This window comes from Leuciscus leuciscus (assembly GCF_965113295.1).
Source record: "Leuciscus leuciscus genome assembly, chromosome: 22".
Lineage (NCBI taxonomy): Eukaryota > Metazoa > Chordata > Actinopteri > Cypriniformes > Leuciscidae > Leuciscus > Leuciscus leuciscus.
In genome coordinates, this window is record NC_138746.1 from 36,765,428 (window position 1) to 36,909,606 (window position 144,179).

Below are 144,179 nucleotides of genomic sequence, written 5' to 3' on the forward strand. Positions count from 1 at the left end.
TGCAATGACAAACAGTGTCTCTGACTTCCCCCTAATATCCTAACAATAGTGCAATCTGCTTGAGTGCAAGTTTTTTGCAAACTGTTCAAAGGTCTCTGACAGGATTGCCACAAATTGCAGTCCTGTCAGAGAATTCTCTGCAATGCTGTGACATACAAAAGCCTCTTTTACTGCTGTCGCTGTGACCTCAGAGGATGTGACACCACCTCAATTCGAGAAATATCTGCACTGAGTGGGCTTTATTTGACCTCTCAAGAAGCCTCATTGTTGCCTTGGTGGTGCATACATTGAAGTAAGCAAACACAGCTTCATTAAGTGTGTCATTACAAAGTCTGGCCACTAGACTAGACACTGAGTTCTGGTGCAGCATTTGAAGTGGCCTTCACGAATGTTGCCAAGGATTTCTTTCTGTATATGGCTTCACTAGTCTGTCTCCTTTTAATCTTCTAATACTCTCTGTGCTTAGCTTTTAAACGATTTTCCCTTCCTTGTGTAACAACACAATGGCATCAACTGAGGGCTGACCCTGGCCTGTCACACACTGTTGACCACTGCATTGCTGACGTTTAGTATCACACTGTGCACTTCTCTGGTTTGAAAAAGCTTAGATATGTTAAAATGAGGATGTAGGAGTCCCACTAATTGAAGCCATGCGAAGAGCTGTAACCAAACCTTTCTGTTTCCTTTGAAAAATCTTTCTGAGTTTGCTTTTGGGTCAAACGTTGCATACTGTCATTTATGAGCACAATGTTGCTTTCAGGTTGCATTAATGGCCTCTTTATCTTTAGGCTGGTTACAACTCTTTATTATTACCTCTTTTATCAGCATTGAACATTGTCTGACTTTGGTTCACTGTGAGAAATGTGAATACCTCTGCACCTCCAGAGTATTTTGTGTTAAACAAAAAAATTGCCTTTTTTTTTTCCAATATTCCAATAAAAAGATTATTTTTTTATTTTTTTAAATACAGGTTTGAAAACCGACACATCCCATGTTTTTGTTGCCATACTTTCTTGATTGTTATCTATTGATTATGATGCTGTACTCATAATTGTTCAGTGCCTGAATATGGTGTCCATCATTCTTATTTGGCAGTGAAATTGTTAGCATTGTCTTCATACTCAGCTTGGAATGTGGGCCGCCTTTTGCTTATTTTCTTGCTCAAAGCCTGTTATGCTGTGGGATACGGTTGCCTTGTGTGAGAGGACTGTTTGCAGAACCTTAGAAAAACAGGGTGCGGGTAATAATAACAAGGCTATATCCTCCTGTTTCAGAGAGTGTTCCTGTATTTCTATCACAGAATGAAAATAGTGAACGTTTCTTTGACGTGATAAATTATGGCCACTCTGGCCAATTAAAAAAATTCAAAATCTGTCCCTCAATTAAGCAGGTTATGTTGTCAGTATTTTCTCTTCTGAAAGTGGAAGAGAGATGTGGGAATGTAAATGTGTGTGTGTGTGAGAGTGCGAGATAGGCATGTAGGAAGCATTAACAGGTTACTCTATCAACATGATGGGACACGACCAGCCTCACAAAAGCTGAATCCCATTGAAATACTGCACCTGAGTGTCCATGTACTCCAGTGGGACAGATTCAGTAGGAGAGACTGACTTACAGGGAAATACAGGGCCATCGGCATTGGGCGGCTTCAGGAAAAAAACTTTACTGGATTTGACAGCTCTTTTGAATTCTGTTTTCACAATGTGTGTATCAGACACAAAATACTTTGCAAAGTTTAGATGTCCTGTGGCATGACACTTCATTTTAAACTAATTCATCTTGTTTTAAAATTACTGTGAAGGCAGTGTAATGTCATACCCCAAGACCCTTTAAAATGAAATGGCAAAGGTGTGTTTAAAAGTAGTGAAAAACTGTCAATTGTGGTCAATTAAAGGATCTAAAATATAAACGTTGACCTTGTCATTATTTGCACAAATACGATGGTTTTATCACAAGACTCAATCTTGGACATTTCTATATTGTATCGCTCCTTTGATTAGAGGTAGGGTTCAGTTCTAACAGAAATTAACCATGCACTGCAAAATCTATTTAGTTAGACTTACTTTAAATAAAGCATGTAAAGCTATTGCCTTAAAAAAAAAAACAAGTAAGGTCAAATAGGACTAGTATGTTGTACTGACATATGCATCTCACTTACACAAGAGTTCTAGTAAATGAAAAAGAACTGAGAGTAATTTAATTTAATTTAATAATAAATAAATATTGTTACCATTGTTGTGTTTTGCATGCTGGATGTTGAAGTCTGTGTGTGACTCAAGCATGGTCATTTGCAAGATATTGTTACAAATATAAAGGGATTGGTGTTTATGACGTAAGTGTTAGCAATACATTTTTAAAAGATCATTATTTTACATGAAATATTAATATGATACTTATTACTTCCCATACTTTGAAACCAAATAAATGTGATTTCTTGTTGCATTGCTGCATCAATAGGAAGAGAATTACAATAATATCAATGATGTTCAAAGTGCCCAACCAAAAGGCAACAATGCAAAAACATTTTAGGAAAATTGTGGGAAAACTCAGTTTAAATCAGATTATGTGATGTTCTCTCAAATGTTTAAGTTGTATTGACAATTAAACATTTAAGATGACTTTGGGAAATGAGTGAATGCAACTAGAGAAAAATAATTGCAGAAGTGGAGCAAATGAGTCAAAAGTCTATTAAGAATTGCTCTGCCCTTCTAAAATAAATATTTTTTTTTTGCTTCACAAAATGGCACTCAAACCAATCAATTAATCTTAATCTTGGGTTTTCTGAATATACAAGGCATAGTATGTGAATAGTACAGATTACAAGAGTTTTACAATGAAATTAAGACATTAAGTAAAGTTAACTAAAAACTGTTAGTTTGAATCAGTGTTAGATTTTACAGTGTGGTTTTACCATAGTAATACTGTAGTATCCATGACTGTAGAAGCCCTTTTTTGTGTGTGTTTTTTTTTACATAAACATCTCGGTTACGTATGTAACCCTCATTTCCTGAAGGAGGGAATGGAGACGCCACGTCGGCAGAGGTGGACAAAGTACACAACTTCCTTACTTGAGTGAAAGTACTAAAACTACTGGTCAAATATTACTCCGTTACAAGTAAAAGTTGTAAAGACCTATTTTTACTTCAGTAGAAGTACAGAAGTACTCGTTTCTAAAAGTACTTAAGTATCAAAAGTAAAAAAGTAAATATCAATGCATTGTTTTATTATTGTAGCATTGTTGTATGTAATACAGTACCTTATGCTTCTAAATCTATGCCTGCCTACCTACCCTCATGTCAACATCAAATTTATTTCTAGAACTCCGTTCCAGAAGTGGGATTGAATGTGAGATTAAATAAGTGCACTCAATAACATCCACAATGGTTTCGGACACCCAAATGGCTGTTCCCTACAATAGTGCCCTATTTAAAGCTTTTTTGCTTTTAGTATGAATATGTTAGCCTTACTGTTATCTATAAGCTAGTGTGCTCCAAAACAATGACAAAATTCACATTTAGAAGACCAAACCCAACGTTGAAAATGAAAATCAGGTTGATATCAGAATCCAACATCAGATGGATGTTAATCTCAACGTTAGACTGACATTGTATTGTGGTTGAAAATTAAAATCGTGTTGACTTCAGAAACCAACATCAGTCGGGTTCTGACGTCAATCCGACTTTCATTTCCAACCAAAATCCAACATCTGGTCGACGTTGGATGCTGACGTCAACCCGACTTTTATTTCCAACCAAAATGCAACCCCTGCAACCAAAACCATCCACTGACTGATGTTACTACTTTCTACTCAAGGACCTTTACAGAAATGTAGTGGAGCAAAAAGTACGATATTTGTCTTTCAAATGTAGTAGAATTAAAAGGTTTCCAGAAAAAAATAATACTCAAGTAAAGTGCAGATCTTCAAAAAGTACTCAAGTACTCAAGTAAATGTACTTTGTTACTGTCCACCTCTGCACGTCGGTGAGCGACGAATAGGAATCCCTACCAAAGGGCCACAGCTGCTGACCACATCCAGTGCCCTGTGTAAACCTCCTACTCCCTCTTACCTGATGGGACAGGGCTTACACAGAGAAGTCCATCACTGCTGTTCCGACTCAGTGAGACTATTGGATAACACTGGGAAAGGGTACCCTTTCCATTGGAAAGGTTTGCTGCAAATTTTTTTTTTTTTTTAAGGACCAGCAATCCCATCCAGAAGCTGCACAGCTTGTACTCCGAAGGAGAAGGCCTCAGCTCTCAGCTCTCAGATCACCCAAGCTATTCTACTGAAGTAGACCTCTCCTGGTGGCCAACAGGGAGGGCACTACAATGGAGAATAGGTAAGGGGACCGCGCACCTAGAGCGCTGAGCGAGCGCTGGGTTGCTGTGACAACGGCACACGACACGCTGAAGAGCGAGAGACCCGTCCGGGTTTTGCCCGGCGGAAGCTCTCGCTGATCTCCTAGGCCTCCCAGAGTGTCGAGCAGACCTGCGGCTGTGCTTTTACACACAAGCGACGGACTCAAGCTTTCCGGAGCCCACATTCAAGACTGTGATGGTGGCCGTCAGTGAGGACAGGAAACGACCGCATCCAGAAACACACGGGTGGAATGTCATCTTTAGAAAGATGCAACTCACACCCATGTAAACTCTTTTAGGAGACTTGCTCTCTCTTGGTGCTGAAGCACACAGGGGAAGATTGCGGTGTAGCGTCTGGACCAATCAGACACACAAATTATTCATTTATTTAATGAATAATCCAGAAAACTCACTCTCCCAACAAATGCCTGTGAAACTTCCCCCAAATACTAACATCCCAAATGAAGCTAACACACTGGCAGAACGCGGTGTCTTGTTACAGGACACACAGAGACTGATAAGAGGATTTTACGATCCAAAAGAATTTCCAGAAAGCTGCGACTCTTACTTAATTCTCACTGAGAAGGAGAAATAAACCCTGTTAATTCTATATATTCTATATATAACCATTTGAGAAATGTGTAAACTAATTTTCCGATCTCATGATTTTCCTTTAATGTGGTTGTCTTTTGTATTCTTGTAAACTCTATTGGGTTAATATTTCAGACTTTGGATAATATGGTTAACCAAATCAAATGTGTGGCATTTTTGGTTTCAATAAACTCCAATCTTCATCCCCGTTTTGTTCATTTACATTGCATTCTGCTAACTTTGTGACGCATTAGTATTATAAGCATCTTAAAGATTCTTGTGTTAAACATCCAATCAAATTGCATGTTCAAAGGGACAATGGGTCGTAAAAATTTCCCTCCAAAGGGAAATCTTCTCATTGGCTCACACAGCTCCAGAGGTTGTGCCATCTTCACGCTTTAAAGTCACTGATCAGCTCTTAGCTCCCGCTTAGTCCCTTTCTGAAATGCTGACGTGAAGATGATGCTGAACTAGAAATTTCTAAGGACCCACCAAGCTTGTGCCAGGCTGCGGCCTTGTCTTTCCATTCACCAAAGATACTCTGAAAACCACTGGTTCTCTCTCATCAAGACCACATCAGCAAAGATCAACTGGAGCCTCAACAAATTGCATCAGGACAGTTTAATTCAAATGGGCGAGACATGCAAGTATCAAACTTAGTCTCATTATTTGATACATTAAGTATCCTTACCCCTTTAAAGAAGGCCGTGTCAGAACTAAACTGATGGTTTGCTCAAGGCTGTTGATCTAATGAATTTCAAACAATGCTATAATTTCTTGCTTTCCTGTATTCTGCTTCAGCTCTCTTTCCCTTGGTAAACTGTATGCATGTATGTGTGTGTATTTTAGAGTAGTTTAAGTGTTTAGACTAGTTAATAAAATCCTGTTCATGTCACACGTAAAGTTGTCCTTGTCTCAAGCTCATAACTGGAGTCACTAATCATATAGATTTTTGCTACTGCTCTTAGTAGTACTGTAAATTAAGAAAGACATTTCCCATGCCCCGGAAATGTACATTTCTTAGAGTTATGCCATGTTCCAGGCAACCTGTAACCCGTGTTTTTCCAACCTTATACCTGTGAAAGTGCACTGGAACGGCAGTCAAACCCGTGACTTCCCACCCGTGAACTCGTACTAGATCGATGTACTCCCAGTTACGAGTTGGAAAACCACGGGTTACAGGTTGCCTGGAACGCGGCATTAATAAACAATTAATCCTGAGTGTTCACGGGACAAACAGGTTAATTGATTGTAATATTAATTTACGACAGTAAGTTAATTATATTAACTGATCCAAATATTTATAATTAATTATAACCAGTTATTATTGATTATTAATATTTCATAGAGCTAATTTGCTACAGCGGCAACACTGACAGGGAATGTGCCGCCTCTAGACAGTGTGCACTCACTCTCGTTGAAGGCTCAGCTCTTACCAGCTGTAATAATAGCTTTTAACGCTCCCTGCACACACAAGCGAGAGGACTCAATCACCGCTGTATAGCACCATCACACCAATGAAGAGAAAGCGTCTTCCTTGAGAACTGGCTCTTTTAGATAACACTGCGTGAGGATTAGAGACTGGACAAACGAACCGCTCGGCTCCGAAGCGAAAAGCTGAAGATGCGATGCACCTGCTGCTCATTATATACCGCTGATGCAATGATCACATGCCAATGTGCATTGGCTCGTTTTAGTTACGCTCAAAGTAAATTGGTAGCGAGATTCCTATTCGTCGGTCACCGACGTGGCGTCAGAGTGCCATGGTTTTAAAACAGTTTACCATAATAATGTCAGTTGCACTTTATTTAACAGTACATTTACTTACATTTAACTTACCTAAGTACTGGGCAATTAATGTAGGTGGTTGCACTTTATTTTACTGCACATGTACTTACAGTGTTCTTATCTGAAAGTACTGGGTAATATAAGCTGACTACATGGGTTATGGCTAGGTTTAGGGGTAGGCTCAGGATTAGTACCTAGTATTATCCAGTTATTATAATTATTATAATAAGTGCATAGTGTGTATGTATATATATATATATATGTGTGTGTGTGTGTGTGTGTGTGTGTGTGTGTGTGTGTGTGTGTCTGTAAAAGGACTGTAAAATAAAGTTCTGCCATTATTGTCACATGCCTGTCCTGTCTTGTGTAGCACATGTGGTGTTTGTGTTCCTGTCTCTGTTTTGACCCCACCCTCCTTGTTTGACCCCACCCACCCACCCTCCATTATTGGTTTCATTTGTCCCACCTGTTGTTCCCTCATTACCTGCCTGATTTGTCCCTTTTATAAGTTCCTTTGTTTTTGCAGTCTGTGTTGGATCGTTGTCTTGTACACGTCTCCTGTTCTCCCGTGACCCCTTTTGGTATGTTCGTTTTTGAAGTTGTTGTTTTGTATTTAGTTATGTTTTCCCCCTCGTGGGTTTTGTTTTGTGTTTAGTGTTTCTTTTGTAATAAATATCTTTTTCCCTTTGCATTTGAGTTCTCCCTTTGTTTTCTGTAATTAACGTGACAGAACGATCCGACCATGTCAAGGACTCAGCAAAGGGTCTCTTCCCCAGCCACCGAGCGGGAGAGGAGGCAAAGTTTTGAGGGGACCCGGTTGGTCATATTTTGCGGGACCCGTGGAGGCCGCAGTAGAGGAGGTGGGCGAGAGGAATTTCAAGACCACTCTCCACTCTGGCCCCTCCTCGACCCAGTTCCGGTGGTTCCGAAACGGAGGAGGAGAGGAAAGAACCCCTCCGTGGCTATGTCGGTGGTCCCTGTTCCGGTGGTCCCTGTTCCAGCGATCCTGAGTCCGGTGGTCCCTGTTCCGGTGGTCCCTGTTCCGGTGGTCCCTGTTCCGGTGGTCCCTGTTCCGGTGGTCCCTGTTCCGGTGGCCCCTGTTCCGGTGGTCCCGAGTCTAGTGGCCCAACCCGAGACTGTTCACGTTCCGTCTGCCCAGTCAGAGACTGTTCAGGTCACATCTGCCCAGCCAGAGATGGTTCAAGCCACATCTGCCCAGTCGGAGACAGATCGGGAGATGCCCATTCTCATGGCCGGGGGGGCACTGATCGGCTATTTAGAGCGTTTAGCTCGGATCCTGGAGACGCCCTTCAAACCTTCAGTGTCTGTTCCTGAGCCGGAGCCAGTGTCTCGGAGCCAGTGTCTGTTCCTGAGCCGGAGCCAGTGTCTGTTCCTGAGCCGGAGCCAGTGTCTGTTCCTGAGCCGGAGCCAGTGTCTGTTCCTGAGCCGGAGCCAGTGTCTGTTCCTGAGCCGGAGCCAGTGTCTGTTCCTGAGCCGGAGCCAGTGTCTGTTCCTGAGCCGGAGCCAGTGTCTGTTCCTGAGCCGGAGCCAGTGTCTGTTCCTGAGCCGGAGCCGGAGCCGGAGCCAGTGCCTGTGTCTGTGTCTGTTCCAGTTCCTGAGCCGGAGCCAGTGCCTGTGTCTGTGTCTGTTCCAGTTCCTGAGCCAGTGCCTGTGTCTGTGTCTGTTCCAGTTCCTGAGCCGGAGCCAGTGCCTGTGTCTGTGTCTGTTCCAGTTCCTGAGCCGGCGCCAGTGCCTGTGTCTGTTCCAGTTCCTGAGCCGGAGCCAGTGCCTGTGTCTGTGTCTGTTCCTGAGCCGGAGCCAGTGCCTGTGTCTGTGTCTGTTCCAGTTCCTGAGCCTGTGTCTGTTTCTGTGTCTGTTTCTGAGCCGGAGCCGGAGCCGTCTGTTCCTGAGCCCTCAGTGACCGCGACACTGGCCATTATGACCACAGCTATGTGGTGTGTGTGGGCTACGCACACACTTGGACCGGTGGTGTCTGTTCCTGGGCCGGTAGTGTCTGTTCCTGAACCGGTGGTGCCAGTTCCCGAGCCGGTGGTGCCAGTTCCAGTGCCCGAGCCGGTGGTGCCAGTTCCAGTGCCCGAGCTGGTGGTGCCAGTTCCAGTGCCCGAGCCGGTGGTGCCAGTTCCAGTGTCCGAGCCAGTTCCAGTGCCCGAGCCGGTGGTGCCAGTTCCTGAGCCGTCTGTTCCTGAGCCCTCAGTGACCGCGACACTGGCCATTATGGCCACAGCCATGTGGTGTGTGTGGGCTATGCACACACTTGGACCGGTGGTGTCTGTTCCTGGGCCGGTGGTGTCTGTTCCTGGGCCGGTGGTGTCTGTTCCTGAACCGGTGGTGCCAGTTCCAGTTCCCGAGCCGGTGGTGCCAGTTCCAGTGCCCGAGCCGGTGATGTCTGTTCCTGAGCCGGTGCCTGTGCCCTGGCCGCCCGAGGGAGGGTCTCCGCCCTGGCCGCCCGAGGGAGGGTCTCCGCCCTGGCCGCCCGAGGGAGGGTCTCCGCCCTGGCCGCCCGAGGGAGGGTCTCCGCCCTGGCCGCCCGAGGGAGGGTCTCCGCCCTGGCCGCCCGAGGGAAGGTCTCCGCCCTGGCCGCCCGAGGGAAGGTCTCCGCCCTGGCCGCCCGAGGGAAGGTCTCCGCCCTGGCCGCCCGAGGGAAGGTCTCCGCCCTGGCCGCCCGAGGGAAGGTCTCCGCCCTGGCCGCCCGAGGGAAGGTCTCCGCCCTGGCCGCCCGAACTCTGTGGCCCGCCCTGGCCTCCCGAACTGTCCATTTCCCCTGCCCTACTCTGGTCTGTCCCTCCCGTCCCGCCCGTCCCGCCCTGTTCTGTCCCTCCCGTCCCTAGTGGAGCGTCTGGTAGCCGCTCCTTAAGGAGGGGGTAATGTCACATGCCTGTCCTGTCTTGTGTAGCACATGTGGTGTTTGTGTTCCTGTCTCTGTTTTGACCCCACCCTCCTTGTTATCTCATTATTGGTTTCATTTGTCCCACCTGTTGTTCCCTCATTACCTGCCTGATTTGTCCCTTTTATAAGTTCCTTTGTGTTTGCAGTCTGTGTCGGATCGTTGTCTTGTACACGTCTCCTGTTCTCCCGTGACCCCTTTTGGTATGTTCGTTTTTGAAGTTGTTGTTTTGTATTTAGTTATGTTTTCCCCCTCGTGGGTTTTGTTTTGTGTTTAGTGTTTCTTTTGTAATAAATATCTTTTTCCCTTTGCATTTGAGTTCTCCCTTTGTTTTCTGTAATTAACGTGACAATTATGTCTTCACTATAGTAATACTATAGTATCTATATAACCATGGTTTAGTTTTTGTAGGTTCCAAGGCATCACAGAAACAGTGATGGCAACATTTAATATGTATTAGTATAATGTTTATTAGTAGTATTTGAATTTGAGTGTAAAAAAAAAAAAAAAAGATCTGCCACTATTTTCACAGTATGTAAATAATATCTAATACTATAGATATCCACATACACAATAAAGGATGCTAATAGTGAGAGAAAGTGAGAGAACGAGGAAAACTCATGAGCTGTTCTTCATTCAGTCAGCCGGATGATTTCAAGATGGCAGTGTCTGTTGTAACATTTACAATGCGAGAAGAGACTGATCACCGGATGATTACCTGCAGCTGTCAGTCCCTCATCAGGATGAAGAACACACACCTTCAGACACACGGATACACACTCTTCACCTGCTCTACTTCCCACGGTACTTCTGCTCGTAAGTCTCCAGAGATAACCTTCGGGAAAAGACTCCTGTGTTTACCTGTGTGGAAATATACTGGCCTGATACTGTGTTCACGTTTCCCGTCCGCACCTGAACTCTTCCTTCAACCTCGTAACAGAAAAGACCCCGTTATTACCGTCGTCGCTTAAAGCATTACATCTCCGTTTTATGTTCAATAAAAAACCTGTTTGGATTTCTGGTTCTATTCTGACATTAAGAAACTCACTGAGAATAAAATAACTCTTTTTACACGGCAATTTTTAAACAACAAGCATTACAATATTTTACAGATGCATTACTGAATATTTACAGCCCAGTCTGTCAAAGTGACGAACAATGATCATTTGTAGCATTATTAATGAACCTGTATATAGTAGTTGAAATAGGTATGAAAAAAATAGTAGTTACTGATTAGCTAATAATGAACTATCATATTCAACTGAGCGCTATTACTTACTAATTCATTAATCAGAGTTTCTTGTTAGTTAATAGCAGTTACTAGAGTGTTAATAGTGCGTTACTCATTTGTTCCTGTGTAGTTATTCATTAATGAAGTCAAGTCAAGTCAAGTTTATTTATATAGCGCTTTTCACAATACAGATTGTATCAAAGCAGCTTCACAGTAAGTATTAAATAAAATAAAAAAAATAATAAAAAAACAGTGTTATAAACTGTACAAATGTCTCTGACATATGCCAGACTTCTCCAATCATTTGCTCTGCTTAAACTCGGCCATGTCTTACAGTTCACTGCAGACTTGCCCTCAGATCTGCCCTCGCTCAGTCGACAGCCACTGGCCTGAGTCTCTGGCCTGAAGGATTTATCAGTCATTAATCAGATGTACGTCTCAACACTGCAGAAACTACTACTTCTGTTTCATCGCTACTTTCACTATATGGTTCACATACTTTCCTCATAAATAATCTTGATTTGTATGACATTTTGATAAATGTATAAATATTAGATATGGCAATGCAGAATGTGATGATTTGCTTTTATTTAATTTTATTCAATGGTCTGTCAGAATACTCAATTCTGATTGGCTGGAAGGTGTGCAATAAAACTGATTAATGCACAAGTAGTTCCAGTCAGTTTAATCACCGATCTATATTAGTGCACTGCTTTCACTGAAACACACACACACACACACACACACACACTCTCTCTCTCTCTCTCTCACACACACACACACACTCTCTCTCTCTCTCTCACACACACACACACACACACACACACACACACACACACACACACACACACACACACACACACACACACACACACACACACACACACACACACACACTCTCTCTCTCTCTCTCTCTCTCTCTCTCTCTCACACACACACACACACACACACACACTCTCTCTCTCTCTCTCTCTCTCACACACACACACACACACACACACTCTCTCTCTCTTTCTCTCTCTCTCTCTCTCTCTCTCTCACGCACACACACACACACACACACACACTCTCTCTCTCTCTCTCTCTCTCTCACACACACACACACACATACTTGTTTTTCTACCATTAGGGGGACCACCGTTTTTTGCCCACTTGTGGGGTCCACCACTTCCAGTGGTTCTACAGACTTGTAAAAAATCAAGCAAGATAACAAAAAATTCCTAATAAGAAATATCACTTCAATATACCAAAATTCAAACAAAATTGTTTGCACATGCGTTTTTGTGTCACTTGTGGGGCCCGGATCTAACTTTTAGGAGTTGTGGGGTCCACTTTCACAGATACACACACATTTCTAATCTTTATATCTTAGAAGGGACCAATACACACACATTTCTAATCTTTATATCTTAGAAGGGACCAAAGTCACTATCTGTAAAACATCAACTACTTCTATTATTTGCCCTTGATTACCATATAAACTTTCTTATATTATAATGTATATTCCTCTAAATTAATCTGCACACATCTATATTGGCAAGGCAAGTTTATTTATATAGCATAGAAGTGCTTTACATAGAAATTAAAATAATAATAGAATAAAGAAATAAGAATAATTAAAACAGTTTAGAAAAATTAAATACAGTACAGTACAAACAGTCGGACGAACAGCGGCACAGTGCTCATTCAGTAAATGCATAGCTAAACAGAAGTGTTTTGAGTCTGGATTTAAATGTGACCACTGTAGGAGCACATCTGATCTCCTCTAGAAGCTGGTTCCAGCTGTGGCTGGCATAATAGCTAAAAGCAGATTCGCCATGCTTAGAGTGAACCCTTGGTATATATCAGTTTAGCCATTAACATGGCATAAAAAGCCAATCCAGAGACTTTTCTAAATCAATGAGCCCTCAAATTTTGGTCACAGCCTGACCTGCTTCAGTCTGCAGGACACCAACTGTACTTTGTCTGCATTGTATTGGTCATTGAATGAACTGTGCGGTTTTGCTGAAGGGGATCTTGTTTGTCCCATGGTTATTTTTCTTTTATTTCTAATGAAGTTGTGTTCCTAGCCAGTCATGTTCACTGCAGCCTAAGATAATATACTCCTAAATTGAGGACTTCACATGAAAACTCCCTATTCATCTGATGCATAAAGACTTTAAGACCCTGTGGAATTATAGCACTAATACCGTGAGTAATTTTTACACTAAACACTGGATTAAAAAACAACAACTTTACAACATGATTTGTCCTCAATGAAAATGTATTTGGTAATACACAATGGCCAGTTCCATACAAAAAGAGGTTAGACAACATTTTACATTTCAAATGGGTAAAAAAATAAAGCTTTTGGTCAATGTAACAGTAATAAACATGCTATAAGAAACTCATGGCATTACAATGCATGAGTCAACAGTCTGATTTTTGGTATAAAACATTTAAAATTAAAAAAGACATTTGAATGGATCTACCAGTCTACTTTATAATATAAGACAACAAAGAACTTTAAAGGGTTAGTTCCCCCAAAAATGAACATTCTGCCTTCATTCACTCACCATCAAGGCATTCTAAACCCATAAGAAACTTGTTCATCTTCAGAACACAACTGAAGATATTTGAATGAAACCTGAGAGATTTCCATCTTTCCATTTAAAAACTGTTCATCCAAAACTTTCAAACATTCATAAAGAAAAAAGTTATCCATGTGACTCCAGAGGTTTAATCCCAATTTTATGGAGCAATGTCAATGTTTCGTGTGCCAAAAAAAAAACAAAAAAAAAAACAAAAAAAAAAAAGATCTGTCTTCACTTCCACAGATCAACACATGAATCTTACTCATGAACACAAATTGGAGCTAAACTCTGCAGGACGGTGGCCCTCGAGGACCAGGGTTGAGAACAATCAACACTGCAATTTCATGTTGTGCAAGAGATCAGCAATAACATATTTTGTAAACGGGGAACAGCGACAAATAACAAACAAGAAAAATCGTATATGAGGTGAAGAATCATTAGTAACCAGGAAAAATTTTGTATAATTGTGTGTGCTGCAGCGATGCAAAAGTCCAGTTCACAGTTATTGCATTTGTGGATGATGTATTACGTGAGATCAACAACAGCACAAAAACAGGGCAAAACGATATACAACAAACAAGGAAAAGGGCATATGAGGCAAAGAATCCCTTTTAACCAGAAAATGTGTATAATTGTGTGTGCTGCATCAATGCAAAGTCCAGTTTACAGTTGTTGCAATTGTTGGATCAAAGAACTCATAAAGCCTGAAAAGTAGTCATGTCTCGGGCTGCAAGATGCCTAGCTGGACTCAATGATGAAACTGGCAAATATAAACGTCCGTCTCTTGCTCGCAAAGTTGGACATGGCTTGCATGCTTTAGCCATGTTTATCAAATCTGAAGGATTGAAGATGAAAGATCAACAGACTGCCAAAGATGCTGAGGAATGTGCACTGCTATACCAAGAAAGTAGGAAATTTGACATTGCAAGTCAAGCGCTAACTCAGCTTAACCAGACCAAGTGGAATTCTCCTCAGATTCTACCATTCACACAGGATGTCCACAGACTGCATTGCTATTTGTCTGAGAAACAGCAGAAGCAATTGAATGCCCTGCAAGAAGAGCCTTCTCCCTTGAACTGGAAGGACGTTGCTAAAGTGACCCTGGCGCAAGTTATCCTCTTCAACCGACGCAGAGCAGAAGGATACATCAGAAACACACGAAGATGTTAACCTAGCACTTACAGCACTGGAGCAGAAGCTTTGCAAACATTTTGTTCGGATTGCCATAGTAGGAAAGAGAGGGAGGAAAGTTCCTGTTCTCCTTACCCCGGTCATGAGAGAATCGCTCGATACTCTGAAAAGCGAGAAGAATGTGGAGTACTGAGTGAAAACGGATACTTGTTTGCATTGCCGCTCTCTGTCCATTACTTGAGGGGTTCCGATTGCATTAGGCAGTTTGTGAATGAATGTGATGATATCAAACATCCCAAAGCGCTAACCTCAACAAAACTTAGGAAACACATTGCTACTCTGTCGACTGTTCTGAATCTCAAGACTACAGAACAGGGACGGCTAGGAGAATACAAGGGGAAGAATCTGGATGAAATTCAGCTTGATGTGACTGGTATTGATATAGAAGTCTTTTTTATTATTAAGGAAAGTTAAAAAGCACAGCATTGTCCATTTATAAATCGTTCTCTTTTAGAATAGTAGATAGTATTTGATAAGTAATAGAATAGAATTGAATAGAACAGAGTAGAAGTATTTGACCTCAACATACTGAAGAAGAGGGCAGGTTTTATTGTTATAATGTGACTAACTAGACAATTTTAGTCTATTCAGCTATTTATGTAGTCATTTTGTATAATCTTGACAGATTGCAGTTTCACAACTCATTGAATCATTGAACAGAATCCCTATTAACCAGAAAATGTGTATAATTGTGTGTGCTGCATCAATGCAAAGTCCAGTTCACTGTTATTGTAATTGTTGTATAATGTTAAGTAAGTGGATTAAGTGAAAGTGCATTCACCTAACTTCATAAAATTGGTATTAAACCACATGGATTACTACTACTTTATAAATGTTCTGAAGCTTGAAAGTTTAGGGTGAGGTTGAAGTTTAGGATGAACAATGGAGGGACAGAAATATCTCGTTTCATTCAAAATATTTTCATCTGTGTTCCAAAGATGAACAAATTTCTTATGGGTTTGGAATAACAAAGGAGAGTAAATGACAACTAACCCTTTAAGAGGATAATACAATGAAAAACTAAATGTCAACTTTGTTGAAAACACTTAGAACACATGTCCCGATGTGAATGCTAGTGGGAAGGCATCCAATACGTTGAGATACCTGTATTTCCCCGTACTTTCCTTCTTATGGCAGAAATACGATTTTTGATGAAGTATTTGACCGCCTTCCAGTCTCGATTTCCTAAAGCTTGAGCTTCTGCATCAACGCAGCGCTGACAGTCCTTTTTCCCTGGAACTTGGCTCCTCACAATGAATTTCCTTAGGTGCCTTTCTACTGCCGCACATTCATCTGTTGTCCAGCTTCTTTTGGCAGCAGTTTCTTTACCCAAGTATACAAAAAAATAACATGTTATTAAGTTTAGGTTAATGTCTTAAGTTTAGGATTTTTAAACCTTAATCTGAACTGAAAGACTATTGGATTGATCACACAGGCCATTCATTGCCATATTGACTTGGTTCAGAGACTAAAAATACACTTTTAGTTTGTTTCTGAATAAAACTTTTGACTAATAATAATAATAATAATAATAATAAAGCAGTGCAATCCAGTAAAATGTGTGGTAGCACTTTATTTTGATGGTCCCCTTTAGACATTCTGTTAACTGAGTAACAATGCACCTACATGTCAACTAACTCTCATTACAGCATTAGTAGACCGTCTACTTAAAGTACTTTATACAATTTTGGCAAATGTACTTTGTTTTATGGACATTTTTATTTTAAAAACAAGACAAGGATTATTAGCAATGACTTTTACAGTCCGCATCTCATATTTTACGTATTGTCCTGTTAAACATGGCAGTCTCACATCGATGGGAATATGCATATGGAAATTATATGCAGATGAATGTATTAAAACTTTTGTGCGAACGCAAAATCTTCCCTTTGTGCATCCCACACTTTTAGAATGAAATCTAAGCAAAGTGTTATACATTTACATAGTACAATTTTCCTTTTGATCATATAATGAAAATGTTTAACCCAAAAATTCTGTCATCATTTACTCACCCACATGTTGTTCCAAACCTGTATGAGTTTCTTTCTTCTGAACACAGAAGACATTTTAAAGAATGTGGGTAACCAGAGAGTTGACGGCACCACTGACGTTCAAATTAGGAAAAAAATACTATAGAAGTCAGTGGTGCCATCAATTGTCTGGTTACCCCCATTCTTTAAAATGTCTTCTGTGTTCAGCAGAAGAAAAACTCATACAGGTTTGGAACAACATGAAGGTGAGTAAATGACAATAAAAATTTTGGGGTAAAGTATCCCTTTAAACCTTACGCTCAATAATTCTGTTTGAGGTTGTAAACCAAATATAATCAGAATATTAGACTGTGTAAACATACCTATTGTGACAGCTATCAATGTACAGTGATCAAGAGTAAAGATTTGATCAAATAATATAATTCAGAATAAAGCTTGTGTCTTCAAGACGAACGGGACAATCAATCTACTTAACATTTCTAAGCTCACCTCTCTTTTTTGCCGACTTTCTCTGGTATTGGGAATGCAGCGTGGAAGTAGGTTCTTGTGTGGATGTCACACTGTCCTCAACTTCAGTCTCCTGTGCTTCTGGAATAAAGTCATCTGAGTGCAAAGAAAAAAAAAAGTTTATTAAAGAAAGATAAATCAAAATGTAAGCAACACTGACTGGATTAGGATCTATCATGCATAACATTTGTGTCATGGTGACCAAGAGCAATGATCAACAGTACAAGTTTATAAATATTCAGTATACGGCACGAGTCTTGCAGATGATATGTATTGTGAAAAGCGCTATACAAATAAACAAATCGAATTGAACAAATTTCACATGGTTCCATAATTCTACAATACAGTGGTAGAGAGAGCCGGGTTTAATCATACTTGCACTCACACTGGGAGCACAATTTAAATGTATGCCCTTGGCAGATACTTTCTCCCCAAAGCAACTTACAGAACACATTACAGTGGCAATAGCCCTGAAGCAATGGGATGAGAACGTTGAGGAGATCGTCTACCTTTGGATCGTCTACTATACCTGTGGTGTAGCTTACTGTACCACACAATTAACTGGAAACAATGTCAAACATTCCCCACATGCAACAGGCAGCATGTCTAAAACATGTCAACTATAAATTAACTAAAAGGTTATATTAATGCAACAACCAAATATGTGGAATCCCATAAATATTGTGCAATAACATCTACATTTAATTGTCTAATTTAATTGAGATATCTTTCATAACCAAATTTTTCTTGTGAACACCCATCCATGTCAACAGTCTCTAAAACGGCAAGTAATAGAATATGAATGAGTTGTAAAACTGAAACTGCAATCTGTCAAGAGTATACAAAATGACTATAACAATAAAACCTGCCCTCTTCTTCAGTATGTTGAGGTCAAAAATTTCTACTCTGTTCTATTCAATTATATTCTATTACTTATCAAATACTATCTACTGTTCTAAAAGAGAACGATTTATAGATGGACAATGCTGTGCTTTTTAACTTTCCTTAGAGAAAAAAAAAAAAGACTTAATACTAGTCACATCGCGATCATCGTTTTCATGATTGATCGTCGCTGTCATTTGCGAGTACTCAGAGTCCATCCCTACCACGCACACCTACCTATTACGCAATCGCCACGGACCAACGGTAGTACGATGGTGTTTACCAGCCCGAGCAAACTTTTCTGGAAAGTTCGCTTTGAAATCCCAAAACAAACTTTGTTATGGCCTGATTTTGTTGAATGACGTCACAGTTCGTTATTCGATTTCGCTTGAAGTATATCGGGCCTTAAGGAGAAATGACTGATAAGACAATGATGAAGTAGCTGGTACGCAACAGATCCTAAGCATCATTGACATATCTTATCTTGCCGATGCTCCATATAGACAGTAAGAGCATACACTCATCTTTTCTAGAGGTAACAGCAAGTGTCACAGCAACAAATACGATGTTGCAATGCATTCCATCCAAAATACTCATTCTGAACATGCAGCAGCTTGATCAGTGTTGAATTACACCTGCAATTACACTAGTTTAAATATTGACAGGTGTTGTCCCAATGATGTAAAATCACTAAGAGTGAGATCCATACGTGAGGGCCCCATAAGGCCTAGACTGGAAATGTGTGTGTATGTGGGGGCCCCATAAGGCCTAGACTGGAATGGTGTGTGTGAGCTTAACTGTGAATTCATTCGTTTGAGGGGAGGGCCCCATAAGGCCTAGACTGGAAATGTGTGTGTATGTGGGGGCCCCATAAGGCCTAGACTGGAAATGTGTGTGTATGTGGGGGCCCCATAAGGCCTAGACTGGAATGGTATGTGTGTGAGCTTAACTGTGAATTCATTCGTTTGAGGGCAGGGCCCCATAAGGCCTATACTAGAAATGCGTGTGAGGGCCCCATAAGGCCTAGGCTAGAAATGTGTGTGTGTGAGCGCTTGACATGTAGAGCATGAGGGCAAGACTAGAATAGATTGTGATGACAGAGTCGACATTACTACTTTACCTGCGTGACGACAGCATCTTTGTTGGAGGCATCATGGGAAGAGTGATCTGTTAGGGATGTTTTGGTCTCTAGAACAGAAGTCTGCTGCTTTGGCTCCTGGAAATTAGACAAAAAAAACAACAGAAACCAAAGTTAACAAAAGTTAGCTCATGTGAAAACAGTTTCTCATCTAGCACAGCTGAAATATAAGAGCATACACTCATGTTTTCTAGAGGTAACAGCAAGTGTCACAGCAACAAATAAGTTGTTGCAATGCATTCCATCCAAAATACTCATTCTGAACATGCAGCAGCTTGATCAGTGTTGAATTACACCTGCAATTACACTACTTTAAATATTGACAGGTGTTGTCCCAATGATGTAAAATCACTAAGAGTGAGATCCATACGTCAGGGCCCCATAAGGCCTAGACTGGAAATGTGTGTGTGTGTGTGAGGGCCCCATAAGGCCTAGACTGGAATTGTGTGTGTGTGAGCTTAACTGTGAATTCATTCATTTGAGGGAAGGGCCCCATAAGGCCTAGACTGGAAACGTGTGTGTGTGTGAGCGCTTGACATGCAGCATGAGGGCAAGACTAGAATAGATTGTGATGACAGTCGACATTACTCCTTTACCTGCGTGACGACAGCATCTTTGTTGGAGGCATCATGGGAAGAGTGATCTGTTAGGGATGTTTTGGTCTCTATAACAGAAATCTGTTGCTTTGGCTCCTGGAAATCAGACAAAAAACAACAGAAACCAAAGGTAACAAAAGTTAGCTCATGTGAAAACAGTTTCTCATCTAGCACAGCTGAAATATAAGAGCATACATTTGTCTTTTCTAGAGGTAACAGCAAGTGTCACAGCAACAAATAATATGTTGCAATGCATTACATCCAAAATACTCATTCTGAACATGCAGCAGCTTGATCAGTGTTGAATTACACCTGCAATTACACTACTTTAAATATTGACAGGTGTTGTCCCAATGATGTAAAATCACTAAGAGTGAGATCCATACGTCAGGGCCCCATATGGCCTAGACTGGAAATGTGTGTGTGTGTGTGGGGGGGCCCCATAAGGCCTAGACTGGAAATGTGTGTGTGTGTGAGCTTAACTGTGAATTCATTCATTTGAGGGAAGGGCCCCATAAGGCCTAGACTGGAAACGTGTGTGTGTGTGAGCGCTTGACATGCAGCATGAGGGCAAGACTAGAATAGATTGTGATGACAGTCAACATTACTCCTTTACCTGCGTGACGACAGCATCTTTGTTGGAGGCATCATGGGAAGAGTGATCTGTTAGGGATGTTTTGGTCTCTATAACAGAAGTCTGTTGCTTTGGCTCCTGGAAATCAGACAAAAAACAACAGAAACCAAAGGTAACAAAAGTTAGCTCATGTGAAAACAGTTTCTCATCTAGCACAGCTGAAATATAAGAGCATACATTTGTCTTTTCTAGAGGTAACAGCAAGTGTCACAGCAACAAATAAGATGTTGCAATGCATTACATCCAAAATACTCATTCTGAACATGCAGCAGCTTGATCAGTGTTGAATTACACCTGCAATTACACTACTTTAAATATTGACAGGTGTTGTCCCAATGATGTAAAATCACTAAGAGTGAGATCCATACGTCAGGGCCCCATATGGCCTAGACTGGAAATGTGTGTGTGTGTGTGAGCTTAACTGAATTCATTCATTTGAGGGGAGGGCCCCATAAGGCCTAGACTAGAAATGTGTGTGTGTGTGAGGGCCCCATAAGGCCTAGACTGGAATGGTGTGTGTGTGTGAGCTTAACTGTGAATTCATTCATTTGAGGGGAGGGCCCCATAAGGCCTAGACTAGAAATGTGTGTGTGTGAGCGCTTGACATGCAGCATGAGGGCAAGACTAGAATAGATTGTGATGACAGAGTCGACATTATTCCTTTACCTGCGTGACAAAAGCATATTTGATGGAGGCATCATGGGAAGAGTGATCTGTTAGGGATGTTTTGGTCTCTAGAACAGAAGTCTGCTGCTTTGGCTCCTGGAAATCAGACAAAAAGTTCTAAGAAACAGATCATGCATATATGAGATCACATAGCTATGCATAGATAATCATTTTTTACATACATTTAAGATGAATGTGTGTATTTAATGGGTAAAGCGCAGAAGAACTGAAGCGGATGCTTGAGCGCTGACTAGGGCTGAACGATTTTGGAAAATAATCTAATTGCGATTATTTTTACCAATATTGCGATTGCGATTTAATATGCGATTATTTTTAAGCTCTTTATCTTTTCTATTATTTCAACAAAAACAAGCAATACATCACTGTAAAATAGGATGGGAATCTTTTTTTTTTATAAAACTTAAAATATTTATAATTATAAGTACTTTTAAAAAGAAATACACATTAAAAAAAACTAAATAATACAACTATATGTTAAGAATTTTAACTAATATAGCTCCAAAACATAAAAGCAAATCAAATAAAAACATTAAAAACATTACAAGCAATAAACAATGAGTGCTTTCAGTATTTAAGGGTAGGCTGTCTGAACGTTTTCATCTCTTTTGAAATATAAGATGTGGTTTGTCCTGTCTGTTAAAATAACTTAACTGCGTTTACATTAATTTCGCGTCATAAAAGCATTTTGAGATGCAAGTACATTTCACCACGTAGACGGAGTCGCTCACAGCCGCATGCTCAAGCGCTCTTCGCAAAGCGCGCGTGAGTATTTGAAACTGAAAGCAGCTTCTGTCAGTGATTTTCATATTTTTAATATATAAGCCAACTGTATTCCAAAAGACATATGATGCCTTCGTAGAGCATTTGTAAGGAAAATACCGGCGCCGGCGGGCGAGACTACAAGAGTAACATCAAGCAAAGCACGCGTGATGCGTATCTTATAGCGCATCTTGTGCAATGCAGCCCGCGAATGTCCTTGTAATTCGCTTCAACTTCTCCGAACTTTATGAAAGATTATTTTTCGGAAGGTTCGAGTGGTGTCGTGTGTGCGTGTGTGTGAGACAGAGGAATTAGAAGCAAGCAGAATATTGTTGTTTATAAAGCACACGCAGCGTCATCACGTAGGCTATCTGTGTTTAAAACTAAGATCAGACTCTATTCTGAATTATCTGAATAGATACAAAATCGTTGGAGAGAATCTATAACACAATATCACATAAATTAAACACAAACTGTTCTTTCCTGTAGCCTATGCCAGGTCTATGTGTAGCGTGCCAAGTTGATGCTTCCTCCGTAGGCGTAGTGCAGACTGCTTTACTGCTGACGCGTGTCACGTGACCAAAGTTTAATCGCAGCTTTTGCGGTTAAATCGCGTTTCATCATATCGCGATATTATCGTAAATGCAATTAATCGTTCAGCCCTAGCGCTGACAGAAGACTTTTCAGTACACACGCTTCGATTGTGTGCACACAGAGGGCTGCCTGTCATGGTTCATTGCAATTTAGCATTTTAAGATCTTTGAAACTTTGATTTAAGACATTGAAATGCTAATTAAGGCATTATTTGTACATTAACAAATTAAAAACTTAAAGATTGGCAGACATCCTGATAATCAACAGAAGTTGGAGCTATGATTCATAGGGGTGGAGCGGTACATGTATTCGTATTTAGGGATGGGGCCGATCCGATCCAGTATCGGTATCGGGACCGATACCAGCGTAATTCACGCATCGGATTTTCCCGATCCAACCTGCGGAGATATCCGATATCCATGAGTCATGTCTGCACTTTAACGTTGTCTGCTGAAATGACTCCAAAAGTGATTCCCGCCAGCTAGTCTGCTAGCTTTGGATTTGGATTTCCCGAACGGAGGCGCAGCTCAATGAGACACAGCGTTATGAGACACGCCCCCGCTCAGGAAATCCATTCCGCAGTTTGCGGTTAGCCAACATGTCCGCTGTGTGGAAATACTTCACACTGGAAACACCGCAGAGCAAGACAGCATCAGACAATTAATACGAGTCGAGTCTATTAAATGTATTTTTTTGAATGAATACTTGTTTGATACTCCATAAATACTTGTTTAGTTAATGGATGATTCACCATTTCTGAACGAATCTTTTGAATGAATGATTCTCGTTCCAGAGAAGGCAGACATGCTGATTTTTCTTCAAAAGAATTGCTGATTCTACATCTGATGATGTAACGTCTTTACTTCTGTTACATATTTTATGTTCATGTTTTTGCTTTTCATGATAATTCCTTAAAGTATTATAAATATAAATACTTTGCATTGTCACAGTTTTACTGGTAATAGCCTAAATGTGACAAGAATAAAAGGTAGAATTTTTACAAGTATTTGCTCTCTTTTTTCTCTCCAATAAATATTGAAATTGAAACCAAGAATCGTTAAGAACCGGATTCGATAAGCAGAACCGGAATGGTTAAAATTAAAACGATACCCAACCCTACGTCTGAGGCGAAATCCGCTTGTCTGTTTGCAAGATGGCTGATGTTGATCGAGCATTCATCGAGAGAGTTACCGCATCGGAACGAGGATCACCCTTTAGATAGTGTGTGTGTAAGATGTTTAACATTACACTTGCACTTTTCTTATATTTCAAGACTCAAGTATTTGACATTTTGGGAATGTAATAAATATTGACATGACAATCAATTTGAAACCCTTACAGTTGTATATTTGTTTTCAGAATGGGATTTTTCCTGTTAACAGGATTTCCTGTTTTTCTGACTTCCTTTTCTGACCTTATACTTCTCAAGTTGCCTTTTGGGACATACATGCGTATACGTACATATCACACTTGCCTGTTGAGAGAAGTTTATTTCAGCATCATATAAAATAAACAATAATGATAATAATAATAATAATAATAATAATAATAATATTAAAGCAAACACAGCTCTGGTATCGGAATAGTATCGGTATCGGCCGATATCCAAATTCAGGTATCGGGATCAGATCGGAAGTGAAAAAATGTGGATCGGTGCATCCCTAGAACCAAATCGGTACGGGTGTCATGGTTCGGTGCATGAATTTACACACAGAATACACAGTATAAAAATAAATAAAACTCGCGTTCAAATGAATTAATGTAATGCAGAACTACTGTTAGATACGCAGGTTCTTTAGGGACACCTAATCTGTAGCCCCGCCTTAGGCTAGGTTTGTTTATACTTTCGCGAGCCTCCGCTGACCGCGCGCGCGCGCCTCCCCAAATGGACGAGGCATTTATACTTTGCGTTCGCCGGTGTACTATTCTTTGAAATGACAGGGTGCGACTCGGTGTAACTGTCCATCAGGAATCAGCGGTGAGAAATAAGGTACACTAGTGAATGTTTATTTTAGTAGCCTACAACAACACCTTTAGTACACCAAAACCACACTACAAAAGAATCGTGTAAAGCAGGAAACCAGATTATTCCGTGACATTAGAAGAAAATGGATATGAGAACGTAACCTACAACTAAATTAACGTTATCTTACATAATTTCTAAACATTTGTATTTAGTTTTGTGAACCTTTTTATAAAACATGGCTATTTATTTTTATTTAAAGGGCTTATGTCTGCTATTTTGTTAATGTACATTAAGCAACTCATTTAGATGCAAGAACTGGCTGCCGGTGCTGTGAGATGTACATGCTTGGCCAGATTCGGCTCGAAGTTGTGCGTCTTCGGATGCGGAGCCGTGCACACTAAAAAACCGTGCACTGCACACCGCCACGCAAAATTAGGGCTGTCGCGGTGAAGGATTTTCCCTTGCGGTAATTTTCAGTGGGCCAATAGCGCGATATGCGGTTTTACCGCATTTATTAATTTATTTAGATGTATTTGTTGCTATATAAATAAGTGTCACGATGTGGTCAGTATGCACAAAAGCGAGAACATTTTAAGTAAACAACAAACCGAAACTAAAAAGCGTCTCTGCGCATTGAAAGCCTGTCACTCAGCGCGCAGTTGTTACGGCAACGGACTGTCGTTGAGTGAGTCATTAAACCATTCATTCAACAACACGTTCAAAAACGCTGATTGATTCATTAAAAGATAGTAATGAAACAAGGTTAATTATTTTTAACTTTGAGCTCCACTTTTCAAGGCTCAGCTGACCAGCAATGCGTCGCATGGGAAATGCTGAAGCTTCATAGAGATAAATGGCATTGATTCAATGCGTGACTCACTGAGTTTTGTTTCCCGCGACCGCGAGTTCCTCGCGCTGTGGATGCTGACCAGCGATGTCGCTGATGCCATTCATGGTAAATACCCTTTATTTTAAACGTTCAAAGGATGACAGGACAAATATTTAACTTTCCTTGGACACGGCAACCTTTTCACGAATATGACTTGACCTCAAAGACAGACGCAGGTAATCGCACGCGCTCAGTCGATCTCTCTCATTCACTGTCCGTTTAGGCTTAAGTGCAACTCCACGAAGCCTCTGTACAAATCACCACGATAAAACCATGATCACCATGTCTTATTATCATTATTAACTTATTTAACATTCAATACACATGCACAAAGTTCAAATCAAGAAGGGTGTAGCCTTATGAAAAAAGAAAACGCAAATATCGCGGTTGCTGTGGTTACTTGAATTCCTCTGCGGTTGGCTTGTCAGTAGAGCGGTAATACAATATTGCAGTTATCGTGATAGCCCTACGCGAAATGTGGCCTTGCACACTAGGGCTGCAACAACTAATCGATAATAATCGATTATGAAAATCGTTGTCAACGAATGTCATTGTCGATTAGTTGGTCTGCTCACGTCACGGGGAGCGTTACTGATGACGTCCCTTTCATGACAACGCAGTCACGCGAAATGGCAGAGAGTAATCGGAGAGAAACATCAGCACGGCAAGCAAAAACTGTATATTCTCATTATATGATGATGTGAAAATGGTATAGTCTAGTTTAATTCAATACTACAGTGTAAACAGCTTTGTTTACTAACTTCGGGACAGTCACACTAGATCTATTTTGTATCGAGCATCAGGTTGCGCAATCAGTTCGCTCGCAACATAAGTGATGGATTAAAATAGCGCTACCGCATAAATAGGTTAAATTAAATGGTATTTACAAAGTGAAGCACTAAATATAAAGGCAGTTAATAACAGCAGCAGTAAAATATTGTTTTTTAGTCACTGTAGTCAGTGGTTTTCAGCGAATGCTTGTGCAGTAATACATCATTTTTCCTGTACTTTTAATCAAGCCTGTTGTCAGCTGCGTACCTCCATTCCGCTCTCTTTTTATAGCATTTGTCTACTACTATGTAAGGGATAATCCCGCTTATTACATGGCTACCCACCAAATAAATCAATAATTTTACACAAAATATTGATTTAAAAAGGAGTTTATTGATTTAAAAATGATTGTATTGCTTCCGCTAAAGAAAATACTCCGTTCCGTCTCTACGGTTAGAATCCTGCGTCCATAGCAACGCTCTGTTTTTCTGGTGTGTTATACTTCGCAGCGGTCTGTTATCAAGAAATAACAGATCGCATTCTACATTGGAATTCAAAATCTGCTGCTTAATATCTTATTACAAACATGTTTGTGTCCTAATTTCATAATGTGAAGTTTATATGAGCAGCGCAACTCAATATTTTGTTTTGTTTATTTATATTTTGGATATTTAAAGAAGTTTTACTGTTTAAAAACTGGACAAACTTTTGTGTTTGGGGTTTAAAATGTAAAAATTAAAGATTATATTAGTAAAACTCAATGTGTGGCTTTTGCACTTTTTAAAGTACACTTTTACACATAAATACCCTGATTTAGGGTTTTATTTAGTTATAAACAAAAATCAAATTGAATTTAAAAAACCTATCCGATTAATCGATTAATCGAAAAAATAATCGTCCGATTAATCGATTATCAAAATAATCGTTAGTTGCAGCCCTATTGCACACCCAACGCGCACGACCGCCAACACCGCAATGACGACATTTTTGCCACGCGCCCTCGCATAAATAAGAGATGCTTTATTTTCAGTTTTATAGCTGATTGTCTTGTTTACATCTTACTTTACACACTTCAGGGCAGGCTGTTGCAGCTAGCTCAGGGGAGAGACCGTATGACACTATGGTACAGCCTCAGACATGCACAATAAAAAATTTCTGCATTTTTGTTTTGCTTTTCCCTCCATTGTACCGAACTCCTACCGAACCGTAATGTCTGAACCGAATCGTGACTTCTGTGTACTGTTCCACCCCTAATGATTCAGGTTATTAACACACAATGTGGACACTTTTACAAAACCAATGCTAATTTATCATTTTCCAACTACAAAGACATGGATTATCATGTAAGCGTATGCAAACGATCAGTACTAAGAAATTAATGTGTAATATGCTGTCCCATACCTTTGTTACTATCGATAAATCATTCCGTAAACCCAGGTTTGTCCCTAAAAGACAGAATGTGTGTCCTGGCATCATCAACAGGCCTTATCCTCGTCTTCCTTTTCAACATTATGGTGCTGAAAATAATTACATACACAATAAAAATCAATTACATTATCATGGGGAAACAAAAAAAATAATTAAATCAAACAATTTCAAGTAATGTAACGTTAATATTCAGTGGTTTAAGATCTAAATGTAGCTTGCACAGGCCAGACAACAGATATAAAACAGAAACGATAATTAGATTATTCAGGCATATTGTAAATATTGTAAGATAGATCAATAAACAGTTAAGTTAGTCTGTCAGCTGCACACGATCTGCAATCATGTCTGCTCAATTAAAATATAAGCGTCAAACCAATACATTAGTGGATTTTTGCAAAACTATAAAGCAAACGGAGTCAAATTATCATGTAATGCAATAAAATGCTTCTTACGCAGCCGCCATTATCAGCTATCGATCTATAAATAGCATCACCAGCTCATAACATTATCATCTATCGATCTGAATAAAATGCTACATCATTAACTATCATTTAACGTTAGTTGCGCTACGAAATTGAGTAAGAATTGAAACGAATATCATGTACAAAGTCAAATAACTTCACTTACCTCTTTCTCACATGAAGAGAGTGTGTTCAGAGTCGAAGCGCGTGGAACTTCCGGTTTAAAATGCCGTCCTTGACCGTGTCCGTGGGCTTTTAGCAGCTAATGTTAGCCATCTGATTAAAACCTTAACGTTACTTCATTAAGCATTATTCTGTTCACACGACTAGAAATACACATGAAACTATATCAAATGTTTAGTTAAATACTATAGGATTACAGCAAATTATTGCTTAGTCTACATGAAGTGTTTCTTCCGTTGAAACAGAGTCAAAACATGAGGAATTAAAGATTACAACCCAGAAACAGTGTGCGTCAGTGCGTCAGTGCGTGAGTGCGTGGGCGCATCCAATAAAACTACACGGCTCCTCCCTCCCTCTCCGTGGGCCTTTCTCATTGGCTAAAGCCACACACACATCCGGGAGTGTGTATCTGCTGCAATACCACGTTCCCAGCTACAGGGGCGATAGAGAGCATACACACTTACACACTCAAAACTGGTTTTTATTACCTTGTGGGGAAAGTGAAAAAAAAGCATGAGGCATATCAGCAGAGGCTACTGAGGCAGTTTACGTTGAAATCGGTGTGGGGCCCACCATTTTGGGCCCCACAACGTTGTTGGACCCCATACCGTTGGTGTGCTCCCGGTGACTGGGACCCACAAAGTAAGAAATACAAGTACACACACACACACTCTCTCTCTCTCTCACACACACACTCTCTCTCTCTCTCTCACACACACACACTCTCTCTCTCTCTCTCACACACACACACTCTCTCTCTCTCTCTCTCACGCACACACACACACACACACACACACACACACACACACACACACACACACACACACACACTCTCTCTCTCTCTCTCTCTCTCTCTCACACACACACTCTCTCTCTCTCTCACACACACACACACACACACACACACACACTCACACACACACACTCTCTCTCTCTCTCTCTCTCTCTCTCTCTCACGCACACACACACACACACACACTCTCTCTCTCTCTCCTTCTCTCTCTCTCTCTCACGCACACACACACACACACACACACACTCTCTCTCTCTCTCTCTCTCTCTCTCACGCACACACACACACACACACACACACACACACACACACACACACACACACACACATCTAGCACTGCAAACATCATTAACAGCTTTATCTTGTCAGTGCTGTGAGATAAGTATGGAATAAGTGGGATAATCCACGGATAGCTGTGCATTAAACCATCTCTGCATCCGTTGACAGTTTTGCCTCCACATCGCGGATCATTTAATGCACAGCTAGTCATGGATTATGCTTTGCTTATTATACAAGACACATTTAGTAGTTTTAGTTTAAACCATATTTAGTTTCCAATGATTCTGAAACTTTTTTTTCAATATTTGATACAGGAGATATTTGTTGGCTGTGATTCGCCCTCCTCATATACACGCCTTATTTTATTTTTTGTGTATTTTTATCTATTTACTGTATCTAATCTACAGAATGCATTTTTAAACGTGATCAAATTTTTTGCACTGCATAGGCCTTTCTGTTCTGTTTGTTTTATTCACAATATAGAACTATATATTTAGTGTTCTTTCCTAACTGTATATTCATTTGTGTAAATACAGAGATTAGCTTCTGTCATTGCGTTAATTAGAGACACATCTGAATTTAGCAGAAGCTGTTATTTACCAGAGACAAACTCTGACCCGGTTATTTACAAACCTCACTGTAAATCTGGCAGTCATAAATTTAGCTTGCATAGTATGAACACTGACCAAAAGATGAATCTTTCAAATCTACACCTAATATAAAAATGCAGTATTTGATGGTGAGCACAAGAGAACCTCTTAAAGTCCCCCTGTGGGGAAGATCCAGCTTTTAATGTAGTTTATGTGTCTATGCCCAGCCAGCAATGACATGTGGGGCCCAGATGAGGGCTTCATGGGCGGCAAATGTGGGCCCCATTATGGGCTTGCACCCGGGATCCACATTGGGGCAAGCCGTGGAAGCCCAGACATACTAAAAGTGGGACCTGTAAGGGTACTGCATGGGTCTTAATTGGGCAATTCATGTCAGACCCATTTGGGCCCCACCTGCCCAAATGGGTCTAAAGTGGGCTTGCACCCGGGATCCAACCATGGCTACCCAGATGGGCTTTAAATGGGCTCTGTAAGAGTCTTATGTGGGTCCTAACTGGGCAATTCATGCCAGACCCATTGGGGCCCCACCTACCCAAAGGGGTTTAAAGTGGGTTTGCACCCAGGATCCAGCCGTGGATGCCCAGATGGGCTTTAAAAGGGATCTATAAGGGTGTTATGTGGGATCTTAACCGGGCAATTCATGACAGACCCATTTGGGCCCCACCTGCTTAAAGGGCGTTTAAAATGGGCTTGCACCCGGGATCCACACGGGGGCCAGCCGTGGATGCCCAGATGGGTTTTAAGTGGGACCTGTAATGGTCTTATGTGGGTCTTAACTGGGTAATTCATGTCAGACCCATTTGGGCCCCACCTGCCTAAAGGGGTTTAAAGTGGGCTTGCACCAGGATTCAACCATGAATGCCCCTATGGGCTTAAAGTGGGCTCTGTAAGGATCTTATGTGGGTCCTAACTGGGCAATTCATGCAAGGCCTATCTAAGCCCAACCATGCCAAGTGGTTTAAGGAAACAATCTAAGAAAAACTAAAAATGAGGAATGAATATAAGTCCAAGATAAATACAAGACACTTGACGCTTTGAACTGCAAGAAATATATTGTTAAATTGAACAACAAAAATGATCTTTAAAAAACAATTTAAATGTCACAATGTAACGGGTACCGTAGCAACGGCACCGTGGATAACAGATTAATTCCTGTAAAACAGGAGAGAAACGAGGAGACAGTGTTATCAGTTTCGAGCTCTCTGCAGTAATTTATTTTCTGAATTTTCTTCAGCAATCACATCTCTATTGTTAAGTATCATTGTATGTTTCACATATTATATGTTCAGTGTCTTTTTAACATTACAATGAATTTTCAGTGTCCATGTCAATGCAAAATCCATATTAAAATAAACCTCTTTCCACCAAATGCATGTTCACTTACTCTTCATGCTTGTATTTTATACTATTTATCAAAATGAAATGTAAAGACAATGGTAATATTCACCAGCTTTTTTTTAGATACTTAGAATCTTCCATTCACAGTATTTTATCAGTATCATGTTAATACAGTACTGCAAAATCATGCTCAGAACTCATAAAGTGATTAAAGTGTAACTTTTAACCTCGTTTTAAACTGTAAACATTTTTGTATAAACTCATTGAGCAAAAAAACATTTCCAACAGATGGTGGGAAACTGACATACAGTGAGCTAAACATATCTGTTAACATTACAAGCTCAAAAAAATATCTTCATGTACATATATATACACGGGGAAAGTGTGTGTTGAGCTGACTTGATCTCTAGTAATGTCTCTCGACCGTTACTCTGTAGGACTTTGCCCTCTCGTTTCAACTCATTTCAAACTAAATCAAAAACAGACCCTAACGAAACTCATTTCACTAAAAACAGTTCACTCATATCTCACATACATTTCAGCATAGATAAATGCTACTTCTGAGGTGTTTTTATACAATTACCCACCTGTAAAACAGGAGAGAAACGACAGCGTTATCAGTTTCGAGCTCTCTGCAGTAATGAAAAACGCCTCGGTTACGACTGTAACCTCGGTTCCCTGAAGAGGGAACGAGCGTTGCGTCGAAAACTGACGCTATGGGAACGCTTTGCGTGATGACGTCTTGAAGCACATGTAAAATCAGTCCAATGGTGTGGCGGAACGTCAGAGGCGGGTGACGTCACGTACCAGGAAGCTATAAAAGCCGGCCCGAAACAGAAAACGAAAGCTTCGTAAAGTCTGAAGTCGCGCTGACAGGCATGAAGGAGATATGGCAAGGCGACGCAACGCTCGTTCCCTCTTCAGGGAACCGAGGTTACAGTCGTAACCGAGGCGTTCCCTTTCAAGGGAACTCCCGTTGCGTCGAAAACTGACGCTATGGGAACGTCTATACCAACGCCTCCATAGCTACAAATGTCTGTCCTGTGTGTAATCATGTGAGCAGCACTAAGAAGACAAAACATGAGACCCTGGAGTAGAGTCTAAATCCAGAGAGTAGAACCTGACGAAGGTGTGCGGTGAGGACCAGCCTGCCGCATCACAGACGTCCTGTAACGATACTCCTGATATAAGGGCCTTAGAGGCCGCCATACTCCTAGTAGAGAGCGACCGGACAGCCAAAGGAGAAGGCTGTCCAGCCGCCTCATAAGCCAGTGAGATAGTCTCAACCACCCACTTGCTCATCCTTTGCTTAGACACTGGACCTCCCTTGTTAGGGGAGCAAAAGTCACTTTTACGCCACAGGGCAGCTCTGTGGACATACGCGTCTAACGCCCGAACAGGGCAAAGCAAATTATTCGCCTCCTGGTCCGATTTCGAAAGGGAGGAGGACCTCCAAGTGCCACGAAGGAAACGAGATACCAAGGGGTCTTTCCCCACAGACATTCCACCCAAAGGACTGTGGTAAGCACCTATGGCCGCCACATAGACCTTTAAAGTGGACGGGGTCAGACCTGCAGTGAACCGTTCCTGCAGGAACTCCAGCACTGTACCAATTGGGCAGTGGACTGGGTCCAACCGACGGTCACTGCACCAAGAAGTGAATACTCTCCACTTCAGGGCATAAAGTTTCCTCGTGGAGGGAGCTCTGGACTGTAGAATGGTCTCAACAACCTCGGTTGAGAGACCTGACTCTATGAGCTGGGCCCCCTCAGAGGCCAAGCCCACAGGTTCCACAGTTCTGGCCGAGGGTGAAATATCGAGCCCTCTGCCTGGGACAGAAGGTCCCTCCTGACGGGTAACTCCAGAGGATGCCCGTCGAGGAGGGACACAAGATCGGGAAACCATACTCTGCCCGGCCAGCGCGGGGCTATAAGAAGTAGATGGACCCGGTCCCTGCGAACTCTTTCCAGAACTCCCGGGAGCAGAGCAACTGGGGGAAAGGCGTACAGACGTAGCCTCGGCCACGTCTGTACCATAGCATCCAGTCCCAGAGGAGTTGGATGCGTGAAGGAGAACCAAAGTGGACAGTGAGACGTCTCTCGAGACGCAAACAGATCCACTTATAATTTCCATATCAGCTCCACCACCTCGGGGGTGGAGCCACCATTCCCCGGGCCTCGGCCCCTGTCTCGACAGAGTGTCTGCTCCTATATTCTGGACCCCGGGGATGTAGGCTGCCTTGAGTGACAGCAACTTCCCCTGGGACCACAAGAGGATATGGCATGCCAGCGCAAACCCCCTTGATATAGGCGACTACCGACGTGTTGTCCGTATGTACTACACATGGTGTCCCCTGAGACCTGTGATAAAGCTCCTCAGAGCCCGGAAGACAGCTAACATCTCTAGGCTATAGAATGCCAGGAACGATGATGGTCTTCCCACAGACCTTGAGATGAGCGACCCTCAGGATCGCTCCCCAACCCGTGAAGGAAGCATCCGTCGTTAGCAGTTTGCGACGACAAGGAGCTCCCAGCACTGGGCCCTGGGACAGGAACCAAGGTTTCTTCCACATAACCAAGGCACGTAGGCATCACCGCGTGACCTTGATTGTGCGAAATGGGTTGCCCCTCGGGGAAAAACCCTCTGGTCCTGAGCCACCACTGCAGGGGCCTCATGTGCAGCAGTCCAAAAGGTATCCCGTTGGAAGCTGCTGCCATGAGACCCAACAGTCTCTGGAACTGTTTGACAGTGAGTAGCTGGCCTAGCTTTACACTTCTCACAGCTGCCAGGATGGAATCGAAGCGTGGCGATGACAGGCGCGCCTGCATCGACACTGAATCCCAAACCATGCCTAAAAAAGTGATCCTCTAAAATGGAGAAAGCACACTCTTCTTGGCGTTCAGCCGTAACCCCAACTCTTTCATATGGGCGAGAACAACATCTCGATGTTGAACCGCCATCTAATGCGACTGAGCTAAAATCAACCAATCGTCGATGTAGTTCGTGATGCGAATACCCCGGAGGCGCCAGAGCTGCATCCACGCATTTGGTGAAAGTGCGGGGTGATAAAGCCAGGCCGAATGGAAGAACTCGATATTGGTATGCTTTGCCCCCGAAAGCAAACCTCAGGAACTTCCAATGACACGGACGGATGGAAATATGCGTCCTTGAGGTCTATCGTGACAAACCAGTCCTCGGACCTGATCTGTGGCACGATTTGTCTCAAGGTTAACATTTTGAACTTGAGCTGCATGTACTCGTACAGAACTCGAAGATCTAAAATGGGACGCAATCCCCCGTCCTTTTTTGGAACTATGAAGTACCGGTTGTAAAACCCGGTTTCCCTGTTGGAGGGAGGTACATATTCTATGGCCCCTTTCTCTAACAGAGTGTTTACTTCCTGTTCCATAACCAGAACCTGCTCGGGGCCCACCACTGTGGGCAGGACCCCCATAAACCGCGGTGGGCGTTAATAGAATTGTATCTAATACCCTTTTTCCACGGTCTGCAGGACCCAACGAGAAACATTTGACAGTAGCTTCCACGCTGTCAAAGATTCTACTAGAGGTACCAGTCTCTCGAGACTGGTTTCTGGATTTTGTTGCTGTTGAGTAGTCGGTTCGTCGCCCTGTAACGGCGCACCGGCAGGGAACGACCAAACAGACTGCTCCAGCACCCTCCTCAGAGGGGGCGGGCATCCCGAGGCCACTACGTTTCCGGGTGGACCTTGAGATATGTGCTCGCCGGAGACCGCTGCGCCCTGTAACACCGGAGGCGGCAGGGTTGGCAGAACGGTCCCCTGAGGGCACCGAAGAGAGACGGCACCGTATTTTTCTCCTGCTGTTGAGTAGTCGGTTCGTCGCCCTGTAACGGCGCACCGGCAGGGAACGACCAAACAGACTGCTCTAGCACCCTCCTCAGAGGGGGCGGGCATCCCGAGGCCACTACGTTTCCGGGTGGACCTTGAGATATGTGCTCGCCGGAGACCGCTGCGCCCTGTAACACCAGAGGTGGCAGGGTTGGCAGAACGGTCCCCTGAGGGCACCGAAGAGAGACGGGCACCGTGAAAAGAGGTGTTAACCGCTCTGCTTCGGGGGGACTACCCTCATTTGTCCTGAGCCCTCAGACATCAGGACTTTTTCCCCAGCAGCCTTCTTGGCGGTAATAACGGTCCGCAGATCCGTTTTACCCCTCGAAGACTGCTGGGTTTGAGAGCGCCCTCCGTGTCCCCGAGATTTTTGTGGGGGAGCACGAGAGGACACACTCTGTTTTTGAGTAGCACGAAGTTCAGCGCTCTTTTTAGAGGAGTGAGGCTGCTCCCGCTCAGCAGCCTCAATGAAAGAACGGCGGGGGAGAAGTTTTTGTAATGCAGCTGCCTGTTTAGCAGCTTCCTGAGATTTAGCTACCGCACTGTTTACTGCATCACCAAATAAACCAACAGTGGAAACCGGAGCATCTAAGAGAACGTGCTTTTCTTTCTCTTTTATATCGCTCAAATTGAGCCACAGATGCCTCTCAGTGGCCACCAGGGCTGCCATAGACCGCCCGATTGATTTAGCGGTCTCCTTGGTGGCCCTGAGAGACAGATCTGTGGCTCTGCGTAGTTCAGCCACTGTGTCAGGACCAATTCCCCCGCCCTCCTCTAAATCCCCCAATAATTCTGCCTGATAGGCTTGCATAATAGACATCGTATGCAGACACGCTGCATACGATTTATGAACCAGAGATGATGTGAATTTTACTGGCTTAGAGGGAAGTGAAGGAGCTTTCAGGGAAGATGCCGTTGCTGGAGAGAGATAGCTCGCAAGCGTCTCCTCCACCTTCGGCATCTCCCCATAACCATATTCTTTATATTTGTGAATGGAAGAATAGTGGGATGTTTGTGGTGCATACACTCTGTATGAAACCGGTTTTCCCCACGATTTCGACACCTCGGTGTGGAGATCGGGGAAAAACGGAAGGCTTCTTCGCTGAGGCTGTGTACGAGATGGCAGGAAGCGTTCGTCGAGCTTACTTTTCGAACGAACGTCCTGCCTATCCTCTGGCCACTCAATAGATAATCTGTGAACTGCTCTCGTGACAACATCGAGCAATTCCTCAAAAGCGTGAGACTGAGGTGGCGAATCCTCAGACTCAGCTTCAATACTAACAACGTCCAACTCCTCAGAGCTGGACAATTGCAGTATTGGTGCCTCCATCGGGGGGGGAAGAAACCGCAGCGCGTGCTTCCACACCCTGATGAGAGGCACTGGATCTATCAGAAGGATGTTGAGATAAGGCAGAGCCCGTCTCAACATCCACTGATAGATCCATTTGCGAACCCCAGGTCTGTGATTGCCGCCGTGCCTCGGCAGCGGCGGGACCCGAGCCCTGGGGAACGCGATCGGGATCGGATCACGATCGCGGGATCGCGATCGTGAACCGAGCCAAGCGGGATCGGAGCGAACGCAATGGAAGCACGTCGCAATGCACACAGTCACCACCCTCGAGTGCTGACTGGGCATGCTCCTCACCCAAACAAACAACACAAAGAGTGTGAGTATCACCTCCCGTTAAATAACGCGGGCAGGGATGGACACACACTCTAAACTGCTGCTTGCTCGCCATACTGAATATATATATATATATAATATAGACAGACAACACCAAATAACAAGGACAGATTCAACACAGAGCGCAACTGAAGACTCAGAAAGCTTTCGTTTTCTGTTTCGGGCCGGCTTTTATAGCTTCCTGGTACGTGACGTCACCCGCCTCTGACGTTCCGCCACACCATTTGACTGATTTTACATGTGCTTCAAGACGTCATCACGCAAAGCGTTCCCATAGCGTCAGTTTTCGACGCAACGGGAGTTCCCTTGAAAGGGAACCCGCGCAACTCACGCAGCTACAGTAACTCGTCACTCTACACTGCCCCTACTGGCCTGGAGCAAACACTACACAATTCACTTTAAGTCAGGAAAATTCACATTAAAAATAAAACAATTGGGATACTTGTTTTAAAAAAAAAAAATACAATCACTTGTTTCAAATAAAAGACAATAATTGTGAATATTCTTAAAACACAAATACAACACTTTTGTGGTCGTCACAACAACATACCGGTAAACAAATCAAAAATATATTTTAATTAAAAAAAAATCTCTGAAAAAAACCATCTCTCCAAAAAATACATTAATACAAAATTATTACATCGAACAACAAACATAATCTTTAAAAACAATTTAAATGTCACAACATACTGGTAAATAAATCAAAAATATATTTTTATATATATTATCCCAGTTCAAACCCATGGCCACTTTGCCCATAAATGTACCATGCAGGACCCATATATGTGTTCCCAGTTCAAACTCATGGCCACTTGGCCCATAAAAATTCTATGCAGGACCCATATATGTGTTCCCAGATCAAACCCATGCCCACTTGGCCCATAAATAAACCATGCAGGACCCATATATGTGTTCCCAGTTCAAACCCATGCCCACTTGGCTCATAAAAATTATATGCAGGACCCATATATGCATGCCCAGTTCAAACCCATGCCCACTCGCCCCATAAATATGCCATTCAAGACCCATATATGTGTTCCCAGATCAAACCCATGCCCACTTGGCCCATAAATATGTCATGCAAGACCCATATATGTGTTCCCAGTTCAAACCCATGCCCACTTGGCCCATAAAAATTCTATGCAGGACTCATATGTGCATTCCCAGTTCAAACCCATGCCCACTTGGCCCATAAATATGCCATTCAAGACCCATATATGTGTTCCCAGATCAAACCCATGCCCACTTGGCCCATAAATATGTCATGCAAGACCCATATATGTGTTCCCAGTTCAAACCCATGCCCACTTGGCCCATAAAAATTCTATGCAGGACCCATATGTGCATTCCCAGTTCAAACCCATGCCCACTTGGCCCATAAATATGCCATTCAAGACCCATATATGTGTTCCCAGATCAAACCCATGCCCACTTGGCCCATAAATATGTCATGCAAGACCCATATATGTGTTCCCAGTTCAAACCCATGCCCACTTGGCCCATGCCTGTCCCTTATGGGTCCCATGTAATCAGCTCATATGGGCTTCCTATGTGGGACTCGTACTACAAAACCTACATGGGACCCACTGATTTCACCCAGCCAAAGCCCATGCCCACACAGTACCCATGGAACCCGTAGTTCCCTTTCAAGGGAACTCCCGTTGCGTCGAGAAATGACGCTGTGGGAACGCTTTGCGTGATGACGTCTTGAAGCACATGTAAAATCAGTCCAATGGTGTGGCGGAACGTCAGAGGCGGGTGACGTCACGTACCAGGAAGCTATAAAAGCCGGCCCGAAACAGAAAACGAAAGCTTTCTGAGTCTTCAGTTGCGCTCTGTGTTGAAATCTGTCCTTGTTATTTGGTGTTGTCTGTCTCTATATATATATATATTGATTCAGTTATGGCGAGCAAGCAGCAGTATCGAGTGTGTGTCCATCCCTGCCCGCGTTATTTAACGGGAGGTGACACACACACTCTTTGTGTTGTTTGTTTGGGAGAGGAGCATGCCCAGTCAGCACTCGAGGGTGGTGACTGTGAGCATTGCTGTGCGCTTCCATTGCGTACGCTCCGATCCCGTTTGGCTCGGTTCAATCCCGACCACGTTCCCCAGGGCTCGGGTCCCGCCGCGGCTGAGGCTCGGCGGCGATCTCAGACCTGGGGTTCGCAAATGGATCTGTCAGTGGATGTTGAGACGGGCTCTGCCTTATCTCAGCATCAATCTGACAGATCCAGTGCCTCTCATCAGGGTGCGGAAGCACGCGCTGCGGTTTCTTCCCCCCTGATAGAGGCACCAATGCTGCAATTGTCCAGCTCTGAGGAGTTGGATGTTGTGAGTGTTGAAGCTGAGTCTGAGGATTCGCCACCTCAGTCTCACGCGTTTGAGGAACTGCTCGATGTTATTACTAGAGCAGTTGACAGACTTTCCATTGAGTGGCCAGAGGATAGGCAGGACGTTCGCTCAAAAAGCAAGCTTGACGAACGCTTCCTGCCATCTCGTGCGCAGCCCCAGCGCAGGAGTCTTCCGTTTTTCCCCGATCTCCACACCGAGGTGTCGAGATCGTGGGAAAAACCAGTGTCGTACAGAGTATTTTCACCACACACATCCCACTACTCTTCCATTTATAAATATAAAGAGCATGGTTATGGGGAGATGCCGAAGGTGGAAGAGACGCTTGCGAGCTATCTCTCTCCAGCAACGGCATCTTCCCTGAAGACTCCTACACTTCCATCTAAGCCAGTAAAAATAACATCTTCCCTGGTTCATAAATCGTATGCAGCCGCTGGTCAGGCAGCAGCGTGTCTGCATACGATGTCTATTATGCAAGCCTATCAGGCTGAACTGCTGGGTGATTTAGAGGAGGGCGGGGGTATTGGTCCCGACACTGTGGCTGAACTACGCAGAGCCACAGATTTGTCTCTCAGGGCCACCAAGGAGACCGCCAGATCAATTGGGCGGTCTATGGCAGCCCTGGTGGCCACTGAGAGGCATCTGTGGCTCAATCTGAGCGACATTAAAGATAAAGAAAAAAATGTTCTCTTAGATGCTCCGGTCTCCACGGTTGGTCTATTTGGCGATGCAGTTAATAGTGCAGTAGCAAAATCACAGGAAGCTGCCAAACAAGCAGCTGCTCTCCAAAGACTTCTCCCCCGCCGTTCTTTCTTTGAGGCTGCTGAGCGGGAGCAGCCTCACTCCTCTAAAAAGAGCGCTGAGCACCGTGCCACTCAGAAACAGAGCGTTTCCTCCCGTGCTCCCCCACAAAAACCTCGGGGACACGGAGGGCGCGCTCAAACCCAGCAGTCTTCGAGGGGTAGAACGGATCTGCGGACCGTTCTTACCGCCAAGAAGGCTGCTGGGAAAAAGTCCTGACGTCCGAGGACCCAGGACAAATGAGGGTAGTCCCCCCCGAAGCAGAGCGGTTAACACCTCATTTTACGGTGCCCGTCTCTCTTCGGTACCCTCAGGGGACCGTTCTGCCAACCCTGCCGCCTCCGGTGTTACAGGGCGCAGCGGTCTCCGGCGAGCACATATCTCAAGGTCCACCCGGAAACGTAGTGGCCTCGGGATGCCCGCCCCCTCTGAGGAGGGTGCTAGAGCAGTCTGTTCGGTCGTTCCCTGCCGGTTCGCCGTTACAGGGCGTCGAACAGGCTACTCAACAGCAACAAAATCCAGAAACCAGTCTCGAGAGGCTGGTACCTCTAGTAGAATCTTTGACAGCGTGGAAGCTACTGTCAAATGTTTCTCGTTGGGTCCTGCAGACCGTGGAAAAAGGGTATCAGATACAATTCAAGAAACGCCCACCTCGGTTTATGGGGGTCCTGCCCACAGTGGTGGGCCCCGAGCAGGTTCTGGTTATGGAACAGGAAGTAAACACTCTGTTAGAGAAAGGGGCCATAGAATATGTACCTCCCTCCAGCAGGGAAACCGGGTTTTACAGCCGGTACTTCATAGTTCCAAAAAAGGACGGGGGATTGCGTCCCATTTTAGATCTTCGAGTTCTGAACGAGTCAGTCATGCAGCTCAAGTTCAAAATGTTAACATTGAGGCAGATCGTGCCACAGATCAGGTCCGAGGACTGGTTTGTCACGATAGACCTCAAGGACGCATATTTCCATATATCCATCCGTCCGTGTCATTGGAAGTTCCTGAGGTTTGCTTTCGGGGGCAAAGCATACCAATATCGAGTTCTTCCATTCGGCCTAGCTTTATCACCCCGCACTTTCACCAAATGCATGGATGCAGCTCTGGCGCCACTGCGCCTCCAGGGTATTCGCATTATGAACTACATCGACGATTGGTTGATTTTAGCTCATTCGCATCAGTTGGCGGTTCAACATCGAGATGTTGTTCTCGCCCACATGAAAGAGTTGGGGTTACGGCTGAACGCCAAGAAGAGTGTGCTTTCTCCACTACAGAGGACCACTTTTCTAGGCGTGGTTTGGGATTCTGTGTCGATGCAGGCGCGCCTGTCACCGCCACGGATAGATTCCATCCTTGCAGCTGTGAAAAGTGTAAAGCTAGGTCAGCTACTCACTGTCAAACAGTTCCAGAGACTGTTGGGTCTCATGGCAGCAGCTTCCAACGTGATACCTTTTGGACTGCTACACATGAGGCCCCTGCAGTGGTGGCTCAGGACCAGGGGGTTTTCCCCGAGGGGCAACCCATTTCGCACAATCAAGGTCACGCGGCGATGCCTACGTGCCTTGGTTATGTGGAAGAAGCCTTGGTTCCTGTCCCAGGGCCCAGTGTTGGGAGCTCCTTGTCGTCGCAAATTGCTAACGACGGATGTTTCCCTCACGGGCTGGGGAGCGATCCTGGAGGGTCGCTCGGCTCAAGGTCTGTGGGAAGACCATCATCGTTCCTGGCATATCAATCGCCTAGAGATGTTAGCTGTCTTCCGGGCTCTGAGGAGCTTTATCACAGATCTCAGGGGGCACCATGTGCTAGTACATACGGACAACACATCGGTAGTCGCCTATATCAACCACCAAGGGGGTTTGCGCTCGCGCCCGTTATCCAACTTGGCACGCCATATCCTCTTGTGGTCCCAGGGGAAGTTACTGTCACTCAGGGCAGCTTACATCCCCGGGGTACAGAATATAGGAGCAGACACTCTGTCGAGGCAGGGGCCGAGGCCCGGGGAATGGAGGCTCCACCCCGAGGTGGTGGAGCTGATATGGAGGGAGTTTGGCCAAGCACAAGTGGATCTGTTTGCGTCTCGAGAGACGTCTCACTGTCCACTTTGGTTCTCCCTCACGCATCCAGCTCCTCTGGGACTGGATGCTATGGTACAGACGTGGCCGAGGCTACGTCTGTACGCCTTTCCCCCAGTTGCTCTGCTCCCGGGAGTTCTGGAAAGAGTTCGCAGGGACCGGGTCCATCTACTTCTTATAGCCCCGCGCTGGCCGGGCAGAGTATGGTTTCCCGATCTTGTGTCCCTCCTCGACGGGCATCCTCTGGAGTTACCCGTCAGGAGGGACCTTCTGTCCCAGGCAGAGGGCTCGATATTTCACCCTCGGCCAGAACTGTGGAACCTGTGGGCTTGGCCTCTGAGGGGGCCCAGCTCATAGAGTCAGGTCTCTCAACCGAGGTTGTTGAGACCATTCTACAGTCCAGAGCTCCCTCCACGAGGAAACTTTATGCCCTGAAGTGGAGAGTATTCACTTCTTGGTGTAGTGACCGTCGGTTGGACCCAGTCCACTGCCCAATTGGTACAGTGCTGGAGTTCCTGCAGGACCGGTTCACTGCAGGTCTGACCCCGTCCACTTTAAAGGTTTATGTGGCGGCCATAGGTGCTTACCACATTCCTTTGGGTGGAATGTCTGTGGGGAAAGACCCTCTGGTATCTCGTTTCCTTCGTGGCACTTGGAGGCTGAGGCCTGCAGTTCGCTCTAGGGTGCCACCTTGGGATTTGTCCTTTGTGCTACAAGGCTTATCCCAGGCCCCCTTTGAGCCCATTGAGGAGGTTCCTGAGAAGTTTCTTACTCTGAAAGCTCTTTTCCTTCTGGCTATTTCTTCTATTAAGAGAATAGGGGATCTTCAAGCATTGTCGGTGGCTCCGTCATGCTTAGAGTTTGCTCCGGGTATGGTTAAAGCGTTCCTTCATCCGAGACCGGGTTATATCCCCAAGGTCCCCACTAATGTGGCTAGACCTATTGTTCTGCAGGCCTTCTGTCCTCCTCCCTTTCAAAATGCTGACCAGGAGGCTAATAATTTGCTTTGCCCTGTGCGGGCGTTAGACGCTTACGTCCACAGAGCTGCCCTGTGGCGTAAAAGTGATCAATTATTTGTGTGCTTTGGGTCCCCTAACAAAGGGGGCCCGGTGTCTAAGCAAAGGATGAGCAAGTGGGTGGTCGAGGCTATCTCACTTGCTTATGAGGCGGCTGGGCAGCCTTCTCCTTTGGCTGTCCGGTCGCACTCGACGAGGAGTATGGCGGCCTCTAAGGCCCTTATTTCAGGAGTTCCTTTACAGGACGTCTGTGATGCGGCAGGCTGGTCCTCACCGCACACTTTCGTCAGGTTTTACTCTCTGGATCTAGACTCTGCTCCAGGGTCTCATGTTTTGTCTTCCTAGTGCTGCTCTACGGATTTCACACAGGACAGACATTTGTAGCTATGGAGGCGTTGGTATAGACGTTCCCACAGCGTCATTTCTCGACGCAACGGGAGTTCCCTTGAAAGGGAACGCCTCGGTTACGACTGTAACCTCGGTTCCCTGAAGAGGGAACGAGCGTTGCGTCGCCCTGCCATATCTCCTTCATGCCTGTCAGCTCGACTTCAGACTTTTACGAAGCTTTCGTTTTCTGTTTCGGGCCGGCTTTTATAGCTTCCTGGTACGTGACGTCACCCGCCTCTGACGTTCCGCCACACCATTGGACTGATTTTACATGTGCTTCAAGACGTCATCACGCAAAGCGTTCCCACAGCGTCATTTCTCGACGCAACGCTCGTTCCCTCTTCAGGGAACCGAGGTTACAGTCGTAACCGAGGCGTTAACCCATCTGGGCCCCACGTGTCATTGCTGGCTGGGTGTGGTGTTTTTAATCTGCTTTAAGACAAACCATGTGTAAATTCATAAGTCGACACCATTGCTGAGTATTTCCTCCTTAAAACTGCAGTGAACCAAAGACAGTCTCAAACACACGCTTTGAAATCGCTGGTGTTTCTGACGTCACAAACTACCTTGTAACCAATCAGATCACGGGGGGTATTAGCATATCATTAACTGCTGAAAGCAGGGGAGTCTCAAGAGAAGCCACGTTATCCTGGGATATTTTTCTGTTGATATGAAAAATCAGCAGGTGAATGATATATATTACGATGTTCTGAGCTGTTCAAAGCGTTTCTGATGATTGTTAGAATCTGAGATGGTGAATGGGAACATGCTTTGTGTAACATTAGCAACACAAATGCGATGGGAAAAGGGAGAAGAACGAGCTCGGGATAAAGCGAGACACCACTGACCCTGTTTCAGACAGGTTTCTTTTGTAATCATCGACCGGACACTGGTGGGCGGAGTCACACGGGTAGGCGGAGTCACACTGGTGGGCGGAGTCAGTGTAAATAGCCTCTGTCAACAAGTTGCGCTATTTGCACTCAGACACTGTTTGTAATTTTTATTGTTTAAATCAAGTAAAAAAAATCAGCTCTTTAAGGTAACATCTGCAGGTAACCACTATACTGTATATACCATATAGTGTATATGTAATACAAAATAGATGAATAAAAGAACATTCATGCCTGAGATTTTGTTCTTTCATAGTGCTTATATAATGATGAAGCATCCCTGTACATTCAGCCTTGTCTTCAACACAACTTGTATATTTCACTCCAGGTTTTTATAGTCGTCTACAGAGCCCATATTCTGCACTGGCGTCCATATGCTGCGGTTTCCATGCGGTCCACCTGCGGTTTCCATATCCCAACCGTGAGCTTTTCACTCGGCACTCGGCCAGGCCAGCGAGCTCATACATTTCCCTTATATCCTTTAGCATGAGATTCAGATTGTGTAAAGGACTGGCATCTGCTTTCAGTGTTTCAAACACCTCTAACTGTGTGTGTGTGTGTGTGTGTGTGTGTGTGTGTGTGTGTGTGTGTGTGTTATATATAGTCCCCCTTCTTGTGTAGATTTATGTGCATTACATCAATGATTAAGCATTAGCTGACAAAGATCATACACATCTCCTGCTACCAGCTCATGCCCAGATGTGGACCAAATGCATGGTCACTAACGCAACACAAGCTGTGTTTCCATCCAAAGTTGTGAATTTAACTCATGCACAAAAATGGAATATCGCATAAAACATTTGCGAATAAAGCGTTTCCATCCCATGTGTTCACGAGAACAAAATCATCACTTACTGGGAAAAAGGTGCAGAACATCAGTAATAAAACTGTAAGTTTCTGCAATCTTTCTCTTTCTCCCTCCATCATAAACGAGTGTGTCTCGATCCAGACGAAACACAGTAAACGCTGTCATGTTCTCTGGCGTTCGGATGCTGGTGTTCGGGACGCTTCTAAATCATTCTGATGACAGACTTTGACTCCGGTGTTGTGCCGAATTCTGACCGCCGCCAAATTATTACCCCTCTAGTATTGGTAGGTTTAGAAATTAGTTGTGGGGGAGGGGTTATGATTGGGGGAGGGGTTAGGATTAGGGGAGGGGTTAGGATTAGGGGTGGGGTTAGGATTAGGCAATCAGGTGCTGACTTCAACGAGGGCGGTAATAATTTGGCAGGGAGTCAAAATTCGGCACAACGCCGACGTTTCAGAACCACCGAACCAACATTTGAGATGCTGCGATGCCATTGGTCCGCTGGTTAGTCAGTGCGTTTACAAATTATTCGCCTCAATTGAGCAGATAATATTTTATTTACATTTTTAGAATTTATGCTCATGTTGGTGCTTCCATCTAACGTTTTTTATACAATATCCCAGAATTAGCATAAGAATAGGTGGATGGAAAGACAGTTGGCTTTGTGTGAAAGCGCTGTAAAGCTCTGTCTCTACGACCCAAAACACCTGTGATCATGTCCTCTATTATTTCCCCTGTGCAATTTCCTGAACATTGGCAACTGCTTGAAGTTTTAATTTTGTACAACAGCAATGCAATAATAGTCATTACATCAGTGAAGCAGCAGCTCCTGTTTGATGGGGTTTCTTGAGGACATGCAGTGGATATGTAGCCTGGAAATCCAGACCTAAATCTAAAAGATTAATGGTCTGGCATCGACTAATGAAGCTCGGCCAGTTGGAGGGGCGGCACCAAGCATGCATTTGAAAATCTCACTGCACGCAATTGGATAACACTACGACCAATCACAACAATAAACCCCATACGCTCAGATACCAGCGGAGCTAACTGGTAGATTATACTCTTGCCGTATCCGGTCGACAAAACCGCAAAAACGCCCTTCTTGCAAAGGAAGGATTCGAGCGGCGTCTTCTGTTCCTCTTTTAGTTCACGAGTTCACACTTACAAATAAGTCAGATAGAATAAATGCGTATTTGGCGTGCTGTCCGAGGAGAGGGCTCCGGGCTCGGTATTCGGCCCGAACCCAGAGTAATCCCCCCGTATTCCTGGCTGTGAAGAAAGAGCCAAGAGTGAGGAGTCGGGGTGGTGGAGGGATGCTGGAAAACTGTCAAGGAATGTTAGGTGAGTTGACAGAGTGGATATATATATATACTTCTTGTCATGCTGATTAGGGTAGACGTAATTGTTTGATGACAAGTAGATTTGGATTGATTATCTGAACGTGCTCCTCCCGAACTTTGTTTATAAAACATCATATAAAAAGCCAAGTCTAACTTGTTCATTGTAGCGGCCAAAGCCGTTTCAAACAACTGGTGTTCATCCATAGCCATCTTGCAATGTTTACTAATGACTTCGACGTCACAGCGCTGTCATCATCTCACCTCTGGCCCGCCTATATCAGATAACCCGATGTGATTGGTGCAGCTCATATCGAGGGGCATATTCAATGAGCATCATTACTCAACGCCAGAGCAACTCGCTGAGCAAATTCAACTCTGGATTACCAGGGTATTGGATATGCACTATATAATGAACTGTGTGCCATGGAAAACTCCTCCTGATGAGACAGGTGAGGCATAATAAATCATGGTAACACTTTACAATAAGAATCCATTTGTTAAATACATTAGTTAACATGAACTAACAATAAAACATATTTATACATTTATTTATACATTATTGAAATCAAAATTTGCATCTCTTAATATTATTTAATGGACCTAAGCTGACATGAGCTAACAATGAAAAGTTATAATTTTTTTATCTAACCTCAAGAAAGATGAATTAATACTGTAACAAATACATTTCTCATTGTGAGTTAATGTTAGGTAATGCATTAGCTAAAGTTATTGCATGGCTCTGTGGAATACTTGACTCTGATTGGTCAATCGCTCCAGAAACACAGGCTCATCCGGGTCCCTGAAGTCAGCAGCTGTCACCATGATGTTCAGTTATATTCAGTTCATGGACTATTAGTTTGTTTTCATTCCTCACATGTGTTTCCTTGTCTGTGTTTCCCGCCACCTATCAGTCCCCATGAACACTAATCACACTCATCTCAGCTGCTAATCATTTAGTTAATTGCCACTGTGTGTTTTAGTTCCTGCCTGTGTTCTGTGTAGTGTCCGGTATTGAACACGCTGTCTCGTCTGCTGGCTATGTTTCTGAGTTATTGATTAAACTTGTTACCTTTCAATCATCTCCGTCTTCCTTGGATCTAATCGTGACAGCAGCGCTATACACTCGCTAGGAACGTTTTTTCTTCGTGGAAGTTTTGCATTTGGTGAGCTAATAAATGATTAAAAATGTAGTGTACAGTTATTAAATTATGCCATCCAGTATCGTGGACTCGCTCTCGTTTCATACAAACGCTGCTGCCATTTTGAGACTATTGTTTTATACACTGTTGGATTATAAGATACAAACAAGTACAATTTTAAAACCGTTTAATCTGAAATCAATCTCTCTTATCTCCATAATTATTTATGTGTTGAAATGCTGTGTAATAAGTGTCATGACTGTATACCGTATCTCTTAAATGTCCGTCTAGTTTGAACTCGCCGCTGAAACTGCTCTCTCCGTGGAAGCTTTGCGTTTAAACATTTAATAAAACATTTCAACTCAGAGCAATATTTTTTGTCAAATTTTTTATTTATGTGGCAAGTAGCCGTGTAATAAGCGAGATAATGTACATCCAGCCGGTTGTTATCTCAGAATAAACCCCCTCAGGCTGATGAAGACCTGATCCTGATCACCCTGTCAGGGCTTATATTGAGAGAACCAGCCGGATGTACATTATCCCTTACTTAACTAATGGACCTTATTAACAATGGACCTAGTGTGCTTCTGATCTGGTCAGATTCGTCCAGTCTAATGCATTCTGCATCCCGTGCATCAGGGCAACTGGGTGACGGTGAGGCGCTGTAGTCGTGGGACAAACCACCGCTCTTCTGTTCCGATTACAATATTAAACAGATTCTCCCCACTCAGTGAAACACCCTGTAAGACTGAAATAACTGTAAGACTTGAGAAATTAGATAAATGCCGGACAGTCTGGTTAAGGAGCGACCAGACCCTGAGAAGACAGGATCTTGCTGGGAATTCCCATTTGAACTCACCATTTGAGACAAAAGTCTCACCTCAGAATACATCTCTCTCCCCCATCCCCCACTCCTTCTCCCCCATGCGAAGATCACCAAAAACTCACACAAGAATCTAAATGGTTTGATGTGAATGATTATCATCGAGTATTATACATGTTTAGTATCATTTGAAATGTCTCAGTGCGACTGGTACAAATGTCTAATATCCAAATAAGTAAAACAAATGGTAATAAGGTTTTAAGAGTTTAGAGATAACTGGCACACAAAGGAGGGTTGGTCTCCTGGCAAATGGTCGGTAACACTTTATTTTGATAGTCCGTTTGTTGAGACTATACTAGTTATTAGTAGCCATTCAGTAGCTTGTCAACAGTGCATCAGTTGACATTCAACAACACTATTTCAACTGACAAGTAACATACGTTCAACTGACTGCCTATAGACTATAAGGTACAATTCAAGTGTTAATCTACAGATTTTACGAAAAAGTGCCTGTTGACTGTCAATATTATTTTGCAACAGGTTATTAACCAATTGGCGACTAACTTTCAATTGTCAACTAACTTTCTGTAGATTGAGTACCAACAACTGAAGATCAATCTGTCAGTTAAAAGTCAACAGTCATGTCAGCATATGAAGTATATGATACTGTATATCCTACTCAAGGGGTCTCATGTGCATCAAATGAATGATTATTTTAGCTGATTTAAAACTGTTTTTAAAAAATTGTTAACCATTTGTAGATAATCTGTTGATAGTCAACTAAAGATTAGATCTGTTGCTTGTCAACAAATAAATTGTTTATGATCAGTAGACTATTAATAGACATTATCCACTAAGTGTTAGTAGATATATTTTAGGACTATCTAATTAAAGTGAAAAACAGTTTATATCAGTAGAAAGTCTATAACCTATCAACAGATTGAAAACATACTTTTTTTGTACGTTTGGATAGATGCTGAAACGTATGATACAGAATTATTACGAATTCACAGCTACAAAACGTTTACGAATCATAAAGATATCTGTATCATTTCCCTTATACTGTTTTATAGATAAATGTAAGTTCCCTTAACCCTACTCCCAAACCTAAATATAAATTACTCATTTTATACAGAATATAAAAAGAATAAAACACTTTATGGACAGAGATGTGTAGGGAAATGCCAGTTTTATTAATAGCATTAAAATATATTTTGAGTCACTAACATTAATCCTACTCCTGCCCCTAAACCTACCCATAACCATTTCTTAAAACTATGCAGGCTAAAATTATGAAGAAAAACAACAGATGTGTAATCATAATAATTTATTGCGAAAATGTAAATCGGTACCAAAAGTAGCTCAAATGACGATGTGTTGCAGTCCTCTCTGGCAGTATATAATAGTTTTGTATAAGGGACAGAGCAGAATTTAAGTTATTAATCCATGAAAATGTTAACCCAGCTTCCCTCTGCGTGAAGACGGCGCGCGCGCACGCTTCTGCATTTCAATGTTGTTTCAACTGAAACACGGCATGCTGCAATCTGTGACGAAGCAGGCGAGAGCCAATGAGCGTTTGATATCACTGCCGTAAAACATGTCGTAACGCTTCTTGAGGGCGCAATTTTTGAATTTAAATTCATCACGAGCGCGGGATTTGACATTTCCGGTCGCTGCTGAGAATGGAGATGGAGATCGCTGGATGTGGATGAAGGGCTGAATTTGGATCTGTTTCTTGCTTGCGTATGGATTATAAAGATTTGGATTACATCTAACGTCACGTTAGCTAATAAAAATGATGTATTTTGTTAATTTATATTGTGTTTTGGTGTATTATGGTTCTATAGGAGAAAACGCCTTTTGTGTCTCACCGTAACGTTAAATAAACTAAATGTTACAAAATGGTTAAACGATTAAAGAAGGTATTGTTAAGGGTTTAAACTATAGTCTTGTCTGTTAATCCTCCGAAGCGAGTTTGCAGCAGGAACAGAGATTATTTCTTAAATGAGTAACTGTTATAACGTTAAACTGCATTTAATAAATGCGATTTTCTGTAAAACTTACTGTCATGAAAGGATAACTGTATTTTATTAATAATTATTGTTATGTGTTGTTTATAACTTTTGATCTTGGCCTCGGGCATTTGAAATGATGTAGACTATTGAGAGTTTTCTCATTTGGAATGCTCAATATTATTTTTTTCTCATAATCAGATGGTTCAGATGTGATTGTGATATCCTAGTAAATAATGGGTTGTATTATTTTTTTATGTATTTGATAAAAGTGATTTTTTTTTCTCTGATGTGCTGGCCATAGTGTTTGTACTACCTCAGTCAGGTTAGGTATGCAATCTGTTGATAGGTTATAGACTTTCTACTGATATAAACTGTCTTTCACTTTAATTAGATAGTCCTAAAATATATCTACTAACACTTAGTGGATAATGTCTATTAATAGTCAACTGATCATAAACAATATATTAATCTGTTGACAGGTTATAGACTTTCTACTGATATAAACTCTTTTTCACTTTAATTAGATAGTCCTAAAATATATCTACTAACGCTTAGTTGAGAATGTCTATTAATAGTCTACTGATCATAAACAATTTCTTTGTTGACAAGCAACAGATCTAATCTTTAGTTGACTATCAACAGATTATCTACAAATGGTTAAAACATTTTAAAAAACAGTTTTAAATCAGCTAAAATAATCATTAATTTGATGCACATGAGACCCGTTGAGTAGGATATACAGTATCATATACTTCATATGCTGACATGACTGTTGACTTTTAACTGACAGATTGATCTTCAGTTGTTGGTACTCAATCTACAGAAAGTTAGTTGACAATTGAAAGTTAGTCGCCAATTGGTTAATAACCTGTTGCAAAATAACATTGACAGTCAACAGGCACTTTTTCGTAAAATCTGTAGATTAACACTTGAATTGTACCTTATAGTCTATAGGCAGTCAGTTGAACGTATGTTACTTGTCAGTTGAAACAGTGTTGTTGAATGTCAACTGATGCACTGTTGACAAGCTACTGAATGGCTACTAATAACTAGTAAAGTCTCAACAAACGGACTATCAAAATAAAGTGTTACCAAATGGTCTCATACTCCCAAAAGGTGTAACCTCTGAATGCAAATTTCCATTGGTTTTGTAACTCAAGTTGGCCCATGATGATAAGAGTGACCAAAATTCTTATCATTATGTATTTTAATGTCGGGTTCGCATCTCTTCTCTTAAATCCAGAGCTTTTGATGTTTTGTATTGATTATCTTTGAATTGATTATGAAATTGTCATGATACATTTACCTGACATAATAAATTGTTACATTTGATTATTCTAACCGTCTTTGACATTATTTTCATTAAAGAGTTAAAAGGAATAGTCAAACATTCGCTCACATTTAATGATGCACAGATATCATTAAAACCTTTTCATTTATGGAGTCAGATGAAACAACGAGAGAATACATATTCAAATGTATTGCATTTAATCAAAAAATACTTTGCCATGAGAAAAGACAGTAACACGTAAAGTCCTTCCGCGCTGGTCGGAACCAACCCACTGTGAATCCTGTTGAAAGCAAGTGCTGGCTAAAGCTAATCGTAAATTCTCTGCGATTATTATTCACGTCGGCACTAACGATGTTCGACTTCGCCTGTCGGAGATCACTGAAATTAACATTAAAGAGGATGCTGCACACTGGTGGTGGTTGAGGAGAGATCCCCTCATATGACTGTAAAGCGCTTTGGGTGTACAGTAGTACATATGAAAGTGTTATATAAATGCCTTATTCATTCATTCATTCATTCATTCAAGAGGTGTGTGAACTCGCAAGTATGATGTCAGGCACTGTAATTTGCTCTGGCCCCCTTCCTGTTCGCAGGAGTGATTGTCCTCACTCAATGGCTGGTTGTCTAAGTGGTGTCCACAAAATAATATAGTGTTCATAGACAATTGGAAAAGTTTTTGGGGCAGACCTGACCTGTTTAAAAGAGATGGTATTCATCCCTCCTGGGATGGTGCTGCTCTTCTCTCTAGTAATATGGCACATAGTCTTAGAGCTCAAACATGACAATCTGGGGCTCAGGTCAGGAAGCAGACCGACTGGCTAAACCGACCTAAACCTGGCTAAACCGACCGTCTGCTAGCTGTCTCACGTCACCAAGGTCAGATAAATCCCATCACATAGGCCTCGTTTACACTGCAGGTCTTGATGCCAAATTCTGATTTGTTGCCGATATCCGATTTTTTTGACTGTCCATTTAACGTTCTTTCAATTGTGACCCATATCCGATTCATGTGTTTTTACACTTGCCATTCTATCTGAAACATTGCGCATGCTTAAAGGGTTAAATTCTCTAGCAAAGATGGACGAACGCGAAATATCCTTGATGCTAACTCTGCGATATATGCGAAGTTCGCCAAACATCGCCATGATTATGAGGCGGAGGAGGAAAAGTGCATCATTGCAGCTGCGCATACGCTTCAGTTACTGTGTGCGAGAGAGATCTCAGGACTGGCGGGAGCATATTGTGGCGGGCTTTAACGAGAAGCAGTAGGTCCGAAATCTTATGATGAGCAAGCCAACCTTTGATATGTTGTGTCAACGTTTGTCCACATTCCTCTCCTACGACGACACAACGTTTCGTCGGGCCATCCGTCCCTTTGCAGAAGCGTGTCGGGGTTTCTCTCGTCATTAAACCGCGGAGACGTCGCCTAATGCCTCAGAAAACCCGATCTGCCTGTTTACATGACAGTTGCATTGGCACATATCCGATTTATATCTGATTTATTTCCACATATGAACGAGGCCTGAAACAAATCTCGAAATATCCGAATGCATGCGTTTTTTTCCTGTTTACTCGGTCATAGAACACATCCGATCTGTGTCACATATATGAGCAAAAAATCGGAATTGGGTCACATTTCAACGACAGTGTAAACAAGGCCATAGGGACTCTTTCACCTAGACATCATCATATAGAGACTGTGTCTGTTATCTGAACCAGGAAATACAAAAACTCCCAAACCCATTTAAGGGTAAAAATGTAACTGATGTGCCTTGTTGGCAGAGGCTATTTACACTAACTCCGCCCACTGACGTCTGATTGGGCCAGACAAAATTAACCCAACAGTAGCAATAGTGTAGAAGTAAGGCATGTTGCAGAAAGTTTTGACTCAATCATCCCGAGATTTGAATCTGCCGAACTCGCTCTACTCCCTTTTCCCATCAAATATCAGACTTTTATTTTCAATAAAAATTAAGAATATATTAGAACAGTGAAAATAAAGTATCTTAAAAAATAAAGTGTTTTATTGGTTAGGGGTAGGGAGGGCTTTATTGTTCCAGTAAGGTGGCATATTTAATTATTTTAATAAATATAATCATTTACACAATAACTATTATTATTGCAAACCATTTAATGTACAACAACAATGAGGTGTAAATAGTATCTCCAACTATTTATAAGTGTAAATAGCATCTAACTGCCATATACATTTATTGCATAGAAAATCCTATTTTTACACTGTGTAAATAAAATCTAATGCTATTTAAACTTAGTGTAAATAGCATCACCACTTTGTTGGGTTTTGATTAGACTGGTGAGGAAACTACAGACCACGTTTTCAATCTGTTCTCACTCCTGCATATCCAAGACTTTTGCGCATCATTGTACCGATGATAAAAGAGCTGAAAGCGCAAATGTCTCTCTGCGATATCGTGATATCATTATTGGACTCCTGGAGAGTGGAACGGGATTGGCTTTTTTGAATGACTGACAATGTTAATAGAACGTTTGTTCAAAATTATCTGGTCTTTAATAATGTTCTCAAAACGTTAACACACAAAAACATTATTTATACATCATTCATGAAATGTTTTAGTTGGATGATCGCCTATAGCAATTTTACTATTCAGATCGTTCTATTCAAAAGTAACGTTCACATAATGTTTGAAGAACGATATTTGTTTGATGTTTGATTCGACGTTCGATAACCAATAAAAACGTTTTTAAAAAAAAATAAAATTAAGAACTTTTCACTGAACATTCGAAGATAACGCTTTCATAACTTTATGGAAATGTTAGAAAAACCTTTTTGGAACATATTTTGTGTCACTTCTCTAAATTGACTGTCATAAAACTGAAATTAATTTAAAAAGCTAAATTTCAGCTATTTATAATAAATAGATTTAAATCTAAATCTTAATTTGGTTTAATTTCCCAAAAAAAAATGTTTTTTTCTGAATTTCTGAATGGCCAGCGAATATGCTGGAGAGTAAAACATGCTGATGTTCTGTACAGCACGAATGAGTCACATACTGTCTATTATGGAGAGTTTTGATCGTGACCTTGATGACTGTTCACAGCTGTGCGTGTGTTTAGGGTGGGACTGAAGGAGGCAGTGACTTTCCCCCCTCCAGCATCACACACACACACACACACACACACATACACACACACACACTGACAGCAGCGCGCGCGACTGGAGTTTCTGTGCGCGTGAGCCGAGAAGCTGTAAAGGTAAGATCGACGCTCATTTCACACACTTTCATGTGGACTCGGTTTCTCTGAGAGGAAAAAGGCAAACACTTTTATATTTGTTTGAATTACCTGCAGGTTTGTGGTTCAGTCTTTTCTCCACATGTTTTCATCCGATACTTTTTTCCAAGTAAATATAGAGACAGTGTCGCATCACACAGAGTCAGTGTGTGTGCTCTGTTGGGAGTTGTAGTGTTTATTTGGGTTCGGTTAAGGATAAGTTCTCTCAGGTAGATGTGTGACATGCTGAACCTGCAGCCTAAAGCCATCATGCAGAAGAGAAGAACAATCTCTCTCATCCGTGCGCGCGCGCGCGCGCGTGTGTGTGTGTGTGTGTGTGTGTGTGTGTGTTTACAGCAGCAGTATGTGAGGAATCGCGGTGAGCTTGATCAGGCTTGTATTGAGTGTGTGTGTGTGTGTGTTAAGATGTGAAGGGAAGCTCTGTAGAGACATGTCTGCAGTTTGAGGACTGCTGTGTTTCTCCTGCTGCTGTTTGTTCAGCTGTCCCAACAGTCTGCATGATATGTGTCAACTTTTATTATTACCATATATCTATATCTATATCTATATATGAAGAGTTCAGATGCAAAAGCCTCTAAGTGCCATCTGAAATTTTCTTCTAAAATGATCATTTTTATCAAGCTTGTATATTTAAGTTCAGTAATTTCACTTAAATTACAATTAATAGGTCATTTTCATTGCCATTTAAGTGAAATTACTAAACTTAAATATACGAGCTCGATTAAAAATGATCATTTTAGAAGAAAATTTCAGATGGCACTTAGAGGCTTTTGCATATGAACTCTTCATATACACTGCCCGGTCAAAAAAAATCCCTGTTTGGATTTAAATAGGCAAATGCCTTAGAGTCTATGATTGGATCAGTATTGCAGTGATTGTTATGTTTCTTATATGTTTGGCAACAGTTCTTCTAACTCTAATTGATGGAGTGTGTAGCTTTTCATCTCTTAAACAACCATGTAGGAAGAACATCTTGGTCATATTCCAGCATGATAATGTGAAGATTCATAAGCCTCAGACTGTGAGAGAATGGATGTGAGGAGAATGAAGAATCATGTTCACCTCAGAGTCCAGATCTGAGTCTCAGTGAGAGTGTTTGGGATGTGCTGGAGGAGACTTCACTGAGTGCTGGACTCTTGCATTGACAAATCGAGATCTGGACCAAACATTGATGTACCTTTTGGTGGAAATAACATCATAACATTTATTTCCATTCCATCAATGTTGAAGTATATATGATAGGGCCTATCTATCTATCTATCTATCTATCTATCTATCTATCTATCTATATATATGCTAGTAAACTCCCAATAAGTTGAGAATACATTGTAAAGGTGCGCTATGTCAAGCATGCGTTTACTGTGCAACCATGTGACTCGCTGATTAACTATAGTACATCGCATCGTTGGAGAAACTAACCAATGAGTGACGACTTTTGTGAAACCATATTAACATGTTCACACCTCTGCTGTTTGAACCACATGTCTCTTAGAACATTTTTTTTTCGGGAAACATAGAATTGTTGAACTACTGTATGTTGGCAATGACGGGACGTGTGACGATAGTTGGCTAACTGTATCAAATTATCACTTTAAATGTTAAAGACACTTAATATAAAGTGGGTTCAATGTATTTTTATTCTTTGAGCTGTTCTGCTTTCCCTGCAGTAATGTTTTCAGTTAGATGGGGATTATGGGATATAAGTCTGTTTCCTAGACGTGATTGTTCAGGAGATTTCTCAGCTCAAGGTACCAGCCGCCCCTGATCTCAACACTAGTCTTGTGACTCAAAAAAACCTTGTACCATTTTGCTATTTTTATGTTGTGTAAATTGAAATCCATAGTGTCTCTACAGAGGACAAGCGCTTCTGAGAATGGATGGATGAATAATGTGTATAGTTTCCTTTTATGATGTTTGAGTGTGTCAAAGGTTTTCTTTCATGTGTGGTCACTGGTTCGGTCTGGGCTTTAAGAAGAGCTGAAGCTCATTGATCTCAGAATTCCTCCCTAATCTGTGTGTTATGATTGCACTCAATGATTACAGAAACTGAGAAAATAAAGCTGTATGTGGTGAAGCGCCCGAAACACAACGTGAGTTCACACGAGTTCAGCTTGAGTTCAGCAAGTGCCTAAATCACAACGAGCCGCATTGAGGAGGTTAATGGAGACGGGCTGGGTCTGTTTTGGGGCAGAAAGGCCTTTGCATGTCACAGAGTGGTGCAGTTTGGTTACGCAGGGGCTTTAACAGGGGAAGCAGATACTGCTCTTTAAATACTACAGTATTTAACACTCATTACAGTGAATTATCTACTGCGTGCGGCACCAGTTTAACTGTACATGTCATTATTCCATGGCTTTAATGATGAAGAACGGTGGATTTGGGATTCTACCTCTCACCCGGCTGATCCACAAATACGCCTTAGCCCTATTCTGATAATAATTGTTTCTCATGTGGACGTCTGTAAAAATAAATTAGTGTGGCACCTCAGTGATAAAACTCATGCATTGGGATTTATTGACGGTGAAGGAGCGAGTTTTGTAATTCCACAAACCCGCTGATCACGTGGTCAGTCACATGATCATCTGCTGTAAATAACATGTCAAATGCTTGGAATAATACGAATAAATTCATATTTAATTTAATAATAGGAAAATAATGTTCTATTTATTATTTTATTATTTAATTCTCATTTTTAAAAATAGGAAGCTAGTCGCGTGTACGCTATATTCAAAATGGTTCTTATATCCTTACATTTTATCTCAAAATGATGTTATTTTAAAAATATGGAAATTAGCAGAAACAAATGAATGCAGACTCTCATTTACATGAGGTGACAATAAAGCTGCTTGGTTTGTATATTTAATGTTGTGCATAATAGCCTACATATTTTAAAATTGTATCATATATTGTATCATATATATTGCGGTCACTATAAGGCCCCGTTTCAAATGTTTACGTGATTTTTTCTCTTTCTTGGAGCGCTGATGAAATATTGTTCTTGTAAAAACTTTCCAGCGTTTCAGTAATAGAAGTGCACATCTTTAAAATGCATGCAAATAACAGTGAAGGGCAACAGTTATTGTACGTACAGTGATCGGCAGAGATCAAAAAGGATTTAAACAGCGAATTTTGAAGCGATCTCTTCATGTAAACTCAGAGATGTGGATTCGGACGGACAAGATCTTGGTGTTTGTCAAAAAACAGTAGGTAATTCGGCCAGGGATTTTTTACGCCGGTTGTGGGAGAAAAACACTGACATTCTGGATTCAGACGGCAATAACATCACAGACTTACCCTGTAAGAGGAGAGAATACCTTACGACCCCCTGAGAAACAGTTACCGTCCGAATAGGGCTTCAGGTTGTTAAGGTTGTGCTGATTTGCTTGTACAGTCTTTCAAATGGCAGGTACACTTCATGAGTGTATTGAAGGTGATTTACTAAGAAATCAAGAGATCCTTTGCCCATATAATCTTTAAGCTAATAAGGTTAGGCATATTTGGCTTGCTGTCCGCAGTGTTCAGCTCGAGCTCAGACAAACCCCCCGTGGGAACACTAATGCTCGGATGAGGAGTATGGTAGCGAGATGCCTAAATGACCCAGGTGGAGCTGGGGAGGAGGAGGGACACCAGAACAGCTGATGCCGGAGAGAGGTGAGCGGCTGCTTATCGGCTCCGCCAGTTCATTGAAAGATTAGATGGGTTCACTCCTCCCGAAATTACGTTGTGAATTTCACTAATTACACATAATTAGGCCAGACGTACTCTCCAAATTGTCATGTCCATGACTGACAGCTCTCACAGATCATGAAGCACTCGCTGAAGGAGACCAGAACCACAGGAGCTGAGAAAAGCAGATCTGAAAATAAACCGAGGTCTGTCTTATCGAGCTCACCTGCGATGAATTGAGTATTCGTTTGAACAGGACAAAAGCGCATCATGTTCAGCTTTTTATTAAAATGGTTGATCACAATAAATAAGTGAATATCACATGAGTGTGTGTAATCAGAGTCTGCGGGACAGGTAAATGTGGCCCAGATCCGATGGTTTTGCTCATATGTGACTCAGATCTGGTTTCTCTCGTGACAGTGTGAACGGCACAAACCACACTGAACCTGAACTTTTCAATTTCTATTTGTGCCAAATGTATGTGGTCCTAAATCCGATACAGGACAGATGTTTTGCTATGCGAGTACGCGACCTCAGTCTGAACAGACTTTTACGTCACTCTAGATCAACATTCGTCACATTTCTGCGCTCATGGGAGTCTCTTCAAAGATTTTACATTCCCACGCTATAAATAAACACGTAGTTGCTTACTTTAATGTTCTCTGTGTTTACTCTGTGTTGACAGTGTGCTGCGTGTGCATGTGGGTAACCAGTTCAGGACCAGGATATGTCCCCACTGGAATCTGATATTGGACACATTTAAAACAACAATGTGAACAGATATACAAAAGAAATTGGATCTGAGCAATAAATCTGAATTGAGCACCAAGACTCGCAGTGTGAACGTAGTCTAAGTGCAAATAGCTCATGATGTTGGCAAAGGATATTTACATTAGCTCCACTCACCAGTTGAGTCCCCATGAAATCAAAATTGACAATTCTTATTTTTTCTTATTTCTTTTCTTATTTAAACTCAGAGTTTATTATTAATGATTTATCGATGCACATCATTATTGTGTTATAATAATCTTGAATCAGAATAAGTTCCTCTAGCAGCTTCTCTTCTCTGATGATGTGGGCGGGGCAACCTGTCACTCACATGAGATCAGCCCATAGCAAACCACAACCATCCAATCAATTCCACACAGACACAATCAAGCCCCGCCCACATTTGTTCTTGTTCCAGAAGCGTTTCGCTCGGATATACGACACAATAGAGAAGAAAAGACGAGCGCAACTTCCCTTTCATGCAGATTTTAAGAAAGAAACCCTTATGTGAACAGTAGTGGTCAGGGTCTGCGCCAGTGCCCACCAAACCAGTTACTGTGACGTGTGCAGGTCATATGGTTAAAAGTATATGGTTTTGACACAAGCACTAGCCTATGTGTAAAGCCAAATGCTTAGCCTTTTAAAGTATTTTCCATATATAACCAGGGATCCCTTTCGAGGACACCTTTACTAAGATGTGTTTCCCAAAATCATCATCAGCAGTTCAACCAGTCGGTGTTTCCCAAAAACATAGTTCAAACGAACATTCGCAAACGGCATCGCAGAGTTGTGTGTGTTTGGAACGACAGATCTCCACTTGTGGTCAGAAGAAGAGTTTCTTGTTTGACTTAATAAATACTTATCTTGAGCAAAATAATCAAGACATTCCCTACAATCTATATGTTTCATTTCAAATACATACAAATGTCACGTCTTTTAGTTGGTCAAGAGATTTAAAGCACTGTTTTTGAAGCATGCGTGTAAGAACATGATTGAATGATTGAATAGTGGAAATAAAGCAGAACTAGAAAAAAAAGTTTGTTGAGACAAACTTTAAGTTGGCTTGAGAAAGCCTGACCAGAGAGTTTGAAGAAGTTTAAAGAAGTTAGAAGTTTAAAGTAGGTTAAAGTTAGATTGATAGATTAGTTAGAAAGAAATAATAGTTGGGAAGAAAGAAAGAAAGAAAGAAAGAAAGAAAGAAAGAAAGAAAGAAAGAAAGTAAAAAGATTAGTTAGAAAGAAAGAAAGAAAGAAAGAAAGAAAGTAAAAAGATTAGTTAGAAAGAAAGAAAGAAAGAAAGAAAGAAAGTAAAAAGATTAGTTAGAAAGAAAGAAAGAAAGATTAGTTAGAAAGAAAGAAAGAAAGAAAGAAAGAAAGAAAGAAAAAGATTAGTTAGAAAGAAAGAAAGAAAAGATTAGTTAGAAAGAAAGAAAGAAAAGTAAGAAAAAGAAAAAAGAAAGATTAAAGAAAGAAAGTAAAAAGATTAGTTAGAAAGAAAGAAAGAAAGAAAAAAGATTAATTAGTTAGAAAGAAAGAAAGAAAGAAAGAAAGAAAGAAAGAAAGAAAGAAGATTAATTAGTTAGAAAGAAAGAAAGAAAGAAAGAAAGAAAGAAAGAAAGAAAGAAAGAAAAAAGATTAGTTAGAAAGAAAGAAAGAAAAGTAAGAAAAAGAAAGAAAGAAAGAAAGATTAGTTAGAAAGAAAGAAAGAAAGAAAGAAAGAAAGAAAGAAAAAAGATTAGTTAGAAAGAAAGAAAGAAAAGTAAGAGAAAGAAAGATTAGTAAGAAAGAAAGAAAGAAAGTAAAAAGATTAGTTAGAAAGAAAGAAAGAAAAGTAAGAGAAAGAAAGAAAGAGAAAGAAAGAAAGAAAGATTAGTTAGAAAGAAAGAAAGAAAGAAAGAAAGAAAGAAAGAAAGAAAGAAAAAAGATTAGTTAGAAAGAAAGAAAGAAAAGTAAGAGAAAGAAAGATTAGTTAGAAAGAAAGAAAGAAAGAAAGAAAGAAAGAAAGTAAAAAGATTAGTTAGAAAGAAAGAAAGAAAGAAAGAAAGAAAGAAAGAAAGAAAGAAAGTAAAAAATTAGTTAGAAAGAAAGAAAGAAAGAAAGAAAGAAAGAAAGAAAGAAAAGCAAGAAAAAGAAAAAAGAAAGATTAGTTAGAAAGAAAGAAAGAAAAATGATTAGTTAGAAAGAAAGAAAGAAAAAAGATTAATTAGTTAAAAATAAAGAAAGAAAGAAAGAAAGAAGATTAATTAGTTAGAAAGAAAGAAAGAAAGAAAGAAAGAAAGAAAGAAAAGAAAAAAGATTAGTTAGAAAGAAAGAAAGAAAAGTAAGAAAAAGAAAGAAAGAAAGATTAGTTAGAAAGAAAGAAAGAAAGAAAGAAAGAAAGAAAGAAAAAAGATTAGTTAGAAAGAAAGAAAGAAAAGTAAGAAAAAGAAAAAGAAAGATTAGTAAGAAAGAAAGAAAGAAAGAAAGAAAGAAAGAAAGAAAGAAAAAAGATTAGTTAGAAAGAAAGAAAGAAAAGTAAGAAAAAGAAAGAAAGAAAGATTAGTTAGAAAGAAAGAAAGAAAGAAAGAAAGAAAGAAAGAAAGAAAGAAAGAAAAAAGATTAGTTAGAAAGAAAGAAAGAAAAGTAAGAAAAAGAAAAAGAAAGATTAGTAAGAAAGAAAGAAAGAAAGAAAGAAAGAAAGAAAAAAGATTAGTTAGAAAGAAAGAAAGAAAAGTAAGAGAAAGAAAGATTAGTTAGAAAGAAAGAAAGAAAGAAAGTAAAAAGATTAGTTAGAAAGAAAGAAAGAAAAATTATTAATTAGTTAGAAAGAAAGAAAGAAAGAAAGAAAGAAAGAAAGAAAGAAAGAAAGAAAGAAAAAAGAAAGATTAGTTAGAAAGAAAGAAAGAAAAATTATTAGTTAGAAAGAAAGAAAGAAAGAAAGAAAGGAAGAAAGATTAGTTAGAAAAAAGAAAAGTAAGAAAAAGAAAGAAAGAAAGATTAGTTAGAAAGAAAGAAAGAAAAAAGATTAGTTAGAAAGAAAGAAAGAAAGAAAGAAAGAAAGAAAAAAGATTAATTAGTTAGAAAGAAAGAAAGAAAGAAAGAAAGAAAGAAAGAAAGAAAGAAAAAAGATTAGTTAGAAAGAAAGAAAGAAAAGTAAGAAAAAGAAAAAAGAAAGACTAGTTAGAAAGAAAGAGAAGTATGAAAAAAAGAAAGATTAGTAAGAAAGAAAGAAAGAAAGAAAGAAAGAAAGAAAGAAAGTAAAAAGATTAGTTAGAAAGAAAAAAGATTAATTAGTTGGATGGATAGATTAGTAAGAAAGAAAGAAAGATAGATAAGTTAGTTAGAAAGATAGATAGATTAGTAAGTAAGAAAGAAAGAAAGATAGATATGTTAGTTAGAAAGATGGATAGATTAGTAAGAAAGAAAGAAAGATAGATATGTTAGTTAGAAAGATGGATAGATTAGTAAGAAAGAAAGATAGATATGTTAGTTAGAAATATGGATAGATTAGTAAGTAAGAAAGAAAGAAAGATAGATATGTTAGTTAGAAAGATGGATACATTAGTAAGAAAGAAAGAAAGAAAGATAGATAAGTTAGTTAGAAAGATAGACTAGTTAAAACGAACGAAAGAAAGATAAATAAGTTAGTTAGAAAGATAAATAAGTTAGTTAGAAAGATAGATAGATTAGTTAAAAAGAAAGAAAGAAAGAAAGAAAGAAAGATAAGGTAGTTAGAAAGATAGATATATTAGTAAGAAAGAAAGAAAGATAGATGAGTTAGTTAGAAAGATAGATAGATTAGTTAAAAAGAAAGAAAGAAAGAAAGATAAGGTAGTTAGAAAGATAGATATATTAGTAAGAAAGAAAGAAAGATAGATGAGTTAGTTAGAAAGATAGATAGATTAGTTAAAAAGAAAGAAAGAAAGAAAGAAAGAAAGAAAGATAAGTTAGTTAGAAAGATAGATAGATTAGTTAAAAAGAAAGAAAGATAGATAAGTTAAAAAGAAAGAAAGAAAGATAAGTTAGTTAGAAAGATAGATAGATTAGTTAAAAAGAAAGAAAGATAGATAAGTTAGTTAGAAAGAGATAGATTAGTTAAAAAGAAAGATAGATAAGTTAGTTAGAAAGATAGATAGATTAGTTAAAAAGAAAGAAAGATAGATAAGTTAGTTAGAAAGATAGATTAGTAAGAAAGAAAGATAGATAAGTTAGTTAGAAAGATAGATAGATTAGTTAAAAAGAAATAAAGATAGATTAGTTAGTTAGAAAGATAGATTAGTTAAAAAGAAAGAAAGATGATAAGTTAGTTAGTTAGAAAGATAGATTAGTAAGAGAGAAAGAAAGATAAATTAGTTAGAAAGATAGATGGATTAGCTAGAAAGAAAGAAAGAAAGAAAGATAGATAAGTTAGTTAGAAAGATATATAGATTAGTTCAAAAGAAAGAAAGAAAGATAGATAAGTTAGTTAGAAAAAGATAGATTAGTTAAAAAGAAAGAAAGATAGATAAGTTAGTTAGAAAAAGATAGATTAGTTAAAAAGAAAGAAAGATAGATAAGTTAGTTAGAAAGATAGATAGATTAGTAAGAAAGAAAGATAGATAAGTTAGTTAGAAAGATAGATTAGTTAAAAAGAAAGAAAGATAGATAAGTTAGAAAGATAGATTAGTTAAAAAGAAAGAAAGATAGATAAGTTAGAAAGATAGATTAGTTAAAAAGAAAGAAAGATAGATAAGTTAGATAGATAGATAGATAGATAGATACGTTAGTTAGAAAGATAGATAGATAGATAGATAGATAGATAGATAAAAAAATAGTTTGAAAATAGATAGATAGATAGATAGATAGATAGATAGATAGATAGATATATAGATAGATAGATAGATAGATAGATAGATAGATAGATAAAAATAGTTTGAAGATAGATAGATAGATAGATAGATAGATAGATAGATAGATAGATAGATAGATAGATAGATAGATAGATAGATAAAAACAGTTTGTAGATAGATAGATAGATAGATAGATAGATAGATAGATAGATAGATAGATAGATAGATAGATAAGGTTTGAAGATAGATAGATTAGTTAAAAAGAAAAAAGATTGATTAGTTAAAAAGAAAGAAAGAAATATAGATTAGTTAAAGAAAGAAAGAAAGAAAGAAAGAAAGAAAGAAAGAAAGAAAGAAAGAAAGATTAATTAGTTAGAAAGAAATATAGATTAGTTAAAAGGAAAGAAAGAAAGATAGATTAGTTAAAAAGAAAGAAAGAAAGAAAGAAAGAAAGAAAGAAAGAAAGAAAGACAGAAAGACAGAAAGATTGAGTATGTAGAAAAAAAGAAAGAAAGAAAGAAAGAAAGACAGAGGTTATTTAGAAAGAAGGAAAGATAGACTAGTAAGAAAGAAAGAAAGAAAGATTAATTAGAAAGAAAGAAAGAAAAAGAAAGAAACAAAGAAATGAAAGACAAAGATGGATTAGAAAGAAAGAAAGATAGATAGATAAAACAGTTTGAAGATAGATAGATAGATAGATAGATAGATAGATAGATAGATAGATAGATAGATAGATAGATAGATAGATAGATAGATAGATAGAAAAGGTTTGAAGATAGATAGATAGATAGCTAGCTAGATAGATAGATAGATAGATAGATAGATAGATAGATAGATAGATAGATAGATAGATAGATAGATAGATAGATAGATAGATAGATAGATAGAAAAGGTTTGAAGATAGATAGATAGATAGATAGATAGATAGATAGATAGATAGATAGATAGATAGATAGATAGATAGATAGAAAAGGTTTGAAGATAGATAGATAGATAGATAGATAGATAGATAGATAGATAGATAGATAGATAGATAGATAGATAGATAGATAGATAGATAGATAGATAGATAGATAAGGTTTGAAGATAGATAGATAGATAGATAGATAGATAGATAGATAGATAGATAGATAGATAGATAAAAATAGTTTGAAGATAGATAGATAGATAGATAGATAGATAGATAGATAGATAGATAGATAGATAGATAGATAGATGGATAGATAGATGGATAGATAGAAAGAAAGATTAATTAGTTAGAAAGAAAGAAATACAGATTAGTTAAAAGAAAGAAAGAAAGAAAGATAGATTAGTTAAAAAGAAAGAAAGAAAGAAAGAAAGAAAGAAAGAAAGAAAGATTGAGTAGAAAGAAAGAAAGAAAGAAAGAAAGAAAGAAAGAGGTTATTTAGAAAGAAGGAAAGATAGACTAGTAAGAAAGAAAGAAAGAAAGATTAATTAGAAAGAAAGAAAGAAACGAAGAAATGAAAGAGAAAGATGGATTAGAAAGAAAGAAAGATAGATAGATAGATAGATAGATAGATAGATAGATAGATAGATAGATAGATAGATAGATAGATAGAAAAGGTTTGAAGATAGATAGATAGTTAGATATATAGATATATAGATAGATAGATAGATAGATAGATAGATAGATAGATAGATAGATAGATAGATAGATAGATAGATAGATAGATAGATAAAAATAGTTTGAAGATAGATAGATAGATAGATAGATAAAAATAGTTTGAAGATAGATAGATAGATAGATAGATAGATAGATAGATAGATAGATAGATAGATAGATAGATAGATAGATAGATAGATAGATAGATAGATAGATAGATAGAAAAGGTTTGAAGATAGATAGATTAGTTAAAAAGAAAGAAAGATTGATTAGTTAAAAAGAAAGAAAAATATAGATTAGTTAAAAAGAAAGAAAGAAAGAAAGTTTAATTAGTTAGAAAGAAAGAAATATAGATTAGTTAAAAAGAAAGAAAGATAGATTAGTTAAAAAGAAAGAAAGAAAGAAAGAAAGAAAGAAAGACAGAAAGATTGAGTAGGTAGAAAAAAGAAAGAAAGAAAGAAAGAAAGAAAGAAAGAAAGAAAGAAAGAAAGAAAGAAAGAAAGAAAGAAAGAAAGAAAGAAAGAAAGAAAAAAAGAGGTTATTTAGAAAGAAGGAAAGATAGACTAGTAAGAAAGAAAGAAAGAAAGAAAGAAAGAAAGAAAGAAAGAAAGAAAGATTAATTAGAAAGAAAGAAAAAGAAAGAAACAAAGAAATGAAAGACAGAAAGATGGATTAGATAGATAGATAGATAGATAGATAGATAGATAGATAGATAGATAGATAGATAGATAGATAGATAGATAGATAGATAAGGTTTGAAGATAGATAAGGTTTGAAGATAGATAGATAGATAGATAGATAGATAGATAGATAGATAGATAGATAGATAGATAGATAGATAGATAGATAAAAACTGTTTGTAGATAGATAGATAGATAGATAGATAGATAGATAGATAGATAGATAGATAGATAGATAAAAATTGTTTGAAGATAGATAGATAGATAGATAGATAGATAGATAGATAGATAGATAGATAGATAGATAGATAAGGTTTGAAGATAGATAGATAGATAGATAGATAGATAGATAGATAAGGTTTGAAGATAGATAGATAGATAGATAGATAGATAGATAGATAGATAGATAGATAGATAGATAGATAGATAGATAGATAGATAGATAGATAAAAACTGTTTGAAGATAGATAGATAGATAGATAGATAGATAGATAGATAGATAGATAGATAGATAGATAGAAAAGGTTGTAAGATAGATAGATAGATAGATAGATAGATAGATAGATAGATAGATAGATAAAAACTGTTTGTAGATAGATACATAGATAGATAGATAGATAGATAGATAGATAGATAGATAGATAGATAGATAGATAGATAGATAGATAGATAGATAGATAGATAGATAGATAGATAAGGTTTGTAGATAGATAGATAGATAGATAGATAGATAAGGTTTGTAGATAGATAGATAGATAGATAGATAGATAGATAGATAGATAGATAGATAGATAAGGTTTGTAGATAGATAGATAGATAGATAGATAGATAGATAAGGTTTGTAGATAGATAGATAGATAGATAGATAGATAGATAGATAGATAGATAGATAGATAGATAGATAGATAGATAGATAAGGTTTGTAGATAGATAGATAGATAGATAGATAGATAGAAAAGGTTTGAAGATAGATAGATAGATAGATAGATAGATAGAAAAGGTTTGAAGATAGATAGATAGATAGATAGATAGATAGATAGATAGATAGATAGATAGATAGATAGATAGATAGATAGATAGATAGATAGATAGATAGATAGATAAAGTTATTAGTTAGACAGAAATAGCTTAAAGCTTAATTGAGTATCAATGGCTTCTAGCAGTTTACATTAAACATAGTTCAAACAGACATGGACTTTTGGTCAATGAAAGTCTATGGGATTTTTATGATTTTTAATATAAATTTTTAAGAAAACCATAACTCAAACCAGTCTGAAAAGATATAGCACACCAAGTCAGAACAGTATGAAGGTCTGACCCGAGTTTGGAGTATGTAGCTTGAACGGTCTAGGAGGAGTTAGAGTTGAAAATTTTTGGGTCAGAAGAATAAGAAGAAGAAGAAGAAGAAGAATAATAAGTTTCAATAGGATTTCAGTAAGTTGGCTTTCTCAAGCCAACTTAATGACTGAGAAAAATGAGAGATAGTCCTCAGATGTCTGTCAATTATAGCAAAAGATCTGGCTGTAATTCAGTCTCAAACGGCTTCATCCACGATACGTTCGTCAACGGACAGGGTCGTAAAAATTTCGTCATTATCTATTATTACCTGTCATTTTAATTTTCACATTTTAATGATAATAAGCCATTTAAAAGGCTCTGTTTTTGTTCACATTTTCATTTTTATTCACAAACTTACTGGACAAGCATATAGGCTACCCCGGGGAAAAGGAAATATATTTAAATTGTGCTTTTTTGAACACACTTAATATATTTAAATGATACTATACTAAGTGCATATTAAATGTAATATTTTGAAACAACTTCAAGTATATGAAGTGTATTTCAAGTTATGCTTCGGATCAATTTTAAGCTATTCGCAATATATTTTAATATATTAAATTGTGCTAAAATGGAACCACTTCAAGTACATTTAGTGCAATTTAAGTGTATTTCTGTACAGTTCATTTAAAATATACTTCCATATGTCTTAAACTACAGTTAGAATATATTTGAAGCTTAATTTTAATAATGCTTCAAGAACATTGCAATAGCATTTGAGCTCATTAGAAATGTATTAGCATCACACTACTAGTTTATTATTAGGTGTGTTCGACATCGGCTGCGGCTGGATGTAACCGATCGGCGAGAGTAGCCGCGTGCAGGCGGGGAGGAGCTGCAAACGGAGACGTGAAGTCGGACACTTTCTGGTTCCCGTAGTGACCGCTCACGTGGTGTTCGCGTACTTTACCACAGCTGCAGTGAAATAAATGTAATATTGGCCAAATAATACACAGATGTTTCAGAGACATTTTCATCCAATAGGCCTACTTTATGTACTGCTCCATACAGCGTCTGTTTGAACAAGAATACAGTTCAACATAAGCTACTATTAATGAAGTGGAGTCTATACGTTTTTTAATCAGTTAATTTGATAAACATGACACAATATAACATACGACATGAAAAGAGTGTTTACTGTTATAAAAAACTGATTTGAGAGCTTTAGAGGAACTAAAGGTGTTCGAATAAACACGAAACACACGTGATCGTTGTCATGCGGTGAATCCGGCCAATCGTGGGACAGCTGTGTCGTCATCAGCCCTCCTGCAGCCCAGTGCAGCCGCTCTTGAGAAGCTGCGCTGGCTGAGTTCTCCGGCTACTCTCGAAATGCTCTCGCGGTACTTTGATGGCATACGACACAGTCACGTGGCGTCGGCGCTGTATCAAGTCGGACAAAATTTCTAACCGGCATGCACCGCTTCAAGTCAGCCGCCGATCAGTCTGCGCAGAGCTGCATGAAGTCGAACAAGCCTATTGTCACGGTTTGGGTTAGGTTAGGTCATGTTTCTGTGTCTTGTCATGTGATTCCCTGTTTGTCATGTGATTCTGCCATGTGTCTTGTCATTGGTTAATCTGATCATTGTTCACAGGTGTCCCTTGTCTTGTCATTAGTCTGTGTATTCAAGCCGTCATGTTTGCCCTGTGTCCTGGTCGAGTATTGTTTGTTTCTATGTCCCAGATCCGGTTTCTTGTTTTCTAGTCTTGGTTTTGTGTTCCTGTTTTAGTTTAGAGTTTTCCATGCCTGGTCATGCTTTTGTTTTGTGTTTGTTTTATGTTTGATAATTAAGTTTGCGTTTGGGTCCCCATCTCAACTCGCCTCCAGTGAATTCGTTACAATTATAAAGCTGTTGTTGTTGTTTTTTCAGCATTCAAAATGGTATATTAAAAGTGCAAAAATAATTTAAAATAAATGTTAAGACACACACTTTGAAATCAAGAACCTAGAGTACATTAAAAAAGTAGAGCAGCAGATATAATCTCTTGAACATAATGCATTATAATACATAAAAGATCAGTGAAATGCTATGGCAGAGATATTTTAATAAAAAAAAATAAAAAAAATTGAACATTTGTGTTATACCTGTATTACTGACAAGTAAATAAGCATCACAAAGTTACAGAAAAACAATGTGCAGAAGTGAATTATGCATTATGTACAAACTCAGGCCTATAAACGGCTGAACCAAAGACACAGAAGAGTTCGAAGGTCACATCTTCAAGTGGACGATCACTTCTCTGAGTACGACTCAGTTTCCACAACTTGTGGTTCAGACACTGTAGTGTGTGAAGACTGCTTTATCACTGGGTCTGCGAAAGGAAGAAGAGTTTATATAGAATTAACCAATAATTAACATTTTTGTATCCATGTTTGAATATGTGTATTATAATTAGCATATATGCATTAGAATTGTGTTGTCTTCTCAGTTTACCTTTCGAAGCTTTGGCTATATCCTCATCAAGCTGGACATGAGTGTGTTTATCCTCGTGTCTGTCGTCACTATACTGAACTCTTACAGTCCAATACAACTTACAGCGAGCAGAGTTCAATCAAAAACTCACAGATATAGTTATTATCAGCAATAAATATTGATAATTGTGGTTTATTTAAACCTAGGGTATTCCCCATGACCGTGTGTATTGTGCTCATGCTAACATGCTCCGTTGCAGAGATTTAAGGACATTAGAAGTTGTGCAAAATATTGTTTGCCAGGACAACTAGGACAAGTGACTTGCAGCTTTACTAGAAAAAAACAATTAAACAAACAGATTTGTACATGAATGACTCGAAGGAAGCACAACTGGACTCCTGAAATGGACACGATACTGACATTTTCCTACCAAGACTGACCGAATCACCTTTCATTCGGCCTCAAAGATCTCAATAACAGAGACATGAGATTAAACCATATTACTACTCTCTTCCTCGCTCGTCTCTGCACTCAGACTTCAGTTTCTCTTCTATAGCAGCCGCTCTGAAAAACAACAAACATTAAGATTTCACAAAAAAATTGTAATATATACATATAACATGTTTTTTTCAAACTTTAATTTACATCATAACAATGAAGCCAAATTGTTCAGAAAATCATACATAAATACACAGCTTGCAAATAAAACTAATGTTTATGTAATGTTGTACATGTTATAATAACGAATTGTGTAATATAATAAGTAAATTATAATAACGAGTAGATTTTAAACAGATTTATCAGTTTTAGACCGGTCCACCTAGGGAAAACTAAACCGTGAGCGATTTATTTATGCAAACAGCAACTAAAACTCACCAGTATCTTCTGAGGCTGTATCTTCATCTCCTCGAGTCTGCTTCGACCTCGACTTGAAAAGCTTGGCTCTGATTGGTCAAACTGAATGTAGCTGAACTGAAAAAGACGTGCTGTTACACTTTGTGTCAAAAATATGACTGGCACAGATGGTGATTTGATACAAATCTTACCTAGAATCACAAAATAATGACATTCCAAATGTCATACGACATGCAAACTTGAAGAAAAATAAAAAAATAAAAAAACACTACATTTTCTATTAATTATTTCCCCCAGAAACCTCTAAATCCTGTCATCACCCTTCAGTAGTTCCAAACCGTTTAAGACTTTCGTTCATCTTCGAAAGAAAAACATATTTTAATCGCTCGACACAATCAATCTATATAATGTAACAGTTAAATTTATACTTCTAAATCTAATCACATTCAAGTAACACAAGCAGAGATGAAGCACGCACAGCATATCTGATAAACCGAAGCTCATTATCATAAGAACCAATCAGAGCCGCTCAGCGTGTTGAACACGTGGGCCTGAATGAGTTCACATAGAGTAACAGCGCAGCGCTTCTGGGTTTTACGTCACACGCATCACACACACATGACCAGCGTCGGCCAATAGTGAGCCTCCGTTCTGACGTACGACCCAGAAGCGCTGCGCTGTTACACTACGTCAACTCACTCAGAGACACACAGACGAAAATGAAGAGTTCAATAAAGTCGTTATTTTTGCTGTTTTTTGCACACAAAAAGTGTTCTCGTCGCTTTATAAACTTGTGGTTGAGCCACTGTAGTCACTTAAAGGAGAACTCCGGTCAATTTTAACATTGAGCTCATTTTTTTGTAAATTTGGAGTGCTGTCAGTACAGAGAACAACGACAAAAATCTGTGTTGCCTACACCGTGTTATCCTCTTTTTAAAATTTGCACCCTATTGACTTCAATGGGGCCAGTTTTAAACCTGCTTTTAGCCTCTTAACATGCTTGATGTGTCAATAAAAATGATGTTAATTCAGCCAGCGCACATACCTGTATTTTCTTCCTGTTTTCGGTCGAAGTCCACAGTAGTCGATTGTCGAGTTCACGCGCATGATCATAGATACTAAACCTATGCGTGTGAACTCGACAATCGACTACTGTGGACTTCGACCGAAAACAGGATGTAAATACAGGTATGTGCGCTGGCTGAATTAACATAATTTTTCTTCATATCTTTCACATCTACTGCAGTCAGATTCACCCGTGTTCACTCTGAAGGAATCACTCACAATGGCTGGGCACTTGTAATGACACATCAAGGATGTTAAGAGGCTAAAAGCAGGTTTAAAACTGGCCCCATTGAAGTCAATAGGGTGCAAATTTTAAAAAGAGTATAACACGGTGTAGGAAACACAGATATTTGTCGTTGTTCTCTGTACTGACAGCACTCCAAATTTACAAAAAATGAGCTCAATGTTAAAATTGACCGGAGTTCTCCTTTAAACTATTTTAACGATTTCTTTAATAACTTTTCTGGGCCGGTAAGTTTCTGTAACAGAGAAGCCTATGGAGGAGTGAGACAGCTCTCAGATTTAATCAAAAATATCTTAATTTGTGTTCTGAAGATGAACGAGAGTCTTACGGGTCTGGAACAACGAGAGGGAGAGTCATTACTGACATAACTTTCATTTTTGGTTGAACTGACCCTTTAACATTAACCTTATAGTCCACAAGAGCCACTCGCCACCAAGTCGCTCAATCCGTGTTTCAACCACAGAAAAACGTCAATAAAACAGTTTGTAAACAGTGTCATGTAACTCAGAAAAGCCATTAGTTTAACATTAACCTTATAGTCCACAAGAGCCACTCGCCACCAAGTGGACAGGGGTTAGAATTACACTTACAAGTTACAATACATCACTCTCTGTGTAATCTGTCAAAATGACGGACCGATTTTAGGTTTTTCCTAGCCTGGGAAAACCCAGACAACTTCCGACAAATTTAGATTTGCTCTGCAAGTAGTCTGGCAAAGAGCTCATTCAAGCCCATTTCTAATCCCTCGAAATCACGGCACCAATCAGAAACGTTGAGGCGGGCTTTACACAATGACGATCGCTCTGATTGGTTTTAGGTCTATCCAATTGCGCCCAGAGGCATTTGAGCGACGTCCGTTGGTGACGCCCCTTTGGAAATGAGTTTTTAATGAAGCTTTGCCAGACCATAACTCAGCTACTACTGAGAATGGTCTGGTTTTAACCAGGCTAGGTTTTTCCGTCACTTCTAAACAAATTCTGTCAATGACGGAAAGACTTCCTGTTATCGCGACCTCTGGGTTCAATATATGATTAACCCTCTGGCATCCCTTTATATGATGCATGTTTGGAGCGGCTCCTGAAATTAGTTTCATTCACAGAAACCACAAGACTTTTACAACCCATGACCCAATCACAGTCTCCCTGTACTGTTAATTACAGTATGTTTTCTTTTTATAAAAATTTTTTTATACATGCAAACTTATAGTAAATCAGGCCCGCCCTTACGAAAAAGAAGTATACTTCAAGTTCATTTTATGAAGTATATTTAAGTAATGTTCAAGTATATTTTTAAGTATACTTTATGTAGTAAGTCTATTAATGTCAATGTGTACTTGTAGTGAACTTGTAAGTGTACTATTTTAATACTGCTTGGGACTAAATTGGCCCACTTTTAGTATACAAAAGTATACGTTTAAGTGTACTATAAGTGTAACAGTAGTAAACTTTAAGTACACAACAAGGTTTCTCATTTGTAATGCATCTGTAATACAAGTGAACTTATAAGTATACTAGTACCTGTAGTTTACTATTTTAATACAAGTAGTAAATTTTTTAGTTTATGAAAGTACACGCTGAAGTGAACTCTCAGTAAACTACTAGTTTACTAGTTTACACTCCAAGTATACTTGTAATTTTTCTTTAAGTGAACATAACATTATACTTATAGTTTACTATTTATATATTATTGTTGCACTTGCAGTAAACTACTATGTTCAAATGTAGATATTATTTTTTTATACTTGAAAAATACCTTTAAATGTACTTTAACTCATTTTAAAAACATTTTATTAGCTTCATGCATCCTTTTTTATCAACACTTGAATGTCAGTAAGTTTCATAAAGAAAGACAACATTTTAAACAAAAAAGTTGAGAAAATCACATATTTGTCAAAGATGATCAGATTCAGAACGATGATCAAACACAGATGGAGAAGATCTGAACTGATGGAGCTTCAGTCGTTTTCTCTTCATGGGTTCGACAGTTCATTTGGAAACATTAAGCAGTTTTGATTTACACGCTGTTTAATGTTTGATGATCACGTTATTTTACATTTGCGTGAGCAATCTTCTATCACTTGTTTCAGCTTCTTCTTCACCTGTGTTTTGATCCGGAGATTCTGTACTAGTAGATGTGTCATAGCGCCCCCTAGCGTATACCTCTGAAAACATGGATAGCTGGAAAATTCAGTCAATAATGGGCAAAGAGTAAAGTAGAATTACAGTTTTTTACAATCGCTATGACAATTTTTTCAATACTTTTAACACATTTCATAAACTCTTAACGCACCAACAGTTAATTTCATGCTCACAATCACACATTATAAACTAAACTCCAACACTAATTTTCAAAATACAATAATACACTAGCAACAATACACTATGTCTACCAAAACACTGCAAACGTCTCAACATCAAATAATTTTTCAAAACACTAACATTTGTTCCCGTTCAACAGGAAGATTTAGTCAATCATAGCACAATGCCATAAAAACACTAACATCAGATGGAATTACAGAAACTGCATTATGTTATATGTGTCAGGGGTCTGCCCTTATACAACAGACAGTATCTTGTGTTGATCACAGATTGTGTTTTGCACTGCAGTTTCTTTTGAAGCCTCTCTACATTTTTGTTTTGTTGAGTTTAGGTCTTTTGCTGCAGAAATTCAATAAAAAAAGACCCATCTCAGAGTGCTTTATAGAATGTACGGTTGCAGTATACCATATGGTCATGCGAGTGAAAGAACCTCAACACCTGAGTGTGTTTCCTAGATGGGAATCAGCTGTGATTTATATATTGGCATTATTCAACCAGCTGTTTCTCAGTAACAATAGAATAAAATACAGGGGATATATGTGTGTTTCAGTTCACAGTATAAGCATCTGTTCACCTTGACTTTAGCCTGTAAGGTTAGGTTTAGAACATGGTGTTATCTGTTCTGACATACAGTGTTAAAGCATTGGTAAATTTGGCAGTAAAAATCCATTGTTTTGGTCTTGTTTGAGCTTGTGTGTAAAAGAAGTTCCAGCATTTTAAATTTGTTAATTGTATGAATTTTGTGTTAAAGCAACAAGAAATGTGTTAATAGTATAGCTTACACAGGCGGATGTAGTGCTAACTGTGTTAAGAGTTTTGGAAAATTGTTAAAAGTATTGAAAAATCTGTCATAACAATCGTAAAAAACTGTAAAGTAAAGTCCTATGTACTCTACCAGTGGATTAGCCTACACAAAAACTCAGATAGAATTAGAAACAGTTAGAAATATATCTGTTTTATATCAATATTCTAATCAATATTTTCAAACAATGTAAGTTTCATAAGACTAAAACTACGTAAAAGAAAGTATATTTAATAAGCTACTCGATCAAAAGAGTTAACACAACTACAAGCCAAGTATACTTTGAATACTTGAATTATACTTTAAGTATATCTCGATCAAAAGATTGAGTACAAGTACAGGCCAAATATACTTGCACTTTTCTCTCAGTATAAGTCAAGAACACTTAAGTGTAATTTGAAGTATATTTCTGAGAAGTACATAAAGTATATTTCTGAGAAGTATATAAAATGTAGACTGAAAGTATACTTTCTTATTTTTAATTTAAAAGAAGTGTACTAATAGAACGCTTGAGTAAACGTCTTCTTCGTGAGGGCGTGTCTCGGGCAGTGGGCTTGAGTTCAGAGATAATGCTGTCATTGAGATGAGAAACGACTGATCTGGCTTTTCATTTCGCAGTCTTTGTTACCCTGATGAGGTTGGCAGCTTGTGTGTTGAGCCGCAGAGTATCCACAGGGCTTCATAAAGCTAGGGTTTTTGAAAGGGCTGCCATTAAAAAAACAGTTGTGTCCAAGACAAAAATACACCATGATTGCAGCACGAAATCTGGATCCCTGAGATGTGGAACTTAAAATATAACATGGTCTGATGAGTTATCATTCACGTTTCCTGTAACCAGACTGGTTTACTGGTTTAGAGAAAGCCATCTTAACATTCGGCTAGCTTCATTGCCAATACAAGGCTTTAAACTCTTAAAAATAGTAGATCATATTTTTTGACACCAATGATTACTGTAAAGTCTGTTATTCTACTGCTGTTCTACTGTTTCTACTCAGTCTCCTTTGCTCTAGTCCCCGCCGGTCTTTAGTTGTGATGGGATATGATTTTGTTATTCTGCTGTGTGTCGTTAATATTCCTAGTTTGCCTGTGTATTTTTCTGCCTATGTTTTCCGATCTCTTTGTCGGTTGTCGTTAATGCTTATGTTGAGTTTGGTAATGCTTTCGTTCTATTAAAGTCCCCCTGTAGTCGATCCTTATATCCCTTAAAACTCATCTTTGATCACCAAAATGACATATTTAAACTTTTTTTTAAATTTCTTTTTTTAAATTTCTAAAATATCTTGAATGTAACACGACACCCTTGCCTCATTTAGGGTCTATGAATATGCAAATGAGCCCCGCCTCCACTCACTGGGTTCCACCACAGGGGTACTTTACATAAGTATTGTTTTAACTTCATATTCGTCATCGTGTTCCAGTTTGACACCACGCTTTGCTTCAACCTGACTTTTGCATTCATTCACACATTTCATTTTTGTATTTGCCTTTAAAGTTTCCAAAGCCTTTCATTTGTTGGATTACAGGAAGAAATACGGAGGCTGAAGAGAACATTTGAGCAGATTTACACTGTGGAGCTCAAGATGAGTAAATCGACTCTCACTGCTGTCTTTATCGGTAGGTGTTTTTTTACGATTTTCTTTTTTATATATATAAAATTGTACTTCTGAAAACCGGTATATTTACTTAAAGGTGTAATCACATGACCTTTTATTAGGGGTTCAAGCGCGTAGCCCTGTTACCCTATTGTAATTGTTGAATTTTTGAAGGATCAGCATTCTCCCCTAAAAGTGAGTGGGCAGACCAAACCGTAAGTCGTAGAGACTTGAAACTTTGAGGGCTGGTAGTACTCACACCGCCTACAACGTCACCAATGCTCGCCCCAAACGGCCTGATGGGGGCGCTACAGCGGTCAAAAGTACAAAATGGCTCATAACTCCTAAACCGTTATGCGAAATTTTCGGGTATTTTGGATTTTTTGAAAAACCTACGGTTGCGAGTTCTAGGTTTTTGGCCCAATCGGAATCAAACCGGTGCAGCAAGATTCTCTGAAGTCTGATTGTCAATAGTTCTCAATAAAACTACCCCCCAGGGGCCGCCAAAACGTTCGAAGTGGGAGGAGCCACTTTTACTAAAAATGGCTATAACTCGTGAACGGAATGAGACATTTTCACCAAACTCAGTGCACCTATGTAAGAGCTCATTTTGTGGTCGCGTTGAAGAGGACGTGGCGACTGGCCACTTGGTGGCGCTATAACAGGAAAAAACTGGAAAAAACATAAAATGGCTATAACTACTTCACCATTAGTCCGATTGACTTGAAAATTGGCATCCAGTGTCTTTGAAATTTGAACAGCTTTCAGACAAGGTTAACGGTTAGCGCCTTCACATTTTTCACGTGTGTAAAGGATTGTGTATCGTGTCATTTTTCACACACACCCACGACTGACATTCATTCCGCATAGTAGAATTCCTCTTTCTGAGCAACTTTGCCTCTAGGACTGCCGCCGTCCATCGCATCGTTCTTCAAATATTGGAGATTATTTCAAAAAACAACTTGTCCTGGGTTTTTGGCTCAACCTCGATTAAAACCTCTGCGGCACAATTCTCAGGACTCTCTAGGTCAACAGTTATCAAAAAAAGAAATAACTTTGGCCTCTGTATAGCTATAGCAGGGTCATTTAAAAAACAGGTGTGGCCAAGTCTACCCAAAAGCCTATCATTCCTAAATGAATGATTTCTATGTGAATATTAAGCGTAGCGTTAGTTCTGGCAGGTCATGTTAGTCAAGCTCGCATCAGCTGACTCTCAGCTGATCTTCGTCTACCTATAGGAACACGACGCCTATCACTGTATTCATATATAAGCTCCTCCAGTATTATCAACAGCTATGGCGTTTCTCAGGAGCGAATTACCCTCCTCCCTCCCCAGCTCCACCTCTCTCTGTCAGGATTTGGCCTTCTGAGTGCCCTTTGAATCAGAATAAATTCTCAAATTATGTTGTACTTAAAATCTTGAATTAATCATATCGGCAATACATTCATGTTGGTTCTGTTGTGTTTCCCTAAGGGGGGTTATTGATGCTCTTGTTCATGCTAGATTGCATTGATGCGCAGGGAGTTCTTGCCCAGAACAGAACCATACAGCTAATCCAAACTATATGCTAATGGCCAATCATATTTGACGATAGTGGTCTTGACAGAAATATAGTAAAGTGTCATTTATTCCTGTGATCAAAGCTGAATTTTCAGCATCAATTTTGTGGTTTCCTATTGTTATTGTCACTGATTTCACTGTTAAATATAAATCTGACACAGGCTTTATATGTATTTATATACTTTCATAAACAGTAAATATAAAGAAAAGTATTCATTTTAGAGTCTCTGTGATGTTCTACGCTGCTATAAGCGGTTTCATATGTGTCCATTATGACCACAAGACAAAACACTAGCTGGATTTACAGCCCGTTCAACATCAGAGAGGTGGAAGGGACGAGTATTAGGGAGATAAAGCACTTACGCTCTATTTCGGATCACAGTTTGACTGCTACTCTGAGTTCTGAAAATATGCCAGGAATAGTCTTACATTGGTCTTATTTGATTTCAGAGAACGTAATAACTTGAATAATGTTGTCTTGTAATTTGCTTTTGCATTATGTTCTGTATGTTCCTAGCATTTCTGCTGACTTCCAGTGGAGCAAAGCCAAATGGAAAGAACAAGAAGCAAAAACAAGGTAGCTTCAACGGGGGGGGGGACCCTTTCAAAATGTACTCCTTTTTACCATATTTACACCTAAATGGTGCATATTAGTATCTCAAAGGTACATCTAAGTACCTAAATGGTATATATTAGTAGCTACTGAAAGATTTTTTTTTTTTTTTTGAGACTCTATGCTAATAGTAATTTGCATGTTTGCCACATTCTTCTGACACTGATTCTGCTTTTCCAGTCGTTCCAGCAATTGAATGTGAAATGCGGGCTGGAAAGATCAATCTCCAAGAGTTTATCGTGAAGTGTCCAGGGAACTGCCGGGAGAGCAAGGAGAAGGTCTATGGAACGGGTGTGTTTGCCTCAATCTCCAGTATCTGCAATGCTGCTATTCACAGGTGAGCTCAAACAGCTTGTGTTTAATGAGACCCGATGTTATGAGACTAGCCTGTGCTAGTTTAATGAGATGTTAAAGTTTTATCAGTATTAGGGTAAAACACAATACTATGCAAACGCTTGGACTGCCTTGACCAAATTACAAGTTGCTAATCTAATCGAAAAGAAACTAACACAAGTTTATTTTTTTAACTAACACATTAAAAAATACATACTATCAGTCTGTTCTTTGTTGAGTAAGAAGTTTTCAATGCTATTTTATTAATAAAAGTTCTTTGAAGGAGTCCTATGGTGCTGTTTTCCATGTTCGTCTTTCTTTAGTGTGTAATGTTGCTGTTTGAGCATGAAAAGCTCCGGTTATTCTCTATATCAGAGTCAGTGTTTCAATATTCCTCATTTAAATAATTAATATGCAGAATAAAGGGGCGGGGCCTAGTTGAGTTAGTTAGTAGTGTGTTAAACTGGCAGTTATGGTAAGGGGCGGGACATTTCCCAAACACACTCGAAGCGCTCGACCAATCACAACACACTGCTACAGCCGACCAATCAGAGCACAGTGTGCTTTTCAGAAGGAGGGGCTTCATAGAGACAGGAAGTAAACAGAGCGTTACTGACAGACTGGGAAGAGAGGAGCCGCAACAATGGAGAATATGAGGAAATTAATCAACATCTGAGCATGGAAACCTAGTAGATCCCAAAAACAACATCAAGACTTTGTACTATGACCTCATTCATGTTTTACCCCACATGATAGCAGCTCAACAGCTGCTATCATGTGGGCTGTAGTTCTTGTTGTTCTTAGTAGTTGTTGTGGTGTGGGGGAAATTAAGCTTTTTATAGCATTCCTTACCAGTCCGAACCCTGTATATGAGGCTGTGGCTGTACCTCAAGCAGGGAGAAGATGTCTTTAGAGATCGCTTAAGGTCTTCCCTGCTTTGCGAGCATCTGGTAGTATCTGATCCTCAGGCGTCTGTTTAGAGGGGCTCCTGAGAGGTTTGGAGAGTACATGAATTTATATCATGGCCTTAGAGGTCAAGTTCTGACACTATGAAACTTGATAAATGAGCAGATTTACACAGGGGGATCAGGTTGCACAAAATGCCTCTTCAACAAATACCGTTTCTTATTGCTTGCTGTGGTGTATCGGTCAGTGCACATGTGGGCTGCTGGTCTGCATCATGTCTAGGACTCATTCCCTGCTCTCTCCTTGGTCTCCTTTCCCTCTTATACTTTGGTACACATTTTGTACACCGCAGTATAAGGCAGATTGCATGCATTGAGTTTGGATTATCTCCAGAAGTGATTAAACCCTCTTTGCCATTGGATCTCAGTCAAATTTAAGTTGCAAGATCTCAATTGAATTGCGTATCTAATTAAGTAAATGCATTTGCATAGCATTCTATAATTAGCTGTAAATTAAATGTAATGTTTTGTCTAGATATTTGCTTAAAGCTACCGAGTTTACTGGATCTCACATGCATGGTGTTTTGCTGTTTGTTGTTTTCAGTGGAATCATCACTAACTCTGGAGGAAAGGTAATCGTGATGAAGATGGCAGGACAGGCGATCTACAAGGGCAGCTTTGCCCACGGCGTCCGATCCCTGTCCTTACCCAACTGGAGAGAATCATTTTCTGTCTCAGGTAGGGTGAACTTTACTCTGAGCAAACGCTCCTACATTTAGGCTCGCTATAGAGATCAAAATGAAATGAGAAACATGGAAAGACACACTCATTTCGTAAGAAACTTACTTTCTCATATTTTTTAACTTATGTTTTGAATGATGGATTTATAACCTTTGGTTGTATGTGTCAGTGGGTAAACCAAAGAAGGGAGTGATATATCCATCCACTCTGGTCTTTGTACACTCAAGACCCACCAAAGTGAAAACAGGTTAGTGTCTTAGCCAGATAGCAATGCTAGTTTGTCATATTTCTATGTCTTTAAGTCTTTAGCTCAAACAATAATGCATGGCGCTAACAATGCCAAGATCATGGGATTGCTAAACATTGGCAGAACCTGATAGAGTGTGGATCCATGGTCAGAATCTTGTTCACAGGAGCTCTTTGATGATGAATGTCAGTGTCCAGTAGCAGCTCATCATCCATTCATGTTTCCTAAGGTGAATCCAAAGACCTGTCGTACTCCACAGTGTCACCAGTGACAGAGGCTCCAGAGGCGGAGCCGAGCACCACCACAGCTCCGCCCACAACCACTCCTGTGACCACGCCCACATCCACAGCTCCGCCCACAACCACATTAGCCAAGCCACGGGCCACCGTTCATAAAGTCCGCGAGGCAGGTGAGCCAATCTGTTCAATGCCTGTTTCAATCTTTCATTTAATACCTTGAATGAATCCTAGTCCCTCATAGTAAAATCAATCCAATGCTTTTATCCATTTGTTCTTGGGTCAGTTTTTCAGTACCCTCTTAAAATGAACATCCTGACTGGACAATATGGATCAGGTTCCCTTTCAATCCATCCTTTTCCTCTCTCTGTTTCTAAAGCAAAATCTTTCTTTCTGATCTAGGCAGCAGTCACCCGTATTTCAGCTCTGTTGCACGTAAGTCGAGCGGGCATGTCGAAGCCTCCCTCATGTGGGACGTGTGTTCTCTGCTTTCTGCTGTCGTATCATTTTACTCAGAGATCTCTGGGGTTTTGGGGGGTTTTTTTGTGGTGGTTTACAGAGCTAATGGTCTCTTGCAGTTTTCCTTTGATTCTTGTAATTGTAGTAACCGTCTGTGACTTTTGGGGTGTAGATGGTGTTGGCCTGTGAAATCCCTTTTTTAAAATCTAATCCACTTTAAAGTACGCATGAAACAGCATTTACCTTCCACAACATGACGAGGGACAAAGATAATCAATATGGTGGAGTTTTATTTTATCCACTGATTACCATACCAGTGACAATTGTAGTTGAAGCCAGTGTTGGGGAAAGTTACTTTTAAAAGTAATGTTACAATATTGCATTACTCCCTAAAAATGAACTAATTACATAACTTTTTATGTAAAGTAATTTAAAGGAAATGTACATTTTATGCAGAGGAATGCATTACGTTTTTTCTCACCTGCTCTTACTTTACACATTATATTTTTAAAAATATGATTACATAATACACACTACTTGTAAAAAGTTACTTTACTAGTTGCATCAAAAAGTAATCTGATTACATAATGCATATTGTAAAACGTTACTTTACTCTTTATATAAAAAAGTAATCGGATTACATAATACACGTTATTTCTAATGCGTTACTTGTTATATCAAAAAGTAATCGGATTACATAATACACATTACTTCTAATGCGTTACTTTACTTGTTATATCAAAAAGTAATCTGATTTTGTAATGCTTGTTACTTGTAATGCGTTACTTGTTACATCAAAAAAAGTAATCTGATTACATAATACAGGTTACTTTACTAATTATATTAAAAATTCTGATTAATACAAATTACTTTTTAAAAAGTTACTTTACTAGTAAAGTCATCTGATTACATAATGCATATTGTAATGCATTACTTTACTCGTTATATCAAAAAGTAATCTGATTACATAATACACATTACTTCTAATAAATGATTCCTTATATATAAAAGTAATCTGATTACATAATACACGCTACTTCTAATGCGTTACTTTACTCGTTATATCAAAAAGTAATCTGATAACGTTATACACATTACTTCTAATAAATTATTCATTATATATAAAAGTAATCTGATTACATAATACATATTGTAATGCGTTACTTTACTTGTTATTTAAAAAGTAATCTGATTACATAATACACGTTACTTCTAATGCGTTACTTTACTCGTTATATCAAAAAGTAATCTGATTACATAATACACGTTACTTCTAATGCGTTACTTTACTCGTTATATCAAAAAGTAATCTGATTACATAATACACATTACTTCTAATAAATAATTCATTATATTTAAAAGTAATCTAATTACATAATACACACTACTTCTAATGCGTTACTTTACTTGTTAAATCAAAAAGTAATCTGATTATATAATGCACATTACTTTACTAATTATATAAAAAATTCTGATTAATACAAATTACTTTTTAAAAAGTTACTTTACAAGTAGCATCCAAAAGTAATCTGATTACATAATGCACGCTACTTGTAATGCTTTACTCCAACACCGGTTTGAACACCAGTTGTGTCAAAGGCAAAGTGTATTAATACTAACATTTTGATAAAGGTTAAAGATATTTTTTTCTTAGAATAAAATGCACTGATGAATCCTGTACAGTTCATGTTGACTTTAAGGTTACTGTTACAGCTGAAAAAGAATCAGAATATATCTATTGCTTCAATATCTATGTTCTCTCTAAATGCGGCATGTAGGACAATCCCAGAGTGCCCAAGGAAAGGGTCCTGCGCAAGGTATGTCCTGCTTTAACACTGTGTAGTCTTCACTTCCTGTCAGTAACACAAGCCCTAAACTCTAACCCTAACATTTGTCTTAAGCATTTAGAGGCAGCTCAGTCTATGCCAATAGGTTTTTACCACGCACAAACACAGGTAAACCACTCTCCTATTACTCTGTCTGTATTTCCTTTATTGTGATGTCTGACTGTTGTGCTTTGTTTTTAAGTACTTTGTACTCTAATACTTTCTCAAAGTAAATAGCTTGATTGAGTTTTACTGGTGATTGTTTGTGTCCTGAGCTGGATGAGTTGTGTTGATCTTGCTGTTTCTTCTATTGTACGTCTATGTCTCTTCAATCCAAATGTGAATGTGTTCCAAAATCTGTTGTACGTGTCACTTCCTGCTGCCAGCTGGTGGCACTATGGCTGTGAACAACAGTAGCAACATTCATGTGATCAGCCCTCATGAGCAAACATACAATTTAATCTAAATCAGAAAATGCACGAGTATATGAGACTCTTCCTGTTTCTCTTTTTTGGCATTAATTCCCTTGCCATGGCAACATCATTCAAGATATCAAAAATCTACTCGCAATTGAGCACCTTTAATGTCTTGGCATCATCTCGGCCAGCAGCCATGTCACCCCGTAGCCCAAGACTGGTTGCCCACTGAAGCTAAGCAGGGTTGAGCCTGGTTAGTACCTGGATGGGAGACCTCCTGGGAAAACCAGGTTGCTGCTGGAAGAGGTGATAGTGAGGCCAGTAGGGGGCGCTCACCCTGTGGTCTGTGTGGGTCCTAACGCCCCAGTGTAGTGATGGGGACACTATACTGTCAAAGAGCACCGTCCTTCGGATGAGACGTAAACCGAGGTCCTGACTCTCTGTGGTCATTAAAAATCCCATGGCACTTCTCGTAAAGAGTAGGGGTATAACCCCGGTGTCCTGGCCACATTCCACCCATTGGCCCTTAACAATCATGGCCTCCTAATAATCCCCTTACACTGAATTGTCTCTATCACTGTCTCTCCTCTCTCCACCTGTAGCTGGTGTGTGGTGAGCGCACTGGCGCCGTTGTACTGTGGCTGCCGTCGCATCATCCAAGTGGATGCTACACACTGGTGGTGGTTGAGGAGAGATCCCCTGATATGATTGTAAAGCGCTTTGGGTGTACAGTAGTACATATGAAAGCGCTATATAAATGCCTCATTCATTCATTCATTCATCTTTACCAAGTTTGGTGAGAATCTCCTTGGAGGAGTTCAAATTGAGGTAGAAAAAAATCAAATTCTGCAATTTTCAAAGGATTCTCATTTAAATCCAAGATGGCCGACTTCCTGTTGGTTGGAGCTAATGAAAAAAATCAAACCAAAATTTATTCAAACACCTTCAACATTTCTCACATTATCAAAGTTTATTCGCTATAGTTTAGAAAATCCGAATAATTTTTGGTACCAAATGTGTATAAATGTTACTGGTAGTCACTGTATGAAGAATGTTTGGGTATAATATGTCACAGTTTACTTTATTTTGCATAAATGAACTATAGTGTTCTGCACACACTAGTGAAAAAAAAAATGATATCTGGTGTCTGAATAATGTTTGGTTTGACTGTATACGGAGTTTGGTGACTCAGGGCATGGACCAGCATAGTAAACGAGCCAATACATGTTAATTCCAGACACTCTTCAGGCTGGTTAGTGATTAACCTGTAAGCATGAATGTTCTAGGTCTAGTTGGCTTTGACAGGTTTCCATTGTTGATGTAAATGTACTGTATTCTTCCAGTGAGTGCAGCTTTAGATGTGTCTGAAACATGTGTATGTTTTGACGGCAGGTGTGCACAGGCCAGAGATCAGCTCCACCATCCGACGACAGCCGCACGTTCCCTCAGCTTCAGGTTTGCATGACTCCTTCACTCAGACATCACTCAGTAGCAGCTGCAGTGCAGGCATGAACTCTTGCTTTCTTCTCTCTTGGATATTGTTCCATCTGTTTCACATTGATAAGCAGCCTTGAGTCGGGTGCAGCCGCAGTCTGAGAGAAAGCAGCACACGCCGCAGTCTAATCCCAGTAAGTATCTGCAGATGCCGTCTATTAGCATGTGTGTGTCTTTCAATGTGTGCTGATACACATCAAACAACACAATTAAAGAAGTCCAATGGGATCAGGTAAAGCACCTTTATACATTAGTAAGCCTCTCCAATGAACAAATCATACATGCCAGTAAACAAATATTGAGCTTTCTACTTCACCAGTGTCATTGATGTCAATTAAGTTAAAGACCAGTAATAAACTAGATGCTAGTGTACTAGCCCTGTCATTTGTTCCTAAGGCATGAACACGGATCTTTCGTTTGATTTGTCACTGATTCCTGAGACTTACTGTATATCTGGCACAAAATATCTGATGATTTTATACTACAGATCAATAAACAGGATGTTAATATTTAACTTGATTTTTACATGCAATTTTGCCACTAACTTTGCTATCTTGTCAAATAAGACAAACAAAGTCAAACCTGTGACACTTGTGTCTCTGAGCAACACAGTTGTAATGTTTGTTTATGAGTTTGTTTGATCACCAAAATTACATATTTAAATGTTTTTTCTTTGAAAAAAAACAAAACAAAGTTACGCCTTAAAATATCTTGAATGTAACTCGACACCCTTGCCTCATTTAGTATGCGCGGTTCTATGAATATGCAAATGAGCCCCGCCTCCACTCACTCACTCAGCTCAGAGATCCACTGGTTGACGATCACACGTTGATCTGATTGGTTACAAGTTAGTTTGTGACGTCAGAAACACCAGCGATTTCAAAGCGTGTTTTTGAGACTGTCTTTGGTTCACTGCACCCCCACCACTCCCCACTCCCCACTGACTGTTTATCCAGAACAAACACAGATAAGTGGAGTGTGTCAGGATTCAGAGAAGGGAGGACCAGGCGCAGAATGAACAGGGAGTGATATTTATTGACAAAGACAAAACACAGGCAGGAACAGTCAAACAATAGAGCAGGGAACACAGCTGGAGAACACACAACAAGAGATAACAGACACAAAAAACTGACAACTATGGCTAGAAAAACAAAAGACCAATTAATAACTGGAGGCAGCAAAGGAGAAAATAAGGTAAATAAATAATTTCTCAAAATAAGTAACTAGTACTTACAAACAAACAAAAGACTGCAACCTTGCAGAGAACTAGAGAAAAAGAAATAAAAGATTACTTGACAAAAAATAAAGAGCAGTAAAAACAAGGCTTGAGAGAACTAGAAGTAATTAAAGAAGAGAGCTAGACAAAACACAGGGACAAAGAAACTAGAATTGAACAAAACAGAAATAATCAAACAAGGAAAACTAAATCTACAGTAGCACTGACTGACAATTTCTGCGATAACCGCATACACACGATGAACACAGACACTGCACAAAACAAACCAGCAAAGACATGAGGGAAAGAGGCTCAATATAATGGGACCAGAGCACATGAGGATCAGGAGAGCGCAGTTAGTGAAAGAGGACAAGACGTGGACTAAACCAGGGGGCGGGGTTACAGGAAACAAGGGGGCGTGGTGACAGGAAACAAGGGGGCGGGGTAACAGGACACAAGGGGGCGTGGTTACAGGACACAAGGGGGCGTGGTAACAGGAAACAAGGGGGCGTGGTGACAGGAAACAAGGGGGCGTGGTGACAGGACACAAGGGGGCGTGGTAACAGGAAACAAGGGGGCGTGGTGACAGGACACAAGGGGGCGTGGTAACAGGAAACAAGGGGGCGTGGTGACAGGACACAAAGGGGCGTGGTTACAGGAAACATGGGGGTGTGGTAACAGGAAACAAGGGGGTGGGACAAGAGGAGCACATGACCAACACAAACACACAGAGCCATGTTGTCACGTTCCACACACCAAGGAAAGGGAGAGAAACAGGTGGATCCAAATACAACACTTTCTTTATTAGGGCAATCCAATTCGTCGTCATCCATGCAGGGGTCCAGATCCATGTTAGCAGTCCAATACAGTATAACAAAATAAACAAACAAGGAACAAAACAAACTCAAACTAGGAAACCGACTTGAAGAAGTGTAAGTGACATACAACATTAGCCGCGTTTCCACTGTCGGGCCAGGGCCGGGCCGTGCTAGTGCGTGCCAGGGCCAGTCGCGTTTCCACTGTCACTTCCGGGGCTTGATCGGGGCTTACTCGGGGCCAGCGGCCAGGATTTCTGGCCCGTCGAATACCTTGGGCCAGAGCGGGCCAGCTCGGGCTAGAGGAGTGGTTACGAACAGGCGGAGTTCACCTGAGTCGGGAGACGGCAGCGCCGGATGATTCTGTCAGCATTAAAGACTTTTAAAATAATTTAACTCGCGTTCATGTTTGAATGCCTTGTGTTTGTGATGCAAAAGACTATGCGCGCTAACCATTACCATGGTAAACATAGTAAACGCTTGAAGATACGCATAGTAAAAAAACATACGCTTGAAGAAATCAGACCAATCATAAAGGCTATCACAGTCATGTTTTTATTTGATCTGTCAGTAGCCTACGTCTCGTCTCTTTATACCGGACTATCATAAAATAAAGCAACTTTTTTTTCGGGAGCTTCCTCTGTTTCTCTGACTGAAAATATCTGTATGGGAGTCGAGAGAGTGCTAAAGCTCCTCAGGTCATATTTTTGGTGGCATATATTTTTAGAAATTATCATTCTTTCTAAATGTGATGTAAATATGTCCTGTAACTACGTTACCAGATAAACAGTAACAGACGCGACTGAAGAAGTAAGTGTGTCCTCTTTCTTTTGTGAAATAGACCTAACGGTCATTTATTTCTGAGTGACTAATGTGCAATTTTGACATAAATTAATTCATTATGATCAATGTATCACTTTTTATTGTAAACCTGTGGTAAAACATCGATGCTTGGGTTTTAAATATTCAAGTAAACAATAAAAATGCCAGCAAACGGCCGCTTTTATCATGTTTGTTTTCAACGCTGTTTCCAGTGATTTCTGATTAGTTTTCTGATAAAACTTCCATTTGTTGGTGAATGGGTTAGTGTGACGTTGTTCCAGAGAGGCGTGTTACGGGCGTGTTTTAGTGAAGCGCTGTGGAGCTTCTGGCACGACAGTGGAAACGCAGGCCTGGTGCTATTAGCCCGAGGCTATCAGCCCGGCACGGCTCGTTTAAAGCCCTGGCCCGGCCCTGGCCCGACAGTGGAAACGCGGCTAATGACTCCGTGACATGAACTAACACAACAGGGTATTTATGCACAGACACTAACAACATAAATGGAAACAGCTGGGTGTAATCACAAGTGATGGGAACAAACAAGGAATCATGGGAAATGTGGTTCCAGGAAGAATGGAGACTGGAAGGAAGGGACCTCTAGTGACACTCAGTGGAACACAACAGACACTGTGACACATGTGCTCAAACACACGACAAACATAGAAACATGAAACAAAGACAACACAGACAAGGCTGCCAGGGCAGAACCCTGACAGAGTGAAACAAACAGCAAAAAGTCGAAATATCTGGACTAAATATCAGAGATCTTGAAATTGTGTTCAGTCAGTCTAATTTGAGGACCGGAACTAACTGTTCTGTAATTAAAGATGAATACTAAAATGTTAACCCAAAAGTACCAGTTCATTATTTTAAAACCGCCTGTGCCCAGACCATAACTTCATATGTTTTGTGTCTCTAGTTTTTTATTTTATTTAATTTTTTTAACAATTTCCCAGAACTTTGGTAAAAGAAATACAAAATATAAAGCTTTTCTTGCTCAGTGCCTCCTTTTATATTTCACCTGTAGTTTAATTAATATTTCCATGCTTCGTTTTGTCTCTTGTCTAGCGAGAATCAGTTCAAGTCCATTTCATGTCTTGTATGTTGGTAATGTATTGTAAGCAGTTTCTAAATCTCCCTGTCTAGCATTGGCACGACGAGATTGGACGCACCCTGCGTACGCACGACCTGATTGGTTCTCTGGCACCAGAAGGCCAACAGGTATCTGCAGGCCCATCCAGTCCAATAACGTAACCCTCCATAAGCAAACATTAAAGAAGACATAAACGAAGGCTAAACATGCTTTTAAATTCCGAGTGAATATCCATAAACTCATGATAATTCATGCTAATCCTGTCTAAATCTGACATGAGGCCCAACCATCACTTTCTGTGTTCAGATAGTAGCCACTCAGTGCCAAACACAGGCTATAAATGGAGCCGGACGAGCATTGCTGACCCCGCAGGTGAGGAGAAATGTAGAAATGTTGTTATACTGTAAATCCACTACAGTACCAGAGGAGAATAAAACAGAAACACATAAATCTGCATTATGGCTTCATAGTGTGCATAGCACATGTCTGTTTTGATCACCATAGCATCATATCAATATATGATGTTCCTACAAAGTCTGCTACTGATTTGTACACTGCATTCACTTCCTTCATGTGGTTTAAATAGACCATGACACAAGCTTTCAAGGCGTTTAATAAATCCATGCCAATGTGCGGCCCATATGATATCAAAACATTCAGAGCATGTGTTTCTGCTATATGACTCTGGCTTTATCATCCATGTCAGAGAACAGGTGGTACGCTACGATTTTCTTTACAGCTTTTGATTGTCTGGCTTTTTTCGCTAACACATTCACACAGGTATTATGGGTATGTTTTCCATAATGCACTTCGCTGAACTAACAGTTCCTGCACATGCTAACCTAACCCTCTCTTCTGCAGTTCTCGACCCAAGGCCTGATAACACAGAGTATGAGCACCCGTATAACTTTGGACAGTTTTGTAAGTATTCTCTTATTTTATTTTGGAGTAATGCAAAATAAAGCATAATAGTCTATGTGAAGAGTATGGGCTCTATCTCGCACCCAGAGCAATTGACTTAGTACACCGACGCATGTATCATTCCTATTTTTCACCCGCCCACAGCGGACTTTTCCCTCCACAGACGCACGTCGGTAAATTAGGGAATGAACTTGCGCTCCCGGGGGCGGTTCAGCGAAAAGGGGAGGCGTGTTCCGGCGCAAACGTTCCCTGGTGCTATTTTCCAGTTCCAGAAAACAATTCCGCCACTGACCAGGAGAAACCTAGTCTAAAGTCAGTGGAGCGTTCAGATGCTATTTTAAGGGCACATGCTTGGCCATAATGTAGCGTGTGCACAACACACACACACTTTGCTTCTCTCATCTACACAGAAGCAGCACTTCTCATTTTTGCAAATCATAGGCTACTACAAGGAAAAATATTAACGCATGAGGGAAATCACTGTTGTGTCCATGAAGATGTGAAAAAATAGGCATAAATCTAGCTTACACATTTACTCAAATTATTATACGCCTGTTTAACCGAAGCTAATCTGGGTGTGTTTCTCCATCCCCAATGTCACTTCTCTGTGTTTTACGGCCCTGACGAGAACGTCGGTCTCCTCGGCTGTGAACCGCTCCTGGCGTGCGTCTGGCAAATCCGCAACCCGCCATGGAACAAGCACGCCTGCTCTTAAAGGGAATGTGAGATGTCGCTCTGATTGGTTTATTTCACGTTACGCCCAAACCACACCTATGAGTAATGAAGCTACTTCAGACCAACACATTTTAGATTTGCGTCGGAGAGTCATTTATCCCGCCGGTATAACAGCAACAGCGCCGAGATCCGCCCACAAAGTTACTTGCGTTTCGCGCTTGATACTTACGTTTCAGATCGTTAAAATAGGTCCCATTATCTTACTGTTTACATGTGCTATAACACATATGCAATGTTCCATATGTGTTAAAACAAGGGTTTCCTATTGAAATAAAATCGTAAACTATCCCAAGCTGGTTCGCTGGTCTTAGTTGGTTGAAGCCGGTCTTCCAACATGGCCGAGATGATCTGGTAGAGTGCGTCTCCCAGAAGTTGTCTCATATTTAATGAAGCAAAAAATTGCATCATTGATTCTTTTATTTTCCTGTTTATGACTGGAGAAGCTGCTTTGAAACGATCCGTATTATATAAAGTGCTATACAAATAAGCGTGACAACTAAGACTTGTAGACATTTAAAAAACTACTAGGGAGTGTTTTTATCACAGCCTTAAATGTTTTAAATGAATGTGTATGTGTGTGTATGGTAATGTATTTTTGCACGACTTTCAGGAGATTTTAACTCTCCAGATGTTGAAAATAAGATCTTGTTCTTAAGTGACTTGCCTGGTTAAATAAAGGTTAATAATAATAAATTATACTCATGAAGCAAAATAAAATAGTATATAGAGAACAGAACAAATAAATGCATCTTCGAGAATACAAGTGAGTATAGGAATGTTAGGAGGCTTGCAGTGAGTCTTTGATGGCAGTGTTGGACTGCACACGATCACGATACTGTCTGTCCCCATGTCTGGATCCAGAGGAGTCTGTGCTGGGAACTTCAGTCTTCTGCTGCTGGATTCTGGGTTTGTACCACAGGGTCGGTTTCATGAGAAGAAGTGTATGGCCCTCGGCTGTATATGTTTAAAACCACAGGGCTCGTGGCTGATCTGAGAACTGTTACTGGTGTTACTGTAGTGAGGAGGGTCACCATCACTGTGAGTCACTGTGTCTTTGTGAAACTGGAGGCCAGACTCATGTGTACATGATTTCTGCTTCCAGCTCCTGAGCCAGAAGACCACAAGACTCCGCCTGAGACGAGCCACAGCAGAGGTGTGTCACAAACACAAGCACATTTATATACAAAAGCCCACAGTTCTTCCACAATGCACAATATAGCCCAGTGTCTGCTTAAAGTGCACCTATTATGCTGTTTTAAAGGTCCCTGATGTTGTTTTGGAATCTATTACGATACGTTTACATGCATCCAAGATAAAAAAAAAAACACTTTATTTTCCTCATAATCTCCACTGCAGCTTCAGCTCTTTTCTCTCAGTGTCTGAAACGCTTCCATCAAAGATTCAGTCTCTCTAAACCCCGCCTCTCTGAGAGATGCTCTGCTCTGATTGGTCAGATGATTCAGTCTGCTGTAATTGGTCAGAAAGCAAACGCTCATTATCATATGTGACACAGCTCTTGATCACAGTGATACGAACATTAACGATGGCGTGGGTTTTACCGTATCAATCTCATCAAAGTGGATTTGCTTTGTCAGCAGAAACAGCGTCTTCTCGACACGAACAACACGAACCAAACTCTTCCAGTCTCAGATAAACTACAGTGTTTGAGGGCGGAGCTAAGAGACACTGCTCAGCCAATCAAGACCAGAGGCGGGCATTATGAAAATTAGTTACAAACCTAAATAGATTCATCAGGAAGTGAGACTGAATTACTAACGACTCTTTTCAGTTCAGAATCACTTCTTTCTTTTGGAAGACTTTCTTTTCTTTGCTCTATGAAACTTTGCAGATCTTTAACACTCACAAACATCTCCATTACACACTACATGACAAGGAATATCAGAAAAAAAGCATAATGGGGCACTTTAAGAAACTGTGATTGGATATTGGATGTTTTTTTAATGATTGTGTGATTAATCATTAATTAGTGTGATTACTGTCACAGAGGCGCCTGCGGAGTCTAACCCGTTCGAGTCAGGTGAGGAAACGAATGACTGACTGAAGTATTTATAGAGGAAGATAAAAGCCTTCAGTGCAACACAAGCTCACTGGAAAAACGGTAACACTTTAGAATACTGTTCCTTCATTAATGAATAACTACACAGGAACAAATGAGTAATGCATTAGTAACACTCTAGTAACTACTAGTAGTTCACTATTAGCTAATCAATAACTACTATTTTTCATACCTCACTGAAGACTATAAGACCTACTATATACAGGTTAATAATTAATATTTATAATGCACAATGTTTAATATAAGGTAATGGTAGCCCATTAGTAATGAATCAAGTGTTACTACATCCTTCTAAAGGAACTACTAATAATTTGGATCAGTATTCTAAAGTGAAAAACATGATAACAACCTAATATTGACTGAAGTCATTGTAAGCTTTTAAGGCTTTTGTAAGGTTTTTGTAAGGTTTTTGTAAAACAAGTTGTCAACAGCCTATAAATGAACATTCAAATTCATAACTAACAGTGGATGAAAACAATCATTCATACAAATTGTCGCTCTACTGTGAATTTGCTTGATCATTTACAATAGAGATTGATCGCTAGCTGCTAGAAACATAACGTTATATGTTGTATTCACCAAAGCTAACGCTGACTGCATAGTTCTAGCTAATTACATCCTTGTGTTGGTTTGGCGAACATGAACATCCGTTTAGAAAGAAAGATGGATTTACCTGTTCTGCAAAAACAGAGCAACTGAATGTGGATTGGAAGCCCTTCTGCCGGCGGAGTTCTCGCCACCTTTAAAAGGTTTTTCCGATGTAAATTCGGTATTTCGCGCGTTCCTTATCCTCGTCCCCTCTTCTTTGCAATTTGTTCATCGGACACCTCTTTGGTCGTGTTTCGGCCATAATTCAAACTTCCCTCTTCATGCTTCTCTCTCCTCCACACACCCTTCATGTCCACGCACACTAACCCCCCAAACCCCACCCTCAAATACTTCTTGTCAGTGATTGGCTGGAGCACTGTTAGTTGTGTTTCGTGGTGCGGGTGAGCCCAGTTTGTTTTTGTTGCCGTTTGTGGAGCCTGTGGTGTCTAGAGAGACAGTGTGTTCAGGGGACAGGCAGCTAGCGGATAGTGAGGGGATGTTTGCTGTATGTGACAAAAAATGTTTTGGCCTAAAAAACGCGTGGCATCGCTTACAGCAACTTTAATTATGAACCTGTAGATAGTAGTTCTCTGGGAGGTATGAAAAAAATTGTAGTTCTTGATTAGCTAATAATGAACTACTACATTCATCTGAGCGCTATTACTTACTAATTTGTTAATCAGAGTTTCTTGTTAGTTAATAGTAGTTACTAGAATGTTAATAATACGTTACTCATTTGTTCCTGTGTAATTATTCATTAATGAAGGAACAGTATTCTAAAGTGTTACCGGAAAAACTTGCTTATACACACAATTCACTGCTGTTTCCAGCTGAAATGAACACTAAATACAGTAAAACACCAACAAATTGTATTCCTTTTGACAGAAATTATGATTACAGGGAAATATTATTTATTAATATAAACGTATTTTCACGCTGTTCCTTACACAATACCATGTTATGAGCTGAAGCACTTTTATCGTAGTGCATGATTTGTAAACTAATCCATTTTGATGTTTGCATCACATAAAAAGCTCAATTTGTGTGGCTTTTTTAACAAAGTAAACTTGCTCAGTAGCTCACCTGATCCAGCAGAATCGCTCGGGTACGAGTCACCATAAAAGAGCTCAAAGAAGCTTTAAAATGGCACGGTTGCTTCAGCAAATGTGTTTTTATCTTATGTGTGTTTATGTACACACCATCGGTTAGGGTTTAGTGTAGGTGCAATGTGATTTTCAAGCGCATTAATCTTGTAACGCCGCTCACTGGACATTTAATTTTTGAACAATCAACATAATAAAAAGTTACAACATTCACATTTATCTGTTTCCGTGAAAATTAAACACGCTTTTGGTGCCACTCATTGGACATTTCACTTTAAAAGTGCACTTTAAAACAATAATTTTACAGAAATGTTTTTGCAATGAGCCTGTGTTGCTTTATTACACGTTTTGCAACATAAAGTTAAGTAACTTGATCAGCAAAATCCAGTACCAGGTTCTAGTGGCCTTTCTTCTTATGTAGGCAAACTATTTGATTTTAAATTGGGACTTGATAATATGGTCATACACTTAGTTCTGCACAGTACTATAGATAACGTACAGGGTTGAAGTGTAATAGCAACATCCTCTGATTTCCCAGGATTCAACACTCGAGGACACGAATCAACAGCCAGAGCTCCTGAACTCAGAGATCGGACACACGGAGATCCAAGTACGTTCCTTCAGTACTGACACTGATAATAATAGACTAATACTCGCTTCCGCTTCCTGGCTCTCATTGGATTCTCATCCGTCTCTGTAGGTTGTAAAGTTGATATTGCGTTCCTCATGGATGGCAGCTGGAGTATCGGGAAACGACGATTCAAGATTCAGAAAGACTTCCTTGTGGAGGTTTCCCAGGCTCTCAATGTGGGCGTAGAAGGAGCCATGATGGGCATCATTCAATACGGGTAATAATGTGTCCCTGTGCCAGAACACAGACAGATCCTGAAGTGAGGGGCTGTCACTGAACCTACAACTAACATGATCCCGTTAGTATTCGCAAAATTACGAATAAAATGTGGTTTTAGCATACATTAATTTCCCCTCAGAATCAGAATAAGAAAGAGCTTTATTACCAATTCTGCTCGCGTACACAAGGCATTTTTCTTGGTAATGAAGCTTCCAGTCCACACAGATAAGTACAACAACAAAACAAATAATATGATTAAAGAATAAAAATATGACCGTCTTAAGACACGGTTAGGTTAAGTCAGAATAGACATACAGTATATGCAGATTATTAACATATTACATGCTTGTTTAGATGAAAGATCCACTGAAAGGTACAATATCATTATACTTTCACTGACTAAAGTGAAAACATATTTACATTACAAGAACATCGAAGATGTGAATGAATCCTAAAGGTGATTGTAGAATATCGAATTTAAAGGGATATTTCACCGCTGGAAAGATGAATGTGTATTTAAATTGGGTCATTTATGTAGTAGAAATGTGAAATTATTTTAGAAGTTGGTGCCTTCTAGACTGAGAAAAGCCAGAAAATGTATTTTTGACTCATGTGGATGAAAGACAACAACTCCCAGAATGCACTTGCTTCGCTGCCCTACGAGGCCCAAGCCACGCCCACCGGTTATAGAGGGCAGTATTGGAAGAAATTATACAGCTAGGCTACTAAAGACTCGAAACTGAAAAGACGCCGTTTTATCGTGAGTCTCCGTGACGAGTATGAAATATAAAGATGGCTGACACTATTTGTACATTCTGTGAGTGAGCTCCCCCTATGGGCGGGTTGAAGACATGCGGAACAGCTCCTCCTACTGGCTGGAGTCTCTCGCCTCTGGACACACGAGCCTCTGATGACGATAAATTAAGATTTTTGCGTCATCAGAGGTTTTTTTCCAGACACACAATACAGAAATCTGTCGTCTCAGGGGGACATGAGGGGGGGAAGCACATCATTCCAAAATACTACCGGGTTTCTACTGATACAAAGCTTAATGCTAATCAGTGAAGTATCCCTTTACTATAAGTATAATTTAATATATATTTATATACACTACTGTTTTTGTTTGTTTATTCTCTTACAGTATAATCACCAAGGATGTGTTTATTTGATCAAATACAGAATACAAAAATACATTGAAAACAGTGAAATATTATTCCAGTGTAAATCAGCTGTTTTCTATGTGAATATACAGTAAAGTGTAATTTATTCCTGTGATCAAAGCTGAATGTTCAGCATCATTACTCCAGTCTTCAGTGTCACATGATCCTTCAGAAATCATTCTAATATGATGATTTGATGATCAAGAAACATTTATGATTATTATCAGTGTTGAAAACAGTCGAGCTGCTTCATATTTCGGTGGAAATTCGGTGGAATTTATTTGAAGTAGAATTTTTTGCAACATTATAAGTGTCTTTACTGTAACTTTTGAACACTTTAACATTAATCTCTTCTTTTATTTTAAACCTGACTGATCCCAAACTAGCTTGATTTGTTTTGAGTATAATGAATCATTTATTGAAGTCAGCGGTTCTTTGAGTTTCAGTTCTGACCAGTAATCAGGAGATTTGCAGATTTGTACATCTCTAAATGAACTTACATGCTGTCATACACAAATGTACCAAAATATAACTGGCATGACGAATCATAAGCATTTAATTTCTGCTCCAGGGATGATGCAGTCACAGAATTCAGTCTGAAACAGTTCTCCAGCTCCAGTGACGTGAAACCAGCCATCAGTAAGATCGTCCAGAAGGGAGGTCTGTCACATGTAGGTGAGTGAACAACACTGAGCCGTTCTGAGCTGGAGTTATCACGTGGTTTCACATCTCAGTTCCAAATAAGATCTAAATCTGAGCTGGGAACAGTGGTGAAATTACAGGGCTGGTGCCACTCTGTGGTGTTTCTGTGTAAGCTGACCAAATGCCTGAGGTTTATCCAACCTAGAGATTTGGTTGTATGGTTTGTGTTATAGATAGTGTCTCACTTTAATAAAACAGATGAATCCTGTAAAACAGCAGCTGCCTGTAAAGTCAAAGATAGCCTGAGGACACAGCATTATCTGCTTTGAAGAATCTGTTTGGATGATGTTTAATCAGAGCCGTAGCCCTTCATCTTCTCTATATGATTTACACAAACACACTTGTTTGGACTCTGAAACCCCTGAGGACTGCAGTGGCCATGATAACTCTCTGGACACTTGAAGCACACACAATGTATGAATTTTAGATGACAAAATGTCAACGCTAGTGTCGTGTGTTGTTAAGAAATATGGCGTTAATATTCAACACATATTAAATGTTTGTTGTTGTTGTTTTTGTTTGAATTGAAATTGAAATCCTGGACTCCTGGAATCCGAGCGAAACGCTTCTGGAACAAGAACAAATGTGGGCGGGGCTTGATTGTGTCTGTGTGGAATTGATTGGATGGTTGTGGTTTTCTATTGGCTGATCTCATGTGAGTGACAGGTTGCCCCGCCCACATCATCAGAGAAGAGAAGAGATGCTGCAAGAGGAAGTTATTCTGATTCAAGATTACCAGGAACATGAATTTAAAACGCAAATAAATCATTTAGAATAAACACTGCAATATTCCATAAAACACAAGATTTGTCCATTTGGATTTCATGGTGACTTTAATGCAGCATGTTTAGGTGTGCTTGACGTGCCTCGATACTTTTAAGGTCCACTGAGGGCAGCATTTCTAAAAATATATTTTTTTAAATCCATGAGCTCAAAGTTTGAATATTCAATTAAACTTAGCGGAACGAGGTTTTCCTAACAGCTGCATTGATAGTTTCAGCAGTGGCGTGCAACACCCTGCCTTTCCCCGAGTCCTGGAAGCATTTAAGGAAAGCGTTTGAGGGCCGAGACTGGAGGCGAAACAGAGCTGTGATTGAAACACAGAACTGTAGATGTTTTGTGCTGACTCTGGCTCTGTGCTCTTTAAGGGAAGGCCCTCTCCTACATCAACAAGCACTTCTTCAGCGACGCTAATGGGAACCGAGGCGGGGCGCCCAACGTGGCGGTGGTGCTGGTGGACGGCTGGCCCACTGACCGGGTGGAGGAGGCCTCGAGGCTCGCTCGAGAGTCCGGCATCAACATCTTCTTCGTCACCATCGAGGGCCCCGACGAGAATGAGAAACAGAACGTGGTGGAGCCCAACTTTGTTGACAAGGTATTAATATCGAGAGAGGTGGGGTGTCCGATTTCAGTGTGTGTCAGTGCCGTGAGAAATGAACACCGTTATCCCTCTGGTAGTGTTCATTTAGGGTTAGGGCTAGCTAGTATTGTATTGTTCATGGTCAAAGACCAGAGAACATCATTTTATTTTCATTAAATGAATGTACTATATTTCAAATCAACATTCTTTCTTTAATATTTGAAGAGTTCAGATGCAAAAGCCTCTAAGTGCCATCTGAAATTTTCTTCTAGAATGATCATTTTTATCAAGCTTGTATATTTAAGTATAGTAATTTCACTTACATGACAATTAATAGGTAATTTGCATTGCCATGTAAGTGAAATTACTGAACTTAAATATACGAGCTTGATAAAAAGGATCATTCTGGAAGAAAATTTCAGATGGCATGTATTTCATGTTACTAAGCGATAAAATAAAAAAGGTCTAAATTATGGACCATTTATTTCTATTTAAAAATGTTAAATTATGAGAAAAAACACATTTGATACTTATACTCGGCAATGGTGTCAACTTATGAATTTGCACATGGTTTGTCTTAAAGCATATTAAAAGACACACCACACAGACACATACACTACATTAAAAGCTGGATTTTCACCACAGGGGGAATTTAAGTTAGAAATGGAGCAAAAGTATTTAAAATCCATTGAATGGAGGCAGATTGGTATGGAAGCCACAGAATAAAAAAAATAAAAGGGTAATTGCGACTTTATACTTTTATAACTCAGAATTGAGAATTTATATTTCCCAATTCTGAGAAAAAAGACATGACATGAAATCCCAATTGCAAGTTATAAAGTCCAAATTGTGAGATATAAAGTTGCAATAACCTTTTATTTTTTATTCTGTGGCGGAAACAAGATTCATCTGGTGGATAGAAATAAAGAAAATATTCTGTAAAAGGCCTTTTACGCTGCCGCTTTAAATACTTGAGCTCGTATTTATTGTCATAGTTGTGATGCGGACTCTGCTATTGTATTTAGAATGATTTTTAAACTATATCATTATGTTATCGTCCTTGAATGCGAATAGGCCTTAATGCCATGATGTCGCCACTGGATGTCTATAAATACATACAGGGCAAGTGTACAATACAAGTGGCACTATTTTTTACGACCTTTTAGCCTTTATGAATCATGTCCATGATTTGTTTTTGTGTTTACATAGCAAGTGCCACAAAAGTCATCAAGTTTCGTACCATTCCAGAATTTTTGTTCTGAAATTGCTGAACAAAACCAGAGTGTTAAGCAACACTTTCCTGTTTTGTGCTGCAGGCTGTGTGCAGAACCAACGGCTTCTACTCGCTCCCGATCACGAGCTGGTTCGCTCTGCGTAAAGCCGTCCAGCCTCTGGTGAAGCGTGTGTGTGACACCGACCGGCTGATGTGCAGCAAGACCTGCCTGAACGCCAACGACATCGCCTTCGTCATCGACGGCTCCAGCAGCGTGGGGACCGGGAACTTCCGCACCGTGCTCCAGTTCGTCGCCAACGTCACGCGGGAGTTCGAGATCTCGGACACGGACACGCGTGTAGGAATCGTACAGTACACGTATGAGCAGAGGCTGGAGTTCGCTTTCGGACAGCACAACAACAAAGCCGACTTGCTGAACGCTATCAAGCGCATAAACTACTGGAGCGGAGGAACCAGTACGGGAGCCGCCATCACGTACGCCGCGGACCAGCTCTTCAGCAAATCCAAACCCAACAAGCGTAAGATCATGATTGTCATCACGGACGGACGCTCCTACGATGACGTGAGGGCCCCGGCGCTGGCGGTACATCGGAAAGGTGAGTGCAGCGAAACACCTAACGTGAGCTAGGACGCAGTAGGTTGACATCATTATCAAGTTTATAGACCAAAAAGGTGCAGAAAGCGATTTCTGATAAACGCTGTTGATATTTGAAATTACCAAAACAAACAACCCAGACACAACAGGACCACACCCCTATCTGTCATAGCTCCGCCTCCACATTCAGCTATTCGCTATGATACACAGGAAGCGGAATCTGCTGTGCCCGCTGCCCGAGAGTATGATGTCATCCATAAGGGGAAACAATTTGTGTTACTATGATAATACAGGTCGAATGTCTAATTGTTGTTTAGCTTTGATTGCAAATTCATCCCTTCCATCCAAAAAACAAACACTGTTTTATTTTACATTACTTGAAACGTGAGGTGGAGGAGGTTTAGAGGCTAGTTCCAGTCTTATAATAATAATAATAATAATAATGCAAATGAACAAACAAGCGTAGATGACACGCAAGTATATTTTCAAGCAAAAGACAGCATATCTTAGTTCTGTAAAACACTGCAAAAACAACGTTACTCACGTATCGAGAAGAAATAAAGCAACCTCGGTGTCCATTTTCAGGCCTTCCAGCTCCTTTAGGTCTCTGCAGCACTGGAAATCAAAAGATGCAAAAGAGAACTCAATTGGGAACTGTTGCGCTGTCTATTCACATGACGGGTGTGTGAGCCAGAGCACCAGTACTCGACTGAATTCTCTTTTGCGTCTGATCGCGCTTCAATGTTTAAAAAGCCCTTGAATGAATGATTGGCTGATCATAGGAAAGGCCTACATTCAAACCATCCTCGGTCAGATGCCCTCTCTCACTTTGCGGAGCTGGTCCAAAGGACTCCAGGAAAACAACAGGTGCTTCGTTAAATATTTGTAATGCTTTAAGCAGAAACAATTTATCACAAAAATGAACACGTTCTTTCTGAATTGCACGCAGGCAGCGGACGGGCGCGGTGTGGTGAAAACCATGCTTAAGCCTAACCAGGGCTTGACATTAACACCCGCACACCCGCCAGATGCTTGTGTATTTCAGCAGTGGTGTGTAATACAGTCACTCCTACTAGACACTTCGGCGGGTTGAATTTTATATATAACATATACATTTTTCAATTGTAGTCTTTTAAAAAGTCATCTCAAATAATAAGTGCAATGAAGTGTTGTCAAAAATATTGATTTTTCTATACATTTTGATACTGAAAGATCTGAAACGTTTCAATACTCATTTTCCGCAGAATAGACACACTACACCAGTGTCTCTTTCTCTCTCAAAGTTTGTGCGCATAAAGCCGCCTCTCAGTACTAAATTGAGTTCTTTTTCTCAGCTTATTGCGCTTAAACAGTCACACAAAATAATGTCAAAATGCCGGCCTTGGCGAGTATTCACGTAAACACAGTCAGTTCCCTTTCAAAAGCTACAACCGATGCTGCGCTGCTTAGCGCATTGGGAACGTCTTTAATCGTGACCAGCTGTGAATATTGTGTGTTACACGTCAATAGAATTGACCCGGAGGTATTATAGCCTTGGTCGGTGACCTATAAATAGATGAGCCACAGCTGCATCGTCAGGTCTTTTGTCTTCAGAGGCCTTTCTGTGCATGTGTGCAAACATCTCTCTCTCTATCTGCTACAGATTTTTTGTTAGGAGTTAGATTCCAACTGGCAGTGTGCAGATTTTTTCTCTTTCTCATCTCGGATAAAAAATAAAAAAACAATGAAAAGAGTTAAATCAAAGAAAAAGATATGAGTTAACAACAGAGTAAGCGCTGTGTCCCTCCATGTTCTCGTCCTATGTCAGAACTGGATACACACGATTACGGTTTTGTTTGTTTGGGGGAGGAGCTCTTGCGTTGGAGCAGGGCGAGTGCGAGCATTGTGAGCCTTAGCTACTTCCAGACCGCACCCATATTACCATCGTGGGGCTCCCGCATGGATCTGGCAGACGAGCAAGAGACGGGTCCGTCCCTATCGCTTGCTCGATCACCAGATCCACACGTCCCCTTGCGTGATCTCGAAGCGTGCTCCGTTGCTTCTTCAGTTCATGCGGGGGACGATGACGAATCTCTTGGGTCTGCGGACCATGAGCAGCCTACCTCTGAGCATTCTTCTCACAATGATAAATCCACAGATCCAGTCAACTGCCAGATTGCTTCAGTTCTGGACTTCATGCAGGAAAAGTTGTCGACAGGCATATGCACTCTGAGGGTTTATGTGGCCGCTCTTTCGGCTTGCCACGCCTTGGCTGATGGAGCACCACACGGGAAACATCCTCTGCTTGCTTGCTTCATTCGTGGGGCCAGACAACTCAGGCCGCCTTTAAGAACCAAGATCCAAGAACTCTGATTGAGACCCCCTTTGAACCTCTAGAGTCAGCGTCTGACAAACTTCTGACCCTAAAGATGTTTTTTCTTATGGCTATAACTTCTTATATGCAGGATATGCAGGCTCTCTCGATTTCGTCATCCTGCTTTGACTTTGCCCCAGGAATGGTGAAAGTGATTTTTCATCCTCATCCTGACTACCTGCCTAAGGTTCCATTCTCGACCGTACATCGGGTCACCCTTGAGGCCTTCTGCCCCCCAGCCGTTCACAACACCAGAGTAGGAGAGATCTCACAGACTGTGTCCAGTCCGTGCTATTCAGGCCTACGTCCACCGCACTAGCCAGTGGCGTAAGTCAGAGCAACTGTTCGTCTGTTATGGGGGCCGTAACGGGGGGCGGCCGCCACCAAGCAGACCATGTCACATTGGGTCAGGGATGCTTTTGCTTTTGCCTATGAGGCGCGCGGTCAAGCTTCGCCAATGGGTCTAAGGGCTCACTCCACCAGAGGGGTCGCCCTTTTCAAATGCTCTGGCAAGGGGTGCCCCCTTACAACTTGGTTGTGATGCGGCAGGCTGGTCCTCTCTGCACACATTCATAAGATTTTATAGTTTGGATGTTCATGCTACTCTGAGCTCTCACGTCCTTGAGTCACACATCACATCACAAGCTAATGTCTGAGGCCTTCTTGCGTTCTTGTGTGCACATCTACACAACCGTAAGGGGTCCAGACACCTCCAAGCACGGCGCCGTGGGTTTTCCAGTTCCCAATGCGTTAAGCAGCGCAGCATCGATTATAGCTTTTGAAAGGGAACGACCCGGGTTACTTGACTGTAACCCTGTTCCCTGAAAAAGCGGAACGAGATGCTGCGCTGCATTGCCGTGCTGAAGATGTCCCAGGACTGCTCTTCAGACAAAATATCCTGACGATGCAGCTGTGGCTCATCTATTTATAGCCTTGTGTCACGGAAGCGCGCTGGTGACGTCACTGCCCGAGGCTATAATACCTCCGGGTCAATTCTATTGATGTGTTACACACAATATTCACAGCTGGTCACGATTAAAGATGTTCCCAATCAGCATCTCGTTCCGCTTTTTCAGGGAACAGGGTTACAGTCAAGTAACCTGGGTCGTTCTGTTTTAAGTGAACGTAAACAGTTGAGAAAAGAAACGCATGTGTAACAGTATAATGGATTTGTGCGTCATGTCCTAAAGTGAGAGCAGCCTAATATACCTGCTGCCAAATTATGAGATAATAATAAAAATATATATATGGCAGTTTTTCCCCATGGTATCGATGTCAAAATTGTGGCGAGTGAAAATGCTAAGTGGCTAGTAACTTTGGAAAACCACTAGCCACAGTGGCTGGTGAGCAAAAGAGTTAGTCAAGCCCTGAGTCTAACATCTGACTGATTTTTGGGAATGTTGTACCAGGACCAGCCAAGGATGTAGATCTAGAATCACATTAAACGTCATAATTCACAAGGCAAGGCAAGGCAAGGCAAGTTTATTTATATAGCACATTTCATACACAATGGCAATTCAAAGTGCTTTACATAGAAGAAATAAAAATAATAAAAATAATTAAGAATAATTTAAACAGTTTAGAAAAATAAAATACAGTACTTTAAAAAAAAGCATATTATTATAGATATTTCCTTCAAAAGTATTCCCTTAAGACTTAAATCTTTCAACCTTCTTTTAACCTTCAATCTTCTTACGACTTCCATCTATCAACTTTCCTTTAACTTTCTTTTCTCCCTCATTGACTCGCACGTTATTTTCTCTTTCTTTAGGACTGCGTTCACATTCTTTCTCAGACGAAAACTTTAATATCGTCATTTAACTACTATCAAACCCACATTAATACACGTCACTTTCACATTATCACTTTCTTTTACACCTTCTGAGTGTGCATTTACAGTTTCGGGCTAAATGCCCTGCTTTTGAAAGGAAAACAAACAGTCGGACGAACAGCGGCACAGTGCTCATTCAGTAAATGCATAGCTAAACAGAAGTGTTTTGAGTCTGGATTTGAATGTGACCACTGTAGGAGCACATCTGATCTCTTCTGAAAGCTGGTTCCAGCTGTGGCTGGCATAATAGCTAAAAGCAGACTCGCCATGCTTAGAGTGAACCCTTGGTATTTCTAGCTGATATGATCCTAATAATCTGAGTGATCTGTTGGGTTTATATTCAGTGAGCATATCTGCAATGTATTGAGGTCCTAGGCCATTGAATGATTTATATACCAGTAATAATACCTTAAAATCAATCCTAAATCTAACTGGGAGCCAGTGTAAAGACCTGAGGACTGGTGTGATATGTTCATATTTTCTGGTTCTGCTCAGAATCCTGGCGGCAGCGTTCTGTATGAGCTGCAACTGTCTTATGGTCTTTTTGGGAAGGCCAGTGAGGAGTCCATTACAATAATCCACCCTGCTGGTGATGAAAGCATGCACAAGTTTCTCTAAGTCTTGTCTGGAAACAAAGCATCTAATTCTTGCAATATTTTTCAGATGATAGTATGCTGATTTAGTTATTGCTTTGACATGACTACTGAAACTAAGGTCTGACTCTAGTGTCACACCAAGATTCCTGACTTGATTTTTAGTTGTTTGACCCCTAGTGTGAAGGTATGCGTTCACCTTGAGAACTTCATCTTTGTTTCCAAACGTAATGACTTCAGTTTTGTCTTTGTTTAACTGAAGAAAGTTTTGACACATCCAACTGTTGACTTCATCAATGCATTGGCACAGGGAGTCAATGGGGCTGTAATCCTTAGGCGATAGGGCTAAGTACAGCTGTGTGTCGTCTGCATAGCTGTGGTAAGCAATTTGGTTCTTTCTCATTATTTGGCTCATTGGGAGCATATACAGGTTGAACAGGAGTGGCGCAAGAATTGAGCCTTGAGGGACTCCGCATGTCATGGATGTCCACTCAGATTTATGGTCTCCTATACTCACATAATAACCTCTCCCATCTAAGTATGACCTGAACCATTTTAGGACTATCCCAGAAAGCCCCACCCAGTTTTCCAGCCTGTCAAGAAGTATGTTGTGATCGACAGTGTCAAATGCAGCACTGAGGTCGAGTAGTACCAGCACTGATAATTTGCCTGAATCAGTATTTAAGCGAATATCGTTTATTATCTTTATGAGCGCTGTCTCTGTGCTGTGGTGCGGTCGGAAACCAGATTGAAAATTGTCAAAGTATCCATTCGAGCTTAAGAATTTGTTCAGCTGGTTGAAGACAACTTTTTCAATGATCTTGCCTATGAAAGGAAGATTCGAGATCGGTCTATAGTTGCTTAATATGGTCTTATCCAGATTGTTCTTTTTCAGGAGGGGCTTGACAACTGCAGTTTTTAGTGAGTTTGGAAAACTCCCAGAGAGAAGTGAAGCATTTACCACTTCTAGAAGATCTGCTTCTAAACTGTTTAACACACTTTTGAAAAAAGATGTGGGAAGTGTGTCAAGGGCACATGTTGATGTTTTAAGGTGCTGTACGGTTTCTTCCAAAATTTTGCCATCAATTTCTTTGAAATCACACAAAGTTACTACTTTCTCAGGTGGTCTGATCTGTCTGACCCCAGCACAACTCAAGGATGTGCTGATCACCTTTCTGATATTATTGATTTTCTCAGAGAAGAAAGAAGCAAACTCACTGCACTTGCTGTTTGAGAGCATTTTACTGGGAATCTGGCTTGGGGGGTTTGTCAGTCTCTCTACAGTAGCAAAAAGAGTGCGTGTGTTGTTTAAATTGCAGTTTATAATATTTGAGAAGAAAGTCTGTCTAGCTTTGCCTAGTTCCATATTGAAAGCATGAAGGCTGTCTTTGTAGATGTTATAATGGACTACAAGTTTTGTCTTCCGCCACATGCGCTCTGCTTTTCTGCATTGTCTTTTCATATTTTGCACTGCTGTTGAGTTTCTCCAAGGTGCTTTTAGTCTGCCACTCTTCTTCCTGACTTTCACAGGAGCAATATCATCAATTGCACTTTTAACTTTTGAGTTAAAAGAATCAAGGAGAAAATCAACAGAGTCAGCAGATATGCTTGGTGTTAAAGATATAGCCTTCATAAATAGTACACTAGTGTTCTCATTTAAGCATCTCTTCTTGACAGACACAGATCTAGCTTCAATGGCAGGAGAGATCAATATATCAAAGAAAATACAGAAATGATCAGACAGTGCTACATCCTTTATAACAATCGATGAAATGTTTAGACCCTTACTGATAAGTAAATCTAGAGTATGTCCGCGATTGTGTGTGGGTCCATGTACATGCTGAGTCAGATCAAAAGTTTTTAAAACAGTTTTGATTTCTTTTGCCATATTGGTTTCTGCATTATCTATGTGAATGTTAAAATCTCCAGCAATGGCAAAACAGTCAAGCTCTGAGGTAATTGTTGATAACAGTTCTGTAAATTCCTCAGCAAAGGCTGGAGAGTATTTTGGAGGCCTGTAAATAATGATGAGTAAAATGCGTGGAGCACCTTTTAACACAATACCCAGATATTCAAAAGACGTGTAATTTCCAAATAATATTTGCTTACATTGATAGATATCTTTAAAAAGAGCAGCTAGACCCCCACCTCTCTTAACAGCTCTGCAGACACTCCTGAAAGTAAAGTTAGGAGGGGATGTTTCATTGAGGATTGTTGCACTGCAGCTGTCTTCTAGCCAGGTTTCATTTATGGCTCGTTTCCACTGAGCAGTACAGTACGGTACGGTACAGTACGGTACGGTTCGGGTCTGTTAACCATGATCTGGCTAGCGTTTCCACTGCCAACAGTACCCTTACTTGATAGGCGTGGTGTTTCGATCGACGTCATTTTCGCGCGAAGAAGAACATAGTAAACTACAATGGATGACATATACAGCAGATCTTGTTCTTGCTCCTCGACATGTTTGTCACAAGAAGACAAGCGCCGACATTAGGCTTTTCTCAATATTAAGTACGCAAAGTTTGTACTTGCCATGTGCGACTCCTACATGCAAATGGTACAGCGTTCTTAAAAGCGTCACTCAGCTCGCGATCTGCTACTCCGGTTATATCTGTTACTATGTACATTTTAAGCATCAATAAAACGAAATATGTTATAAAACACTACTCTGCCTCTTTTCATTTTCATTTAAATAAATTAAACATTATAGGGACACAAATGTGGTTCATGCGCAACGCATATTGATTATTCACTGCACGTTATACGTTATTCTATTTATAACAAAACGAAATTTAAAACACAACCCTAACGTTACCTCTTTTCGTTTAAATAATAAAAAAAATTACACATATTACAGGCAATATATGCATCTGTACAAATGTTGCAATAAACATCAGTGATAATCTTGTAATAAGAAAATGACAAGAAACCATATTTCTTTTTGTAAAATTTCAGTTTTATCAATAATAGCCAATATAAAAGTTTAAGTAAAAGGTACAAGAAGCTATACAATAAGAAATAAAGCAAACAATTCAGTCAAATGTCCAAATGCTACGCTCTAGTCTAACATTACAACAGTAAAGTTAAATACAAATAGCCTATAATATGAAACTAAACTTAGCCCTCAGCCAAAACGATTGACAGGGAACGAATTATATATTCACGAGACCAAAGATCGCCCGTTAGGTCTACACAAGACGAATTATATCTCAAGTTTAACCACTACCATCGGAGTCATCGGCGAACGTCAGAAGACCTAGCCGAGGAAAGCCTCATCCAGCCGGGAAACATGAGCGCCGAGCGCCCGCTGATCGCATGGATCTCACAACCGGGGAAAAACAAATCATCTTTATAAATAAACCACAGATTTGAGCTTTAAACAACTACATTCTCGCCTGAAAAACTCTTAAAATTACATTTCGTGACACAGTAACAGTAGTATTATATTAAACTGTATATTAAAAAATGGCGCTTCTTATGTTGTCATTCCCCTCGTAGCACGCGCAAGTGACGATTCTCTGTCAACCAATCAACGTCCTGCAGTGAGTCTAGCTCCACCTTTTAGTACCGTACCACTGTGCTAGGTACCCCAACGGAAGGGTACCCAAAAAGTGGTACGGTACGGTTCGGCTTTTTGGTACCATTCTCAACTTTTGGCAGTGGAAACGCAAATAAAAGGGTACCGACCCGTACCGTACCGCTCGGTGGAAACGCGCCATTAGAAGCATAAAATCCAGGTTGTTTGTTGTTATTAAGTCATTGACTAGAAGTGATTTATTTTTAAGTGAGCGGATGTTTAAAAGTGCTAACTTAACAGTCTTACTTTTTTTCTCTACACCAATCTTAGTTAGACGTGCAATAGGTACCAGATTAGTTGAGTTTGCTGTACGGCTATTGAAGGCCTTAGACTTTCTATCTTGTAATAGAACAGCAATAGAGAAAGATACAGGCACACTGGGTACCCGCTTGTTCTGTAAACATTTGAGAAAGTTACTGTTATCATAGCGGGAACCCGACACATATCACTGAGAGCTGGTATTCGTTGTTTTTGGTTCACCTCGAGCAGATGGAGGAGGGTGTGGGCCCTGGCGTTGTGGCAGAGGCCGAAGAGCTCTCACAGAAGGAGGGGGAGGGCGACCTCGGCCCGCAGGCTTTGGTGGAAACGGTGCCTGCCGTTTTTTGGTTGATATCTGGGGGCTTGCAGCAAAAGAGTGGGATAGTTTGGTTCCAGCATACACTAGTTCTTCCATTTTCTGTGAGAAGCACAGGAGTGGAGTTGCTGGAGAGAGGGAAAAAGTATCTGGTGAAAGGGGCTGTTGCTCAGGTGTTATCGGAGGCTGTGATATGCTTCCCTGGCTGTTTTTCAGGAAGTCGTCCTTGGGTGCTGAATCTTGGAGCAGTTCTGATATGACTGTCTGTGATGAGCTCTGTGGGCAGGGCTCAGCTGAGATTGTGTCCGTGGGCAGAGGTTGTTGTGGCTCAGTGGTGTTATCATTGTCCTTGTGTGATATGTCAACATCATGTCCATTTTGCTGCTGAAGTGAAGTCCTGTGGTCATTCATACTGTGTCCAGGTGTGTGTGTGCCGTTTAGATTGAGTGTATTGGCACACACTGCAGAAGGATGATTGAGGGAGAAGTAGATATTGTCTTTTAGCACTCTTGAGCCAAGTTTGTTTGGGTGATGGCCATCCTGATGAAACAGTTGTCTCTGTTCACAGGCTGTAGCTAGAACTTTTTGTCCCTGCATTATAAAAGTGCCCATTTTCGAGCATGTATTTGCGGTGTGATGTGATGGAAGCTGAAGTGTTTTCCTCTGCTGTCTCTCTCGCTCCAGGTGTGATCGCGTACTCCATCGGGATCGCCTGGGCAGCGCAGGACGAGCTGGAATACATCGCCACTGACCCGGACAGAGAGCACTCTTTCTTTGTGGATGAGTTTGACAACCTCTACAAGTATGTATCAAAAATTATTCACAACATCTGCAACGAATTCAACTCCCAACCACGTAACTGAACCATTGTGGAATATTACCAACAATCCAAGGAGCAAGTGCATTTCCACACAGTTACAATTACAGTGTTACAGGTTTAGTGCAGTTAGAAGCGGGCAAGATGTTTCCAGCTTTGATATTTTGCTATTTAAACAAAATACAGTGTGGAAATGGTCATTTAACGATGGCAGTGAATGTGTGTTCAGTGACTTTGGATTACAGTGTGACGGGCTTGTATTGGTATGAGAGAAAACACAAGCTTACAGTTTTTGCATAGATTGTTTCAGTTAAAGATTATTTATATTTTACATGCTAAACACAATAATATGAAAAATTACATTATAATAATATCTTTTTTTCATATGGAAAGTTAACTGTCTGCATAAGATAGAAGTGCCAAGCAAAGAAAATGTTTGTTAATTGTAAATGAAAAATCTTTTTAAATGATGTGCTAAACGAATGGGATTTTGCTTATGTTCAGAAGACAGGATTGTTAATGCATGCATGAACTGACTGATGTTACTGTAATGTACAAGATATTTGTCAAGGCACAGAGGTATTGGAGTATTATGACTGTTTCTAAGAGAAGTTACAGAAAATACTAAAAGAAAGGCAACATTCAGAAAGCTCCGGTTGTGTGGTTTGATGACTCATATCCATTCGAACAGATGTTGATCATAGACCTAAAAAGTTTTTTACTTGTCATTTTAAATTCATATATTGAAATTTTTGTATTTGTATATAAAAATGCTTGTATTTTTTTTTTAAGATGACACAATTTGTCCAATATTGTAATGTAATTTTTAATAAAATGATTATTGAAAACCAGCAAATTCATTGATTTGGACTGAAATGTTAAGTGTCTGGGAGAGAATATCTTTAAACTCTGCCAAAATCTTGATAATTATTTTGGGCAATAAATCTGTCAAGCCATAGTATGCAAGCAAATGTGTTTGTTTGTTTCTGTTGTTCTTAACATTGCAGGCCCACATGACGAGTAGATTTATATGCTGAGATTTATTCCAAAGAATAAAGTCAAAATATTAATGTAAATCATGGCCAATATGGTAAGTTAGATGAAGTTCAAAACGTAGGTTCGGGAGGAGCCTAAACATTCAGTCCTGTCAATTATCATTACGAGCACATTGTTTAAGCAGCAGACACCACGTCATCTCATTGACAAATTCTTCCGGCAGCCCTCCTCGGAAGAAATCTTCCCCTCTCAGGTCCCCAGATCCAGAGTCCGCTCCCAAGTCCACTCCAGAGGGTGAAACCCTCGAATCCACTCCAGAGATTGAAACCCTCGAGTGCGTTCTAGTGTGAGAAATTCCTGCTCCAAGGATTACAGCATTGCCAATTCAGTGAGTAAGGGATCTTCCCGAGTCCACTTCAGTGAGTAAAATTCCCAAGTTTGTTCCAGTGTGTGAAATTCCTGAGTCTGCTCCAGACAGTGAAATCCCAGAATCCGTTCCTATGAGAGATATTCCAGAGTCTGCTCCAGTGTTGGCTCCAGCCCCTGACAAGAGTCCAGTGATTGCTCCAGTCCCTGAGTCCACTCAGGAGAGTGCAGCACTGACCATCATGGCTACAGCTATTTTGTGTGTGCTGGCTGCTCACAGGGGTGTAGTTCCACCCAAGAAATTTTGGGGGTGGGAGGGCTACCTGTCACACGGCCATGGAGGCCGTCCCAGAGCTGCCTGCTCTCCCAGACAAGGTCACAGAAGCCTTCTCAGAGCTGCCTGCTCTCCCAGACAAGGCCACTGAAGCCGTCCCAGAGCTGCCTGCTCTCCCAGACAAGGCCACTGAAGCCGTCCCAGAGCTGCCTGCTCTCCCAGACAAGGCCACAGAAGCCGTCCCAGAGCTGCCTGCTCTCCCAGACAAGGCCACAGAAGCCGTCTCAGAGCTGCCTGCTCTCCCAGACAAGGCCACTGAAGCCGTCCCAGAGCTGCCTGCTCTCCCAGACAAGGCCACTGAAGCCGTCTCAGAGCTGCCTGCTCTCCCAGACAAGGCCACTGAAGCCTTCCCAGAGCTGCCTGCTCTCCCAGACAAGGCCACTGAAGCCTTCTCAGAGCTGCCTGCTCTCCCAGACAAGGCCACTGAAGCCGTCTCAGAGCTGCCTGCTCTCCCAGACAAGGCCACTGAAGCCGTCTCAGAGCTGCCTGCTCTCCCAGAAAAGGCCACTGAAGCCTTCTCAGAGCTGCCTGCTCTCCCAGACAAGGCCACAGAAGCCATCTCAGAGCTGCCTGCTCTCCCAGACAAGGCCACTGAAGCCTTATCAGAGCTGCCTGCTCTCCCAGACAAGGCCACAGAAGCCGTCTCAGAGCTGCCTGCTCTCCCAGACAAGGCCACTGAAGCCTTCTCAGAGCTGACTGCTCTCCCAGACAAGGCCACAGAAGCCGTCTCAGAGCTGCCTGCTCTCCCAGACAAGGCCACAGAAGCCGTCTCAGAGCTGCCTGCTCTCCCAGACAAGGCCACTGAAGCCTTCTCAGAGCTGACTGCTCTCCCAGACAAGGCCACTGAAGCCTTCTCAGAGCTGCCTGCTCTCCCAGACAAGGCCATGGAGGCCGTCCCAGAGCTGCCTGCTCTCCCAGACAAGGCCACTGAAGCCGTCCCAAAGCTGCCTGCTCTCCCAGACAAGGCCACAGAAGCCGTCCCAGAGCTGCCTTCTCTCCAGGACAAGGCCACAGAAGCCGTCTCAGAGCTGCCTGCTCTCCCAGACAAGGCCACTGAAGCCTTCCCAGAGCTGCCTGCTCTCCCAGACAAGGCCACTGAAGCCTTCTCAGAGCTGCCTGCTCTCCCAGACAAGGCCACTGAAGCCTTCGGTGGCTGTCCGTAAACTGCTGGAGCCTCCTAGGCTCCCTGAGCTGCCTGCACTTCCCTTGTTTAATAATGAATTTCTGTATCATTTTAAAATGCCATTCATGTTTTTTTTTTATGAAAGTTAAAGTCAATTTTATTTAGTGCTTTCACAATTCACATTGGTTCATTTTAACATGCTATTGAGAATAGAATAGAATAGAACAGAATAGAATGGTTGGGTAACAACTTATACACTGCTTAAGTTAGTTTTATTAAGTCAGTTTCATTTAAAATTCATATTTCTGCAAATAAGCTGTGCTATTGAGAATAGAATAGAATAGAATATTTAGGCAACATCAATTTACCTATATTATTTACAATTCACATTTCTTCAATAAGTTGTGCAATTGACAATAAAATAGAATAGAATAGAACATAACAGAATAGAATAGAATAGAATAGAATAGAATAGAATAGAATAGAATAGAATAGAATAGAATAGTTGGGCAGCATAAAAAGCATGTAAAAGATCAGGCTCTGCTCTCAGGACGTGACAGTCCTCTGGTGGTCTGGAAGCTGAACTGCTCTGACCCTTAGGGATGATATTTGCACATATATTCAGCACATGTTTATGGTTGTACATCCACAGGAGCCCTGTATAATTCATGTAGTAGCATTGATGAAAGATGAATCCAGTGAATACAACAATGAAGGGTTCGTGTATGTTCTTGTCGCAGCCTCGCAGATATAAAGGATATTTGTGAGAAATGCTTGTCATGTCATTGGTGAGAGTACAGAACATCGACCTCTGATGAGCTCCTATGATTATTCCCTTTTTCACATTAATTGTCTGCTAGTTTCCACCTACATTTTACAATAAAAAGCCATGGTATTGTCAAAGGGTAAAGAGATTAATGTCCTGACATTACTCACACTCAAAAACAAACGATTAACTCTTTCATGGTCAAAATAATTAGGGCCCAAGCCCTGAAAGGGCGAAGTATATACATATACTATATATATATACATACATATATACACATATATATATATATATATATATATATATATGTATATATATTCCATCAATGGCGGGAAAAGAGTTAAGAGACCTGAAATAGCAGGGACATCTATAATATCTCAAGATATAGTTACCAATGGACCAACAAATATAGTTACCAAATGTCACTTGTGCAAGATGTTTGGAAATGCAGTATATGAATTCTCACATTACTGTACACTGAGAAGTAATTGTGCTGGGAAAACCGTTGTGTTTGCTGATTGTCATGAAGACAGAATAGATTTGCAGCCTTAGAAAAAGACAGACACAGATGAAGTACAGGCAACAGTTTGATGTGGGTGAAAAGATCCACAAATAACCAAAATCACATCATCATCACCATCATCATCATCATCATCATCATCATCATCATCAACATCATCATCATCCCCAGGATAATGGCTCAAATACTCACAGAAGAAAGATTATGCACGCTGCTTTGCATATCTTTGGTAATATGTGAAGCATGATGTATTTGTGAGTAGTGGATCAAACACTGGGAAAAGGCACTAAACGAGTTTCACATAATACACAAACTTGATCACACGAAGATTGAGTTTGTCTCCTGGAAAGGTTCAGGCTAGTGCATTAGAAGCTGACTGAAGCAACACATCCTGATGAAATTAGACACACAATGGAGTACATGTGATGTTTTTCGTATGGAATTAAAGAATCTCCCATCATCCCATAATCTCGTTTACACACTGTGTATAGCGCCCCCTGGTGGACAACAGTTGTGTTACAATCCTGATGTTCTTGAAAGGGATAGTCATTGTAATTAATTGTTGTTCTAATGCTGTGGCTCTCTTTCTTTTTCTGACTTTTTAACTAAGTAGTTACATGTAAATATGTCATATTTGTCTATCACTGTATTTCTCTAAACGTCAGAAACAAACAACAACAAAAAACACATACAGGTTAATATTATTTCCTAGACTTCGTTAAAAAAATTAATTGCCAGTGTTTTCACAGCTTTTTATTTATGAACAATTATTATTAATTTTAATATATACTTTTATTAAAAAGTAAAATAATCACCATCATTCTCATGTGTATTATATGTGGCAAATTCAGGAGAATCAGATGCGTGTTTGGACCAAATATTTACACCAATGTAGCTGAAATCATTAAGAAAGACAGCAGGGAAGGACAGAGAATGAGAATGAGAGAATTAATGCCATGTAATAAAACATTCTTGACATTATCATACTTCTAAGATCTTAAAAGAATGCGACAAAGGTTTTAGAAGAACTGTATCCATGTCTTGAACGTTGAGGCGACCAAACCAATTCAAAATGTATTAAAATCACAAAATTTTACTTTCGAGCTGAAAATATCATTTATTTGTAAAACTAGCTGCAACTTTCCCACAAGCTACACTCATGATTTAAGCTATTTGCAAATAATGCACATATTTTTTGTTGTCTAATATGCCGAAAACACAAAAAGTTTCGGTAACACTTTATAATAACTGCACAATATTAATCATTAATTAAGCATTAGTAAACAGTTAATTCATAATTTATAAAGCATTAATAGACATTAATAAGCAGTTTATAAATACAGCTATAAATGCTTTATTCTTGATTTAAAAGCAAATATATAATGTGTTTAATAATTGTATTGTCATACTTTATTAAGGACAAATTTATAATTTCTAAATGAAGTATAGCATTATTTACAAAGCAGTTATTCAGGAGTTGCCAGTGATTCATAAGATCACTTAGAAATTGTTAGTAAATGTAGTAGATTCAGGTAGCTATAAAGCATTTAGTAGTGGTCAGTTAACTATGTTTGTGAGCTCATCTAAAGTGAGGACTAGTTATGCCTTGTAAAGCCTTTATAAAAGAGATTTAAAGACTCAGGGGCCCAGGCCAGAGCCTGCAGTTCAGGGGGACCAGAGCGGAGCCGGCAGTTCAGGGGGACCAGAGCGGAGCCGGCAGTTCAGGGGCCCAGGCCAGAGCCTGCAGTTCAGGGGGACCAGAGCGGAGCCGGCAGTTCAGGGGGACCAGAGCGGAGCCGGCAGTTCAGGGGGACCAGAGCGGAGCCGGCAGTTCAGGGGCCCAGGGCGTAGCCGGCAGTTCAGGGGCCCAGGGTGGAGCCGGCAGTTCAGGGGGACCAGAGCGGAGCCGGCAGTTCAGGGGCCCAGGGCGTAGCCGGCAGTTCAGGGGCCCAGGGTGGAGCCGGCAGTTCAGGGGGACCAGGCCGGAGCCGGCAGTTCAGGGGGACCAGTGCGGAGCCGGCAGTTCAGGGGCCCAGGGTGGAGCCGGCAGTTCAGGGGGACCAGAGCTGAGCCGGCAGTTCAGGGGCCCAGGGCGAAGCCGGCAGTTCAGGGGGACCAGGGCGGAGCCGGCAGTTCAGGGGGACCAGGGCGGAGCCGGCAGTTCAGGGGCCCAGGGCGAAGCCGGCAGTTCAGGGGCCCAGGGTGGAGCCGGCAGTTCAGGGGGACCAGAGCGGAGCCGGCAGTTCAGGGGGACCAGGGCGGAGCCGGCAGTTCAGGGGACCAGGGCGGAGCCGGCAGTTCAGGGGCCCAGGCCGGAGCCGGCAGTTCAGGGGCCCAGGGCGGAGCCGGCAGTTCAGGGGGACCAGAGCGGAGCTGGCAGTTCAGGGGGACCAATTGCGGAGCCGGCAGTTCAGGGGACCAGGGCGGAGCCGGCAGTTCAGGGGCCCAGGGCGGAGCCGGCAGTTCAGGGGCCCAGGGCGAAGCCGGCAGTTCAGGGGCCCAGGGTGGAGCCGGCAGTTCAGGGGGACCAGAGCGGAGCTGGCAGTTCAGGGGGACCAATTGCGGAGCTGGCAGTTCAGGGGACCAGGGCGGAGCCGGCAGTTCAGGGGCCCAGGGCGGAGCAGGCAGTTCAGGGGCCCAGGGCGAAGCCGGCTGTTCAGGGGCCCAGGGTGGAGCCGGCAGTTCAGGGGCCCAGGGCGGAGCCGGCAGTTCAGGGGGACCAGAGCGGAGCTGGCAGTTCAGGGGGACCAATTGCGGAGCCGGCAGTTCAGGGGCCCAGGGTGGAGCCGGCAGTTCAGGGGGACCAGAGCGGAGCCGGCAGTTCAGGGGGACCAGGGCGGAGCCGGCAGTTCAGGGGCCCAGGGTGGAGCCGGCAGTTCAGGGGCCCAGGGCGAAGCCGGCAGTTCAGGGGCCCAGGGTGGAGCCGGCAGTTCAGGGGGACCAGAGCGGAGCTGGCAGTTCAGGGGGACCAATTGCGGAGCTGGCAGTTCAGGGGACCAGGGCGGAGCCGGCAGTTCAGGGGCCCAGGGCGGAGCCGGCAGTTCAGGGGCCCAGGGCGAAGCCGGCTGTTCAGGGGCCCAGGGTGGAGCCGGCAGTTCAGGGGCCCAGGGCGGAGCCGGCAGTTCAGGGGGACCAGAGCGGAGCTGGCAGTTCAGGGGGACCAATTGCGGAGCCGGCAGTTCAGGGGACCAGGGCGGAGCCGGCAGTTCAGGGGCCCAGGGCGGAGCCGGCAGTTCAGGGGGGACCAGGGCGGAGCCGGCAGTTCATGGACCCAGGGCGGAGCTGGCAGTTCAGGGGGACCAGTGCTGAGTGTCTCGGTGATGGCCTTTGTGGATGGGTAGCCCCCGTCAAAAAATTTGACTCTGGAGTGAGCTCGGGGACTGAAGGCGTCTCTGGACTCTCCTGGACTTATTAAAGACTTTGATTCAGATTTCTCTTTCGCTGTGCACTCACGTCATGTGACAACAACTACAAATGATAATTTCATTAAACAGCTTTAAAGCCTGGATCCGAAGCTTTCTTCTCTTTAAATATGTTTAATTGTAATGAATTTTAATTTAAGTAAAATATTAAATCAATAAGAGACTTAAAGACAAATATCAGTGTCTTGTATAAATTAGGTGTTAAATATTTACAAATATTATAGTTCTTAAAGGGATAGTTCACCCAAAAATGAAAATTGTCATCATTTACTCATCAAGTCATTGCAAACCTGCATTTCTTTCTATTGTGGAACATAAAAGAATATAAATCGAGAAATATCTATGTTTTTGTTTTGCTTTTTGTCCATACATTAGAAGTCAAGGTTAACCCCAATGGTTTGGTTACAACATTCTTTAAAATATAATCTTTTGTGTTTCACAGAAGTAAGTCATACAGGTTGGGGATATTTTGGGGATATCTAATTTAATTTTATCAATCAATAAATTCCTCTTGAAACAAACTTTGTTGTATTATTTTAATTTAATACTGTGAAGCTGCTTTGATGCAATCTGTATTGTGAAAAGCGCTATACAAATAAACTTGACTTGACTTGACTTGACAGGTTTGGAACGACATGAGGGAGAGAAAACGATGACATTTACCGTGTACAGGATTTTCCTCCAGCAGTTTCACTTTGTATTTATTTTATTCATAGATCATTTATTTATTTGATATTGTAAGAGATTTTTATTCAAATAAAAATATTGGGGAATATAAATCACTTTTATAGAGTTTTTATTTTATTTGATAGTTCCAACATGTTTGGATGACAATCAGAAGAGAGAAAAAAGACTCATATGTTTAAAAGTAGGCTACTTAAAAAGCTGAATTTATATACATTTAAATGTGAAGCCACGACCTGGACTGAGTAGAGCTGAGTATGAAACATCTGGATCCGGTTAGTTTGTCATAGGAAGCAGCTGTTATCTTTTGGGAGCTGCTTTCGACACTCCATTCCCTTCTTTCTCACACTGACTTACAATCTCTCGTACTCTCTCCTCATGCTTCATCTTTGCCTGACGATTTGTATAGTTGTATGTGTAGTTGAGGAATGCCTTACTGCACTGAAATGTGCTTTTCTCTACTCTTCATGAAGTTGGCCATTGTTTCTGTTTTCTGAGCAGAGATTTGACCTCTTTTCCCAAACATCCCGTAGTGACGCCCCGTCCTTCCCTCCCTCTGTTTTCTTCTCTTTTTTCTTTCTCTTCAGCTCTTGCACAACTTCCTTGTTTTCATTTTGGTGGTTCATTACAGACTCATGCAGGTAACTGACAAGCTCTCTCTTTCACTGTTTGATTAGTTGCTTGTTTTTGATATAACATACTCATGAACTTCCGTTACAGTTTGCTGAAATGTAAATTTCTTTGTGAATGAATGTCAAAAATAGGAGACTTGATAGAAATTGACTGGCAGACAGAAAAGAAAAGGCTTTAAGGTTGGTATACAGTCCACGAGGCAGTCCAGTGTAAAGTCTTGAAGTTTGAAGGTTTAAAGCATTAAAATACTTCAGTGCTTGTGCAGCATCAATGACAAGCTGTTATAGTTGCTTCATAATCGGTTGCTAGTGTGTTCAGGGAGGTTGTTAAAACATTGGCAGGCAGTCACTATGCAGACAAAACTGTGGTAAGTTAAAAGTGATGGGTTTTAACATTGCACTACTCCCTAAAGAAAGTAACTAATTGTGTTAGTTACTTTTTATTGAAAATAATATGTTTTGTTACTTTTGCATTGCTTTTTCTCATCTGGACAGGACTGGCTTGTATGTTGTTTAATAAAAAATTGTTTGGCAAATGTAAAGTCCCTTTCACACCAGAAGTGAACTGAATAAGGTGAAATGCAGATTCACTCTTGTACAGTAAAGGGCGCCACACAAACAAACCGTTCAGCGGTTCTGCCGTTCTGGACCGCAGAAGAACAGGACGAAGGAGAACTTCAACACTCTTACTTCAGCAATAAACACAAAAATGTGACGTTAAATAGTCATTTTTGCTAATTTGTATGGTTGAATTGGATCATCAAAGGTCAGCAGCAGAAACATTGGTTAATAAAGCGAGATTAAATACATGGGGCCCTATCTGGCACCCAGCACAATTGACTTTGTACAATGACGCATGTATCATTCCTATTTTGCACCGACGCAAAGCGGACTCTTCCCTCCACAGACACACGTCGGTAAATTAGGGAATGAACTTGCGCTCCCGGGGGCGGTTCAGGTAAAAGAGGAGGCGTGTTCCGGCGCAAACGTTCCCTGGTGATAAATTTGCAGTTTCAGAAAACAATTCCACTACTGCCCAGGAGAAACCTCGTCTAAAGTCAGTGGCGCGTTCAGATGCTATTTTAAGGGCGCATGCTTGGCCATAATGTAGCGTGTGCACAACACACACACACTTTGCTTCTCTCATCTACACACAGACGCAGCAGTTCCATTTTTAGAAAACCATACATTATTACAAGGAAAAATATTTACACACGAGGGAAATCATTGTGGTGTCCATGAAGATGTGAAAAATAGGCATAAATCTAGCTTTCACATTTACCCAAATTATTATACGGGTGTAATTTGTGTGTGTTTCTCCATCCCCAATGTCACTTCTCTGTGTTTTACGGCCCTGACGAGAACGTCGGTCTCCTCGGCTGTGAACCGCTCCTGGCGTGCGTCTGGCAAATCCGCCGTTATAATAGCAAGCCGCCATGGAACAAGCGCACCTGCTCTTAAAGGGAATGTGAGATGTCGCTCTGATTGGTTTATTTCACGTTACTCCCAAACCACACCTATGAGTAATGAAGCTACTTCAGACCAACCCATTTTAGATTTGCGTTGGAGAGTCATTTATCCTGCCGGTATAATAGCAACAGCGCGAAGATCCGCCCACAAAGTTACTTGCGTTTCAGATCGTTAAAATAGGGCCCTATTATCTTTATAGAGCAGAATTTGAATTTGTCTCATATTTAATGAAGTTTGACCATTTTAGATTCATTCTTTCATCATTGTTTACAGGCTAATAATGGCATGTGATCATTACCAATACCAATATACTCCAATAATTTCTATGAGATGTCTTGAAATAATGAAAGGCTTGAGTAAAGCTGTTGTTGTAACTGTGCTGCAGTGATGGTGGAGGGTCCAGTTGTAGAAAGGCTTGAGTAAAGCTGTTGTTGTAACTGTGCTGCAGTGATGGTGGAGGGTCCAGTTGTGGAAAGGCCTTGAGTAAAGCTGTTGTTGTAACTGTGCTGCAGTGATGGTGGAGGGTCCAGTTGTGGAAAGGCTTGAGTAAAGCTGTTGTTGTAACTGTGCTGCAGTGATGGTGGAGGGTCCAGTTGTAGAAAGGCCTTGAGTAAAGCTGTTGTTGTAACTGTGCTGCAATGATGGTGGAGGGTCCAGTTGTAGAAAGGCCTTGAGTAAAGCTGTTGTTGTAACTGTGCTGCAGTGATGGTGGAGGGTCCAGTTGTAGAAAGGCTTGAGTAAAGCTGTTGTTGTAACTGTGCTGCAGTGATGGTGGAAGGTCCAGTTGTGGAAAGGCTTGAGTAAAGCTGTTGTTGTAACTGTGCTGCAGTGATGGTGGAGGGTCCAGTTGTGGAAAGGCCTTGAGTAAAGCTGTTGTTGTAACTGGTCTGCAGTGATGGTGGAGGGTCCAGTTGTGGAAAGGCCTTGAGTAAAGCTGTTGTTGTAACTGTGCTGCAGTGATGGTGGAGGGTCCAGTTGTCCAGTTGTGGAAAGGCCTTGAGTAAAGCTGTTGTTGTAACTGTGCTGCAGTGATGGTGGAAGGTCCAGTTGTGGAAAGGCTTGAGTAAAGCTGTTGTTGTAACTGTGCTGCAGTGATGGTGGAGGGTCCAGTTGTGGAAAGGCCTTGAGTAAAGCTGTTGTTGTAACTGGTCTGCAGTGATGGTGGAGGGTCCAGTTGTGGAAAGGCCTTGAGTAAAGCTGTTGTTCTAACTGTTCTGCAGTGATGGTGGAGGGTCCAGTTGTGGAAAGGCCTTGAGTAAAGCTGTTGTTGTAACTGGTCTGCAGTGATGGTGGAGGGTCCAGTTGTGGAAAGGCCTTGAGTAAAGCTGTTGTTGTAACTGGTCTGCAGTGATGGTGGAGGGTCCAGTTGTAGAAAGGCCTTGAGTAAAGCTGTTGTTGTAACTGGTCTGCAGTGATGGTGGAGGGTCCAGTTGTGGAAAGACCTTGAGTAAAGCTGTTGTTGTAACTGTGCTGCAGTGATGGTGGAGGGTCCAGTTGTGGAAAGGCCTTGAGTAAAGCTGTTGTTGTAACTGTACTGCAGTGATGGTGGAGGGTCCAGTTGTAGAAAGGCCTTGAGTGAAGCTGTTGTTGTAACTGTGCTGCAGTGATGGTGGAGGGTCCAGTTCTGGAAAGGCCTTGAGTAAAGCTGTTGTTGTAACTGTGCTGCAGTGATGGTGGAGGGTCCAGTTCTGGAAAGGCCTTGAGTAAAGCTGTTGTTGTAACTGTGCTGCAGTGATGGTGGAGGGTCCAGTTGTAGAAAGGCCTTGAGTAAAGCTGTTGTTGTAACTGTGCTGCAGTGATGGTGGAGGGTCCAGGTGTGGAAAGGCCTTGAGTAAAGCTGTTGTTGTAACTGTGCTGCAGTGATGGTGGAGGGTCCAGTTGTGGAAAGGCCTTGAGTAAAGCTGTTGTTGTAACTGTGCTGCAGTGATGGTGGAGGGTCCAGTTGTAGAAAGGCCTTGAGTAAAGCTGTTGTTGTAACTGTGCTGCAGTGATGGTGGAGGGTCCAGTTGTGGAAAGGCCTTGAGTAAAGCTGTTGTTGTAACTGTGCTGCAGTGATGGTGGAGGGTCCAGTTCTGGAAAGGCCTTGAGTAAAGCTGTTGTTGTAACTGTGCTGCAGTGATGGTGGAAGGTCCAGTTGTGGAAAGGCCTTGAGTAAAGCTATTGTTGTAACTGTGCTGCAGTGATGGTGGAGGGTCCAGTTGTGGAAAGGCCTTGAGTAAAGCTGTTGTTGTAACTGTGCTGCAGTGATGGTGGAGGGTCCAGTTGTAGAAAGGCCTTGAGTAAAGCTGTTGTTGTAACTGTGCTGCAGTGATGGTGGAGGGTCCAGTTGTGGAAAGGCCTTGAGTAAAGCTGTTGTTGTAACTGTGCTGCAGTGATGGTGGAGGGTCCAGTTGTGGAAAGGCCTTGAGTAAAGCTGTTGTTGTAACTGTGCTGCAGTGATGGTGGAGGGTCCAGTTCTGGAAAGGCCTTGAGTAAAGCTGTTGTTGTAACTGTGCTGCAGTGATGGTGGAGGGTCCAGTTGTAGAAAGGCCTTGAGTAAAGCTATTGTTGTAACTGTGCTGCAGTGATGGTGGAAGGTCCAGTTGTGGAAAGGCCTTGAGTAAAGCTGTTGTTGTAACTGTGCTGCAGTGATGGTGGAAGGTCCAGTTGTGGAAAGGCCTTGAGTAAAGCTATTGTTGTAACTGTGCTGCAGTGATGGTGGAGGGTCCAGTTGTGGAAAGGCCTTGAGTAAAGCTGTTGTTGTAACTGTGCTGCAGTGATGGTGGAGGGTCCAGTTGTGGAAAGGCCTTGAGTAAAGCTATTGTTGTAACTGTGCTGCAGTGATGGTGGAAGGTCCAGTTGTAGAAAGGCCTTGAGTAAAGCTATTGTTGTAACTGTGCTGCAGTGATGGTGGAAGGTCCAGTTGTGGAAAGGCCTTGAGTAAAGCTATTGTTGTAACTGTGCTGCAGTGATGGTGGAGGGTCCAGTTGTAGAAAGGCCTTGAGTAAAGCTATTGTTGTAACTGTGCTGCAGTGATGGTGGAAGGTCCAGTTGTAGAAAGGCCTTGAGTAAAGCTGTTGTTGTAACTGTGCTGCAGTGATGGTGGAAGGTCCAGTTGTAGAAAGGCCTTGAGTAAAGCTATTGTTGTAACTGTGCTGCAGTGATGGTGGAAGGTCCAGTTGTGGAAAGGCCTTGAGTAAAGCTATTGTTGTAACTGTGCTGCAGTGATGGTGGAGGGTCCAGTTGTAGAAAGGCCTTGAGTAAAGCTATTGTTGTAACTGTGCTGCAGTGATGGTGGAAGGTCCAGTTGTAGAAAGGCCTTGAGTAAAGCTGTTGTTGTAACTGTGCTGCAGTGATGGTGGAAGGTCCAGTTGTGGAAAGGCCTTGAGTAAAGCTATTGTTGTAACTGTGCTGCAGTGATGGTGGAGGGTCCAGTTGTGGAAAGGCCTTGAGTAAAGCTGTTGTTGTAACTGTGCTGCAGTGATGGTGGAGGGTCCAGTTGTAGAAAGGCCTTGAGTAAAGCTGTTGTTGTAACTGTGCTGCAGTGATGGTGGAGGGTCCAGTTGTGGAAAGGCCTTGAGTAAAGCTGTTGTTGTAACTGTGCTGCAGTGATGGTGGAGGGTCCAGTTCTGGAAAGGCCTTGAGTAAAGCTGTTGTTGTAACTGTGCTGCAGTGATGGTGGAGGGTCCAGTTCTGGAAAGGCCTTGAGTAAAGCTGTTGTTGTAACTGTGCTGCAGTGATGGTGGAGGGTCCAGTTGTAGAAAGGCCTTGAGTAAAGCTATTGTTGTAACTGTGCTGCAGTGATGGTGGAAGGTCCAGTTGTGGAAAGGCCTTGAGTAAAGCTGTTGTTGTAACTGTGCTGCAGTGATGGTGGAAGGTCCAGTTGTGGAAAGGCCTTGAGTAAAGCTATTGTTGTAACTGTGCTGCAGTGATGGTGGAGGGTCCAGTTGTGGAAAGGCCTTGAGTAAAGCTGTTGTTGTAACTGTGCTGCAGTGATGGTGGAGGGTCCAGTTGTGGAAAGGCCTTGAGTAAAGCTATTGTTGTAACTGTGCTGCAGTGATGGTGGAAGGTCCAGTTGTAGAAAGGCCGTGAGTAAAGCTATTGTTGTAACTGTGCTGCAGTGATGGTGGAAGGTCCAGTTGTGGAAAGGCCTTGAGTAAAGCTATTGTTGTAACTGTGCTGCAGTGATGGTGGAGGGTCCAGTTGTAGAAAGGCCTTGAGTAAAGCTATTGTTGTAACTGTGCTGCAGTGATGGTGGAAGGTCCAGTTGTAGAAAGGCCTTGAGTAAAGCTGTTGTTGTAACTGTGCTGCAGTGATGGTGGAAGGTCCAGTTGTAGAAAGGCCTTGAGTAAAGCTATTGTTGTAACTGTGCTGCAGTGATGGTGGAAGGTCCAGTTGTGGAAAGGCCTTGAGTAAAGCTATTGTTGTAACTGTGCTGCAGTGATGGTGGAGGGTCCAGTTGTAGAAAGGCCTTGAGTAAAGCTATTGTTGTAACTGTGCTGCAGTGATGGTGGAAGGTCCAGTTGTAGAAAGGCCTTGAGTAAAGCTGTTGTTGTAACTGTGCTGCAGTGATGGTGGAAGGTCCAGTTGTGGAAAGGCCTTGAGTAAAGCTATTGTTGTAACTGTGCTGCAGTGATGGTGGAGGGTCCAGTTGTGGAAAGGCCTTGAGTAAAGCTGTTGTTGTAACTGTGCTGCAGTGATGGTGGAGGGTCCAGTTGTAGAAAGGCCTTGAGTAAAGCTGTTGTTGTAACTGTGCTGCAGTGATGGTGGAGGGTCCAGTTGTGGAAAGGCCTTGAGTAAAGCTGTTGTTGTAACTGTGCTGCAGTGATGGTGGAGGGTCCAGTTCTGGAAAGGCCTTGAGTAAAGCTGTTGTTGTAACTGTGCTGCAGTGATGGTGGAGGGTCCAGTTGTGGAAAGGCCTTGAGTAAAGCTGTTGTTGTAACTGTACTGCAGTGATGGTGGAGGGTCCAGCAGCCGCAGGAGCGCCGGAGCCGATCAGCGTGGTGACGGGCGGCAGTAAACCTGTGCACCGCTTCCTCAAAGGACAACCCAAGTGTATCGGAGTGAGACACACAACACCATCCTTTCAGATGAAGAAAACTATTCAAGCTCAGATCAATCAGGAATCATCCAAATAAATAAACCTAATTCAAAGGGGAAACCAGATTATTTTGTTTCCTTGTTTTAAGCAAATACTCTCTAAATTTCACACTTTCACTTTATTTTGATGGTCCCTTTAACACATTCTGTTGACTATAAGTAAAGTTGCACCTACTGTCATTAGAGTGTTAGTTGACTGGGGGTTAGTAGAATAAGTTGACATGTAGTTGCAAAGTTACTTATAGTCAGTACAATATCTGTAGGAGGAACATCCCAATAAAGAGTTAGCAGATATTAAAGGATTAGTTCACTTCAGAATTAAAATTTCCTGATGATTTACTCTCGTCATCCAAGATGTCCATGTCTTTCTTATGTCAGTCGAAAACAAATTAAGGATTTTTTTTTTTTTTTTTTTTTTTTTTATGAATACATTTCTAAGGAAAACATTCCAGGATGTTTATCCATATAGTGTCTTCAATGGGGTCCAACGGGTTGAAGGTCCAAATGTGAGTTTCAGTGCAGCTTCAAAGTCTCGACACGATCCAGCCGAGGAATAAGAGTCTTATCTAGACAAACCAGCCGACATTTTAGAACAAAATAAACATTTATATACTTTTAACCACAAATGCTGGTCTTGCTCTCGCTGTGATGCGACACACATTACGTAATCAGGTTGAAAGGTCAAGCGTGACGTAAGAAGAAGTACAGACCTAGTGTTACAAAGTGAATGTGCAAAGACTCAGTCAAACGGCATTTACAAAAAATAAATAAAATAAAAGTTCGAACGATTTTGCACGTTTTTTGCCCTACCTTACATTTTCCATCAACCCGTTGGACCCCATTGAAGTCACTATATGGAGGAAAATCCTGGAATGTTTTCCTCAAAAACCTTAATTTCTTTTCGTCTTAAGAAAGAAAGACATGAACATCTTTGATAACGTGGGGAGAGTAAATTATCAGGAAATATTAATTCTGAAGTGAACTACTCCTTTAAGCAGGCACTACTAATACTCTATGAGAGTTAGTTCACATGAAGATGCACAAGAAGTTACTGATAATCAACAGAATGTTCAAAAGGGACCATCAAAATAAAGTGTTACTAATTTCACTGATTCACTAATATATTTTTTTTAAATGTAAGTACATAGTAGTCAAAGACACCTAATATAAAGTGTAATCAAACATTTTAATTGAACTCACAGTGCTGTTATAATAGCAGCAGGATGTGTGAGTCTTCACAATGGAAACCTGATTATTGGCACTAATAAGAATATCTTCTTCCACAATATATCTCTGTTTAAAATGAATATTATCTGATTGCATTACACAAATGTGCAAAAGTAACATAGATTCATTACATTTATTAAATGCAAAACAACACATGAAATAGCAAACATGGAACAAGGTAGCATTGCTGCATCCACTGCTCCCTCCTATTACTGATGAAGATGAGCAATATTACTGATGAAGATGAGCAATATTACTGATGAAGATGAGCAATATTACTGAGAAGCAGTCTTCTGAGAGACGTTTCACATGTGATTGTCCGTTTCCATGTGTCCGGTGTAAGATTGTGCTGGTGATGATGGCCGTATCCATGATCATGTTTGGAATCACCATGCATGTGCAGTCAGATGCGGAGACCTCGGCAGACATGTACACCCCCTTCTGGCTCGGGATCCTGGTATGTTCTCTTCTGACTATATTAGCATGCTTTGCCTTGAAAGATTTTTCATTACTTCTACGAAAACTTCTAAGGCCACAACCAAGTACTCTAATGAAATACACCTCTACAAAACTAGCCTTATGTTTTGAAACAAAATCATTGGATTGGATCCCCACATTTGAAAACCACTGGTCTACAGATTAAATATGAGATTATTCCACTCATAAAAGTAAAAAATGTTCTAATCGTAATACTTTTACAACTGACCAAATGCAAATCTGCTACAACTTGCAATGAACCACTTTTTATTTGATTTTTTTGTCCTTTAAATTTAGTTGGCAAGTCTCATGCCCTTTTGATTCATTTTAGTCCATTTTAAATGGTATATCATTTCACTTTAGTAAAAAAACATTTCACTCACAACAATGTGCAAATGCAAAAAGATGTCAGTCATTTAACACAAACGTTAACCAATTAAAAAAAAATTCTAAACATTAATTAAAATGAGTATGCATCGTACATCAAACATCTAAACAATTCATCAAATTCAAATACAAAATGTGTAAACCTGAATATAAAAGTGTTATCTACATTTTATATGTTACTGTTTTGAATTCATGCTTCATGCACTTTAAGTAATTCGTTCAAATGAAGAGATGAACTGAGTGAATCTGTGTGTACTGTAATGAGTATTTAGCAATAGTTGAATACTAAATGTCTTACCTTTTTTTTTTTGCAGTTCTTTATCTGTGGCGTTTTGTATATACTGAGTGAACGCAACCCCTCCAAAAAGATCGTAAGTGTCTGTTTAACCTTTGTGTTTCACTGTTTGTACTCATGAATAATTTTGAGAATGCTTGTCTCCAAACTACACAGTTTTCTCTATTTAAAGTGTAATATTAATATTCTTAAATGTGTTTGATATTTTGTTTTACACGTTGATGTTTTCTGAAGATCACAGCCAGCCTTGCTCTGAGTATCATCTCAACCATTGGAGTGTTCTGTGCTTGTGTGGAGTTCATCAGAGCCATCGCTGGGCTTGATAACATATACTGGTATCATTTGTCTGAAAATCAAACAGCGGAGGAGAGACGACATATCGAACAACATTATGTGAGGGTCTTTATGGATTTAATACTGCTCTGTCATTTATGAATAACTACACAGGAACAAATGACTAACACCACATTAACATTCTAGTAACTGCTATTAACTAACAAGAACTTAATGGCACTCAGTTAAAAAAAAAATATATATATATTTCATACCTCCCAGAGGATTACTAAGAAGTACAGGTTCATAATTAATGAGAGTAATGCACAATGTATAATTAATTCTAAAGTAAAGTCATGGTAACCTAAGAGTAATTAGTCAAGTATAAACAAATCCTTCAGAAGGAATTACTAATTATTTGGAACACTATTCTAAAGTGAAGATCATGGTTACCCACTAGTAATGACTCAAGTATTACTATCCAAAACTTCACAAAATCCACTTGACTTTTTTTCTAGTGGGATGAAAGTCGGGTGTTTGCTCCTCACAGTTCAGGCCAGAGTCTGCTGAAGCAGGACGGCAGCTTTGATTGTGGGTTGCAGATGGGCAGAGTAGAGGAAGATATCTATTATTTACAATTAAGTCCGCCGTCTCTGTTTACCACCTTGCGGCTCCTGGCAAGGCATATGTGGAGGCAAGACAGGCCTGTGTGTCCCTGCACACCATGAAACCCACTAGGGCTGTCACTTTTGTGAAAAAATCCTATTCGATTTTTGAGACATAAGTGTTCATTGAATCGATTGTAAAATCGATTTTCCATGTCTAAAGACGTTTCCATTTTAAACGCCAGATATAGGCAAATCCACGGACAACTAACAGGCATTAGGATGAACGTAAAGAGGGCGCTTGAGACGCGCACAAGTCAGCAAATATTCCTGATGATTTATAGGCGTGAAGTTTCGTGCACAATGACAAACAGGAGTGCAACATTCTCGAAAGACAATAAGCAGAGTGGACTGCCATAACATCACTGACAAACATCACTGCAGGATTCAACATGGCTGTGTTTACCATTAGACATGTCAAACAAATTACGCCTGCGTAGGCGACTGTAGACCGTAGCCCGAATCTGTGTCTGTATGCCTGAGACTGTCTGAATACCGGCAGAATTCACAGTTTTGTAGTAAAGAGACACAGAAGTATAATCTGCTGTTATGTGTGTGTGTGTCAGAGTCTGCAGTCGCTGTGTGACGCGTGTTCGCTGCGGGCGTATCGTGACGAGCTGACGAGGCCGTTAAAATTGATTCCCTTTTTTCATTTTAGAAACTTGTGTTGGTTGGTCCGATCGATTGTGCAATCGGTTTTCGAACGTAAAGTGACAGCCCTAAAACCCACCCAGTCTCTGCTCAGCAGTGCTGCCGGAGGGTGGTGTTCTGTCGAGACAAACAGGCATGCCGGCGCGTTTTCAGTATACGTTCAGATTAGGTTATAGGATCGGCATGTGTCTGAGGACTCCTTCACCTGGCCCCCAAGGTGAGTGGCGTTGGGCAGTGGCTGTGAGCGGAGGATTACCATCTCTCTTTCTCTGATCTGATATCCTGAAATTATCTTTTTCCCAGGCTGAGCTATATTCTCCCCTATGTTAGGATTTAAAGTAGAATTGCAGGTATTGTATAGATTCCCTCTACTTAGTTTCCCTCCCTACTGTCCAACTACTGTCCACCAACACCACTTTAATTTACAGCCCGCAATGTCATACTTACCCTGTAACTACATGGAATACTTAGTCTAAATAATTTGCCTAAATAATTTGTTATTTTCCTGGTTGTTACCCCTTTATTCCCAAAACTTTACATATTATTCCCCTACACATAAGTACTTATACACTGTAATTACCGAAAGTTACACTGTAATTTCATTTTAATTACGCAGTATTTTCCTGGTTGTTACACCTTTATTCCATAGGATTTTACATATTATTCCCCTATACTTACACGTAAGTACTTTATAGGTACACTGTAATTACCGAAAGTTACACTGTAATTTCATTTTAATTACGCAGTACTTTCCGGGCTGTAATCTAAAGCGTTACCAAAAGTTACTATATGAACAGAAACTCTCGTTTCTTTTTCACAGATGGCCGTCGAAAAGATAGAGCGAGTGTTCTTCTGTCACAGCTTGATAGGAGGGAGTCTGCTTATAACCATGACGTTCTTCGCTCGGTCAGCGTTGCGATCCAGCAGGACTCAGGTAATCTCACTCACACAGCCTTGGTTCCTTCTGTCAAAGTCAAGTCATCTTCATTTATATAGCGCTTTTAACAATGTAGATTGTTCCAAAGCAGCTTCATTGATAATAGGAAATTAAAGTAAAGTGTTTTGGCTTTATAGCAGCTCTAGAATAAAGTTATTGTCCAGCTAAAGTTAGTTTGATTGATTCACTTCCGTCGCAACGATCATTAGTTATTATCTTAGGGTCCGCCAACACAACACCGTTCTAACAGAAAACTCTGAAATTCTTTCTGCGCAAACTTCAAAAACGCGAACCAGTGAGAACGCTGATGGCGTGCACATGCGTATTACAAGTTCTATACAGAGGAGAACTGTAGAGTGTAAATCAACATCCCTCTCCTTTACATTAATGCAATGTGTACTTTATAATATAGTACACAACTCTGGAATATTTGAATCACAGCATTCATCAATAATTCAACAATAGTTCAGCTGGGAAACCTTTGTTTCCTACATAGCTGTGCTTGTGTTCTGTCTCTACAAGTAAACTAAAAGTAATAAAATCATTTAAACTCGAATCAATATTTCATATTCATAATCTTTTTTTTTTTTTTTTTTTTGCTAAGCAGTCATGTAAACAGTAAGATAATGGGCCCTATTTTAACGATCTGAAACGCAAGTATCAAGCGCGAAACGCAAGTAACTTTGTGGGCGGATCTCGGCGCTGTTGCTATTATACCGGCGGGATAAATGACTCTCCGACGCAAATCTAAAATGTGTTGGTCTGAAGTAGCTTCATTACTCATAGGTGTGGTTTGGGCGTAACGTGAAATAAACCAATCAGAGCGACATCTCACATTCCCTTTAAGAGCAGGCGTGCTTGTTCCATGGCGGCTTGCTATTATAACGGCGGATTTGCCAGACGCACGCCAGGAGCGGTTCACAGCCGAGGAGACCGACGTTCTCATCAGGGCCGTAAAACACAGAGAAGTGACATTGGGGATGGAGAAACACACACAAATTAACTTCGGTTAAACAGGCGTATGAAAATTTGGGTAAATGTGTAAGCTAGATTTATGCCTATTTTTTCACATCTTCATGGACACAACAGTGATTTCCCTCATGTGGTAATATTTTTCCTTGTAATAAAGTAGCCTATGATTTGCAAAAATGAAAACTGCTGCTTCTGTGTAGATGAGAGAATCAAAGAGCATGCGCCCTTAAAATAGCATCTGAACGCACCACTGAATAACGCGCCACTGACTTTAGACTCGGTTTCTCCTGGTCAGTGGCGGAATTGTTTTCTGAAACTGCATAATAGCACCAGGGAACGTTTGCGCCGGAACACGCCTCCTCTTTTCGCTGAACCGCCCACGGGAGCACAAGTTCATTCTCTAGTTTACCTAATTTACCGGCGTGCGTCTGTGGAGGGAAAAGTCTGCTGTGCGCGGGTGCAAAAGAGGAATGATACATGCGTCGCTGTACAAAGTCAATTGCGCTGGGTGCAAGATAGGGCCCTCTGTGTATCGTAATCACACTATCAGGATTCATTTTGCCATAATGACCGGCTGGCTGTACTTTTTCCTGACACTATTCATCATTTCATAATGTTTATGGATGATTTCCTGGTCTCTGCAGGCCGTTGTGGTCATGAGGAATCTGCCGTCAGCGGAGTGAACAAACACAGATCATCTGAACATCAGCTCATGTCCGTGAAGAAGGAGCTGGCGTATTTCACTCATAATCAACTGTGATCTTCAGAATTGCGTAGAGTATTTGGTAACGGGCATTAGCATGTAGTGTTTCTCTTTAGTGTTACTAATACCATTGTTTTGTACTGAGACTTACAATATAAAACAGCCATCAGTGTTCTTGCTTTCCAGTACAAATATCTAAACATTTTTAAATCAAGATACATTTATTCAAGAAACAAAATGTTTTCCCTTTGAATTAAATTAATTTTCTGAACACATTGGCAGATATTTGTTCTTCTAGATCTAGTTAAACTAAATTTTTATACATTTTTCATAAAAAAAGAATTAAAGGGATGGTTCGGAGTAAAATCAACCTAGGGTTCTTTGCACTATGAGCTCGAGCCACATCCCTTTAATATCTTAAGTAATTTTGCTTATCTTGATTTAAAATAATGTAAACCTATTTTATTTTTTTGCAGTGTAAAAAAAAGCAAAGCAATTTGCTATTTTTCACTTCACATTAACTCAAGAACACACACTGAATCTTGGCTATTTACTGTGAAGACATTTATCACTCGTTGAACTTATTATACTTATTATGCAACTTATTAAGGTCAACTTCTCATATACGGTCTCATATACATCTTTATATTGGCAGATATACATGACTCAAATCATAAACATTTCCTAAAGGTCTGACACACATTGCAAATACATATTCCAAATGAAAACACCAATCTTACAGTGATCATGTATATGTAAACGTGACATCAGTCTCTGTGATCTGATCACAAGTGCTAAATACAGATAAAACAGTTTTGTGATCCAGTCCATATTAATTAAATTTAATTATAGCGCTTTTCACAATACATATAGTTTCAAAGCAGCTTTACAGAAAATGCTTGTTTCAATGTTATAATCAAGTGTTGTGTTCAGTCAGAGATGAGCGAGTCAATATAGCAGTGATGTACGGATATGATATAATACATGTTATGTGGTTTGTTAATGTCATGTATTGAGTTAAACAGACACAGCGAATATGTTGCGATTACAACTTGTGCTTGTAATGATTACAAGATATAAAAGATATGTGAATCTGCAGGTCCTGCTTTCCCATTATCATCATATATATCTTCACACATGTGATCTGATCAAAGCACTATATTCTGTCCCAGAAACAATATACTTGTCTTTCACAGCAGGAATGCTCCTTGTCCACATATGTATTTAAGGTGATTTTTATTTTCACATTTGTCATTTTGTATTAAGTTTGTGTACTTGATTAAATAATCAGGCATGGCAATATATTCTCTACTTCTGGATTCAACTGACACAAACACTACAATATCACAATGTGGAAAACGTAGTTCCCACAAAGACTGTTTCCTCAGCAATGATCCCAGATGTTGGAAACGCCTCCTGAAATCAAAATGTACGTTTTTTAGCTTTTAGTATGAATCTGTTAGCCTTAAAGGGTAACTCTCGCCTTTCATTTAAAAGCATAATTTGGATGGAAACGCCACTTTTAAGTTTGACCGTATTTTCGTTGTAGGTTAAATGCCTTGTGAATGGGAGTGAATGGGAGTGAATGGGAGTGAATGGGGCACTTTTATGACAGCATCAAAAAGCGCTATTTTTGCTCCCATTCACTCCAATTCACTCCCATTCACAAGGCATTTAACCTACAACGAAAATACGGTCAAACTTAAAAGTGGCGTTTCCATCCAAATTATGCTTTTACACGAAAGTTTGCCTCGAGTAGATTCACAAAAAGAGCCTAGGTTGCATTTTGGCGAGAGTTACCCTTTAAGGTTATGAATAAACTGGTGTGCTCCAAAACAATGACAAAATTTGCATTAATGAGATACAAGCATTGAAAACTTACAGTCTCTCACTTCCACTAAAATGGATCAGGAATTTTTATGACATCACCGCAACTTCAGCTTCTCGTCACATCTTCTGTCCAATCAGGTGCTCTCTAGAATCTGAAGCTCCGCCCCCTCTGCTATAAACACCACCTGGCCAAAGCCACCGTTGACACGGAGCATTATGGGTTGGAGTGAGATGTTATATATATATATATATATATGTGTTCGTAAGCTTTCGGACGCACAGGACAATACTATACGGACGTGTTTCTTGAGGAAAAACCTGACGCACATATAAATTCACATCTGTCACAATCATATTAATCTTTGTTTTCCCCCTTGCAGTTTAAGCGGTTCACACAGAACTGTTTTTCCATTACACTAGTTTTCCATTTTTTTCACCTTAACAATGTTTAACCCTAAACCATATAACGGCAGTGAATAGCGACTGGCATCAAGGTTTAAAGAATATGCAAAAGTATCACAGAATGATCCGATGCGACACGTGCCGTATAGTCCACATGTTCTGGGGGTTTATGATAGGGTTTGGTGGAAAACAAACCAATATTTTGTGTAATTTAAATAGTGCTGTCAAATTGATTAATCACATCTAACATAAAAGTTTGTGTTTATATAATATTTGTGTGTGTGTATATCTATCTATCTATCTATCTATCTATCTATCTATCTATCTACTTGCTTAATTATGTTGGGTTAAAAATAACCCAACATAGTGACCCAATAGCTATGTGTAACCCAATGGTTGGGGTAAAAAATAACCATTATATATATATACGCACACACTCCCACAGACACACACATACGATTTTTATGAGATTGTATATAAGATATATACATTTTTCTATATAAGATTTTATTTTTCTATGTATTGTTTAGAAGTGTGCTGCGGCGGGTTGTGCTCTTAACACATTAATGCAACGTTTGAGTTTTGACGCGTCTGGCGTTCCGTACAGCGTGGCACGGTTAAAGCCTCGCATTAAAACCAAACTCTAGTCAAGAAGTGAACAAGCTAAATCTGCGGAGGGCGGGGCCTGTCACTAAGCCTCCTTCTGATAGGTCAAATACACCGCGGAAGTGTCTTCTGATTGGTCATCGCCTTTTTTCTAACGATCACCTCAGTCGTTTGCGGTTTTACTTTTAATCATTTTCATCAGCGGCTATTCTATTTTACTTCCATACGCACATTTAATAAGTTCCTCTCATTACTAGGCATCACATGCTGTCCCCTGTAAACCCAGCCCCGCCTACTCGAGTTCCTACGCACGTCCTCTCTGCGCATGCGCGCGTGTCGCTTCCGGTTCCTTCTCTTTCTCGTGTGTGATTGAGTCCGGTCGCACATGTCCATCTGCGCCTCCACACCTGAGATGCCGTCGCAGACCCTGCCTGAAGCCGAGCCCTGCACACAGATGGAGGAGGTGGAGAACGGCCTGCTGCTGCTGAAGGTCAGTTATACACGTGTAATCTCACACTCGAGCGCTTTAACTGAGAGACTCGCGCGCGGATGCTGATGACGCAAACAAACGCGCGTTCACATCACATCACATCATCACCGGACTGACAACCTCTCGTTAGATCACAGCAGTCCTGTTACTGTTACTGTTACTGCAGTGTTAAAGTGTGTTATTCCGATCCTAGACAGTGTACATGTGGGCTCACGTGTGTTTAAATACTGCGACGTGCGTCACTGATCACGTGTGAGCATCATGAACATGAATAACACGTGTGTGATGTTTTGCTAGTGAGCCGACATGCTAACGACACATCTGGCGATTCCGAAAGAATCAAATATGAATTAGATCTACATTAAAATATCGTTCATAAAGAGATGGTTAAACAAATCCACGTGAATGGAGAGGTTTAACCCAAGTCTTAATTTAGGCTTTTATTCGCATATAAACATTGAATGTACATGAAGCACATCAGACACAGTAGAAGATGTGAGAGCCAATCAGGGTCGTTCTCGCGCATCATGTGACGTTTCTTTAAGATATTATTTCTGTATCTACTGGAATAATTGATTTAAAAATTTGTACAAAAACTATTTTCTCACTAAGAAAGTAAAGAAAGTGTCTTTCATAATAATAAATAAATTGTACCCTGTTCAAAATTTTTATGTTTAAATATAAAATAATTTTGCCAAGTTCACACAGAACTGTCGATCATGTTTCTATACTGAACAACTATGGACAAATATTGACACATTTATTAAAGATAATATCCAGCAAGATGTATCCATCACTTTTAAAGACATTATTTTGTGGGTACTTTGATTTTGACCCACTAAAAACAATTGCTTTGTGATAAATGTAATTTATTTTCTTGGCAGATTTTATATACATAAATGTAAATTCATCAACATCAAACTAGTTTTTCTTGTTGTTTTTAAAAGAATTTAAAATGTACCGTAACAATATTTCATCTTCAGTATAAAAGAAAGCAAGTAAAACATCCTCAATTTGTAATTACTTTAATTTGTACAGTAACTGATGAATAAAATAATATCTTGCTCTCATAGTCTTTTTTTTCTTTCTATCTTCTCCTATTTTTCCTTTTTTTTAAACAAATCATTGTTAACTTTTTCTTTTCTTCTCCTGTATGACATTGAACATATTGTTCATATATATTGTGTGTGTTGTATATCATTAATGTCATCTCTGTACAGTGTGCGAGCGTAATGTATAAACGGTGTTTAGATGAGCTATACATGAATAAAGACTCAGTCCTGCGAGAGGATCCTCAGGTGCGCTGCTCATCACCTCTCTGTGTCTCTCTCCAGAAGAAGAAGAAGAAGATGAAGAAAGAGAAGGTGTTAGCCGAGGCAGAAGAGTGTGAGTCTCCGGCTCCTAAAAAGAGGAAGTCTGAGAAGAGTGTCACGGAGACTCCGGATGAGAACGGGAACACGGACACACTCCACATCAAGGTAGCGTTCACTTCATACATACTCTTTCCTCTTGTAGTTGAGTTGCTTACAATTTTGAGGTTTTCACGTAATTATGACTCTTTTCTGGTAATTCTGCTCTGCTTTTCCTCACAATTATGACTTTTTCTCACTTTCTCACATTTCTGTCTTTTTCTCGTAATTCTGAATTCTTGCAATTTATGAGTTAATTTCTCACAATTCAGGCTTTTTTCCCTCAGAATTGTCAGATCTAAACTCTGAATTGTGAGTTATAGTGTGTGTATTGTGAGAGAGTGGCGATGTCCTTCTGTGTGTGTTTATACTGTGGAGTAAATGTCTCTGGTTGACGTGTGTTAATCTCTACAGAAGAAGAAGAAGAAGAAGACGAAAGCAGAGGCAGAGAACGGCAGCGCAGCGACTGAGACCCTGACGGACACACACACACACACACCCGAGACACCAGCAGATCCAGCTCTCACACACACACCGTCCAGCGAGGACTCGGACAGCGACCGCGAGACAGTGCGTTCACGGCTGCTACTCTGCTGATGCTCTCTCAGTGTGTGTGTGTGTGTGTGTGTGTGGTGATGCTCAGTGTGTGTGTGTGTGTGTGTCTGTGTCTGTGTTGATGCTCAGTGTGTGTGTGTGTGTGTGTGTGTGTCTGTGGTGATGCTCAGTGTGTGTGTGTGTGTGTGTGTGTGTGTGTGTGTCTGTGGTGATGCTCAGTGTGTGTGTGTGTGTGGTGATGCTCAGTGTGTGTGTGTGTGTCTGTGGTGATGCTCAGTGTGTGTGTGTGTGTGTGTGTGTGTGTCTGTGGTGATGCTCAGTGTGTGTGTCTGTGGTGATGCTCAGTGTGTGTGTGTGTGGTGATGCTCAGTGTGTGTGTGTGTGTGTGTGTTTGCTGACGGATGTGCTTGTTTCCACAGGAAACCCCAGAGCAGAAAGAAGGAGCTTTTTCCAACTTCAGGATCTCTCCCAACACCATCAAACTGCTGCAGGGTAATGCTAATGCTAATCACACACTCACTGCGTAACGCTAATCAGCTAATGCTAATCACACACTCACTCATAGTCTTCATAAACACCACAGAAAGCATATAGCTGTCCACTGTGGTATTGGTGTGGTATTGGTCTGCATGGTTTACCTGTGGTTAGCATGATCTACAGATGTAGGATATAATGGAAGATCAAGGGTTAATTTTAAAGTGTAAATTGCAGGTAAAATTTTTCACGAAGATAATGCAATGTGTTTATTAAACACAGGGCTCTACAGTGCGCCCATTTCACTCGCACATGCCAGTAAATATTTCGGTGTGCGAACGTGAACAAATATTTGGGCGCACTCGTGCGAGTGACACAGCATTTTTCTATAGAAACATCTGCAAATACATCATCATGAGGAGGGGCAGAGTAGGACACTATATTACCGGGAGATCAGTTATTTAGACCTAAATCTTCAGTAGCTAGCAGAGCATATGAGCGGAGTGGAGCGGTGAGAATCTCCACTCATCGCTCACGGAACTGTTCACCCCTCCGCTCCCCCGCTCTAAGCTACATCAGGCCGCTCCGCTCATTTTCACTCAGCGCTCAACGCAGTTTGCTTCGCGCTCCACTCAAATCGCCCCCCCGCTCGCTCCAAAAAAGGAAACAAATCTACATGTATATCACTTGTAGCGGTCCCCAACCTTTTTTGCGTCACGGACCGGTTTAATATCAGACAATATTTTCACGGACCGGCCAAGGTGTGGCGGATAAATACAACAAAATAAAATGATACGAACGGCATAAAAATGGGGTATTTTTTTTAAATAGCCTATAATAATAAACGTGACTCCAATATGTGTAGGCCATACTAGCAACTTTATTAGCAGCGTCCTCTAACATCGCGCCTAAAGACAACTGAGAAAGTCTGAACACAAACAAAATGCCCCCAAAAGAAAAAAATCTCCATGTTTTCGGTGCTGATGCGTTCATGTAACATAAGGGTGGCACTGCCAATAACGCACCTAAAAGCTGTCACAACGAACCGGCAAAATGAATGATTATGAATATGTAAAATATAGCAGGAGACATTTTAATTGTTTACTAATAAACCATTTTTTTTATGTCTGTGGCTGGAAAGATGCTGACTCGCGATCTTCGCAGTATTGAACGCCCCAGAGAGAAATGCACATTTCATACGGATTCAAGAGAGCAGTCTGTTTTCTTTAGTTTTGAATTGTTCTGTTTAAAAGTAGACATTTCAAGCTTTATATACATGTCTCAGGTCTGTCAGGCAAGTAGGCTATACGCTGAGTTTCGGTTCATTTATGAGACAAACTCCAGGTTCACCCGCCGGCGCCTTCCTGTCGTGATTATCTATTTTCTAATATATTTACTTATTTATTAAATCCAGACAATTGGTTGATGAAACACTGATCAAAATTAAGATACAATTAATACAAAATTAAATTAAATTTAAAGACAGGCTTTGTGCTTTCTGTCTGAGGTCTCAGTGAAAGTTTTAAAGCAGTCTGTCAGAGCGCTCACGTCCGTAACGGAGAACTGCCCATCTGTAACATTGTTTTTTTTAATTTTTTTTTTTTATAAATTTCTAAATAAATGCGACTTATAGTCCAGTGCGACTTAGGCTATGCCTATATATGTTTTTTCTTCTTCATGGCGCATTTTTTGACTGATGCGTGGCGGAATTGGAGCGGGAAATAGGGCGACGCTCCGTCCTTTTGAAATTGCCGCTCTGCGCTCTGTCCAAGATCCGCCCGCTCCCGCTCGCTCCCGCTCCACTCCGCTCACATGCTCTATAATGATAAACTTATACAACAAAAATGACTGTGCTCCCAAATATTTGTCTGTGCTCCTAAATTGTTTTTATTTAGGCGCACCAGTGCTCCTTGTTCAAAAAGTAAGTGTAGAGCCCTGAAACATAAAGATAAGAACCGCCCACCATTGTTTTTTATACCAAAATGCTGAATATAATATGAAAAGTTGGCACTTTTAACAGTGGTTTTAACCGCTCCTGCTCCCTTCCACTAGATGGGGCGTGACGTCATAAGAGGAACTCACTAGTAGAGTTACCGGCATAGTCATAGCTATAGATGCCTTACATAACTACAGAAAAGTTGGTTGTATGTTTTATTTGATAAAAAAATTATGGATAAAATAACTCAGCTGTAAACATACTCGTGTGTGCTGACTTCAAGAGGACCGTGATCCTGCCTGAACTGAGAATGAGCTATTCGCAAAACAAACGGGTTCAGGCACCGGGTTCAGGCCCGTCAGATCAGCCGGTCGCAGGTCGAGCTGTTCCACGTCCACCTCACGGCAGCACATACTCTCCACTGCTGATTCAGCCCACACAAACACAGTGATGGGGACATCGATCTCTTTTTCTTTTCTGACAATAAACATCACTAATTAAATCGTGAGAAAGTCGTTGTCCCTCCTTGCTATTCTACATGACGGCAAACTTTTGAAAAGACTGGCTTGTTCCCTTATATTATCCGGGTTAAGTTTGCACCAGGCTAGCCTAGACTAGCTCTAACGTGGCTACTCACCAGGACACCAGGACACCTGGCCAACCCTCCACTCATTCTCCTCACACCAAGCATTGAGTGCCATGGGTCCTGGCAATTTCCTCCCCTCTCACGCCTGACCGGTTAAAAATTGTAGGGCTGTGGTCCATAAAGAATTTGATGGTTTCCCACATCCTCAGTCGTTCTCCAAATAGCCGTAATACAGTAAGAATCTAGCAGAGTGTGGGTTGCGAGTGCCTCTTATGACGTCATCACCAGTTACTGAAAAAACACGCTATCTTTGAAGAAACCCCAATAAATGTTATTTTAACGCATTTTAAGACAGAAATAAATATATACATATAGAGCACTTTAATTTACACATTAATTGGCTGTGGTGTTTAACCTGCAACTTACACTTTAAAGTCCCTGTAAAGTCAAAATTAAGTATGTGTTCTGAGTTTGTCACACCACAGAAAAATGTGTTATTAGTCACCCAGTCAAATTTGAATGAAAAAAAAAGCCGGCAAGTACATAAAATAAGCTATCAAAATCTTGAAAAAATGAGCAGGAGTCTCTGCTCTCAAACGCTGGGGGCGTGTCCGCTGGCTGCGCTGAAACCACGCCCACTCGCGGGAAAGCTGCCGTCGCCACACTCAACTGTCTGTCACCGCTACAGCCGGAATGGATGCTCCTAGCAGCTTAATTGTTTTTACAAAGCCATACATGTTCGAGCCTGGACTACCTACTATAATTATAACATAAGCACACAAGGCAACTTACACTCATTGATGGGCACGCACTGCCGACGATAGCACCAGTTGTCGGCGCGACGGGAGGATGAAGGCCGAGGCGAGAGATAGTCGGCTCGGACCCATTCACCAGTAACAGCGGATTATCAGTGAATCCCAGTTGTCTCCGACTAAAGTTTATAAAACTATCCCGTGTAAAATGATCACTACAGAGGCAGGTTTTGGCGGTGATCCTCAGCTCTCCATCAAGGTGGCTCTTCACAAAATTAATCCACCTCTTGTTGATGTGATATGTTAGTTTTTCGTAAATTTAAATAAGGACACTGATCTGTTTTGTACGTGATCGCATCCAGGTTATATGCATTTCCGTGATGAGGCATAGCTAGCTAGCAAACTGTAGGCTGTAGTAACCATAGATATCATATAAAGCCTTTATATGATATCTATGGTAGTAACTAACAGTACTGACAGTAATTCGCGATCGGCAAACTGATGTGAATGTGCTCTATTTATATTGTTAGGGGAGGGGCCAGCGTCAGGGGCTCCAGTGCGTCATCAAGTAGGGGCGTGTCCAGGAGCTCAGGGGCTCCAGTGCGTCATCAAGTAGGGGCGTGTCCAGGAGCTCAGGGGCTCCAGTGCGTCATCAAGTAGGGGCGTGTCCAGGAGCTCAGGGGCTTCAGTGCGTCATCAAGTAGGGGCGTGTCCAGGAGCTCAGGGGCTTCAGTGCGTCATCAAGTAGGGGCGTGTCCAGGAGCTCAGGGGCTTCAGTGCGTCATCGAGCCCCCGTTTTAGCCCCGCCCAAAAAATCCGGAAAACAGCAATGGTGAAAAACTGTTTAACGGTCTAACTCCACAATTCAGTACTTCACAGTTCACAGTCTTTGTAATATGTTTTAGCAAAACATTTCTAACATTTCTAATGTGTTTAGATTTTTTTTTTAGAATTGCCTTTACAGGGACTTTAATAAGAGTCGAGTCCTAACTCACAGAATATTACATTTTCCCCATATTAAAGTGAGGATGTTTCTGTGAAAAGTAAATAAATGTACACTTGCATCTCAAGCTCAAGCCGCTTCTAAGAGACACACATATAATATTAGCATTAATGCTGAGTGAGTGAGTGAGTCTGAAGAGAGCTTGACTGCATTATCAGCTTTATCTTCACACATGTAATATTAGCATTAATGCTGAGTGAGTGAGTGAGTCTGAAGAGAGCTTGACTGCAGTATAATCAGCTTTATCTTCCAGTGGACATATGCAGTTTGTTGCAGAAGCTGCCGGTGTCACTCACACTTCATCAGCGATGAAACACTGAATATACTGAAGATGTGGTGGTTTATATCTATATCTCTGTGTCCTTCAGCGCGTGGAGTTTCGTACCTGTTCGACATCCAGGTGAAGACCTTCAACTCTGTGTATGATGGGAAAGATCTGATCGGCCAGGCCAGAACCGGCACCGGGAAGACCTTCTCGTTCGCTGTTCCTCTGGTGGAGAAGCTGCAGTCTGACATGGAGGACCGCCGGAGAGGCCGAGCACCCAAGGTCTCGCTCTCACACCACACACACGTCAGCAGAGCAGTGCATTATGGGTCCTGCTGCAAACGAGGGCTGTACATGCCATGAAATACACTGTGACGGACACATATTGGCTGATTATCTCAGTCTGATTACAAAAACAAATAGTGTGGACAACCGCTTTATTTTACAACTTTAACTGCAGAAAACAAGGATACTACTTTTCCCAAAATCATTTACTAAATGTAGCCTCTGCTTTAAACCAGTTAAAGATTCCTTAAGGCGAGACACTACAGGTGAAGAGGGTAACATTTTTAACTAGCAGATATCACCATGAAACTTTCCCAGTTGATTAACTTCATTTAGATGAGAAAAAAATGTATTACAAGTTTTCTGTAATTTAATGTTTAAATATGCAAATTAGGCAATATCTAATTAAAAAAATGTTTTTCATTGTGTTCACATATTAGATGGGGAAAAAATTACAGAGGGATTTATGGATATCTACTTTTGTTATCCTGTAAATCAGAATATACTGTCAATGGCCTTAAATGATTTCCGCCATGTTTTTTGGGATAAAATGTTATATAAATCAGGCTAGGAATAATATATTTACAAATCCCTCTGTAAATGTCTTCATAATATAACTAGGTATAAGACTGGAGAGTTTGGTGTATATCGGTGCTACTGAAGTGGAGATTTCAGACTTGGAGAATGAGAGAAATGTCATT

The 144,179-nt window shown here is 40.7% G+C and overlaps 4 protein-coding genes and 1 long non-coding RNA gene across 18 annotated transcripts in view; 4 read left to right on the forward strand and 1 right to left on the reverse strand.

Annotated features, from left to right (window-relative positions):
* Positions 1 to 13,119: 13,119 nt before the first annotated feature.
* On the reverse strand, positions 13,120 to 29,228 carry LOC309486075 (uncharacterized protein). 4 transcript variants are annotated; one of them, XR_014201382.1, is made up of 8 exons: positions 28,108 to 29,228; positions 27,454 to 27,569; positions 21,053 to 21,148; positions 20,369 to 20,464; positions 19,753 to 19,848; positions 19,139 to 19,234; positions 17,119 to 17,232; positions 13,120 to 15,961 (listed from the first exon to the last, which is right to left on the reverse strand). XR_014201382.1 is itself a non-coding variant. In XM_082153172.1 (6 exons), exons 1-6 carry the CDS (start codon positions 27,526 to 27,528, stop codon positions 17,185 to 17,187), a joined length of 507 nt encoding a protein of 168 aa, XP_082009298.1. In that variant the 5' UTR covers positions 27,529 to 29,225; the 3' UTR covers positions 13,120 to 17,184. The 4 variants fall into 4 exon arrangements, 1 of the variants encoding a protein (XP_082009298.1); XR_014201383.1 differs by having other exon boundaries at positions 27,454 to 29,224; XR_014201384.1 differs by lacking the exon at positions 20,369 to 20,464 and having other exon boundaries at positions 27,454 to 29,223.
* LOC309486077 lies at positions 17,229 to 21,758 on the forward strand. The gene is made up of 2 exons (XR_014201385.1): positions 17,229 to 18,852; positions 18,894 to 21,758. It is a non-coding gene; the product is annotated as an uncharacterized lncRNA (long non-coding RNA).
* A 25,472-nt stretch (positions 29,229 to 54,700) lies between the features above and the next one.
* Positions 54,701 to 111,879, forward strand: vit (vitrin). Of its 7 annotated transcripts, XM_082153756.1 has the most exons (23): positions 54,701 to 54,853; positions 76,994 to 77,084; positions 79,141 to 79,200; positions 79,417 to 79,573; positions 81,079 to 81,212; positions 81,385 to 81,462; positions 81,692 to 81,871; positions 82,101 to 82,133; positions 83,936 to 83,974; positions 84,059 to 84,112; positions 85,792 to 85,854; positions 85,968 to 86,027; positions 89,890 to 89,964; positions 90,143 to 90,208; positions 90,698 to 90,757; positions 92,595 to 92,645; positions 93,498 to 93,530; positions 95,799 to 95,870; positions 95,961 to 96,108; positions 97,842 to 97,945; positions 99,121 to 99,347; positions 100,649 to 101,162; positions 110,774 to 111,879. In XM_082153756.1, exons 2-23 carry the CDS (start codon positions 77,051 to 77,053, stop codon positions 110,950 to 110,952), a joined length of 2,421 nt encoding a protein of 806 aa, XP_082009882.1. In that variant the 5' UTR covers positions 54,701 to 54,853; positions 76,994 to 77,050; the 3' UTR covers positions 110,953 to 111,879. The 7 variants fall into 7 exon arrangements, with proteins under 7 accessions (XP_082009882.1, XP_082009884.1, XP_082009883.1 ...); XM_082153758.1 differs by lacking the exons at positions 85,968 to 86,027; positions 89,890 to 89,964; positions 90,143 to 90,208; XM_082153757.1 differs by lacking the exons at positions 82,101 to 82,133; positions 83,936 to 83,974; positions 84,059 to 84,112.
* A 7,607-nt stretch (positions 111,880 to 119,486) lies between these two features.
* Positions 119,487 to 134,185, forward strand: LOC309486470 (membrane-spanning 4-domains subfamily A member 15). Its single transcript, XM_082153794.1, has 7 exons — positions 119,487 to 119,758; positions 126,152 to 126,261; positions 127,869 to 127,982; positions 128,704 to 128,760; positions 128,919 to 129,077; positions 131,094 to 131,207; positions 132,827 to 134,185. Exons 2-7 carry the CDS (start codon positions 126,154 to 126,156, stop codon positions 132,863 to 132,865), a joined length of 591 nt encoding a protein of 196 aa, XP_082009920.1. The 5' UTR covers positions 119,487 to 119,758; positions 126,152 to 126,153; the 3' UTR covers positions 132,866 to 134,185.
* A 1,872-nt stretch (positions 134,186 to 136,057) lies between these two features.
* The window catches only part of ddx21 (DEAD (Asp-Glu-Ala-Asp) box helicase 21), a 25,442-nt gene continuing 17,320 nt past the window's right edge, over positions 136,058 to 144,179 (forward strand). The window contains exons 1-5 of one of the 5 annotated variants that reach the window (XM_082153765.1): positions 136,058 to 136,213; positions 137,551 to 137,691; positions 138,037 to 138,192; positions 138,597 to 138,669; positions 143,297 to 143,475. In XM_082153765.1, coding sequence (XP_082009891.1) covers positions 136,109 to 136,213; positions 137,551 to 137,691; positions 138,037 to 138,192; positions 138,597 to 138,669; positions 143,297 to 143,475 — 654 coding nt within the window. In that variant the 5' untranslated portion in view covers positions 136,058 to 136,108. Of the gene's footprint in view, positions 136,214 to 137,547; positions 137,692 to 138,036; positions 138,193 to 138,596; positions 138,670 to 143,296; positions 143,476 to 144,179 lie in introns of all 5 variants that reach the window. The other 4 variants (XM_082153764.1, XM_082153766.1, XM_082153768.1 and 1 more) reach the window with 4 other exon arrangements.

What these genes read in the sequence shown, in the direction of transcription:
- vit (XM_082153756.1), top strand. Translation starts at nt 77,051, where the DNA reads ATGAGTAAATCGACTCTCACTGCTGTCTTTATCG. An exon ending in GAACAAGAAGCAAAAACAAG is followed by an intron (nt 79,201 to 79,416) that starts GTAGCTTCAACG and finishes CTGCTTTTCCAG; the next exon opens with TCGTTCCAGCAATTGAATGT. An exon ending in TGGCACCAGAAGGCCAACAG is followed by an intron (nt 89,965 to 90,142) that starts GTATCTGCAGGC and finishes TTCTGTGTTCAG; the next exon opens with ATAGTAGCCACTCAGTGCCA.
- LOC309486075 (XM_082153172.1), bottom strand. Translation starts at nt 27,528, where the DNA reads ATGATGCCAGGACACACATTCTGTCTTTTAGGGACAAACCTGGGTTTA. An exon ending in ATTTATCGATAGTAACAAAG is followed by an intron (nt 21,149 to 27,453) that starts GTATGGGACAGC and finishes TCTGATTTCCAG; the next exon opens with GAGCCAAAGCAGCAGACTTC. An exon ending in AAGATGCTGTCGTCACGCAG is followed by an intron (nt 17,233 to 19,138) that starts GTAAAGTAGTAA and finishes CTTTGCACTCAG; the next exon opens with ATGACTTTATTCCAGAAGCA.
- LOC309486470 (XM_082153794.1), top strand. Translation starts at nt 126,154, where the DNA reads ATGGTGGAGGGTCCAGCAGCCGCAGGAGCGCCGGAGCCGATCAGCGTG. An exon ending in GACAACCCAAGTGTATCGGA is followed by an intron (nt 126,262 to 127,868) that starts GTGAGACACACA and finishes GTCCGGTGTAAG; the next exon opens with ATTGTGCTGGTGATGATGGC. An exon ending in TGCGATCCAGCAGGACTCAG is followed by an intron (nt 131,208 to 132,826) that starts GTAATCTCACTC and finishes TGGTCTCTGCAG; the next exon opens with GCCGTTGTGGTCATGAGGAA.